This window comes from Zootoca vivipara, chromosome 2, assembly GCF_963506605.1.
Source record: "Zootoca vivipara chromosome 2, rZooViv1.1, whole genome shotgun sequence".
Taxonomy (NCBI): domain Eukaryota; kingdom Metazoa; phylum Chordata; class Lepidosauria; order Squamata; family Lacertidae; genus Zootoca; species Zootoca vivipara.
The window spans coordinates 5,247,745-5,391,923 of record NC_083277.1 but is presented as its reverse complement, the minus strand read 5'-3'; the positions used below and the strand labels follow the sequence as shown (position 1 = coordinate 5,391,923).

At 44.1% G+C, this 144,179-nt stretch overlaps 4 protein-coding genes across 5 annotated transcripts; all 4 read left to right on the top strand.

Annotated features, from left to right (window-relative positions):
• The first annotated feature begins 1,705 nt into the window (after nt 1-1,705).
• Nucleotides 1,706-38,179, top strand: LOC132591604 (vomeronasal type-2 receptor 26-like). The gene is made up of 7 exons (XM_060270879.1): nt 1,706-1,802; nt 14,860-15,077; nt 17,365-17,592; nt 19,736-19,862; nt 22,373-23,266; nt 34,998-35,215; nt 38,030-38,179. Exons 1-7 carry the CDS (start codon nt 1,706-1,708, stop codon nt 38,177-38,179), a joined length of 1,932 nt encoding a protein of 643 aa, XP_060126862.1.
• A 3,204-nt stretch (nt 38,180-41,383) lies between these two features.
• On the top strand, nt 41,384-71,013 carry LOC118080221 (vomeronasal type-2 receptor 26-like). Its single transcript, XM_060270877.1, has 8 exons — nt 41,384-41,560; nt 42,176-42,302; nt 51,887-52,780; nt 54,216-54,455; nt 59,323-59,540; nt 66,906-67,133; nt 68,953-69,079; nt 70,847-71,013. Exons 1-8 carry the CDS (start codon nt 41,384-41,386, stop codon nt 71,011-71,013), a joined length of 2,178 nt encoding a protein of 725 aa, XP_060126860.1.
• A 1,928-nt stretch (nt 71,014-72,941) lies between these two features.
• LOC132591603 (vomeronasal type-2 receptor 26-like) lies at nt 72,942-74,252 on the top strand (the record flags this gene model as incomplete). Its single annotated transcript, XM_060270876.1, has 1 exon — nt 72,942-74,252. A coding segment is annotated over one exon (972 nt), but the record flags the coding sequence as incomplete, so codon positions are not given.
• A 1,471-nt stretch (nt 74,253-75,723) lies between these two features.
• Nucleotides 75,724-122,416, top strand: LOC118081353 (vomeronasal type-2 receptor 26-like). 2 transcript variants are annotated; one of them, XR_009556935.1, is made up of 4 exons: nt 75,724-75,886; nt 103,118-103,244; nt 115,157-115,417; nt 121,024-122,416. XR_009556935.1 is itself a non-coding variant. In XM_060269800.1 (2 exons), exon 2 carries the CDS (start codon nt 77,644-77,646, stop codon nt 78,646-78,648), a length of 1,005 nt encoding a protein of 334 aa, XP_060125783.1. In that variant the 5' UTR covers nt 75,734-75,886; nt 76,813-77,643; the 3' UTR covers nt 78,649-78,950. The 2 variants fall into 2 exon arrangements, 1 of the variants encoding a protein (XP_060125783.1); XM_060269800.1 differs by lacking the exons at nt 103,118-103,244; nt 115,157-115,417; nt 121,024-122,416 and adding an exon at nt 76,813-78,950 and having other exon boundaries at nt 75,734-75,886.
• The last annotated feature ends 21,763 nt before the right edge of the window (nt 122,417-144,179 follow it).

Genomic DNA, 144,179 nt, shown 5'->3' with positions numbered 1-144,179 from the left:
TTGGCCTCTTATTCCCCATTAAATGAAAACAACTTGCAACACTCCTTGCTCTACAAGAACGTCAGAAGAGCCTGCTGGTTTTATATCTAATGGGCCAAACTCTGCAGCTAGGAAGGAGCAGAATCTTGTCCAGATACTGCAAGAAGGAAAATAGTAGCATTTAGGAGAGCTTGAGCTAGGGCGAATTAGATTGAAATGATCACTTAGAGTTTCTTAAGTTCAGAAACTTGGCAGGAACTATTTACAGGATGAGAAGATAGGAAAGAGAGAAATGTCCTCTCTTGGGCTACCCACCTTAACTTCTGAGGCTGGTGGAACTACCTAGCAAGATTCCTATACTGATTTGAATGTTCCAGATAGTTTGAAGGGAAGGAGGTGGCCTCCTCACATTCTGATTGTTACACTTTCTTTGATCCCCAAATGCAAGATTGCACAGTGGATTTAATACTTACTTAAAATACGATGTAATCCAAATACACCTAACACTACCCGGGACATTTAATTTAGACAGTTCTGTTTGGAATACAGGAATAGGGGAAGCTGTCAAAGGCATTTTATACTTGACTAGGAAGAAACACCCTTTTTTGCATAAAAATACAAAATGAGACATGAGATGACCGACAGAGCTTTAGCTGCTGCCTTTGTATTAATGAAACTGAATTACAAAATAGTGAAACGGTTCAGAATTAACCTCTCTGTTAGCAGGATACCAAGGGGTCACTAGGTACTTGGTTGCTGACTCTCAATCCCCAAATCTTCTTCCAAAAGCAAGAGAGGGGCAATGGAGAGAGAAGGCTTTTATCAGAGATGGCCAGATATTAAATGATGTCTCTGGCAAACAGCCATAAATGTGAACGAAGGCTGGGGAACATAAAGTCACTTACGGAGGGACTTCCGGTCTGCCGCGCTGACTGAGAGGCACAGAAACCTTGAGCTCCGAGGTTTCTGGCTTGCGGAGGGGGGGGGGAATTCCGCGGGGGCGATGCGGACCCCCGTAGAACCCCGGGTAGAGCGTCCCGGGGGAAAAATGCTCGGCGGAGCTCCAGGAGCGACTCCTCCGCTGCCTGGTAAGCTCGGAAGAGCCCCGAGAGCCAGCGGAGTCGCAGTCGCGGGAGCCATTTTGAGCACCAACGTTACCTCCAAGAAGCAATGCTCCAAGCCTACAGCCTGCAAGCGTTGGATTCTTCCTTTAAAAAGAAGAGATTTGGACCAAGTAAGTTAAAAACATTTGAATTGGACTGGATATTTGGCGCTGGGAGGAGGCGTAAAAAGAAAGTCAGTTGAGTAATGGACGATGCACTTGAGTAATGGACGATGCAGTAAAGCTGGGGAAAGCCCAGAAATCTTTCTTTTAAGAACTTTTTCCTGATGCAGAGTAAGGGAAAAAGATAAAATGTGTATAAATCTCTGCAAAAGACTGTGATTTGACAAGGGGAACCCCCCCCCCCGGTGAACCTAGAGTCGGGTCAAAGGAAGGATCGGCTAGCCGTCTTTGTGACGTCATAATGGAAAAGAATGTGATTGTTTATACAAGTCTGAGACTGAGAGCTGCAGATAAGTAAAAGAGGAGGCTTTAAAAAAATAGACTTTGAGGCTACTCAGTGTTGAATCCGAGACTGAATAATAAGAGAGAAAGTTAAAAATTAGAGGTTGGATCCAGTTCAGACGGGACTTTATTTGTTTTCATACTTGGAAAATATGAAACATGGACAACAATAACACCACTTCCTGCTCTGCCACAATTATGGAGGTGGAGAGCACCAATAGGAAGGAAGAGAAGGTTCTGGACTGTGAGAAGAATGGTACACCTTAGGACTTGATTTTGACAACAATTTTGGAAATGACAGAGGAGATTCGTAATCCTAAAGGTGTCCCAACAAGCATGGATGAGAGGACTGATGAATTAATAGAACTGAACTTTGAAACAGACGATCCACATGAATCTAGAGAGGAAGAAAAGGGAGAAGAGGAAGGACTAGAAGAAGATGCATGCTGTGATATGACTTTAGGGAAAATTCTGGAAATGGTAGAGGAGAACTGTAACCCCGAAGAAAACGCAACAATCATGGGAGAGCAGACTGCTGAACCAACAGAACTGATTTTTGAGACAGAAGAGGATGGAGAAGAAATCACTGTTCCACCGGTGGGAGAGGTGGAACAGGGAAGGGATGAAGAAGAAATCACTGTTTCACCGGTGGGAGGGGTGGAACAGGGAAGGGTCTTGATTCGAAAGCCCCTCAAAAAGGGGAAAAACAAAAAGGTGGTTACCCCAGCGAGAGAGGGGGAGAAGGAAGCAGGAGGGGGGGCAGAAAGAGAATGAGTTTGAAAATAAAGTGCTGGGAATACAGCGGGGGGGGGGGAAGGGTTGAGCAGAATTTAGATTGGGACAGAGCAGGAGTGGGGTGAGGGGGAATTGAGGTAATTTTTACAGGTCGATAAAACATGGTTTGAACTCGGAAAGCATCAAGGAGCTGGCTGAAATCTCTGGAGACACCGATTCCAGAAATCTCTGGAGACACCGATTCCAGGGGTAGATTTAGTTTTGAGGGTGGGAAGAAAAAGGGGGAAAAAGATTTTGAAAATTAATTTTGAATATTTTTGGGTAAAAGGGTAGAGAATATTGGTTAATAAAGGTAAAGAGAAGTATGAAGGGTAAATAGTTAAAAAGAAGTTACAAATTGGGAGAAATAATGTAATTTTAGATTTGGATACTGCAGCAATTAGTGAACAATAAGGAACTCAAGAAGGGGGAGTGAGGAAGTCCGAAATGCTTAGATTAGAAATTGAAAAAATATGATTATGTCTTTTTATTATTTTTGTGGGTTTTTTCTTTCTATTTTTTCTTCACTCTTCTATATAAAATGAATAAGAACTATTTATAAATAAGATATGAAAAGGGAGTTAAGATGTAATTTTATGATGTTTAGCTAAGATTTGGAAATGTTATGAGTTAACTATAATAGGATGGCAAGAAGGGGAAGTGAAGAACTTTGAAGAAATAAGATGTGATGATATTGTTCTGCATTTTTGTACCTTTTTTTGCTTAAATTTTTCGTTTTTCTTTTTTTCTTTATGTATAACTCAATAAAATGATTTTTGTTTAAAAAAAACATAAAGTCACTTACGTCTTAAAAGTATTTTTGGGAGGGATGGAGAACTTGAATGGGTAAGTTCTAGAAGCTCTTGGAAATATGACCCCACTCATGAGGTGGTCTCCTGGCCTGAAATAATTCAGCGGATCACTTTCCTCGTTCAGATTCAGGGGGCATTTTGCTTTCAGCATCCCACTGGCTCCATGGGGCATAAGCAGCACAAATAGCCACTTGCATTTTCTCCAAACCAAACCGCTAACATTCAGGGGGAGGCTTGCCGAATCATAAAACAGCAAACATATATAGAAAAGGTAAAAGGCTCCCCTTCCCCAACATATCACTCACAGTTTGAAGTGAAAATCTTCTCTCCAAATCGAAACCTGGGCACTCAGTGGCTGATTCATCTAGCAGGTTATCTTGTCCCATCAGTTCAGTACACGCCTGTTAAAGGTAAAGGTAAAGGACCCCTGACAGTTAAGTCCAGTAGCGAACGACTCTGGGGTTGCAGCGCTCATCTTGCTTTACTGGCCAAGGGAGCTGTTTGTCCGCAGACAGTTTTTCTGGGTCATGTGGCCAGCATGACTAAGCCACTTCTGGTGAAGCCAGAGCAGCGCACGGAAACGCCGTTTACCTTTCTGTCGGAGCGGTACCTATTAATCTACTTGCACTTTGACGTGCTTTCGAACGGCTAGGTTGGCAGGAGCAGGGACCGAGCAATGGGAGCTCACCCCATCGCGGGGATTCGAACCGCCGACCTTTCGATCGGGCAGCCCAAGAGGCTCAGTGGTTTAGACCACAGCGCCACCAGGTCCAAATTCAAATCCATCCTAAGAAACAGAAGAACTTCTGTGCACAGTGACTGCATCGGAGAGTTGCTGATACGTGCAGTGCTTTGCACACAGCGCCTCCTGCCTCTCCCATTTCATTCGGAGTGTGAGGTTGGCATCAGGCGATCTGCAAGTGATGCTCACTGCGGGTGAAGCAGGGAGACCTTGCAAGAACGATTACTCTCAAATCATTCTTATTTATGCTGTGCGACTGGACTCCGCTAACGTGGAGGTTGCTTTCGGCATGGCGGAAAGAACCGGATGTCCAAGGCATAGCTAATCCTTCTTCTTCTCCTTTGGTGATCCCTTATAGATGAGTAAGATAGTCTTCCATAAACACAGTCTTAACAAGGAGCCCATAAGTGACTGTGGAGGTCAATTCTGGATCTACATGTCCTTCCACAGTGGGGACATTGGTTCACTAAATATTTCAATGCAAAGCATGCTATAAAACAAAATAATACAAAGCGAAGGAATATAAGCACAGTCTAAAACCTGAATATAAGCTGCACCCCCCCCCCCAATTCCAACCATGCGGTGCTTTTAGATGGAGAATGAACGATGCTTTAATGAGAAATGAAAAATTAATAAAGGAGGCCCAAAAAACCCTGAAAGACTATTTCAAGATAAATCTGAGAACAGAAACGGATAAAAGGGTGATCTGGGACGCAAGCAAAGCTGTCATGCGAGGATTCCTGATACAACAAAATGCAATAAGGAAAAAACAACAGAATGAGAAAAAAGAAAAAATCTTGGAACAATTAAAAGAAAAGAAAAAGATAAGAAATTAAGAACAGACCCAAAGAATCAACAATATCAGAAAAGTATAAAGTTATTACAAGTTCAATATTCACAGCTATTAAACCAGGAAATTGAAAGGAAGATTAAAATGATGAATCAAAAAACTTTTGAATTAGCTAATAAATGTGGGAAATTGCTTGCTTGGCAGCTGAAGAGACGACAGAAGATGAACACGATTATAAGTCTAATGAAGGATGAGGAAATAGTACAGAACCCTGCTGAAATAAGGCGTTGTTTCCGGAATTATTACAAACAATTATATAAGAAAGAAAAAGACCAGATGGCAAGGATCAAACAATTTCTGGGGAAGAATGGATTGCAAAAGATCCCATTAGAAAAGAAAAATTTACTCAACTATAAAATAACAACCCAGGAGATAGAATATGCAATAGGACAAATGAAGATAGGGAAAGCACCAGGACCAGATGGACTTTCAGCAAAATACTACAAAGTATTAAAGTATTAAAGGACTGGTTAGTAGAACCGCTGAAGGACGTGTGTAATAATATTTTAAGAGGGGACAAAGCACCTGACACCTGGAAATATGCCTATATAACTCTGATACTAAAACCAGATACGGACAGAATGCAAATGAAGAACTACCGCCCCATCTCCTTGTTAATTGTGGATTACAAAATTTTTGCAAATATTTTGGCTGCAAGATTTAAGAAAGTATTGAAAGATCAGATTCATCAAGATCAAGCAGGCTTTCTGCCTGCAAGACATATGAAAGATAATATCAGAAACATCATTGATATTTTAGAGCGATTGGAAGTAAAGATCAATACTAAAGCTGTGTTAATGTTCATAGATGCAGAAAAAGCCTTTGATAATATTTCATGGAGTTTTATGACACAGAATTTGGAAAATATGGAGGTAGGGCAAGGATTTATCAATGGTATGAAAGCAATTTATTCTGACCAGAAAGCAAAGATCATAATTAATAATATAGTCTCAGAGGAAATTAGAATTGAAAAGGGCACCAGGCAAGGGTGCCCACTTTCCCCTCTTCTTTTCATTTCAGTCCTGGACGTTTTATTGAATATAATTAGGAAAAATGAGGTGAAAGGAATTGTAGTAGGCACAAAGCAATATAAATTAAAGGCCTTTGCTGATGACCTAGTATTGACATTGCAGGATCTAGAGTTAAGTATAGTGAAAGTGATGGAATTGATCCAGGAGTTCGGACAGTTGGCAGGATTTAAATTAAATAAAATAAAAACTAAAGTTTTAGGCAAAAATTTATCAACAGATGAAATTAATAAACTGCAAAACATTACAGGGCTGACTTTTCTGAAGAAGGTGAAATACCTAGGGGTGAATATGACTGCGAAGAATATTAACTTGTTTAAAAATAATTATGAAAAAGTATGGAAAGAGATAAAGCATGATTTAGAAGGATGGTCAAATTTGAAATTATCCATGATGGGTTGTATTTCTGTCATAAAAATGAATGTATTGCCAAAAATGTTATTCTTATTTCAAGCATTACCTATTGTTGATAATGTTGCATGTTTCAAAGAATGGCAAAAGGTATTATCAAAATTTATCTGGCAAGGGAAAAAACCAAGAATTAAATATAAACTCTTAATGTTAAGGAAAGAGGAGGTTTTTCCCTACCAGATTTGAAGTTATATTTTGAAGCAGCAGCCTTTTGCTGGCTAAGAGAATGGTTTGTTTTAGAAAATGATGATATACTCGACTTGGAAGGTCATGACAATGCGTTTGGTTGGCATGCATACCTTTGGTATGATAAGGTTAAGGTCCATAGAGGTTTTAAAAGTCATATTATTAGAAAAACTTTGTACAATGTATGGAACAGGTATAAAGATTTGCTAGAACCAAAAACACCCAGATGGATTTCACCGGCAGAAGCTAAAACTAAAAAAAGATTGAATATGTCAACAAAATGGTTGAGATATAGGGATATCTTATTAGAAGACGGTGACCAGATAAAGCTAAAACCATATGAGGTGTTGAAGAGTAAAGTAAATGATTGGTTTCAATATTATCAAATTAGGGACTTCCGGTTGGTCGTGATGCCATGGCGGTCGGAGGTCCGTTCAGCTGAGTGGACCTTGGCACTTTGGAGCAAGGGAAAACCGCTACAGCGAAAGCGGATTCCCTTAAAATCCTCAAGTCGAGTGTCTTGGGGCCAGATTTGTCTGGCGGTGCGTCCATAACGGCTCTCCCCCCCCGGAAAGGCTCGGTTTCTGAGCCCCCGAGAGCGGTGGGATTGGAGCTGCGACGCGGCAGACATTAGACCGCTAACTCCAGGGTGCGACGCTGCAGGACTGCATGGCTACAGCGGCCAATTCTCCCAAAGATTCGGACAAAATGTGAGTCGGTCTTATCAAATCTTAATTTGGATGCGAATTTGGACAATTGAGACAGGGAAGAGATTTAAAAATGGGAGTCGGTCTCTACCCATTGAAGAATCGGGAGGCGGTGTGTGAACCCGAAGCCAGGGAGGAAAAGTTATAGAACATTAATAACCACCAAGGAAAGACTAGAACTTCCCCACCGGAGGCAGGGCGAAGGGGGAAAAGATTTTAATAAAAAAGACCCTGCAAAAGCAAGAGGTTACGTGGGGGAAATTCCTCTGCAACCCGGGACTCAGCACCCCAGGAGAGCCGGTGAGGTACTGAAGTTTGACAGCTGTCAAAAATAAAGTTTAAAGGATTAGGTTGCTAAGAGAAGAGATCGCATTATCAGAACTTTGGGATTTGCTTTTTGGCCATGTTGGATTCTTTTTCTACCGGAAGCCTGAGACTCCATTGCTCTTTGTTCTCTTATCTCTGCCTCTGACAGAGAAGAAATGTCAACATCCGGAGCAGCTGTTTTCCAGACAAGAGTGTTAAACCTGTTAAAACTGGTGGAGGGCTTAGCAATTGGGCAACAACAGTTCAGCGTACAGTTAAGAGACTATAGACAGCAGTGCCAGGAATCGAACAAAGTTCTGCAAAAAGACTCAGATAATGGGAAACTAATTCCTGAGGACAAACAAGATGGGGAAGAGGAGGAAGAAGAGGATGCCCAACAAGAAGAAATGGAAGATCAGGACTGCTACAACAGTCCTGAATCTGCCTAAATGGAGGAACAAGAACTGAAATTGACGTCATGGGAAACATGGGAAATTGTGAATAGGCAAGGGAGGGAGTCCGGGGAGAGGAAGGGGCAGAAGGAGGAGAAGATAAATTTTGGGGTGGTAAAATGGGACAGAATGGGAGTGGGATGAAGATTGTTTGAAGCACAAGCAAGGTAGAAAAAATGGAAATGGAATATGGATTGTTTTACGGATTTGCTGTATCAAATGGGGGGGAAAGTCTCAGGGGAGGAGGAATTAGAGATTAATCAAGGATAGAAATTAATACAAAGGAAATAGTCAAGGGATTAATTCTATGAAAATTTTCTTGGGAGGAAGATTAGGCAAGGGTAGAAAAATAAGATATTTGGTACACAAAAAATATTTTAGGAGGGGGAAAATAGTGGTTTTTTAGCTATTAGGAAATGATAATTTGTTTAGATAGTTTGGTGGCCCACAGTCTCTTTCCTCTCTCAGCTCTGGGGCTTCTTGGTGGCAGGGAGGAGTCTTGGAGGGGAGGGGGGAGGTTGTGAAAAACCAAGCTATAAAATGGAGCATCTTCAAATGCCCGCCACCCATGGGGCCCTTTGTGGCAGAGGGGGCTCTGTGGGATAGGGGGGAGGGAGAAGATGTATATAATGTGAGTTAAAATAAGAGTTAAAGTACAAAGATAATGATCAGCTGTTGGAATTGAGGTCTAAAAAGTTTGACTTGAAACTTTAATAATGAAACCGCTATTAATAGTAATGAAAAATTATGAAAATCAAGAGGGAAAGATTGGGGGAAGTCACCAAAACAATGTTAAGTAATTAAGGATTGAATTTATGATATTTTTATTTTATTTTTTTTCCTTTCTTTCTTTTTCTTTCTTTCTTTTTTTCTGTTCTTTTTAATCTTTTTTTTTTTTGTAAGAAGTGTATGGAAGTCAGCTCGGCGGATACCCAGCCCTATCTTCCCCTGTGACTCGGTCCCACTGGTGGCAGAAGTGGGATCGAGGGGGGAAGGGGGGAGGGGAGAAACCCAGGTACAAAATGGTCCGCCTTTGGCTATCCGCCCCGCATGGAGTTCTCTTGTGGCAGGGGGGAGCTTGTGGGGGACGGTGGATGAGGGTGGTTGAATATGATTATGTATCTTCTGTGTTTACTTTGCAAAATTAATAAAAATTTATTATAAAAAATATTATCAAATTAATGAATTGTTCAAAATGGATAAAAATGTTGGTTTTCAAATGCAAAAGTCGAAATTGGAAACAGAATTGTTAGATTCAAAAAGTAAAAATTTATCAAAAATGTATAATGTATTGTTGGAATGGCATACAAAAGACGAGCAAACAAAATGTGTGATGATAAAATAGGCAAATGATGTAGGGCACAACATCATGGTGGAGGATTGGGAAAGGTTATGGAAGCAAAACATGAAATTTACCGCGTGTACAGTTTTAAAAGAAAATTTAATGAAAATTATGTATAGATGGTATCTGACTCCGGTAAAGTTAGCTAAGATTTATCATAAACAAGATAATAAATGCTGGAAATGTAAAAAACAAGAAGATACCTTCTTCCACATGTGGTGGACGTGCCCCCAAGTGAGAGACTTCTGGGGAAAGATTTATAATGAATTGAAAAAAAAATAATAATAATAATAATAATAATAATTTATTATTTATACCCCGCCCATCTGGCCGGGTTCCCCCAGCCACTCTGGGCGGCTTCCAACAAAACAGAAATTCTAAAATACAGAAATCCATCAAACATTAAAATACAGAAATCCATTAAACATTAAAAGCTTCCCTAAACAGGGCTGCCTTGAGATGCCTTCTAAAGGTCTGGTAATTGTTGTTCTCTTTGACCTCTAGTGGGAGGGCATTCCACAGGGTGGGTGCCACTACCGAGAAGGCCCTCTGCCTGGTTCCCTGTAACTTGGCTTCTCGTAGTGAGGGAACCGCCAGAAGGCCCTCGGAGCTGGACCTCAGTGTCCGGGCAGAACGATGGAGGTGGAGACGCTCCTTCAGGTATACCGGACCGAGGCCGTTTAGGGCTTTAAAGGTCAACACCAACACTTTGAATTGTGCTCGGAAACGTACTGGGAGCCAATGTAGGTCTTTCAGGACCGGTGTTATGTGGTCTCGGCGGCCGCTCCCAGTCACCAGTCTAGCTGCCGCATTCTGGATTAGTTGTAGTTTCCGGGTCACCTTCAAAGGTAGCCCCACGTAGAGCGCATTGCAGTAGTCCAAGCGAGAGATAACTAGAGCATGCACCACTCTGGAGAGACAGTCAGTGGGCAGGTAGGGACTCAGCCTGCGTACCAGATGGAGCTGATAAACAGCTGCCCTGGACACGGAGTTGACCTGTGCCTCCATGGACAGCTGTGAGTCTAAGATGAAAAACACTTTCGTTAAGAAACCAGAGGCCTTCTTACTTGGGATAACGGGGGATGATATCCCTAAGAAAGATGTTGTTGTTTTTCTGTATGCCACAACAGCAGCAATAATATTATTGGCAAAGAATTGGAAGAATGAAGAATTACCAACTGTGGATGAATGGCAGAAGAAGTTGATAGAATATATGGAACTGTCTGAGTTGACGGGGAGACTTCAGGATCGGAGTGAAGAAGCAGCGGAAGAAGATTGGAAGAAATTTAAAATTTATTTGAAAAATAAGCGTATAATAGACTGAGTTAATGGAAGTGAGGGAGACACAAGGAGGTTGTAGATAATACAAGGGTAGTGATAGAAGATAAGGGTAAATTAATTAAGAAGTAAGATATAGATTGAGTTTACAAGGATAAGACATAAAAGATAGAGTAATAAGGTAATATTGAAGTAATAATTCGAGTTTATATAAGATTTAGAACTTACTAAGTATGAAATACAAAGAACCGCAGCAGGAGGTGGAAAGAGGAAGTCAATTAGATTAGAAATAAGGGTTATAAGTAAGAAATTTTGTTTTTGTATTTTTGTATTTTGTATTTTTTGTGTTTTGTGTTTTTTTGTTTTTTATGTTTTTGTTGTTTGAAAAAATCTTTACTAAATACATTTATAAAAGAAAAAGAAAAAGAAGCCACTGCTGCTGTCGAGGAGAAAGAAGTAGGAGGAGGGTACTGGGAGGGCCAGGGAGTCTGCGAAGGACCGAGCAGCCTAGCCTAGGCCCGATCCGATCCTCCCTCCCCAGTGGCCTAGTGCAATAGGGGCAGGCCATGGCCTAGGGGGAAACCGTGTGCCTGTGGACAGGGCCTGCTCTAGATACAGTCCCGGTGGTGCGGGGCGCCGGGCCAGCAGGTGGGGCGCTGCTCGGCGAAGCCGCGCGGAAGCCATGCTGCGCGCTGCGAGGGCGGGGGCGCCGGAGCGATCCCTGTGCCTCAGTGCCAGGGCGCCCGACCTGCTTGAGACTGCCCTGCCTGTGGACACTCTGGGAAAAGTGGGTGCAGCGCAGGCCTTCCCGGCTGAAAATAATTTTCTCTCTATTCTTATTCTTATTCTTATTAAAGGGGATTATTATTGGGGTGAAGGAAAACTTGTTGCTATCCATATAATCCACATCATTGTTATAAGAATTCTAAGGTCTCAAATATAAAATAAATGTTCATAAATATACAGTGGTGCCTCGCTTAACGAATGCCCTGCTTAACGAAATTTCCGCTTAACGAAAGGATTTTTCGAGGGGAGGTTGCCTCGCTAGACGAATTCATTTTATGAAAAATTCGTCTAGCGAATCGCGGTTTCCCACAGAAATGCATTGAAATTCAATTAATGCGTTCCTATGGGCAAAAAAAAATTCTAAAATGCATTCAATGCATTCCTATGGGATCCGCTAGACAAATTTTTTGTTATAAGAAAAGACCCGTGGAACGAATTAAATTCGTCTAGCGAGGCACCACTGTACAAACACATAGGCAAACACATAGATAAGTATATAAGCCATGTGTTTGAAATACATAGATAAGTATATAAGCCACGTGTTTGAAATAGTAAAGGAGAACAACCAGGGGCATTGCTAGCCAGGGGCATTGCTAGCCGCCCCATTACCCAGGACGGCAAACGCGGAGGAACCCCCGGGGGCAGGGCGCCCCTCCGCAGTGTCACGACGTCACGACGCATTTGTCGTGATTTCATGACGCTCTCCCTGGGTGGAGTTGAGGGGCGGGCCAGCGAGGGCGTCCCAAGAAGCGCCGCCTCACTGGCCCATCCCTCAACTTCACCCAGGGAGAGTGGGCACAGTCAGTCCGATCGGGTGCCGCTGGTGTGCGGCGGATCCACGGAGCACCTCTTACACTCAGCGGCCTGTTAAGGGGTGCCGCGGGAGAGCAGCACCCCGTAAGGGATGCCGAGCGCGAGCGGAACACCGTGGAGCTGCCGCACGCCAGCGGCACCCCATTGGACTGCACAAGGCTGTCGCCATGACACCCATCAGGCTGTCATCCGGGGCTTAACGCCCTCCGTGCCCCCCGCTTGCTCCGCCCCTGAGAACAACCCTGAAGCCATAATTGACCTCAAATATTTCTCTGTAGGGAGGAAGGAAATGGGAGAAGTAGGGGCTTATACCTCCCCTTTCAAATACAGTCTGGCAAGTATCTGTGAAGTTGAGCACACTATCAATATGCATAAGAGATTCAGGAACTAAGTATTTGCCATCTCAAAGGAATGGCAAGGCTACCCAGAAAATGCAATCGAGAAAGGCAATAACAGATATCTTGGCAGACAGGAGAGAAGCAACATTCTCAAATTTCTGCCTCCTTCAGTGATGTATGTATGGTGTTTGGAGGGTGGTCTTGGGCTTAAGGGTGGGCAATTTCAAAAATCTATATAGCGGTTTGTGCACCATTGTTCAGGGTTCTTCCTCCCTCTTGCGTGTGGTGAGTGGGGACCCTGTTGCAACAGTTTATTTCCTTTAATAAAGATCAGGCTTACTAGCTGCCTTGCTTTCAATATACTCTGGTTGGCCTCTGGACTCTATAGAGGTTCTGGCATATCCCATAAGGGAAAGAGACCAGTTTTTCTTACAGGAGTTTATAAACTTGGATCATGTCCTGCCTTACAAGTCTTGGTCCATCATAACTGTTCTGTAGTTTCCGGGATATTACTGAAGTTGAAGTTTCCTCAAGTTTAGCAGGCCCCAAATTGGCAGCCCCATCTGTGAGTTCTCACAAACATGCTTTGCTCTCACTCTGCCCCTGCCCATTGAGTCACACACTGATGCCAGGGAGGTGGACATTCTGAACATTATAATTATCAAAATCATGGTGATTTATTTATCTAGTCCAGGGATTTCACCATTGATGGACTATGAGTCCAAAAATAATACAACTATCATAATCACAGGCAGGGTGATTATTGTCACAAGCCTGAAAAAAGAACCAGGATATAACTATCTGAAGCCTGGCCTGAGAGATTTGGGGTAGGTAGAGCTGCTTTCTGTGGGAGATTTCCTTTGTCTACCTTTGCTTGAAGCTATTTTAGGAGACCAGGTGTGCTACTAATGTCCTTGCTGTCACAAGAGTGTATGACTCTTGCAGGCATAGCCAGAATGATATTACTTCTGCTGTTATTTCTGCTGCTAATGCCCCATAGGGTCAGTGGGATGCTGAAAGCAAAATGTCCATTAAATCGGAAAAAGAATCACGACCCGTTGAATTATTACAAGCCAGGAGACCACCTCATTAGTGGGGTCATAGTACAAGGTGCTGTTGTGATGAACAAACCTGACTTTTTCCAGCACCCCAGAAACCCTGTTATGTTGTAAGTGACTGTATCTTACCCACCCTGCATTCACAATCACTGCTGTGTGCAAGAGATAGCACCTGTTTTCTGGCCATCCCTGATAAACCCTTCTCCCTCCTTTGCCCATCTATTGAGTTTGAAAGAAGGTTTGGTTATTGAGAGGCAGCATCTAAGTGCCTCTTGGCCTCTTGGTATCCTGCAAACTGGGAGGCTGATTCTAAACACTTTATTTTTGGCTGCTTCAGTTTAATTAATACAAAGGCAGCATCTAGGGAACAGCTGATCATCTCTTCTCCTGCTTCTTGGGTGTGTTGTCAAACTTCTGCAACTTGTTCAGGTCCTGTTGAATCGAATTGTTGGCCCAGGCTGGGAATAAATTGGACAAGATTTTGACTGTCAATTGCTCCATTTGTGGGGTGCTGCTAAATGCAGGCTTTTCTCTACAAAACATTTACCAAACTATAGTGCTGGTTGGAGTGAATCAGACTACAGTACATTTGGTTTTGGGGTGTAAACTAGAAACCCCGGTTTGATGTATGAATTACTTGGTTTGTGGGGAGAAGAAGTGGCTTCAAGAAAGGCTAGCTAAGTGGGCTGGGGAAATTGTTGGAACAACTTCACAAGTCCCGTTGAGTTTGGGAACAGGTGCTACTCATTATGAATTCCTTAATCTTGACCTTCTTCTCAGCCATGATTTAATGTTGCTACGGAAGGTAAATGGCGTTTCCGTGTGCTGCTCTGGTTTCGCCAGAAGTGGCTTAGTCATGGTGGCCACATAACCTGTAAAAACTGTCTGCGGACAAACTTCGGCTCCCTTGAACAGTAAAGTGAGATGAGCGCCGCAACCCCAGAGTCGTTCGCGACTGAACTTAACTGTCAGGGGTCCTTTACCTTTACTGTTGGAAAACAGAAAAAGCATTTCCTTCTTCTGTGCATGGGATACGTAAAACCACATTAGGCCACTCCTTGTCTCGCAACCTAGCCAGCAGTTGTTTGAAGCCACTATGTCTATGACAACTCTGCCTATGAAACCTGAGAGATTCTGTTTCTTGTCCTCTCCGGACAAAATGTCTGCTATTTCTCTCTCTCTCCCCCCCCCCATCTTGTCAATAGTTCCTGTGAAGTCTCTGAGCTCCAGAAACTGTAAGTTATCATTCAAATCAAATTCACACAAGCTGCAAGTTCTCCTAAAAACTATTTATTTCCTTGTTGGAGCACCTGGACAAGTTTGTACTCCTTCAAGTGGACGGTTGAAACAATGGTTTGTTTATTCATTTATTTGCAGTTCAACATTAGACAACCCTTCTTTCTTCCTGTCCCCGTTATTTGCCATTCAAGAGATCAACCAGAATCCTCAGCTTTTACCCAATGTCACCCTGGGCTACAACATCTATGAGGCTGCTTTTGATGTCAGAACAACAGCTGATGCCATGCTAGACAGCATTCCAAGCTACAGCTGTGGAAGACAGAGTAATGTTATAGCTGTTTTTGAAGCAACTACTTATGAAATTGCCAGCCAGATTTCAAGCATGTTGGGCATCTACAAAATGCCCCAGGTAGGTCTTTGGAGGGGATTGGAGACCGGCTATGTTTCCTTCCTCTTTTCTATATCTCTGCCAATGTTGAGAAACCCCTTCACCCCTCCAGAGGTTTCTGAACTGCCAAGCCATCCATTCCTGGCCATTCACCATCCTTGTGGGGATTGATGGGACTTGTAGTTCAGCAACATCCTGAGGGCCAAATTTTCCCAATCCCTGCTCTCCATGGAACACAAATAACAAGCACCCAACAAGGGAGATCATAGAAAGAATTTAACATTTTAAAAAAGTGGGAACTGATTTGGAAAGCCCTCAGTCTCTTTCTCTCACCCTCACCTGACTGATATAGGAAGTAGTAGTTTCATCATAGTTCAATATAGTTTCTTGCTCCCCAAGAGTTCTTCTTTCTTAAGAAGACCAATGGTTGTCTAGAAGCTAATTGAGCATAGAGATAAAGCTTCATGCACTCCTGCAGACCATGTCCCTGCTTAGCTTCTGTCTCTGCCTCTCCTTCTGTGAAGTTGCCCATTGTGATTCTAGGAAGAGGTTGGAATGCTTCCCAGAAGCAACTGGTTAGCCACTGTGAGAACAGGATGCTGGATTGGATGTCACATTATCATTGGCCTAATCATGTGACAGGGCCTTTCTTTTGTATTCCTGAAAACAAGACACCAATCCTTTTCTTACTAGATCACTTTGGGCTCTACTGCATATGATCTCAAGGAAAAAAAACAGTTTCCTTTTATCTACTGGATGGTCCCAAAAGAAAAAGCCCAGTACAGGGGGATTGTCAAGTTGCTGCTGCAATTTGGATGGACTTGGGTTGGTCTCTTTGTTCCAGACGATGACAATGGAGAAAGGTTCCTGAGTGCCATCAAACCTCTGCTGCTCCACAGTGAGATTTGTGTTGCTTTCTTGGAAATAATTCCTTTTTCCATCCAGTTGATGCCATCCTTACGTTGTAAACCATCTCTCTTGAGACAAGTCAAGGTTTTTATTTACTATGGAGACTCTGAACATTCAAGTTATATAATCACATACTTACAAAGCTTAAAGGAAGTGAGGAGATCTCAGGGGATAGTCTGGATCACAATGGATGTTCAGGACATTGACGAGATTTTGTTTTGTGGTTTTCCTTACAACACGCCTGGCCAAGGTTCTTTGTCCTTTGTAAGGAATACACCAAGACAGACAGAATGTAGCTACTATACTCAACTTTCATACAAATCTGAACCGTTTTGTCAGAGAGCATTCTCTTGTTCGTGTTCAAACAATGTGGTGTCTATGGAGGGTTGGACAAGATGCACAGAACAACCGGGAACTTTGTCCCAGGAGAAGATTGAGGCAATCTGGTCTCAAGATCGCTACAGCACTTACTACGGGATCCAACTTGTTGCTCAGGCTTTAAATGCTGCATATTCATCCAGATCAAAATCGAGGTTAATGGTGGGTAGAGGAGACAGATTGGAACGTCAAAGGTTGCAGCCATGGCAGGTCTGTCCTCTCCCCTTTTTTGCAAATAACTTGTCCATCTCCGGAATCTTAATTGGAGTTTATATTTTTGTAGTTTATCTCATTGCGATTATCTTTAGTTGGACGTCTTGAGAATTTTTTGTTATTTTTCATCTATCTTTATAGCTGTACTATACTTTGAAACTAATTAATAAAGAAAAGTATGGGGAAATATTGCTTCACAAAATAGGATTTTATAAATACTTAAGGAGCATTCACTCACATTAATATATATTTTCATAAAATGTATATATCGCTTGACTGATGAAAAAACAGTTTACAAAACTGTTACAATAATAAAATTAGTAGAAAGACATTTAAAACACTAATTTGAACCCTATATTTGAAACCTATAGAAGGTTGAAATCATAGTAGGATAGATTAAAGCAAATTAAAACACATGCAAGCTTTCTAGAGTTTCAAATCACTTTCTTGGCCGTGTCCTCAATATATATTTATTTGGGTCTTATCCCCAAGAGGATTAAAAATCTGATAAAGGACCTGTTATACTGACCCCAAAGTCATCAAATATAGCTGACACAAATTCCCTTCAAATTAGTAAGAGGTCTGGAACCTTCCTCAATTGTCAAAGGAAAACAAGACTACATCCCACAAAATATTCAAGCTCATGAACAGATTTGATATATCAGATGCCCAGGAAACATCCTTCAATTGTTTTGCAATTATATAGTTTACTATCATCTGCAATGGAGTTTGCATATAAGCCTGCAGTTCTCACATGCAACCCTGATACCATGTTTTCTAAATGCTGGTGTTTTCTCTGCCATTCTAGCTTCACAGTTTCTTAAAAGAAATCCAGTTTTCAAATTTATCCATAGGAGGGATGTATTTTGATAAGAGTGGGGAGCTGACTGCCAACTTTGATATCTGGAACTGGGTCTTGTTTCCCAATAAATCTCACAGCAGAATGAAGGTTGGGAAAATCGAGGAACAGGCATCCTCCGACATAAAATTCACCATTAATCCGGAAGCCATTGTGTGGCCTGGGAACTTCAGCAAGGTGATTTAATTTATTTATTTCTTGCATTTATACCCTGTCCGGATTCATGCCCTGAAAGACTCCGGGGGAATGCCTGTGCAGTTGTTAGTAGAGTAGCATCTCCAAGAAGGGACATGATTCCAGGGAGGACTCAGGATGCAGCAGATCAATTTGTAAAAGTTGACTGAGCCAATAATAAGCTTGACAGTTCAATAGCAGACCCCTGGAAGGGCAATCTCTTAATAATTCAGTGGCAGTAAAATATAACAGTAAAAAACTTAAAATGTACAATATACTTTAAGTCAATCAATTCGGATTGAGAGAGTGAAGGAACATCAGAGAGAGAGAGTGGAATTAAGAATAACATGTGACCATGTTGGACTGCATTTATAGGCAGTTCAGGGGCAGTTTGACCTGGAAACACAGAGCTCATTCCAGATGCATGTCTGTCTCCATGAAAACCTCGGAAACCTTCCAAACACACTAGAAGGTTCCAGAACACTTCTGTTAGCTTCACCACATGATAGCCAGTGTGGTGTAGTGGTTAAGAGCGGTGGACTCGTAATCTATTGGGGGAGGAAGGGAAAGGTGAATGTTAGCCGCTTTGAGACTCCGCGTAGCGATATAGCGGGATATCAAATCCCCACAACAACCCTGTGAAGCAGGACATATTCCGAGGAAGTGAACGGCCCAAGGTCACCCAGGCAGCTTCATGGCTGAGTGGCAATTTGAACCTTGGTCTCCCAGGTTCTTGTCCAACTCTCTAACCCCTACACCACACAGGCTAAATTTGCTAAATTTGGATAATTTCTCAATACGGGCCTGTTTTATATTACCCCTAAGCTGGCCATTCCCAGGAAGACTGCCACTTCCCAGGGTACATTTCTGCTGTTTTCCTTGCTTTCTCTGTTTTGCATAGCAATTCAGTTGGAGAGGAACAAAGAGTGGAAAGGCTGTCCTTACACTTTCCCTTTTTCATCAACTCAGAGGGAGAGATGACAATTGTAACGGATTGACACAGTTTTGGAATATTTATTCCTACCTGGGTGGAAAAGAGTTAATCCACTTCCAGCCTGACTGACATAACATTCTGATGGGGGCGGGACTGTTCCCAGTTTAAAAGGAGGGAGGAGCAGTTTGGTCAGTTAGGGAGAGGGGGAGGGAGTGCTGAGATGTGAAGAAAGTTGAGAGGCCAGGAGAGTGGGAATTTAGATGTGGTTTAGGAAAGCTTGATGTTAAATGTTTGACAGAGTTATTGTACAACTGAAACAAAGTGGATAAACACATGAAACGGTAAAGAAACACCTATGTTTTTAAGATAATAAAATTCATCTCTTTTGTGTCAAGAAGAATCATCATTATTGTTCCAGCGGGGTATCAGAACTCACAGAAGTGGTGGCTCAATAGAGGACAAAACTTACCTCAGGATTAGAGGCGACAGTTTGTGTCTTACAGTTACACTGAGGAGGCTTAGGAGGATAACCGGGGGTGCCACGAAGTTGCCAGAGTGGAAAGGGCAAACTTTTACAGAGGGGAATCAAACTGAGTGAGACCCTTTACAAGAGGTTATTCCGTGAAACAGCCTAGAGTTTCTCAAGATACCAGGCCACGTAAGCTGGACGACACTCTTTACTAAGAAACCCAAAAGTAAAAAGGGGTTCATTTTAAGGCGACAGGAGAAGACGGTGGGTGGTTTCACCTCTGGATTCCTGTGTCGCGTTGTAGTAATAGAGAGGGAGGACATTTCGTCACAACAATGCATCAATGGGCCCAAAGTTGACAGAGGAGCCATAGCTGCCATGTGGACTTTAACAGCTGCCCAATAATGCCGACTGCTTATAAAAACACAAAAACACATATCACAGGAGCAAACAGGAGCAATAAATCCCACACACAGTTTAAAAGGCAATAGAGAGTTTCATTAGTTGACCTTTTCTAAATCCCTTTATCCTTTTTAAAGATGAAACTTTATGGCAGAAACAAGATGACCTCTGCACAGTCCTACAAAATTTGGAAGGGTCTCATTCCCATTTTTAAGCTTTCTAATCTGGCATCAATATTCTAAAAATGATTTTTATTTGAGCACTTTCTTCAGTCAGGGCCTTCAGATGATGTCTGCTATTTCTGTTTATCTCCTTTGATCCCCCTTCTCCTTATTTTGTAGGTCGTGCCTCGTTCAAGGTGCACCGAAAGCTGTCGCCCTGGATATGCCAGGGTGACTAAAGAAGGAGAGCCCGTTTGCTGCTATGATTGTGTTCCTTGTGCGGAAGGGACCATCTCCGTTCAGGAAGGTGGGTGAGGGAGAAGACATCTAGTCCATAGCCCTGTTCTCACAGTGTTGAACCAGGTCTTAGAGTATGGTCCTTTCAAGAGGGTCTTGTTCCCCATAGCAGTGCAGCACTCAAGTGCAAGGCCTCTCTCCCTGCCAGCCTTCAGCCAGCCCGTCCAAGATGGGGCTCTCCTTCTTCATTGCCTTCTTCTTCCCAGCACACCTTGCTAAGGACTGTCTTTTCCTGACACTTCAAATGCATACCCCATCACCATGGCAACGTCTTTTCTGCCCAGGCAAAATAATTTCTCTCAGATGGGCCATTAACAGCTTTTGTCACGTGAGGCCGCAACTTGGATGGAAGATTAGTCTGTATTTTTCCAGTAGCTTTCAATCTTCCGTTCAATACTCTGAATAATAATAATAAAACTACCATTTATTAATTTCTACGATTTGTTAATTTCCATGTCCAACATTCCCCCGCCCCCAAAGAAAAATTCCAGGGAGTTAGACTAGATGACGTTTGGTTCCCTTCCAACTCTAAGAATCTATGATTCTAAGATTCTGTTACACCACATTCATAAGTCAGGGCTTTCTTCCAGATACCCACACTATCTGAAATTAGAGGAGTATGGACAGAAATGAATTCATTTGGCTGTGGCACCCTGCTCACAGAATGCCCCTCCCCAGGGACAGTCACCTACAGCCAGCAGTGAGGTCATTCCAGCACCTTGTGATTTGTGGATTTCATTTTGATTGTGGGTTTACATGTTCTCTCTAATGAGGATGCTGTGGTTCAGTATTTTCTTTTCATTGCGGTTTTGAGATTGAAATTGTATTACAATCATGCCATGGATCTCAAATGCCTTGGCTGCTGAACAAATCGGAACTCAAAAGATCGACACCCAGATGTGAATGTTCTGCTTTATGAACGGTTTTGGGAGTCGAATGGACTCCCGGAACACATTCTGTTCGAGATCAAGGTACAACTGTGTTCCAGTTTGTACATTGATTTGCTATCTTTAATACACTCACTGGTGAGTAAATAAACCATTCATTCAGATACTTTAACGGCATTTCTCAACTTTCGAGGCTTCTGTAATTTCAGTCTCCTCCCATAAAAAAGAAGCCTAGAGTGAAAAACTACAGTGAGATCAGTAGTTTGTCGGAACCTTCCTCTTTGTCAGATTTTTGTCGGAGAGCTGTAATTTTGTTTGTGATCTTGGTGAGAGCATGGAGTCTGTGAGGTGAAGCATTTCAGAAGGACAAGGAGTGATATTCGTTTCTACATATATTAGTAATCTTTTTATACATAACTGATTATTGATTAAGTTGGCCGCTGTTGTTTTGGTTTCTGTGCATACCTTAGAGATACTTTTCATGTTAAGTAGGATAGAAATGGAACGGAGAAAAGATCAATGAATGAAATATAAACAGGAAATGTGTAAACTTTCCTTATTGGAGGAGAACACTCTGTAATCTATTCTCATACTCTGACATTTAGGAGTTCCTTGGAAGTAAATAGTAGGATACCTACATCAGAGTAAAATGCTCCAGAATGGCTTAAGCATGCCATTTTTAGTCTGTGTAGGATTTCTATTGTCCCATTGTATTGGAACACACACAGTTACAGATGTAAGAGTTTTAGTTACAGGTAGGTGATACTGAAGACCTTCTTTTCTTTTTTGCAATAATTTTTATTAAATTTTCCATTTCTGTGTTCATTGTAATTTCCATTTTTATATTCATTCCTTTAACATTTGTCATGGCTTTACATATACTTCCAACTGTATAAAAAAGGAAAAAGGAAAAAAGGGGGGAAAGAAATAAAAGAGAGAAAAAAGCAAGAAAAAGAAAAAATAGACACAAAAGTAAAAATACTATTAAGTCCACTTTCTATTCAACTTTATATATTGGACTTCCATTCTTCTTTCTTCTGTCTTTTTTTCTGTCATCTTTCCCTTTTTCGCAGGTGTTGTTTTCACAGTTCGTTTTAGTTTACTTCTCTCTTTCCCCAATTATAAACATAACATCATATATTTACTGTACCAAATTCATAAACTTCCCCCATAACCTATGCTATGTTTTAAAGTTCATATCCTGTTATCTTGTTCCAATAAAGTGTTTTCTATAATCTAGTTATGAGATTTAATTCATTTTGCTGATATTCATACATTCAACACTTCTTACTAATATATTTTACATATTTGTTTTCAGATTGTTTCTTCACCCTACTATCGGATTTTTACTATTTTTAAACTGTTTCCTTATATCCAAATTTTTCCTGTCACCCTTCATCCACTAATGGAGTTTGCTACAGTTTCCAAACCTGAAAAATCTATCCATTTCAATAGATGGAACCTCTTTAGAGTCTTCCATCACTGGAGCTTATTATCTATATAGTCTATCAAAATTTCTTCTAATTTTTGCCAAGTTTCTACATTCCTCTTATATTGTCCCACTGTGTTGGAATACACACAGTTACAGATGTAAGAGTTTTGTTAGTGATACTGAATACCTTCTTTTCTTCAGATGCAAAGCATTGCACGAAATGCCCAGAAGATCAGCATGCAAATCAAGCGCGAGACAAATGTATCCCCAAGACGATAACATTTCTGACTTATGAAGAACCCTTGGGGATTGTCCTGGTTTCCTTTGCCCTCTTCTTGTCCTTGACCACTGGCATTGTGCTAGGAATATTCATTAAATACAAGGAAACACCCATAGTCAAAGCTAACAATCGAGATTTATCCTATATCCTCCTCATCTCCCTCCTGCTTTCCTTTTTGTCCGCCTTCCTGTTCATCGGCCGGCCAAGCAAAGTGACCTGCCTAATCCGACAAACAGCCTTCAGCATCATATTTTCATTCGCTGTCTCTTCTGTGTTGGCAAAAACCATTACTGTGGTGCTGGCCTTCTTGGCCACAAAGCCAGGGAACAAGGCAAGGAGATGGCTGGGGAAGAGTCTGTCCAACTCCATTGTCCTTTCCTGTTCTAGTATGCAAATTGTCATCTGCACCATCTGGCTGGGAATCTCGCCACCCTTCCCTTCCTCCGACATGCAATCCCAGGCTGGAACAATCATCCTTCTATGCAATGAAGGATCGGTTGCCATGTTTTACACAGTCCTTGGCTACATGGGCTTCCTGGCGGCCATCTGCTTCACGGTGGCTTTCCTAGCTAGAAAGCTTCCAGGGTCCTTCAATGAAGCCAAGCTGATCACCTTCAGCATGCTGGTCTTCTGCAGTGTGTGGGTGTCCTTTGTGCCCACCTACCTGAGCACCAAGGGGAAGTACATGGTAGCTGTGCAGGTCTTCTCTATGTTGGCCTCCAGTGCTGGGCTTCTAGGCTGCATCTTCATTCCCAAGTGCTACATTATCATACTCAGGCCAGATCTGAACACAAAAGCACATCTAACTACAAAAAGTGAAGGAAGTTTCTGATTCTCAGCTTCTTTGATGTTGTTAAGGTTTACCCTACCCTGGTTTGTGTCAGGACAACTGGAAACACTATTAAAGTGACCTTTAAAGCCCTAAACGGCCTTGGTCCAGTATACCTGAAGGAGCGTCTCCACCTCCATCGCTCTGCCTGAACACTGAGGTACAGTGCCGAGGGCCTTCTGGCGGTTCCCTCACTGTGAGAAGCCAAGTTACAGGGAACCAGGCAGAGGGCCTTCTAGGTAGTGGCACCCGCCCTGTGGAACGCCCTCCCACCAGATGTCAAAAAGAAAACCAACTACCAGACTTTTAGAGGACATCTGAAGGCAGCCCTGTTTAGGGAAGCTTTAAATCTTAAAGAAATTAGTGTATTTTAATATTTCTGTTGGAAGCCGCCCAGAGTGGCTGGGGAAACCCAGCCAGATGGGTGGGGTATAAATAATAAATTATTATTATTATTATTATTATTATTATTATTATTATTAAGTGATAGAACCACAGATGACGTAAGTGTGTGTGCAATTGTCTTGCCACAAACCTCTCCACCCTTGAAAATGACTCTATGGAACAATCTTAAATTTTCAGAGGAAAATACATGTAATCTAATAAAGTGATAATATGAATGGACTCTCCTAGATGCCTATTCTATGGCAAAAAGACTGATGTTGATCAAATGGGGGGGGGGGAATGCAGCTCCCTTTAATGATTGGATCGAAGATATGTACAAACTTGCTACACATGATATGGAATTCATTTTTTAAAATACCATATCAGATTTAGGTCTGCTGAACTGCAACAAGAAGTTTCTCCCCTTTTTTTCTAATGTAGAAATTCGGCTACAAGTGATCCCCAAAGAAGAAGACAGTTTGTATCAGATCTATGGCTCCTCTCCTGCAGCTACCTGCTCTCACAGAAGATGCGCCAATGGGAAGCCATGAGCAGGGTTTTGCTGCGATGAGTATTCAGAGGCACCCTGCCTGTGACATTGGAGGTTAGCACAAAGCTAACAAGCTACAAGCCATTAATAAGCTAGTCCTCCATGAATTTGGCCAGTCCTCTTTTAAAGCCATTCTAGATCATGGACATCACGGAATCCTGTGGAAATTAATTCCACAAGTTAACTGTGTGGAAATGTACTTCCTGTTCTCTGTCCTGACTCTTCTAACAATCAGCTTCATTGGATGTCCATGAATTGTATAGTTAATAGGATTGAGGCCTAGGAGACCAAGGTTATAGTTCCACTTGGGTCCAAACTTCTAGCTTGGAGAGAGAAAAACCTTTTCCCATCTATGTTCATCACACTATGCATGAGTTTATAAACCTCAATCATGTCCTGCCTTATGAGACTTGATCCATCATAGCTTTTTTATATGTTTCTGAACTTTTCTGAAGTTGATGTCTCCTCAAATTAGCAGGGCCTAGCTGCACTACTCATGTTACTGCTGTCATAAGAGTGTATGACTCTTGCAGGCATAGTGAAAATGCTATTACTGGTCCTTCTATTTCTTCTGCTAATGCCCCATGGAGCCAGTGGGATGCTGAAAGCAAAATGCACCCTGAATCTAAATTAGGAAAGTGATCCGTTGATTTTTTATAGGTCGGGAGATTACCTGATTTGAATAAAGTTTATTGTGAGGCCCAAGCCTTTACACACACGTATATACAATAATATTAAAATTATATTACATATAATATAAAAAGGTTATGAAAGTGAAGAAGGGACCTTATCCCGAAAGCCGCCCAGAGTGGCTGGGGGAACCCGGCCAGATGGGCGGGGTATAAATAATAAATTATTATTATTATTATTGTGAGGGACAGAAGCGAGTGGGAGTGGGGAGGGGGATGTTTCGAGTGGGGAATCAGGAAGCAGAAGCCAGGGCTCAGGCAGGATAGCTGAGCCACGGCGCCGCTTGGGAAAGGAAGGGGGAAGCAGGGAAACCACGGGACGAAGACCGACCCCGGCGACCCCGGAATTGCGTAAAAAGCGCCGGGGGCGGAGATTTAGTATCCCCAGGCTACTTTGCTGGAGAAAGACGCGGGAATCTCCATTCGGAGGTTCTGCGCCGGACTGACAACATGTACTGACAACATGTATATAGCACTGCTTAAACACTGTAAATAGACTGCACTAATAAAAGGATAAAATGCAGAGCTGTGAGGAGTCATTACTCTAGAGTAGCCACCACCACCACTGTGACAATTATTATTATTATTATTATTATTATTATTATTATTATTATTATTATTATCCTTGTCGACCAAAAATCTTTCCCTGGTTTTCATGGCCTTCATCACAAAAATCGCTACCATATGAGAAATCTGAGGGTTGGCATCAGCTAGTAGAAATTTTACACGGTCCTCTGGGTTAATTATCAAGTTGCGTATAGTTTGCAGAATACTGCAAGCTCTAAAGCTCAAATACTGCCTCTAAAGCTCCAAGATGGAGGAGAAAATAATAGAGAACCCTGTGGAAATAAGGAAAAACTTTCAAAATTATTATAAACAATTGTATAAGAAAGATAAAGAACAGATGGAAAAGATCAAGCAGTTTTTGGAAAAAAATGGATTGCAAAAGATTCCAATGGAAAAGAAAAACCTACTTAATTATAGAATAACAACGCAAGAGATAGAGTACGCCACAGGTCAAATGAAGATAGGTAAAGCACCAGGACCAGATGGATTGACAGCAAAATATTATAAAACATTGAAAGACTGGCTAATAGAGCCATTGGAAGATGTGTGTAACAACATTTTAGGAGGGGACAAAGCACCCTATACCTGGAAGGATGCTTTTGTAACTTTGATACCGAAACCAGATATGGACACAAGGCAAATGAAGAATTACCGCCCCATCTCCCTGTTAAATGTGGATTACAAAAATTTTGCAAGTATTTTGGCCGCAAGATTGAAGAAGGTATTGAAAGATCAGATTCATCAAGATCAAGCAGGCTTTTTGCCTGCAAGACATATGAAAGATAGTATTAGAAACATCATTGATATTTTAGAGCGATTGGAAATAAAGATCAATACTAAAGCTGTGTTAATGTTCATCGATGCGGAAAAGGCCTTTGATAATGTTTCTTGGAGTTTTATGATACAAAATTAGGAAAATATGGAGGATCGGCAGGGCTTTATCAATGGTTTAAAAGCAATTTATTCTGACCAGAAGGCAAAGATTATTGTAAATAATGTGTCTCAGAGGAAATTAGAATTGAAAAGGGTACCAGGCAAGGGTGCCCACTTTCCCCTCTGCTTTTTATAACAGTCCTGGAAGTTTTACTTAGTATGATTAGAAAAAATGAGGAAGTGAAAGGTATTGTAGTAGGTTCTAAACAATAGTTAAACAATAAGTTAAAAGCCTTTGCTGATGACTTAGTATTGACTTTGCAAGATCCAGAGACAAGTGCAATCAGAGCACTGGAAGTGATTCAAGAGTTCAGACAGCTGGCAGGATTTAAATTAAATAAAATAAAGACCAAAGTATTAGGTAAAAATTCATCACCAGAGGAAATTAATAGAATACAGGATATCACTGGGTTGACATTTGTGAAAAAGGTGAAATACTTGGGGGTGAATATGACTGCATAAAATATTAATTTGTTTAAGAATAATTATGAGAAATTGTGGAAAGAGATCAAGTATGATTTAGAAGGTTGGTCAAATTTGAAGTTGTCCATTATGGGCCGCATTTCTGTTATAAAAATGAATGTATTGCCAAAGATGTCATTTCCATTTCAAGCATTACATATTGTTGACAATGTTGGTTGTTTTAAAGAATGGCAAAAGGTATTATCAAAATTTATCTGGCAAGGGAAAAAACCAAGAATCAAGTATAAACTTTTCACGGATGTTAAAGAAAGAGGAGGTTTTTCCCTGCCAGATTTGAAGTTATACTTTGAAGCAGCAGCCTTCTGTTGGTTAAGAGAATGGTTTCTGTTAGACAATGATGACATACTTGATTTGGAAGGACATGACAATGCGTTTGGATGGCATGCATATCTATGGTATGACAAAGTTAAGGTCCATAAAGGTTTTAAAAGTCATATTATTAGAAAATCATTGTATAATGTATGGAAGAGGTATACAGATTTGTTAGAACCAAAAACACCCAGGTGGATTTCACCAGCAGAAGCTAAGGCGCAAAAAAGATTGAATATGTCAACAAAGTGGCTAAAATATAATGACATTCTGGTAGAGGAAGGTGAACAGGTGAGGTTAAAATCATATGAGGTGTTGAAGAGTAAGGTTAATGATTGGTTACAATATCAGCAAATTAATGAAATGTACAAAATGGATAAAAAAGTTGGTTTTCAAATGAAAAAGTCTAAACTGGAAATGGAATTGTTAGAATCGAAAAGTAAGAATTTGTCAAAAATGTATAATTTATTGTTGGAATGGCATACGAAAGATGAGCAAACAAAATGTGTAATGATTAAATGGGCAAATGATGTAGGACATAATATCATGGTGGAAGACTGGGAAAGGTTGTGGAAGTATAATATGAAACTTACCGCGTGTACAGTGTTAAAAGAAAATTTGATGAAAATGATGTATAGATGATGACTTCCGGGTTGCTCGCTGCTGTGGCTGCGTCGGAATTGCTGAGAGGAGCCTCGAGGCGATTCATTACAGGAGGAGAAAAGCGGGTTTCTGAAGGCAGCGGAACCCCAAAACCCACGAAGGAAAAGTTCGGGGTCCCTGGGCAAAAGTGGTGCCGAAAAAAGGGCGGGAAAGGGGGTTTTAAGCCTGAAAAAAGCACAGAGCCCTGGCGCTTGGAACGGCCCGCTCCCCTGTGAGCTGCCTCAGGGCGGAGCCCAGCTTTGCGAAAATACTTCATCATAAAGAATAAGACTAAAGAGCGGAGCTAAGGACATTTTAGTACGCTAGAAACGTTCAGCTATCGGGGGCTCTGCTATGCTTAGCAATTTAAGTGACTGAAGATAACTATAAGAAACGACAACGGAACTTATCTTTAGTCCCGGTGGACTTGCTAGTAGAAATTTTACACAGTCCTCTGGGTTAATTATCGAGTTGGGTATAGTTTGCAGAATACTGCCTCTAAAGCTCAAATACTGCCTCTAAAGCTCAAATACTGCCTCTAAAGCTCCAAGATGGAGGAGAAAATAATACAGAACCCTATAAGGAAAAACTTTCAAATTTATTATAAACAATTGTATAAGAAAGTTAAAGAACAGATGGAAAAGATCAAGCAGTTTTTTTTTGAAAAAAATGGATTGCAAAAGATTCCAATGGAAAAGAAAAACCTACTTAATTATAGAATAACAACGCAAGAGATAGAGTACGCCATAGGTCAAATGAAGATAGGTAAAGCACCAGGACCAGATGGATTGACAGCAAAATATTATAAAACATTGAAAGACTGGCTAATAGAGCCATTGGAAGATGTGTGTAACAACATTTTAGGAGGGGACAAAGCACCCTATACCTGGAAGGATGCTTTTGTAACTTTGATACCGAAACCAGATATGGACACAAGGCAAATGAAGAATTACCGCCCCATCTCCCTGTTAAATGTGGATTACAAAAATTTTGCAAGTATTTTGGCCGCAAGATTGAAGAAGGTATTGAAAGATCAGATTCATCAAGATCAAGCAGGCTTTTTGCCTGCAAGACATATGAAAGATAGTATTAGAAACATCATTGATATTTTAGAGCGATTGGAAATAAAGATCAATACTAAAGCTGTGTTAATGTTCATCGATGCGGAAAAGGCCTTTGATAATGTTTCTTGGAGTTTTATGATACAAAATTAGGAAAATATGGAGGATCGGCAGGGCTTTATCAATGGTTTAAAAGCAATTTATTCTGACCAGAAGGCAAAGATTATTGTAAATAATGTGTCTCAGAGGAAATTAGAATTGAAAAGGGTACCAGGCAAGGGTGCCCACTTTCCCCTCTGCTTTTTATAACAGTCCTGGAAGTTTTACTTAGTATGATTAGAAAAAATGAGGAAGTGAAAGGTATTGTAGTAGGTTCTAAACAATAGTTAAACAATAAGTTAAAAGCCTTTGCTGATGACTTAGTATTGACTTTGCAAGATCCAGAGACAAGTGCAATCAGAGCACTGGAAGTGATTCAAGAGTTCAGACAGCTGGCAGGATTTAAATTAAATAAAATAAAGACCAAAGTATTAGGTAAAAATTCATCACCAGAGGAAATTAATAGAATACAGGATATCACTGGGTTGACATTTGTGAAAAAGGTGAAATACTTGGGGGTGAATATGACTGCATAAAATATTAATTTGTTTAAGAATAATTATGAGAAATTGTGGAAAGAGATCAAGTATGATTTAGAAGGTTGGTCAAATTTGAAGTTGTCCATTATGGGCCGCATTTCTGTTATAAAAATGAATGTATTGCCAAAGATGTCATTTCCATTTCAAGCATTACATATTGTTGACAATGTTGGTTGTTTTAAAGAATGGCAAAAGGTATTATCAAAATTTATCTGGCAAGGGAAAAAACCAAGAATCAAGTATAAACTTTTCACGGATGTTAAAGAAAGAGGAGGTTTTTCCCTGCCAGATTTGAAGTTATACTTTGAAGCAGCAGCCTTCTGTTGGTTAAGAGAATGGTTTCTGTTAGACAATGATGACATACTTGATTTGGAAGGACATGACAATGCGTTTGGATGGCATGCATATCTATGGTATGACAAAGTTAAGGTCCATAAAGGTTTTAAAAGTCATATTATTAGAAAATCATTGTATAATGTATGGAAGAGGTATACAGATTTGTTAGAACCAAAAACACCCAGGTGGATTTCACCAGCAGAAGCTAAGGCGCAAAAAAGATTGAATATGTCAACAAAGTGGCTAAAATATAATGACATTCTGGTAGAGGAAGGTGAACAGGTGAGGTTAAAATCATATGAGGTGTTGAAGAGTAAGGTTAATGATTGGTTACAATATCAGCAAATTAATGAAATGTACAAAATGGATAAAAAAGTTGGTTTTCAAATGAAAAAGTCTAAACTGGAAATGGAATTGTTAGAATCGAAAAGTAAGAATTTGTCAAAAATGTATAATTTATTGTTGGAATGGCATACGAAAGATGAGCAAACAAAATGTGTAATGATTAAATGGGCAAATGATGTAGGACATAATATCATGGTGGAAGACTGGGAAAGGTTGTGGAAGTATAATATGAAACTTACCGCGTGTACAGTGTTAAAAGAAAATTTGATGAAAATGATGTATAGATGATGACTTCCGGGTTGCTCGCTGCTGTGGCTGCGTCGGAATTGCTGAGAGGAGCCTCGAGGCGATTCATTACAGGAGGAGAAAAGCGGGTTTCTGAAGGCAGCGGAACCCCAAAACCCACGAAGGAAAAGTTCGGGGTCCCTGGGCAAAAGTGGTGCCGAAAAAAGGGCGGGAAAGGGGGTTTTAAGCCTGAAAAAAGCACAGAGCCCTGGCGCTTGGAACGGCCCGCTCCCCTGTGAGCTGCCTCAGGGCGGAGCCCAGCTTTGCGAAAATACTTCATCATAAAGAATAAGACTAAAGAGCGGAGCTAAGGACATTTTAGTACGCTAGAAACGTTCAGCTATCGGGGGCTCTGCTATGCTTAGCAATTTAAGTGACTGAAGATAACTATAAGAAACGACAACGGAACTTATCTTTAGTCCCGGTGGACTTGCTAGTAGAAATTTTACACAGTCCTCTGGGTTAATTATCGAGTTGGGTATAGTTTGCAGAATACTGCCTCTAAAGCTCAAATACTGCCTCTAAAGCTCAAATACTGCCTCTAAAGCTCCAAGATGGAGGAGAAAATAATACAGAACCCTATAAGGAAAAACTTTCAAATTTATTATAAACAATTGTATAAGAAAGTTAAAGAACAGATGGAAAAGATCAAGCAGTTTTTTTTTTTGAAAAAAATGGATTGCAAAAGATTCCAATGGAAAAGAAAAACCTACTTAATTATAGAATAACAACGCAAGAGATAGAGTACGCCATAGGTCAAATGAAGATAGGTAAAGCACCAGGACCAGATGGATTGACAGCAAAATATTATAAAACATTGAAAGACTGGCTAATAGAGCCATTGGAAGATGTGTGTAACAACATTTTAGGAGGGGACAAAGCACCCTATACCTGGAAGGATGCTTTTGTAACTTTGATACCGAAACCAGAGACAAGTGCAATCAGAGCACTGGAAGTGATTCAAGAGTTCAGACAGCTGGCAGGATTTAAATTAAATTAAAAAAGATCAAAGTATTAGGAAAAAGTTTATCACCAGAGGAAATTCATAGAATACAGGATATCACTGGGTTGACATTTGTGGAAAAGGTGAATACTTGGGGGTGAATATGACTGCAAAAAATATTAATTTGTTTAAGAATAATTATGAGAAATTGTGGAAAGACAGCAGCCTTTTGTTGGTTAAGAGAATGGTTTCTGTTAGACAATGATGACATACTTGATTTGGAAGGACATGACAATGCGTTTGGATGGCATGCATATCTATGGTATGACAAAGTTAAGGTCCATAAAGGTTTTAAAAGTCATATTATTAGAAAATCCTTGTATAATGTATGGGATAGGTATACAGATTTGTTAGAACCAAAAACACCCAGGTGGATTTTACCAGCAGAAGCTAAGGCGCAAAAAAGATTGAATATGTCAACAAAGTGGCTAAAATATAATGACATTCTGGTGGAGGAAGGTGAACAGGTGAAGTTAAAATCATATGCGGTGTTGAAGAGTAAGGTTAATGATTGGTTACAATATCAGCAAATTAATGAAATGTACAAAATGGATACAAAAGTTGGTTTTCAAATGAAAAAGTCTAAACTGGAAATGGAATTGTTAGAATCGAAAAGTAAGAATTTGTCAAAAATGTATAATTTATTGTTGGAATGGCATACGAAAGATGAGCAAACAAAATGTGTAATGATTAAATGGGCAAATGATGTAGGACATAATATCATGGTGGAAGACTGGGAAAGGTTGTGGAAGTATAATATGAAATTTACCGCGTGTACAGTGTTAAAATAAAATTTGATGGAAATGATGTATAGATGATATCTGACTCCGGTAAAGTTAGCTAAGATTTATCACAAACAAGATTATAAATCTTGGAAATGTAAAAATCAAGAAGGAACTTTCTTCCACATGTGGTGGACGTGCCCCCAAGTGAGAGACTTCTGGGAAAAGATTTATAATGAATTGAAAAAAGTGTTGAAAAACACCTTTGTTAAGAAACCAGAAGCCTTCTTACTTGGGATAACGGGAGATGAAATACCTAGGAAGGATGTTACTTTTTTTTAGTATGCCACAACAGCTGCAAGAATTCTACTTGCAAAGAATTGGAAGAATGAAGAATTACCAACAGTGGATGAATGGCAGAAGAAGGTGATAGAATTTATGGAACTGCCTGAGTTGACCAGGAGACTCCGGGATCGGAGTGAAGTAGCAGTGGAAGAAGATTGGAAGAAATTCAAAATTTATTTAAAGAATGAGCGTATAATAGATTAGAATCAGTGGAAGTGAGAGAGATATAAAGAGATTGTAGATAATACAATGGTGTGAAATAAGTATTGTTAGAAGATAGTTATAATTGAATTAAAAGGAAATATATAGATAGAGTGTAAAATGGTAAGATATAAAGATAAATAAGGTAATATTAAGTAAAATTTAGAGTTTATATAAGAATTAGAGATTACTAAGGATGATCTGTAAAGGAACGCAGAAGGAGGTGTAATGAGGAAGTCATTAGATTAGAACTAAGGGTTAGAATTTTTGTTTTTGTTTTTTTGTATTTTTTGTATTTTGTATTTTTTGTGTTTTGTATTTTTGTATGTTTTTGTTGTTTGTTTAAATAAATCTTAATAAATACATTAAAAAAACTAAAGCTCAAATACAGAGGACAATGAAATTTTTTTTTTATAAAGTCTCTGAAGTGTGGGATCAACGATATCCGACACGTAGTTGGCACAGACTTTAACTGCTTTTAAGCTGGGGAACCAATAAGAGAACCCAGAATTTTTTATCTTAAAGATATCTAAAGAGGCATCCCTGTCAAAAATCCGTTCTTGAATTTTATCAGGGCTCCAAGATTTAAGAGCATTAAACTCGGGAAGGGTATATCTGGCCAATATATCTGAAAGGTTTTGACGCCAAATGGAATTTTGTTGGAAGAAAGCATAAGCTTGTTTAGCCAATAAAGTATCCGGGGCATTTGCAAGATTGATAAATGAACGCAAAAATCTTAAATGGGCCCTAGCAGACACTTCCACTCTTAAGAAAGCTGCTGGGGTTCCTTGAGGTAGGCCTAATTTTTTTTTTTTTAGCAAAGAGTTTTGTAGAGTTTTGAGCTGATCTAGCAGCTTCTGGTTCCACCCCCAGAGTTCTACCCCTTTATCCTTTATTCACTTTATCCTTTATTCACTTTATTCTTTCCGTAGACTCTGCCCTCTTCTCCTACAGGTCTTTTTAAAGACAGCTCTGCTCCAACCCCATGTGAAGCAGAGCGTGGAGAGCAGGATTTAACCCAGAAAAGCGGTGCAGAGCATTGCGTGAACATGTAGAGTCCCCCCCCCCAACCCCAGGCGACCCCTGTGCGGAATAATAACACTAAGTGCCTCTTGGTCTCTTTGATATCCTGCAAACTGGGAGGTTGATTCTGAACACTTTATTTTTTGGGGGTGGTTCAGTTTAATTAATACAAAGGCAGCATCTAGGGAACAGGTGATCATCTCTTTTCCTGCTTCTTGGGTGTGTTGTCAAACTTCTGCAACTTGCTCAGGTCCTGTTGAATCGAATTGTTGGCCCGGGTTGGGAAGGAATTGGACAATATTTTGACTGTCAATTGCTCCATTTGTGGGGTGCTGTTAAATGCAGGGTTTTCTCTGCAAAACATTTGCCAAACTTTAGTGCTGGTTGGAGTGAATCAGACTACAGTACATTTAGTTTTTGGGTGTAAACTAGAAACCCTGGTTTGATGTATGAATTACTTGGTTTGTGGGGAGAAGAAGTGGCTTCAAGAAAGGCTAACTAAGTGGGCTGGGGAAATTGTTGGAACAACTTCACAAGTCCCGTTGAGTTTGGGAACAGGTGCTACTCATCATGAACTCCTTAATCTAGACCTTCTTCTCAGCCATGATTTAATGTTGCTACGGAAGGTAAATGGCATTTCCGTGCGCTGCTCTGGTTTTGCCAGAAGCGGCTTAGTCATGCCAGTAAAGTGAGATGAGCGCCGCAACCCCAGAGTCGTTCGCGACTGGACTTAACTGTCAGGGGTCCTTTACCTTTACTGTTGGAAAACAGCAAAGGCATTTCCTTCTTCTGTGCATGTAATACGTAAAACCACACAAGGCACTGCTTGTCTCACAACCTAGCCAGCAGTTGTTTGAAGCCACTATGTCTATGATACCATAACTCTGCCTATGAAACCTGAGAGATTTTGTTTCCTGTCCTCTCCGGACAAAATGTCTGCTATTTCTCTCTTTCCTCCCTTCTCATCTTGTCAATAGTTCCTGTCAAGACTCTGAGCTCCAGAAACTGTAAGTTATCTTTCAAATCAAATTCACCCAAGCAGCAAGTTCTCCTAAAACCATTTATTTTCTTGTTGGAGCACCTGGACAAGTTCATACTCCTTCAAGAGGACGGTTGAAACAATGGTTTGTTTATTCATTTATTTGCAGTCCAACATTAGAGAACCCTTCTCCATACCTGTCCCCCTTATTTGCCATTCAAGAGATCAACCAGAATCCTCAGCTTTTACCCAATGTCACCCTGGGCTACAACATCTATGAGGCTGCTTTTGATGTCAGAACAGCGGCTGATGCCATGCTAGACAGCATTCCAAGCTACAGCTGTGGAAGACAGAGTAATATTATAGCTGTTTTTGAAGCAACTACTTCTGAAATTGGCAGCCAGATTTCAAGCATGTTGGGCATCTACAAAATGCCCCAGGTAGGTCTTTGGAGGGGATTGGAGACCAGCTATGTTTCCTTCCTCTTTTCTATATCTCCACCAGTGTTGAGAAACGCGTTCACCCCGCCAGAGGTTTCTGAACTACCAAGCCATCCATTCCTGGCCATTTACCATCCTTGTGGGGACTGATGGGACTTGTAGTTCAGCAACATCCTGCGGGCCAAATTTTCCCAATCCCTGCTCTCCAGGGAACACAAATCACACGCACCCAAAAAGGGAGACCATAGAAAGAATCTCACATTTTAAGAAAGTGGGAACTGATTTGGAAAGCCCTCGGTCTCTTTCTCTCACCCACACCTGACTGGCATAGAAAGTAGTAGTATCATCATAGTTCAATATAGTTCCTTACTCCCCAAGAGTTCTTGTTTCTTAAGAAGACCAGTGGTTGTCTCTAGAAGCTAATTAAGCATGGCGATTAAGCTTCCTGCACTCCTGCAGACCATGTCACTGCTTAGCTTCTGCCTCTGGCTCTCCTTCTGTGAAGTTGCCCACTGTGATTATAGGAAGAGGTTGGAATGCCATGTCCCCTGAAAGCCCCAGATGCCCTATTCTGCCTCAATATTCATTGGGGCCACTTCCTCATCAGAGGCATGAAATGCTTCCCAGAAGCAACTGGTTAGCCACTGTGAGAACAGGATGCTGGATTAGATGTCACATGATCATTGGCCTTGTCATGTGACAGGGCCTTTCTTTTGTATTCCTGAAAACAAGACACCAATCCTTTTCTTACCAGATCAGTTTGGGCTCTACTGCATATGATCTTAAAGGAAAAAAACAGTTTCCTTTTATCTACTGGATGGTCCCAAAAGAAAAAACCCAGTACAGGGGGATTGTCAAGTTGCTGCTGCATTTTGGATGGACTTGGGTTGGTCTCTTTGTTCCAGACAATGGCAATGGAGAAAGGTTCCTGAGTGCCATCAAACCTCTGCTGCTCCACAGTGAGATTTGTGTTGCTTTCTTGGAAATAATTCCTTTTTCCGTCCAGATGATGTCATCCTTACGTTGTAAACCATCTCTCCTGAGACAAGTCAAGGTGTTCATTTACTATGGAGACTCACATGGAAGTTATATAATCACATACTTACAACGCTTTCAGGAAGTGAAGAGATCTCAGGGGATAGTCTGGATCACAACGGATGTTCTGGACATTGACGAGATTTTGTTTTGTGGTTTTCCTTACAACACGCCTGGCCAAGGTTCTTTGTCCTTTGTAAGGAATACACCAAGACAGACAGAATGTAGATACTATAATCGACTTTCATACACATCTGAACCGTTTTGTCGGAGAGCATTCTCTTGTTCATGTTCGAACAATGTGGTGTCTATTGAGGGTTGGACAAGATGCACAGAACAATGGGGAACTTTGTCCCAGGAGCAGATTGAGGCAATCTGGTCTCAAGATCGCTACAGCACTTACTACGGGATCCAACTTGTTGCTCAGGCTTTAAATACTGCATATTCATCCAGATCAAAATGGAGGTTAATGGCAGGTAGAGGAGAGAGATTGGAACGTCAAAGGTTGCAGCCATGGCAGGTCTGTCCTCTCCCCTTTTTTGCAAATACCTCGTCCATCTCTGGAATCTTAATTGGAGTTTATATTTTTGTAGTTGATCTCATTGCGATTATCTTTAGTTGGGCGTCTTGAGAATTTTTTGTTATTTTTCATCCATCTTTGTAGCTGTACTATCCTTTGAAACTAATTAATAAAGAAAAGTATGGGGAAATATTGCTTCACAACATAGGATTTTTAAATACTTAAGGAGCATTCACTCACATTAATATATATTTTCATAAAATGTATATATCGCTTGACTGATGAAAAAACAGTTTACAAAACTGTTACAATAATAAAATTAGTAGAAAGACATTTAAAACACTAATTTGAACCCTATATTTGAAACCTATAGAAAGTTGAAATCATAGTAGGATAGATTAAAGCAAATTAAAACACATGCAAGCTTTCTAGAGTTTCAAATCACTTTCTTGGCCATGTCCTCAATATATGTTTATTTGGGTCTTATCCCCAAGAGGATTAAAAATCTGATAAAGGACCGGTTATACTGACCCCAAAGTCATCAAATATAGCTGACACAAGTTCGCTACAAATTAGTAAGAGGTCTGGAACCTTCCTCAATTGTCAAAGGAAAACAAGATTGTGTGGCAATGTCCCTCCCTCCCCGGAAATAATGCACACGACACAAAGAAGTAAGTTTAAGTGGGTGAAAAGGCCACAACTTTATTGGTTAAGGATGTGGAGCGGTATTGGCTTAGGCATTGGACCCTAACCGACTATATCCGACTGCAACCCGTGTGTTACAGTCTGGGAGAAATTAACCACCAGAAAGGAGCCCAGTGATATGTATCTACTGAGACACCTCCTGTGGCCACCGTTGGGGGGTGCTCTAAGGCCCTGACCTCCGTAGGCCCAGGACAAAGCTACCGCCCCCGGAACCCCTTTAACGGGATTAAATCTCCAAATTTGGGCAGAGGATGACGCAATCTGCCCCCCCATTCTTTATCTATGCAGCTTTCCAATGCCTAACCGCCAATCGAGCCCCAAAGGCTCGCCGCCAATACCCTCACACCCGCAACCAATGCTCTAGCCCCCTAATTATGTCAGTTAACCAAATGTCGTTCCCCCGGGGTGAAAGGTGTACTCCGTCGTTACGATAGAGGGCTGCTTCAGTGCGTACTAGTTCTGGGTGGGAAATTATCTGCCCATTCAAACCTAGAACCCTGCGCAATACAAATGAATTCAATAGCCTTCTGGTTCTGTTCAATGCCTTCGGGCAGAGTCCCTCGCGCCAAACGCGCCTCTGCAACAAGGCGGACCACATCAGCGTCATCCCCGGGAAAGAAGCCCGTAGCTTGTCAAAGTCCTCAAAGATGTTCCATTTCAATTCCACTGCATTTCGATATGCCAAATCATTCTCCCCCAGCTGAATGACCAGCGCATGAGGGGGCCCAACTGAAGCAGCCCTTTCCAAGACAGCAGGGAGGAGTTCTTTCCAGCGCATACCGCGCCTGGCAATCCACGATATTTTAACGTTTTTTGGGAGGCCGAGATCACTCCCAAGACCGGTTTCCATGGCCCTTTGTTTGGCCCAGTGCACAATGCTGTGACCCGCAATCCACACATTGATGCGGCGCCCACCTGCAAGGAAACAGTGACAAACAGGGGATCAGTTGATGGCAGACTGAGGAACGTTAATGGTTTGCGGCTAGGAGGTAGGGCGCAGGTAACTTCTATAAGCATTCGACTTCCACCTTCCTATTTCTTGAATCCTTTCTGCTGAAAGGCCCAAGTGCATCGCGGAGGTTGCTGCCCCAATACGAAAGGAGTGGGCGGAAAACTGGCTCGGGTCAACGCCGCACAGCGCGAGGGCCTTGCGTAAAACCCGTGTGAACTGGGAGCGCGTGAGCTTAGAGCTGTCCTGGTGGACCAAGAGAGGATCTGTGCCAGCCGGTCTCTGGTATAGGAAGTGCCTGAGGTCCCTTACTGGACAAGGGCCTTGGCCACCTGTTGCAGGGAGGCGAATGGTCGCCCCCAATCCCGCTGATCAGTTTTAGATCGGCGGATGTGCACAACTGCCACCGAGCTAGATAACGCTACGTCCTGCATTCTGATCCCACGGGAGGACCCGTCTGGATGGTCCTCTCATACTACCTCTCCAACTCTGAGTGCCCCGAAGTATGCTAGCGAGAAGGCCGCAGAGAACAAGCTCGCCTCGTAAGGGGACCAGCAAAGAGACGTCAATTGAGTGTGGATCTTGCACAGAAGGTCAAATGTAATGGGCCTCCTGGGGTCGCCTGCTGGTGGCTGTAGCCTCCGCCAACCTTCCATGGCCCTTCGCAAGTGGAAGTTATCGCAAGGGTCCATGGAGTACAGGGATTTGCAGAAAAAGGAGATCGCTGCTGTATGTATGTTAAGAGTCTTGGTCGCACGGCCCAATTCCCCAAGGTGAACCACATATCGCATAACCTCCCTCTCTGAGGGGGGGCCCGAAGGCGAAGGGGAGGGACCCTTATTCCTGAATTTGGAAAATTCTGCCCAAACGCGTTTGTACGAGCTCAGAGTCGAGGGGGCAACCGACGCGAATACTCCCTTCAAGATTTCTCGCTCCCAAGGTTCCATAGAGATTCCGGGAACGGCTCTGGATACTGCTGCGCCTCCGGTGCCAGCAAGCGGAAGCGGTCCATCTGGAAACGAGACAACGCATCGGCGATATCATTATTAACCCCCGGAACGAATTTGGCAGTGAAATGCAAGTTCAGTTCAAGACTGCGCAGCACGAAGGCCCGCAGCAGGGCAGAGACTCTTGTGGAGCGGGATGATTGTCTGGACATCACGCTGACCACCGCTTGATTATCAGTCCGGAAGCAGACCCTGCAATTTCTGAATTCTGTGGCCCACAAGTGCACCGCTACCACAATTGGGAAAAACTCCAAGAAGGTTAAATCCCGTGTGACCTCCGAGGCATGCCAGCTGGCGGGCCAAGGCTGAGCACACCACCTGCCCCTGAAGTAGACTCCGAAACCCAGGGACCCGGCAGCGTCTGATTGTACCTGGAAATCTGAACGTAAGCTCAGATTGTCTTGCCAAAGTGACACTCCGTTGAAGTGATCCAAAAAGGTTAGCCAATTCTCGAGGTCGGCTTTCACTCCCTTGGGTAATCGGACCCTATGGTATGGGCGCTTCAGACCAACGGTAAGTCTAGCCAAGCGACGGCAGAAGGGGCGACCTGGCGAAACTACCCTGCACGCGAAATTGAGATGCCCGAGCAAAGATTGAATCTGTTTAAGCGTTACTTTTTAAAGCGGAATCAGTTGTAAGATTAATTCCTTCAGAGCGGTCAGTTTATCCAAAGGTAAGCGTGATGCTTGGGCCACAGTGTCCAATTCTATACCCAGGTAAGTTAAGCAAACTACTGGCCCTTCAGTTTTTTCAGCTGCGAGTGGCACCCCGAGCTCTCGCGTAAGGGAAGTAAAGTCTTTCATAAGCCTCGCACACTCCCCATTATTGGCCCCTCCCACGAAAAGGAAATCATCGAGGTAACGCGTAACACCTGCTAAGCCTGTTTTAAAGCGAAGGGCCCAGTCCAAGAATGTGCTGAAGGCCTCGAAAGCTGAACATGCGACAGAGCAACCCATCGGCATGGCTTTGTCAATGAAAAACGCACCCTCGAACTTGAAACCTAACCACTTGAAGTCGTGAGGGTGAACCGGGAGGAGCCGGAATGCAAATATCCACACCCAAGATGGCCACTAGGGCTGTCGCACGTGGGTGGGGGGCGAGGAAAGGAATCACGGAGCGGCACTACAGGGCCCAAAACAAAAACCAAACACGTACACACACCAAAGGACAGGGGTTAGATATTGCAAAGGGGCACTAATCTCAGGTGGATGAGGGGCTTGTTAGGAAAGAGAGACACTAACCTCGAAGGGAAAGGCCGCGCACACAGGAAGCTCACCCCCTTGTTCGGAATCTCCCCCGATGACCGCTGTGTGGAAGGTCGTGGGGAGGCGGCCGCCTTGACCCAGCGCCGACGATGATAATGGCACGGCCCAAGGCACAAGCACGCAGCGGGGAAGGGGAGCTCCAGCCGCCGGCAAAGGAGGCCCCGACGCCTCCGCTGCCACCGGTTCCACAGGGAATGTGGGCGAATGCTAAGGAGATGCGGGCGACGGAGACACGGCTCCTGCAGGCTGCGCTTGTGCCCTCACGAATGTAGCGATAGGCCAACTAGCTGCACGAATGCGTCCCCCAGGGAAACGGCAGCTGGCCGAAACGCTGAGCGCCGGAACCCCGAGCCGACTTCCTGCTCGCGGCCCTGGCTGCGCACGCGCGCCCAACAGCTGATCGGCGGAGCCCCACAGCTGATCAGCGGAGGCATTCGCCCGCGCGAGACCAGAGCGATGGCGCGGAGTCACGGGGAGCGCGGCGGAGGCACGGGGAACGCGGCGAAGAGACCGACGATATAACCTGCAAAAGAAAAGGAGACAAAGGGGACGGATCGTGGAAGCAAAAGGCAAGGATTCGGGAGCTAACGAAGCTAATGATCCGAACGCTTGCGGTGCTGGGGCAAAGAGAGGCAAAGAGAGGCAGAGTTCCCGCCTCCATCCAGATTTAAACGTCGGGAAGGCGGGATGTATTTTGATAAGAGTGGGGAGCTGACTGCCAACTTTGATATCTGGAACTGGGTCTTGTTTCCCAATAAATCTCACAGCAGAATGAAGGTTGGGAAAATCGAGGAACAGGCATCCTCCGACATAAAATTCACCATTAATCCGGAAGCCATTGTGTGGCCTGGGAACTTCAGCAAGGTGATTGCATTTCTTTCTTTCTTGCATTTATACCCTGTCCGGATTCATGCCCCAAAAGACTCCGGGGGAATGCCTGTGCAGTTGTTAGTAGAGTAGCATCTCCAAGAAGGGACATGATTCCAGGGAGGACTCAGGATGCAGCAGATCAATTTGTAAAAGTTTTCTGAGCCAATAATAAGCTTGACAGTTCAATAGCAGACCCCTGGAAGGGCAATCTCTTAATAATTCAGTGGCAGTAAAATATAACCGTAAAATTTTTAAAATGTACAATATACTTTAAGTCAATCAATTCAGATTGAGAGATTGAAGAAACATCAGAGAGAGAGAGTAAAAGTAAGAATAACATGTGACCATGTTGGACTGCATTTATAGGCAGTTCAGGGGCAGTTTGACCTGGAAACACAGAGCTCTTTCCAGATGCATGTCTGTCTCCATAAAAACCTTGAAACCTTGGAAACCTTCCAAACACACTAGAAGGTTCCAGAACACTTCTGTTAGCTTCGCCACACGAGAGCCAGAGTGGTGTAGTAATTAAGAGCGGTAGACTCGAAATCTGGTGATGATGTCTGTTATTTCTGTTGATCTCCTTTGATCCCCCTTCTCCTTATTTTGTAGGTCGTGCCTTGTTCAAGGTGCACCCACAGCTGTCGCCCTGGATATGCCAGAGTGACTAAAGAAGGAGAGCCCATTTGCTGCTATGATTGTGCTCCTTGTGCGGAAGGGACCATCTCCATTCAGGAAGGTGGGTGACTCCAGAGGACATCTAGTCCATAGCCCTGTTCTCACAGTGTTGAACCAGATCTTAGAGTATGGTCCTTTCAAGAGGGTCTTGTTCCCCATAGCAGTGCAGCACTCAACTGCAAGGCCTCTCTCCCTGCCAGCCTTCAGCCAGCCCGTCCACTCCTTCTTCACTGCCTTCTTCTTCCCAGCACACCTTGCTAAGGACTGTCTTTTCCTGACACTTCAAATGCACTCTCCATCACCATGGCAACCTTTTTTCTGCCCAGGCAAAAGAATTTCTCTCAGATGGGCCATTAACAGCTTTTGTCACGTGAGGCCCCAACATGGATGTCCAACATTCCATGTCCGACATTCCCCCCCCCCCCAAAAAAAAAATTTCGTGGAGTTGGACCACATTACACTTGTTTCCCTTCCAACTCTAAGATTCTAACATTCTGTTACAGCACATTCATAAGTGAGGGCTTTCTTCCAGATCCCCACACTATCTGAAATTAGAGGAGTACGGACGGAAATGAATTCATTTGGCTGTGGCACCCTGCTCACAGAATGCCCCTCCCCAGGGACAGTCACCTAAAGCCAGCAGTGAGGTCATTCCATCACCATGTGATTTGTGGATTTCATTTTGATTGTGGGTTTACATGTTCTCTCGAATGAGGATGCTGTGGTTCAGTATTTTCCTTTCATTGAGGTTCTGCGATTGAAATTCTATTACAGTGGTACCTCTACTTATGAATACCGTGTTTCCCCTTTTTTAAGACACCGTCTTATAACTTTTTTCCTTAAAAAAACACAGGGTGGCTTATTTTCGGTGGGATGTCTTATTTTTATTGCGTCAGTATGGTACGGTACAGCAATTTGCACGCTGAACAGGCGGTGGAGAAGTCAGCTGAGAGGCGCGTTTTTCCCCTGCGTCTGTTTTTTTTAAAATAATAATTTTTATTAAATTTTATAAAAACATTTAAAAGAAAAACATAACACATTAACAAAATAACACTACAGAACATAAAAATACAAAACGACTAAAACAATCAACAATAAACACATCTTATATCATCTTTAAAATCATTGTATCTTTTGCTTCCCCAAGTCCCTTCTATCTGATTTTCATTTTAAAATCATCTGTAACAGTTTCTAGCTCATTACTTTTTAAATTCATCATCATAAATTTTTTCCCCTTAATTCATCTTAATCACAGTCTTATATTTATAACTCAATTTCCAGTTTTATAATCTTTTCCTTATGTCCCTAATGCCTTAACTTCGATCTTTCCCTAGGTGATCCATCTTTTATTGTTCAGAAATAATTCCCTAAATACACTTTAATTTTTTTCCAATCTTCCTCCACTCTCTCATCCGCCTGGTCTCGAAGTCTTCCTGTCAATTCTGCTAGTTCCATATAGTCCAACATTTTCATTTGCCATTCTTGTAAAGAGGGTAATTCTTCCTTCTTCCAATATTTCGCAAGCAAAATCCTCGCTGCTGTGGTGGCATACATAAACAAGTTAACATCCTTTTTTGGGATTTCCTCCCCAATTATTCCAAGCAAAAAGGCCTCTGGTTTTTTCAAAAATGTATTTTTATATATAAATCATTTCCCAGAAGCCTTTTATCTTGGGGCAAGTCCACCACATATGATAGAATGAGCCTACTTTCTCCTTACATTTCCAGCACTTGTTATCACCATTATGATACATTTTCACTAATTTAACCGGTGTCAAATACCATCTATACATCATTTTCATTAGATTCTCCTTCAAAGCAGTGCATGCCGTAAATTTCAATCCCTTCTTCCACAACTTTTCCCAATCAGTCATCATAACATTATGGCCCAAATCTTTGGCCCATTCTATCATTACCGTTTTTGTTTGCTCGTCCTTCAAGTGCCACTCTAACAATAGATTGTACATTCTAGACAAATTTTTACTGTTTGCCTCTATTAATTCTGTTTCCAATTTTGATTTCTCTGTTTGGAAACCAACTTTTTTATCTATCTTAAATGCTTCATTTATCTGTACATACTGAAACCAGTCACTTATCTTTTCCTTCAATTGTTCATACGGCTTTACCTTAAATTGATTTCCCACCTCAATCAAAATGTCTTTGTATTTCAGCCTGTTCTCATCCATATTTGTCCTTTTAGGTTTCATCGCCTCAAGGGGTGAGATCTAACCGGGAGTTCTCCTCTCTAGCAAATCTTTATATCTTATCCATACATTGAACAATGATTTTCTAATTATATGACTTTTGAATCCTCTGTGGGCCTTAACTTTATCATACCATAAATATGCATGCCAACCAAATGCATTATCATAGCCTTCCAGATCTAACACATCAGCATTGTCTAGTAGAAACCATTCCTTCAGCCAACAAAATGCTGCTGCTTCAAAATATATCTTTAAGTCTGGCAGTGAGAATCCTCCCCTTTCTTTTACATCTGTTAGAAGTTTATACTTAATTCTGGGTTTCTTCCCCTGCCAGACAAATTTAGACAATGCCCTTTGCCAATCCTGAAAACATTTCAGTTTGTCTACAATCGGTAGTGCTTGAAATAGAAATAACATTCTTGGCAGCACGTTCATTTTAACAGTAGCTATTCGGCCCATTAAGGACAATTCCAACCTCGACCATATCTCTAAGTCTCTTTTTATTTCATTCCATAACTTCTCATAATTTCTTTATACAGATTTAGATTTTTTGCTGTCATATTCACTCCCAGGTATTTCACCTTCTTCACACATTTCAGTCCTGTACAGTCCTCTATCCTTTGTTTTTCCTGTATCGTCAGATTTTCCCCCCAAAACCTTAGTTTTTCCTTTATTTAGCTTAAAACCTGCAACCTGTCCGAACTCTTGAATTATCTTTTTTTTAAAATTAATGTATTTATTAAGGTTTTTTTTAAAAAAGAAAAATATAAAAAGAAGAAACAAAAATGACATACAGCAAAAAGAAAAAAGAATACAAAAACACACAGAAAGAAAAAAAATTTACAAAACAAAAATTCATATTTGATATCCTTATTACTAATCTAATCAGTTGACTTCCTCTCCCTCCTCCCGCTACGCTTCTTTACATATCTAGCTTAGTAAATTCTTAATCTTACATACTTCTAAATTTGCTTAAATATTATCATAATACCATAGCTAGTGATTCTAAACAATTAACCTCTTAATCTATTACTTTCGTCTTTATATTGATATCTCTATCTTCTAAGATTGGTTATTCTAAAACCCTTTTGTAATCTGCAACCTCCTTGTATCGAACTCTTGAATTATCTGTAGTGCTCTTACAGCACTTTGTTCAGCGTCTTGAATGGTTAACACCAAGTCATCTGCAAAGGCTTTTAACTTATATTGTCTAGTCCCTACTGTAATGCCTTTAATTCCATCATCTCTCCTAATCATATTCAACAAGACCTCTAGGACTGAAATAAATAGTAGGGGGGAGAGTGGGCACCCTTGCCTTGTTCCTTTTTCAATTCTTATCTCTTCTGAGACCACGTTATTTACAATTATCTTTGCTTTTTGCTCAGAATAAATGCCATTAATACCATTAACAAAGTTCTGACCAACCTCCATTTTACTCAAATTTTGTTTCATAAAGTTCCAAGATATATTGTCAAAAGCTTTTTCAGCATCCACAAAGATTAACATTGCTTTAGTATTTATTTTCACTTCCAACCTCTCCAAAATATCGATAATATTTCTTATATTGTCTTTTTTTAATTTTTAAAATAAACTTTATTCATTCAATTAAAAAACAACATATGATAATAACAAGCATTTATACAATCATGGGACCCAGGTGGCGCTGTGGTTAAACCACTGAGCCTAGGGCTTGCTGGTCAGAAGGTCGGCAGTTCGAATCCCTGTGACGGGGTGAGCTCCCGTTGCTTGGTCCCAGCTCCTGCCAACCTAGCAGTTCGAAAGTACATCAAAATGCAAGTAGATAAATAGGAACCGCTACAGCGGGAAGGTAAACGGCGTTTCCATGTGCTGCTCAGGTTTGCCAGAAGCGGCTTTGTCATGCTGGCCACATGACCTGGAAGCTATACGCCGGCTCCCTCGGCCAATAATGCGAGATGAGCGCGCAACCCCAGAGTCGGTCACGACTGGACCTAATGGTCAGGGGTCCCGGCTTCCGGGTTCAGCGCCAGCGCCGATCGGCGGGGTTTCCTCTCGTCTCCGAGACGGCCCGTCCCTGCTAGGAGTGGGGAGGGCAGCGAGAGCGACGCTGCGCCCCTTAGAACCTCGGGAAGGGCGTCCCGGGGGCAAATTTGCTCGGCACAGCCCCAATCCGGACTCCCCAACTCTTCGGCTAGCTCTAATAAGAGCTCCGGAGCGAGGAGGGTAGAAGTCGCGGGGGCCATTTTGAGCGGCAACGTTATTCTAGCAGGGAGAAGCTTCAAGCCGAAGGCGGAGAGCGCTGGATTCTTCCGAAAATAAAACAATTGGAAAAGACTGTAAGTAACCTCACGATTTGGATTATAAAACAATTTGGATCTGGGAGAGAGGGGAGAAAAGAGGAAGCCACCCCCCCCACGGCAATAAAAGAGACAGTAAATAGAAACCCGAAGCCGTAAACAGAAGATTTGCAATTCAAAAGGATCCCTCAAAGGCATCAAAGAGAATCTCCCCCTTGATGCAGGGTGAAAGGGGAGAGAGACTGTGGTTTATGACTGCCCTGCAGCAAGAGGTAAAGTCTAAGAAAAACCTTTCTTTTCCTCGGGAGCCGGCAGCCCAGACAACCCAGTGAGTTGATCAGGATTTATAAGGCAATTTTTATTTCACTTTGTATTTTTGGACTTTGTGGAATTTCTTTTTTGGTCTAAATGTTTGTGAAATGTGAGTTCGAACTTTATTGTTAATAAGACTTGAAGAATGCAGCCAGCTTGTTAAAATGGAGTCGAGAAAATAAACTGTGATCATATTCCACCCCACGTGACAAGTTTTGACCTTGGCAGGATTGAATTATGTCAACAAAAAAGTGTTCCCCTGAGTTCCAGCGGTCTGTTTTGACCTTAATGTGGGAAACAAGAATAGAGCTATGTCAAGAAGAGACACGACGGCAAGAGTTACAGCAAAAATTTCAGATGGTGATGGCAGAATATGATTTTTTAGAAGATGAAGCTTTTGACACTGAAAAAGATGAATGTGAGAATGACAATGATGGTGACTGTGATTTGGAAGGAAAAGATGAAGATGAGGACTGTGATGATTCAACACAAAATGAAGCACACCACGAAAAAAATGATGACTTTACTCTACAAAAAGTTGGATGGAGTGCCCTGCCTTTGAGGGGGGCACGATTGGTATTATTGGAACTCCAGAACGTCCACAGGGAAGAAGGAAAAAATATGCAGAGAAGAGAAGAAATTCAGGGGTCCTGTATGGTGGCCTGGATGGCAAAAGACTGTAAACAGGGGGTGGGGTGAAGGGAAAGTGATGTTGTGATTATAAGGATGGATTAACAGGTTTATAACTGGTCTGCTGATTATGGAATTTGCTGGATTGGGGGGGTGGAGCCGGTAATCGGGGATGTAAGGTTAAATTGAGAATAGTTATAGTTTTAAAAGTGAATGGATTTTGGAAAAATGTGAAAATATGGAGGCTTATAGAGGGAGAAAAAATTAGGCACGGGAAGATAAAATGGGAGTTTGATTTTTCAGTGATTTGAATATTAGATGAAAATGTTAACAATTGATTTATAAGTTGTATAAGATACAAAGGTGTATTTTTATAAAGTAAGAAACTGTTGCAGATGATAAAAAAGGGATGAAAACCGGGGAAGGGGGGGGAGGGGAAGCCCACAAAATATGGTTTTACAATTATGAATGTAAGAAATTTTTTTCTGTTTTGTATTGTTTTTTCTCTCTTTTTTGCCCTTTTTTTCCTTCTCTTTTTTCCTATTTCTATTTTTCTCTTTTTTTGGTATGACAATAGATGGTTGGATGGATGGCCTCCTGCGTACTGCCCTGGATTGCTGGAGCTCCCTGGTGGCAGGGGGGGGGCTTTGGGGTCAGGGGAGGGGGAGGAGGACAGAAATCCAAGCATAAAATGGACCATCTCTGACTGTTCACATACATGGGATACTTCTGTGGCATGGGAGGACCCATGTGGGTGGGTAGGAAGGAGGTGGAAAAGGTGTTTATGTATGTACCGTTTTTTTTGTTTTTTTGTATTTTGTAAAATTAATAAAAAGTATGTTTAAAAAAAAAATGGTCAGGGGTCCCTTTACCTTTATATTGTCTTTCATGTGTCTCCCTGGCAGAAATCCTGCCTGGTCCTTATGTATCAAGTCTTTCAATACCCTTTTCAGTCTTGCTGCCAAAATACTGGCATAAATTTTATAATCCACATTCAATAACGAGATTGGTCTGTAGTTCTTTACCTGAGTCCTGTCCGTATCTGGTTTGGGAATCAGCGAGATAAATGCATCTTTCCGTGTCTCTGGTGCCCTGCCCCCCCCTAGTATCTCGTTTGCAACCTCCATTAATGGTTGTATCAACCAGTCTTTTAATGACTTGTAATATTTGGAGGTCAACCCATCTGGTCCTGGGGCCTTATCATTTTTCAACTCTTGGATTGCTGCTTCCACCTCCTGTCTAGAAATCAGTTCATTCAGCAGGTTCTTTTTTTGTTCGGGAATCTTCTGTAATCCATTTTTGTTTATAAATTTCTCTATTCCATCTCTGTCTTCTTTATCTTTCTTATAGAGCTCTTTATAATACTTAATGAAGCACTTCCTTATCTCTGCAGGGTTCTCTATATTTCTTCCTTCATCTATAATCTTTATAATTGTGCTCTCTTTCTGTCTCTTCTTCAATTGCCAGGCCAGTAATTTTCCACATTTATTTGCTGATTCAAATGATCTTTGTTTCATCCTCTTAATTTTCCATTCAATTTCTGCATTTATCAATTGTGAGTATTGCACTTGCAATCCTGCTCCTGTAAAGAGATCCAAGTCCAGTGCTCCTGGTCCGGCTCCCGCTCCTAAACTCGAGCCTCCTCCTAAAGGTGTCTTAAAATCTTCCGCGTACCTTTCTAGAAATCTTCTTTTGTCCTCCACCGATCTTATCTTATGTTCTTTTTGTTTGTACTTAAATGCCAGACCCTCTGGGAATTTCCACTTAAAAGAAATATTATTCCTTGTCAAAATCGTTGTCAGATTCGTATATTTATTTCTCTTGGCCAAAAAGAATTTTGGCGTCTCTTTAAAAAGGATTATTGAGTGTTGAAAAACTTCAAAGTTTTTCTTATAATGTTGTCCCAATATCTTATCTCTTTGTTCCTTTGTCTGGAAAACCACGATACAATCATTCAGAAATTTTGGGTCTTTTCTGCGTCTGTTGCCGGTTTGCTGGCTCCCTGAGCACGCAGGAGGGGCTGAGGAGGTGACAGGAACAGGGCCGTCTTAAGTCTACCCAGCACTGTGGGAGGAAACTGAGCAGGAGAGAGGGTGGTGCTGCAAGAAGGACTCAAGAACGTGGCCTCATACCAGATAATAACTCTGATCCATCTTGCTGAGGATTGACTGCACTTGGTGATGGAGGCTCACTAGAGTTTCATGCAGGACCTTCGCAGAGCTACCTGAAGATGTGGGATCCTTCTGCATGTAGGACAGATGTTCTGCCAGTGAGCCACCACCCTTCACCAAAGGGACTTCTGATACTTCAAGGAGATGGTTGTGTGTTGCGCTCTGGATGACAGATGCATAGATCTGGAATTGGGCTGAGGTTGACTCACTGGAGCTGCTCTCCTGGTTCCAGGGTTTAAGGGCCAGAAGTATAAAGCAGCATCCTATGTTTCTGAGGAGAGAGGGAGGGAGGGAAGGAAGGAAGGAAAGAGGGAGTGGGAGGGAGAGAGGAAGGGAAGAGGGGAGAGAAAGAAGAGTAGGAAAGAAGGAAGGGAATAAAGAAGGAAAGAAAAAGAAAGAGGGAGAGAAGACAGAAAGGGAGAAAGAAGGAAGGAAGGAAGGAAAGAAAGAATAAGAACGAGGGAGAGGAAGAAAGATGGGAAGGAAGGAAGGAAGGAAGGAAGGAAGGAAGGAAGGAAGGAAAGGAAGGATGTGGAAAAGAGAGGAGAGGAAAATAGAATTTGGTAGGCGGGGAAAGTGGGGAACAAACTAACGAAGGCTGAAAAAGATGTGTCTGAAGGGGAAAGGGGGATGAGGAAAACAAGTGAACCGTAAAGAGGAGGAGAGGCAAAGAGGGGAAAGTGAAAAGGAATAAAAGGAGAAATCTGGAGAGTTGGGCAGGAGGGCAGGGGAGAGGTGGGCAGGGTCCTGCCTGCTCCCACGCAGGGCTTCCACGCCTCGTCAGTGCACGAGGCTTGAGACAAATTACAAAGGCAAACAGGGGCTTTCGGGGACGGTGGCAGCGGAGCCGGCAGCTTTCGCACACTCGAGGCGAGCCGCGCTGACGGGAGAAAGGTGTCTCTCTTCCCCCACCTCCGGCACAGTGGCAAAGTTTGCTTTGTCTCCCTACTTCACGCCCTGAGGCGCCGACTTCCCCAGGAGCAGACACCCGCCCCAGGATCGGTGCCTGGAGGATCGCTGCCTCTGCAGGACTCTCGCGTGGAGGTTTCCTTCCGCAAGCTCCAGGCACCGATCCGCTAACGGCGCCTGCAAAAGGGGCCTGCCCCCATCAGGACGGAAGAAAGGGAAAGGCATCCCAGAAAGAGAAAGCCACGCCATGTCCCTTTCGACCGGTTAACGTCCCTCTCTCCCTTCGTGGAGGCTGTCAGAGTAAGCGCGGCTTCTCTCTCCCCGCCTGGGCTGCGTCTCATTCGCAACAGTGTGCAGAGAGAAAGGCACCTCTCTGCTCTGTCCCATTGTGAACTCAGCGGGCAGCGGCACGATCCCGGCTACATCCCCACGGCGGTCCTCCCTGCCTTCAAGACTGCTTTGCCAGAGGCATGGCGATCTGCACCCCAGGAGAGCATGGCATCGGACACGTCGGCGGCTCAGTGTGCATGCCTCCTCGATGCGCCCCTGCTGGACGGGCGCCGGGCTGCACCGTGCCATTCAGCCCAATGGGAAGGATGCCCCTGGGCAGGAGCAATGGCGGCTTACTTTCGGGGTACATCTTACTTCTATTACTTATAGGAAAACCCTGCCATGGCTTACTTTTTGACTACGAATTTAAAAAGGGGAAACACGGTAACTCTATTAACGAATGTTTCTACTTATGAATGGAGCTCCGTCCGCCATCTTGGATGTGGTTTAGAAACCTGGATGTGAATGCTCTGGTTTTTGAACGGTTTTGGGAGTCAAATGGACTCCCAGAACACATTCTGTTTGAGATCAAGGTACAACTGTATTCTCATACTCTGACATTTAGGGGTTCCTAAGAAGTAAATTTGATGATGCCTACATCAGAGTAAAATACTCAAAAGTGGCTTCAGCATGCCAATTTTAGTCTGTGTTGGATTTAGGGCTCTTCAAGCAAATCCTGTCCTAAGCCATGAAAATGTCCCTCTCTGATTTCCTGACCTCTTCCACTTCGTTATATTGTCCCACTGTATTGGAATACACACAGTTACAGATGTAAGAGTTTTGTTAGTGATACTGAAGTCCTTCTTTTCTTCAGATGCAAAGCATTGCACTAAATGCTCAGAAGATCAGCATGCAAATAAAGCGCGAGACAAATGTATACCCAAAACGATAACATTTCTGACTTATGAAGAAACCTTGGGGATTGTCCTGGTTTCCTTTGCCCTCTTCCTGTCCTTGACCACTGGTGTTGTCCTAGGAATCTTCATTAAATACAAGGAAACTCCCATAGTCAAAGCTAACAATCGAGATTTATCCTATATCCTCCTCAGCTCCCTCCTGCTTTCCTTTTTGTCCTCCTTCCTGTTCATCGGCCGGCCAAGGAAAGTGACCTGCCTTCTCCGACAAACAGCCTTCAGCATCATATTTTCATTCGCTGTCTCTTCTGTGTTGGCAAAAACCATCACTGTGGTTCTGGCCTTCTTGGCCACAAAGCCAGGGAATAAGGCGAGGAGATGGCTGGGGAAGAGTCTGGCCAACTCCATTGTCCTTTCATGTTCCGGTATGCAAATTGTCATCTGCACCATCTGGCTGGGAATCTCTCCACCCTTCCCAGACTCCGACATGCACTCCCAGGCTGGAACAATCATCCTTCTATGCAATGAAGGATCTGTTGCCATGTTTTACACTGTCCTCAGCTACATGGGCTTCCTGGCTGCCATCTGCTTCATGGTGGCTTTCCTAGCTAGAAAGCTTCCAGGGTCCTTCAATGAAGCCAAGCTGATCACCTTCAGCATGCTGGTCTTCTGCAGTGTGTGGGTGTCCTTTGTGCCCACTTACCTGAGCACAAAAGGGAAGTACATGGTAGCTGTGCAGGTCTTCTCTATGTTGGCCTCCAGTGCTGGGCTTCTGGGCTGCATCTTCATTCCCAAATGCTACATTATCATATTCCAGCCAGATCTGAATACAAAAGCACATCTAACTACAAAAAGTGAAGGAAGTTTCTGATTCTTAGCTTCTTTGAAGATTCTGAGCTTCACATTTACCCTACCCTGGTTTGTGTCAGGACAACTGGAAACATTATTAAGTCATAGAACCACAGATGACATAAGTGTGTGTGTGTGCAATTGTCTTGCCACAAACCTCTCCACCCTTGAAAATGACTCTATGGAACAGTCTTAAATTTGCAGAGGAAAACGTGTAATCTAACAAAGTGATAATATGAATAGACTCTCTTTTTTTTTGAATTGTAAGTTTTATTGTATTAATCCTAGTACATTCTTATATACATAATATACATTTTTGTATACGCATACAATATTCCATTTCAAATGTTAAGAAATAAAGATTATTACAACATTTAAAAAGTCTTCTTGTTATTTTTTTTCCTTTCACAGGTTGGCAACGAAAACACCCTCCCAGTCCAGATAAAAGGAAGCCGATCACCATTGAAACTCTCAGATTGATTTGGGATGTGCTCCCTCGCATATGTTGGTCTCGATACGAGGTCAGCCTCTTCAGGGACCCAGGTGGCGCTGTGGTTAAACCACTGAGCCTAGGGCTTGCTGACCACAGGGTCGGCGGTTCGAATCCCTGTGACGGGGTGAGCTCCCGTTGTTTGGTCCCAGCTCCTGCCAACCTAGCAGTTCGAAAGCATGTCAAAATGCAAGTAGATAAATAGGAACTGCTACAGCGGGAAGGTAAACTGCGTTTCCATGTGCAGCTCTGGTTTGCCAGAAGCGGCTTTGTCATGCTGGCCACATGACCTGGAAGCTGTACACCGGCTCCCTCGGCCAATAATGCGAGATGAGCGCGCAACCCCAGAGTCGGTCACGACTGGACCTAATGGTCAGGGGTCCCCTTTTACCCTTGCATATGTTGTTCTCGATACGAGGTCAGCCTCTTCAGGGCTGCCTTCTTGCTGTCGTTCTTTGTGCCCTCCAGATTGGAGAGTGAGTTAGCGACTCAAAATCAACCCGCCAAGGGGGACTGACAGTCAACGATGTCAGTCTGGACAACCAGAAGGTGCACATCAAAATCCGGGCCTCAAAAACTGACCAGCTAGGCAAGGGCACCACCCTTACATTGGCACGCTCCTCACGAACTGGTCCCTGCCCAGTCTCCGACGTACCTAAATTCATGAAAGTGCGCCCCCACGGGTTGGACCCCCTCTTGATCCATGCCACGGGCTGCCCTCTGACCCATAGTCAATTCACTGCGGTGCTACGGATGGCGATTCAGGCCTGCGGTGGCAACCCAGCTCAATTCTCTGGCCATTCTTTTCACATTGTGGCAGCAACCACAGCGGCAGTGAGTGGGCTCCTGGCAGATAACATAAATGCAATGGTGGCGCTCATTTGCCTTCAAGGGCTATATTAGGCAAAATCAACAGGCGTTGACAGATTCCGTGTAATGCTTTCTTTCAGGTGTACGCCCCAAACATGTCTGGATCTTCGGCCACAGCATAGTACATTTGGCGGCGGTCCATGCCACCACGGGTTTAGCTGATGAACATCTGGGCCTTCAGCTGAAGATCAACATCTCTTGGTTCGGGCATCGCGGAATGTGCTGGGATGCCCTCATGCCCTGGTTGCGTCACGAGCTTGCGTTCCGTCCCCCGCCAGATGCAGTTGTCTTCCACCTTGGCGAGAACGACCTCGTAGGGCGTAAGAGCATTGTGCTGATAAAGACAGCGATCATGGACTTGGAGAGTTTGCATACATACACTGTACCCCACCATCACCATATTCTGGTCAGAACTTCTTCCACGCCTGCAATGGCGCGGCAACTCCACACCTATAAGGCTTAATTACACCATTGAAAAAATAAACAGGGCATTGCATGCAGCAATCACGTGCATTGGGGGTCACGTTGTGAAGCATCCCGGCATCAAAATATACAGGAAGGAGCTGTTCCGGCCCGATGGCGTACACCTCACAGCCGCTGGTAACAATTATTGGCTGAGCGACATTAGGCATGGCCTATTGGAATGGTTGGCGGTTTGCGAAGCGTCTTTTCAGGTGCAGGTAGTCTCGGCGGCGAAACCTCGATTGGCGGTCTCGGGTGGTGGTTGCAGGTCTTGGGCGGAATCCTTTAGACATTTACCAAAATGGGGGGGGGCGTGGGGGAGGTGACCCCCCACCCCCATTGCGGCGGTGATACCGGGATTCCCGTTAAAGGGGTCTAGGCGGGAGGCATTGACCATTCGCCGAGGAGCCGTCATTGCCCTCCCCCTCCAGCGACGGCGAAAAGGGGGACGGGCTATATGCTTGAACATATGTTCTCCAGAGCTAGCCCAACCCCCATATATGCTGGATAACCTGGAAATTACCCAGGCGCTGGGAGGATAAACGCCCAGTGCCTGTGCCAAGGTCTCCCTACATCTGAATCTTAATAAAGTTGGGGCCAATTTTAATTCCATAGAACGTTGTCTGGTGTCATTATTCCGCTCGGGGCCTGACTGGGGTTTTGGGGGTCTCTGCCTGACCGCGCAATAAGGATGGAAAGGTCCTACAGTCCTGTTTCTCTTACAATCAGATGGACTTGTTACTGAAGAGGTCCATTTCATTGACATGCACTGATGTAAATCAATATAGTGTTTCAGAGCAATACAAACCATTTTCAATAATCTGCCCCAAACTCCACTAACGCCTGCAGTGGAAGACACGGTTTTTGAATGTATAATGGATTGTTACATGCTGGACCCTATAGATAACATTTATATTAATAGCCTTCCTCAGCCCAACTATGTATGATTGAAATTCTTCCAAGGAAGGAGCAATTTTCTGGTTATCACCGCACCATGAATGTAAAGCTCATGTATACCACTTTAACATTCATGACTTCCTACAAAAAAATCCTGGGAGGTGTAGATAGTTAAAGGTGCTTAGTTAGGAGCCCCCTATGTTCAAGGTCTCTAACACAGAGATAAGGAATGAGCTAACAAAAGTTCAGGTTAAAGATACAACCCAACCAGCTCACTTATGCATCTGCCTTATACAGTAGCAATAATACCTGGACTTTGCTTAGCTTTCTCCGGCTAACAAAGGAAGTGATGGGTGCCTAAAGCCCCACAGCCTCCCCACCCCTACTCAGTCGAGGAGCATCCCCAGCAGAAGAAGGAAGGTGTGCCGGTGGCCATATTGCGCTGGTCATGCAGTGACTGAATCACATGCCTATGTAAGATTATGTTCTATGTGCTATGAATTCAGGTGTGAGAAAGAGGCACAATCACTTCATGTCTTTGCAAGGGAACAGGAGTATCTCTAGTTACCTAAAACAGAGGGCCTTCTCGGTAGTGGCACCCACCCTGTGGAATCCCCTCCCACCAGAGGTCAAAGAGAACACCAATTACCAGACCTCCAGACGGCGTCTCAAGGCAGCCCTGTTTAGGGAAGCTTTTAATGTTTGATGGATTTCTGTATTTTAATATTTTGTTGGAAGCCGCCCAGAGTGGCTGGGGGAAACCCAGCCAGATGGGCGGGGTATATATATATATATATATATATATATATATATATATATATATATATAATCCATCCTCTTTTTGCCTCTGATCTTTGGTCAAGAAATATTCCCAAAGATTCAAGGAGTGACACAGTCCTGTCCCTCCTTGGAAAGCAGGCATTTTGCTTTCCTTGGTCAAATCTCACCCCCCCCCCCGGCTGTATGTACTCATGTGGTGGGAATGTGCTCTTATTTCTGTTGAAAACTGATGAAAGAACCTAGATAAGCAATTTCAATAGGCTTCCCCCCCAAAGGCTTGCATAAAGACATACATTGGGCTCCAAATGATCAGATCAAAGACTCCAGTCTGCTTAAGCAACCTGCTCTCACAGCAGCCGACAGGGAGAGCACATTTCTCTCTCTATTCTCTAAAATCTGCAGGTTTTTACAATAATCCTGCCAGTGTCTTGATCTGTTTACAGTTTGTTTCAGATCTATGGCTCCTCTCCTGCAGCTACCTGCTCTAACAGAAATCAATAAGATGCCCCAATGGGGAGCCACAAGCAGGGTTTTGCTGCAATGAATATTCAGAGGCATCCTGCCTGTGACATTGGAGGTTAGCACAAAGCTATCAAGATATAAGCCATTGAGAAGCTTGTCCTTCATGAATTTGGCCAGTCCTCTTTTAAAGCCATCCTAGATCACGGTCATCACGGAATCCTGTGGCAATTAATTCCACAAGTTAACTGTGTGGAAATGTGCTTCCTGTTCTCTGTCCTGACTCTTCTAACAATCAGCTTCATTGGATGTCCATGAATTGTATAAACAAAATTAAAATATTCCTTCCAGTAGCACCTTAGAGACCAATTAAGTTTGTCATTGGTTTGATCTTTCGTGTGCATGCACACTTCTTCAGAATTGTATAGTTTATTAGGATTGGGGCCTAGGAGAACAAGGTTTTAGTTCCACTTGAGTCCAAATTTCTAGTTTGGAGAGAGAAAAACCTTTCCCCATCTATGTTAATCACACTATGCATGAGTTTATAAACCTCAGTCATGTCCTGTCTTATGAGACTTGATCCATCGTAACTTTTCTATAATTTTCTGAACTTTCCTGAAGTTGATGTTCCTCAGATTTAGCAGGGCCCAGATTGACAGCCCCATCTGTGAGTTCTCACAAACATGCTTTGCTCTCACTCTGCCCCTGCCCATTGAGTCACACACATTGAGCCAGGGAGGTGGACCTTCTAAACATGATAATTATAAAAATCATGGTGTTTTATTTATCTAGTCCAGGGATTTCGCCAGTGATGGCCTTTGAGTCCAAAAATAAAATAAATATCATAATCACAGGCAGGGTGAGGTAACTTATTGTCACAAGCCTGCAAAAAGAACTGGGATATAACTATCTGAAGCCTGGCCTGAGAGATTTGGGGTAGGTAGAGCTCCTTTCTGTGGGAGTTTGTGTACCTTTGCTTGAAGATATTTTAGGAGACCAGGTGTGCTACTAATGTCCCTGCAGCCACAAGAGTGTATGACTCTTGCAGGCATAGCCAGAATGATATTACTTCTGCTGCTATTTCTGCTGCTAATGCCGCATGGAGTCAGTGGGATGCTGAAAGCAAAATGTCCATTAAATCGGAAAAAGAATCATGATCCGTTGAATTATTACAGGCCAGGAGACCACCTCATTAGTGGGGTCATATATCAAGGTGGTATTGTAATGAACAAACCTGACTTTTTCCAGCACCCCAGAAACCCTGTTATGTTGTAAGTGACTGTATGTTACCCACCCTGCATTCACAATCACTGCTGTGTGCAAGAGATAGCACCTGTTTTCTGGCCATCCCTGGTAAAACCTTCTCCCTCCTTTGCCCATCTATTGACTTTGAAGAAGGTTTGGTTATTGAGAGGCGGCATCAAAGTGCCTCTTGGCCTCTTTGGTATCCTGCAAACTGGGAGGTTGATTCTAAACACTTTATTTTTGGGGGCTTCAGTTTAATTAATACAAAGGCAGCATCTAGGGAACAGGTGATCATCTCTTCTCCTGCTTCTTGGGTGTGTTGTCAAACTTCTGCAACTTGCTCAGGTCACTGTTGAATCGAATTGTTGGCCCAGGCTGGGAATGAATTGGACAATATTTTGACTGTCAATTGCTCCATTTGTGGGGGCTGCTAAATGCAGGGTTGTCTCTGCAAAACATTTGCCAAACTTTAGTGCTGGTTGGAGTGAATCAGACTACAGTACATTTGGTTTTTGGGTGTTAACTAGAAACCCCGGTGTATGAATTGCTTGCTTTGTGGGCAGAAGAAGTGGCTTCAAGAAAGGCTAGCTAAGTGGGCTAGGGAAATTGTTGGAACAGCTTCACAAGTCCCAATGAGTTTTGGAACAGGTGCTACTCAGTATGAACTCCTTAATCTTGACCTTCTTCTCATCCATGATTTAATGTTGCTACGGAAGGTAAACGGCGTTTCCGTGTGCTGCTCTGGTTTTGCCAGAATCGGCTTAGTCATGCTGGCCACATGTCCCGGAAAAACTTTCTGTGGATAAACGTCGGCTCCCTTGGCCAGTAAAGCGAAATGAGCGGCGCAACGCCAGCGTCGTTCGCGACTGGACTTAACTGTCAGGGGTCCTTTACCTTTACTGTTGGAAAACAGCAAAAGCATTTCCTTCTTCTGTGCATGGGATACGTAAAACCACACAAGGCACTGCTTGTCTCATAACCTAACCAGCAGTTGTTTGAAGCCACTATGTCTATGATACCATAACTCTGCCTATGAAACCTGAGAGATTTTGTTTCCTGTCCTCTCCGGACAAAATGTCTGCTATTTCTCTCTTTCCTCCCTTCTCATCTTGTCAATAGTTCCTGTCAAGTCTCTGAGTTCCAGAAACTGTAAGTTATCATTCAGATCAAATTCACCCAAGCTGCAAGTTCTCCTAAAAACTATTTATTTCCTTGTTGGAGCACCTGGACAAGTTTCTACTCCTTCAAGTGGACAGTTGAAACAATTGTTTGTTTATTCATTTATTTGCAGTTCAACATTAGAGTACCCTTCTCCATACCTGTCTCCCTTATTTGCCATTCAAGAGATCAACCAGAATCCTCAGCTTTTACCCAATGTCACCCTGGGCTACAACATCTATGAGGCTGCTTTTGATGTCAGAACAGCGGCTGATGCCATGCTAGACAGCATTCCAAGCTACAGCTGTGGAAGACAGAGTAATGTTATAGCTGTTTTTGAAGCAACTACTTCTGAAATTGGCAGCCAGATTTCAAGCATGTTGGGCATCTACAAAATGCCCCAGGTAGGTCTTTGGAGGGGATTGGAGACCAGCTATGTTTCCTTCCACTTTTCTACATCTCCACCAGTGTTGAGAAACCCATTCACTCCTCCAGAGGTTTCTGAACTACAAAGCCATGCATTCCTGGTCATTCACCATCCTTGTGGGGATTGATGGGAGTTGTAGTTCAGCAACATCCCGAGGGCCAAATTTTCCCAATCTCTGGTCTCCAGGGAACATAAATCACAAGCACCCAAAAAGGGAGATATTAGAAAGAATCTCCCACAAAGTGGGAACTGATTTGGAAAGCCCTCGGTCTATTTCTCTCACCCACACCTGACTGGCATAGGAAGTAGTAGTATCATCATAGTTCAATATAGTTCCTTGCTCCCCAAGAGTTCTTGTTTCTTAAGAAGACCAGTGGTTGTCTCTAGAAGCTAATTGAGCATGGAGATTAAGCTTCCTGCACTCCTGCAGACCATGTCACTGCTTAGCTTCTGCCTCTGCCTCTCCTTCTGTGAAGTTGCCTGTTATGTACTGAGCTGAATCCTAGAACAATAGAGCTGAATCCTAGAACAATAGGATTCAGAATCAGCAGGAGCTACCCAATCCAACTCCAGGTGGAAGTGAATCCGCAACCTGATTGGCCTGCTGGAGCAGCCAATCAGGCGGCTGGCAGAAGTGAATCTGCTACCTGATTGGCCTGTAGGAGCAGCCAATCAGGCTGCAGGCAGAAGTCAATCCACAATATAATTGGCCCACAGGTGTAGCCCTGAAGTAGCCAATCACGCAAGGCCCATTGTGTAAATAATGTATATAAGCAGATGGTTTTGGGAAAAGAGCCATTCGTCTTCTCTTCTTCTCCTTGATGAATATGAGCTGAATAAAGAGCATGAAATTCACTCTCGACTCCGAGTATATTTCACTGGCGACGAAGGTGGGATCCTGCTGAGCTGACCGCCACCACGCACTGCACCGCAGCACCGCCACCTGCTGCATCGCTGCATCGCACCGTGCATCCAGGCTTCAGCTCCAGGACCCAAGGAACCCAGAATGGCAACCGACAGCAGCTTCTTGCCATTCAAACCAGCATCAGGAGACTGGGAAGGGTACGCCGCCCGTTTCAACTTCCTCCTGCAAGCGAAAGAAGTCACCAACGATGCCATGAAGAGGGCGACATTCTTCAGCGTCTGTGGAGAGGAGACGTTTGAAATCGCCCGGGCTCTCCTTGCACCTAGTGATGTCGCTACCGTCTCTTACAAAACAATAATGGAACGGCTGAAGGAGCACTTTTCACCACAGCCCTCGGTGGTAGCTTGCCGAAATGCCTTCTACGCAAAGCGGCAAGCCCCGGGGGAAACCATAACTGGGTTTGTGACCTCCCTCCGCCAAGCCGCCCGGTTATGCAACTTCTCAGAGTTGGAGAACATGCTTCGTGACCGCCTCGTCGGTGGCCTGAGGGACGAGGTGTTGCAACGACGCCTCTACGCCAAAAAAGACCTCACGTTCCAGAGTGCTCTGGAGGAAGCCCTGGCAACCGAAGCCGCCGAGAGGTCAACGCAAGAGGCACGACCGGCCCCGCCATCCCAACCGAGGGTCTACCACGAAGACCTCACTGACGAATCCGAATCTGACAGGGAGGAAGTACACCGAGTACAGCGGCGCACTCAAGCAGCACACACACCACAGCAGCCTCGACGAGAAGGAGGGAACTGTGCAAGCTGCGGGGAGAACCACGAGAGGAGGACCTGTCGTTTCCGCAACGCAGAGTGCAGGCAGTGCAGAAAATTGGGACACATCGCCCGGGTGTGTCGGGCTCGACTCACCCGTCGACAAGCATCAGATGACCGACCCAGGAGCCCCAGGTCACACGGCACCATGCACCAAGGCAACTCGACGGAGATCACGGACTACCAGGTATTCCAGTTGCCCCATCCCAGCACAGAGAAAATTTATATAGAGGTACAGATAGAGGGAGCCCCATGCCGCATGGAGCTGGACACGGGTTCAACTCTATCCATAATCTCGGCCCGAACATTAAGGGAACTGTGCCCTAATGGGGGTCCCAAACTAAGGCCGGCCCCATTCACCCTCCGGGACTTCCAGAAACGTAAGGTCCCTACAATGGGGGTGGGGACCTTCAGGGTGCAATATCGAGGGCGAAAGCAACAATTGGACTTGCTGGTAGTTAAGGGCCCCTACGTTAGCTTACTGGGACTGGCATGGTTTGGACCTCTGGGGCTAGCCGTTACCGGGGTGAACCGCACTAGCTTACAAGTGGACGTGGACGCCATATGCAAAGAGTTTCCAGGGGTTTTCGATGGGGCATTGGGACGATATACAGGACCCCCCATTGCCCTACAGCTAGACCCCGCTGTACGACCCATCAGGCACAAGGCTCGCCGGGTCCCGTTCGCCCTGAAACCCCGCATAGACGAGGAATTGGACCGGCTCGTGGAGCAAGGAGTGCTGGAGCCGGTGCCCAACGCCCCCTGGGAAACTCCAATTGTCACACCCGTCAAGCCTAACGGTTCGGTCCGCATCTGTGCAGACTACAAATGCACCATAAACAAGGCTCTCACGGCCCATGCATACCCAGTGCCAGTGGTCAGCCATGTCCTCGCCACCCTGGCTGGGTCAAAAATCTTTGGCAAACTGGACTTGGCCCAAGCGTATCAACAGTTGCCTGTGGACGAAGCCACAGCAGAGGCTCAGACGATTGTGACGCACAGAGGGGCATTCAGAGTAAAGCGGCTGCAATTTGGCGTTAGCGTGGCACCAGGCATATTCCAGAATCTAATGGACTCCCTCCTTAAAGGGATTCCTGGCGTCACCCCCTTCTTCGATGATGTACTGATCGCCGGGCCCACACCAGAGGAATTTGAGGACCGCCTCCGCTCCGTCCTGCACCGTTTCCAGACGGCGGGCCTCAAGGTGAAGCGGGAAAAGTGTTTACTGGGAGTGCCGCAGGTGGACTTTCTGGGATTTAAGGTGGACGCAGAAGGGGTCCATCCAACCGGTGACAAGGTACGGGCCATTTGTGAGGCCCCAGCGCCCAAGAGCAAGCCCGAACTTCAGTCATTCTTGGGACTATTGAACTTTTACCATGCCTTCCTTCCCCATAAGGCAGCGGTAGCGGAGCCCCTACACAGACTCCTAGATAAAAGGGCCCCTTGGGTGTGGGGCCAGCGACAAAGGGCCGCATTCCAGGCAGTCAAGGACTTGCTCGTCTCGAACTCGGTCTTGGCACACTTCGACGAGAGGCTGCCAGTGGTGCTGGCATGCGACGCCTCTCCCTATGGCATCGGCGCTGTCCTGGGACACCAACTCCCGGATGGAAGAGAGGTGCCGGTGGCATACTTCTCCCAGACGCTTGCTGCAGCCGAACGAAACTACTCACAGATTGACAAGGAGGGTCTGGCAATCGTGAAGGGCGTAAAAAAATTCCATGATTTCTTGTACGGGCGGCCCTTTACCATAGTGACTGACCACAAGCCGTTGCTTGGCCTGTTTGCCCCCGAGAAGCAGACCCCCCAAGTGTTGTCTCCACGTGTCCTCAGGTGGTCAATTTTCCTTGCCGGCTACCAGTATGCACTAATCCACCGCCCTGGGAAGGCGATGGGCCACGCAGACGCACTCAGCAGGCTACCACTACCAGAAACAGGCCCCGACCCAGCGCCTGCGCAAGAGGTTATGACCCTGGAGCTGCTTCCCGACCGACCCATTCAGGCACAAGAAGTTGCGCACCATTCCACAAAAGATAGGGTCATCTCCCGGGTCCTGGACTGGGTGTGGCGAGGATGGCCCAGCAGCAGCCCCGGGCCAGAATTCGCTGGCTACACAAACCGCAAACATGAACTGTCGGCCCACAAGGGGTGCCTGTTATGGGGAAGCAGGGTTGTTGTTCCCCAGCCCCTCCGCAAAAGGGTCCTCACAGCCCTACACGAGACACACCCAGGGGTAGTGAGGATGAAGGTCCTTGCCAGGAGTTATGTGTGGTGGCCGGGGATTGACAGAGAGATAGAGGCCTGGGTCCAACACTGCCAGACCTGCCAAGAATCCCGCCCGGATCCCCCAAGGGCCCCAGTCCAGCCCTGGGAGTCCGCCCGACATCCATGGTCACGCTTACACGTGGACTTCGCTGGCCCCTTCCAGGGAAAAACATTCTTCATAGTGGTGGATTCCTACACCAAATGGCTGGAGGTCGCACTGGTACCGTCCACGTCTACGGCGGCAGCCATCCGGGTACTACGTAAGCTGTTTGCAACCCACGGGCTCCCTGACACCCTCGTCTCGGACAATGGAACCGCATTCACGTCAGAGGAGTTCCAGACCTTCACAGCGCAGAACGCCATCCGCCACATCCGTTCAGCACCATTCCACCCTGCCACCAATGGCCAAGCGGAGCGCATGGTGCGGACCACCAAGGACAGCCTCCGCCGCATAACACAAGGGGACTGGGAATACCGCCTTGCCGCATTTCTTCTAGCACAGCACAGCACCCCAAGCACAACGACGGGCCGGAGCCCAGCTGAACTACTCATGGGCCGGCGCCTTGCAACTAGACTGGACCGACTTCACCCCGACAGAGCTCAGGATGAGGTAGTGGTGGGGAAAGGCAGGAACCCCCGGACATTTGTGGCCCAGGACCCAGTGTATGCAAAGAATTTTGGGGCAGGCCCAGCATGGGTACCCGCCACAGTCACCAAGGTGACCGGTCCCGTGTCGTACGAGGTACTAACGGAAGGGGGGCAATGTTGGCGCCGCCACTGCGACCAGCTACGGCGACGATTCCCAGGAGGAACCCGGGAGGAGAGCGGGACAGAGGGGTCCCAAGGGGACAGCAGGGCAGTGAGGCCTGTAGAGCGAGAGGGGTGGGCAGGGGAAGCAGAAGCAGTAGGCACAGAGGGGCGCCCCGAGGCTGGAAGGACACCGGAACCAGAGTCACAACCTAGTGGTTCAGTGGCGCCAGACCAGACAGCCCCGGCACAGCCAGCAGCCTCGGAACACGAGCCAGAACCAGAACCCCTGACCAAGGAACACCCCAGGCCACAACGCACACGGAGGCGGCCAGCAGACCTTGGGGACTACGAATGCAACTTCCTGGGCAGGACTGGAACTTAGAGGGGAGGGGTGTTATGTACTGAGCTGAATCCTAGAACAATAGGATTCAGAATCAGCAGGAGCTACCCAATCCAACTCCAGGTGGAAGTGAATCCGCAACCTGATTGGCCTGCTGGAGCAGCCAATCAGGCGGCTGGCAGAAGTGAATCTGCTACCTGATTGGCCTGTAGGAGCAGCCAATCAGGCTGCAGGCAGAAGTCAATCCACAATATAATTGGCCCACAGGTGTAGCCCTGAAGTAGCCAATCACGCAAGGCCCATTGTGTAAATAATGTATATAAGCAGATGGTTTTGGGAAAAGAGCCATTCGTCTTCTCTTCTTCTCCTTGATGAATATGAGCTGAATAAAGAGCATGAAATTCACTCTCGACTCCGAGTATATTTCATTGCCCATTGTGATTCTAGGAAGGGTTTGGAATGCCATGACCCCTGAAAGCCCCAGATGCCCTATTCTGCCTCAATATTCATTGGAGCCACTTCCTTCTCTGTGAGCTCTAGATTCTCCATCGGAGGCATGAAATGCTTCCCAGAAGCAACTGGTTAGCCACTGTGAGAACAGGATACTGGATTAGATGTCACATGATCATTGGCCTGATCATGTGACAGGGCCTTTCTTTTGTATTCCTGAAAACAAGACACCAATCCTTTTCTTACTAGATCAGTTTGGGCTCTACTGCATATGATCTCAAGGCAAAAAAACAGTTTCCTTTTATCTACTGGATGGTCCCAAAAGAAAAAGCCCAGTACAGGGGGATTGTCAAGTTGCTGCTGCATTTTGGATGGACTTGGGTTGGTCTCTTTGTTCCAGACAATGGCAATGGAGAAAGGTTCCTGAGTGCCATCAAACCTCTGCTGCTCCACAGTGAGATTTGTGTTGCTTTCTTGGAAATAATTCCTTTTTCCATCCAGATGATGTCATCCCTACGTTGTAAACCATCTCTCCTGAGACAAGTCAAGGTGTTCATTTACTATGGAGACTCTGAACATGGAAGTTTTGTAATCACATACTTACAACGCTTTCAGGAAGTGAAGAGATCTCAGGGAATAGTCTGGATCACAACGGATGTTCTGAACATTGACGAGATTTTGTTTTGTGGTTTTCCTTACAACACGCCTGGCCAAGGTTCTTTGTCCTTAGTAAGGAATACACCAAGACAGACAGAATGTAGCTACTATACTCGACGTTCATACACATCTGAACCGTTTTGCCAGAGAGCATTCTCTTGTTCGTGTTCAAACAATGTGGTGTCTATGGAGGGTTGGACAAGATGCACAGAACAACCGGGAACTTTGTCCCAGGAGAAGATAGAGGCAATCTGGTCTCAAGATCGCTACAGCACTTACTACGGGATCCAACTTGTTGCTCAGGCTTTAAATGCTGCATATTCATCCAGATCAAAATGGAGGTTAATGACGGGTAGAGGAGAAAGATTGGAACATCAAAGGTTGCAGCCATGGCAGGTCTGTCCTCTCCCCTCTTTGCAAATACCTTGTCCATCTCTGGAATATTAATTGGAATTTATATTTTTGTAGTTTATCTCATTGCGATTTTCTTTAGTTGGACGTCTTGAGAATTTTTTGTTATTTTTCATCTATCTTTGTAGCTGTACTATACTTTGAAACTAATTAATAAAGAAAAGTATGGGGAAATATTGCTTCACAACATAGGATTTTTAAATACTTAAGGAGCATTCACTCACATTAATATATATTTTCATAAAATGTATATATCGCTTGACTGATGAAAAAACAGTTTACAAAACAGTTACAATAATAAAATTAATAGAAAGAAATTTAAAACACTAATTTGAACCCTATATTTGAAACCTATAAAAAGTTGAAATCACAATAGGATAGATTAAAGCAAATTAAAACACATGCAAGCTTTCTAGAGTTTCAAAGCGCTTTCCTGGCCGTGTCCTCAATATATATGTTTATTTGGGTCTTATCCCCAAGAGGATTAAAAATGTGATAAAGGACCTGGACCAAAAGTCATCAAATATAGCTGACACAAATTCGCTTCAAAGTAGTAAGAGGTTGGGAACCTTCCTTGATTATCAAAGGAAGACAAGACTACATCCCACAAAATATTCAAGCTGATGAACATATTTGATATATCAGATGTCCAGGAAACATCCTTCAATTGTTTTGCAATCATATAGTTTCCTATCATCTGCAATGGAGTTTGCATATAAGCCTGCAGTTCTCACATGCAACCCTGATACCATGTTTTCTAAATGCTGGTGTTCTCTCCTGCCATTCTAGCTTCACAGTTTCTTAAAAGAAATCCAGTTTTCTAATTCATCCATAGGAGGGATGTATTTTGATAAGAATGGGGAGCTGACTGCCAACTTTGATATCTGGAACTGGGTTGTGTTTCCCAATAAATCTCACAGCAGAATTAAGGTTGGGACAATCGAGGAACAGGCATCCTCCGACATAAAATTCACCATTAATCCGGAAGCCATTGTGTGGCCTGGGAACTTCAGCAAGGTGATTGCATTTATTTATTTCTTGCATTTATACCCTGTCCGGATTCATGCCCCGAAAAACTCCGGGGGAATGCCTGTGCAGTTGTTAGTAGTGTAGCATCTTCAAGAAGGGACATGATTCCAGGGAGGACTCAGGATGCAGCAGATCAATTTGTAAAAGTTGACTGAGCCAATAATAAGCTTGACAGTTCAAAAGCAGACCCCTGGAAGGGCAATCTCTTAATAATTCAGTGGCAGTAAAATATAAGAGTAAAAAATTTAAAATGTACAATATACTTTAAGTAAATCAATTCGAATTGAGAGAGTGAAGGAACATCAGAGAGAGAGTAAAAGTAAGAATGACATGTGACCATGTTTGACTGCATTTATAGGCAGTTCAGGGGCAGTTTGACCTGGAAACACGGAGCTCTTTCCAGATGCATGTCTGTCTCCATGAAAACCTTGGAAACCTTCCAAACACACTAGAAGGTTCCAGAACACTTCCATTACCTTCTGTTAGCTTCGCCACACGAGAGCCAGTGTGGTGCAGTGGTTAAGAGAGGTACACTCGAAATCTGGTGAACCTGGTTCGCGTCTCCGCTCCTCCACATGCAGCTGCTGGGTGACCTGGGGCTAGTCATACTTATCTGAAGTCTCTCAGCCCCACCTACCTCACAGAGTGTTTGTTTGGGGGGAGGAAGGGAAAGGAGAATGTTAGCCGCTTTGAGACTCCTTCGAGTAGTGATATAGCGGGATATCAAATCCAAACTCCTCCTCCTCCTCCTCCTCCCCCGCCTTCTTCCTCCTCCTCCTCCTCCTCCTCCTCCTCCTCCTCCTCCTCCTCCTCCTCCTCTTCTTCTTCTTCTTCTTCTTCTTCTTCTTCTTCTTCTTCTTCTTCTTCTTCTTCTTCTTCTTCTTCTTCTTCTTCTTCTGTAAGGTTCAGTGGTTTCTTTCAGCTTCTATAGCTTTCATACTTCAGAAATGCCTTTATACCTGATATATCCCACCTTTTCTCTATAGAGTTCAAAATGCTATATATGGTTTGTTGCCTCTTTGTTTTATTCCCACCACAACCCTGTGAAGTAGGACATATTCAGAGGAAGTGAACAGCCCAAGGTCACCCAGGCAGCTTCATGGCTGAGTGGCAATTGGAAGCTTGGTCTCCCGGGGTCTTGTCCAACCCTCTAACCCCTACACCACACAGGCTCCAGTTCCCTTGCTAAATTTGGATAATTTCCCAATAGGGGCCCATTTTATATTATCCCTAAGCTGGCCACTCCCGGGAAGACTGCCACTTCCCAGATGTGTACATCTCTGCTCTTTTCCTTGCTTTCTCTGTTTTGCATAGGAATTCAGTTGGAGAGGAGCAAAGAGTGGAGAGGCTGTCCTTACACTTTCCATTTTTCATCCACTCAGAGGGAGAGATGACAATGCATCAATGGGCCCAAAGTTGACAGAGGAGCCATAGCTGCCATGTGGGCTTCAACAGCTGCCCAATACTGTAATGCCGACTGCTTATAAAAACACAAAAAGACATATCATAGCAGCAAACAGGAACAATAAATCCCACACAGTTTTAAAGGCAATAGAGAGTTTCATTAGTTGACCTTTTCTAAATCCCTTTATCCTTTTTAAAGATGAAACTTTATGGCAGAAACAAGATGACCTCTGCACAGTCCTACAAAATTTGGAAGGGTCTCATTCCCATTTTTAAGCTTTCTAACCTGGCATCAGTATTCTAAAAATGATTTTTATTTGAGCACTTTCTCCAGTCAGGGCCTTCAGATGATGTCTGTTATTTCTGTTGATCTCCTTTGATCCCCCTTCTCCTTATTTTGTAGGTCCTGCCTTGTTCAAGGTGCACCGAAAGCTGTCGCCCTGGATATGCCCGAGTGACTAAAGAAGGAGAGCCTGTTTGCTGCTATGATTGTGCTCCTTGTGCAGAAGGGACCATCTCCATTCAGGAAGGTGGGTGACTCCAGAGGAAAGGGAGAGGACATGTAGTCCATAGCCCTGTTCTCACAGTGTTGAACCAGATCTTAGAGTATGGTCCTTTCAAGAGGGTCTTGTTCCCCATAGCAGTGCAGCACTCAAGTGCAAGGCCTCTCTCCCTTCCAGCCTTCAGCCAGCCCGTCCAAGATGGGGCTCTCCTTCTTCACTGCCTTCTTCTTCCCAGCACACCTTGCTAAGGACTGTCTTTTCCTGACACTTCAAATGCACACCCCATCACCATGGCAACCTTTTTTCCTGCCCAGGCAAAACAATTTCTCTCAGATGGGCCATTAACAGCTTTTGTCACGTGAGGCCACAACTTGGATGGAAGATTAGTCTGTATTTTTCCAGTAGCTTTCAATCTTCAATACTCCAAATAATAAAGAACTACCATTTATTAATCTATAGGATTTATATAGATTATCTATAGGGACCCAGGTGGCACTGTGGTTAAACCACTGAGCCTAGGGCTTGCTGATCAGAAGGTCGGCGGTTCGAATCCCTGTGACGGGGTGAGCTCCCGTTGCTTGGTCCCAGCTCCTGCCAACCTAGCAGTTCGAAAGCACGTCAAAATGCAAGTAGATAAATAGGTACCGCTACAGCGGGAAGGTAAACGGCGTTTCCATGTGCTGCTCTGGTTTGCCAGAAGCGGCTTTGTCATGCTGGCCACATGACCTGGAAGCTATACGCCGGCTCCCTCGGCCAATAATGCGAGATGAGTGCGCAGCCCCAGAGTCGGTCACGACTGGACCTAATGGTCAGGGGTCCCTTTACCTTTACCTAGGATTTATTAATTTCCATGTCCAACATACCCACCCCGAAATTCTGTGGAGTTTCCCTTCCAACTCTATGATTCTAAGATTCTGTTACACCACATTCATAAGTCAGGGCTTTCTCCAGATACCCACACTATTTGAAATTAGAGGTGTATGGACGGAAATGAATTCATTTTGCTGTGGCACCCTGCTCACAGAATGCCCCTCCCCAGGGACAGTCACCTACAGCCAGCAGTGAGGTCATTCCAGCACCTTGTGATTTGTGGATTTCATTTTGATTGTGGGTTTACATGTTCTCTCGAATGTGGATATTGTGGTTCAGTACAGTGGAACCTCGACTTACGAATAACCCTACTTACGAAAAATTCTACTTACGAAGGATACAAATTGGGGCCCGTTTACGAATTTTTTCGACATCTGAAGGCCGGATCGGGCCCCCGCTGCCGCCACTAGCGGCCTCCTGCCGCCTCGGGCGCTCCGCCCATGGCTGGATTGGGCCCCGTCACCCCCGCTAGCGGCCTTCCGCCACCTCGGGCGCTCCGCCCACGGCTGAATCGGCCCCTTTGCCTCCGCTAGCGTCCTCCTGCCACCTTGTTTGCTCGACCCAAGGCCGGATCAGACCCCATCGCCGCCGCTAGCGGTCTCCCGCCGCTTCGGCCGCTCCGCCCACGGCTGAATCGGGCCCCGCCGCCTCCGCTAGCGGCCTCCTGCTGCCTTGTTTGCTCGACCCAAGGCCGGATCGGGCCCCGTCGCCGCCGCTAGCGGCCTCCCGCCACCTCGGGCGCTCCGCCCACGGCTGGATCGGGCCCCGTCGCCTCCGCTAGTGGCCTCCTGCTGCCTTGTTTGCTCGGCCCAAGGCCGGATCGGGCCCCATCGCCGCCACTAGCGGCCTCCCACCGCCTTGGGAGCTCTGCCCAAGGCCGGATCGGGCCCCATGGCCCCCGCTAGTGGCCTCCCGCCGCCTCAGGCGCTTCGCCCACGGCTGGATCGGGCCCCATTGTCGCCACTAGCGGCCTCCCGCCACCTCGGGCACTTCGCCCACGGCTGGATCGGACCTTGTCACCTCCGCTAGCGGCCTCCTGTCGCCTCGGGCACTCGACCCATGGCCGGATCGGGCACCGCGTCCGCTGCTAGCAGCCTCCCGCCGCCTTGGGCGCTCGGCCCATGGCTGGATCGGGCCCCGCCGCCTCGGGCGCTCGGCCTACGGCCAGATCGGTCCCCGCCGCCACCACTAGCTGGCCTCCCACCAGATAGCCGCCTTCCCCACTTGGCCTATGGCCGGATCAGGCCCCCGCCGCCACCACTAACCTGCCGCCTCGCCGCCACCCGCCCGCGCTCCCTGCGCTGAAAGGTAATAAGATATATAAGATATCTTTATTGTCATTGTCCCCTTGCGGGAACAACGAAATTACTCGGTTGTTACATCCACTCCGATAAAGCATTCCGCATAATCCAAAATTATAAAAACCTAATTAAAGAGTTAGGGAGCAACCAGCCGCTGCGTCTCCACGCGCTGCCATTTTAGCCATTTAATGTTGCTGTGCATGCCTTTAAAGTCTCTTTTAAAGGGTCTTTTTCCTAGGCTCCGGAACGAATTAATCCATTCCCAATGCATTCCTATGGGAAACATCGTTTTGACTTACGAATGTTTCTACTTACGAATGTGCATTCGGAACGGATTAAATTCGTAAGTAGAGGTTCCACTGTATTTTCCTTTCATAGAGGTCCTGAGATTGAAATTCTATTACAGTGGTACCTCTACTTACGAATAACTCTACTTATGAATGTTTCTACTTACGCATGGAGCTCCGTCCGCCATCTTGGATGCTGTTTAGAGAGGATTTTTTCCTACTTACAAATTTTTTGATAGGGTTGCTTCGACTTACGGATTTTTTCTCCCAATGCATTCCTATGGGATTCGACTTACATTTTTTTTCGACTTATGAATGTGCGTTCGGAATGCATTAAATTCATAAGTAGAGGTACCACTGTACAGTCATACCATGGATCTCAAATGCCTTGGCTGCTGAACAAATTGGATCCCGAACGATTGAAACCTGTATGTGAATGCTCTGGTTTTTGAACGGTTTCGGGAGTCAAATGGACTCCCGCAACACATTCTGGTTGAGATCAAGGTACAATTGTACAGTATTCCCGTTTGTACATTGATTTGATATCTTTAATACATTCACTGATGAGTAAATAAACCATTCATCCAGATATTTCGGTGAAGATGTTAACGGCATTTCTCAACTTTCAAGGCTTCTGTAATTTCAGTCTCCACCGTTAACACAACACAGTTCAAAGCAATTACTTTGGGAAACCTTCTCTTTATCACTGCGGAGGGAAAGGGGGAGATCAGCAGGCAGACCACACCAGGCTCTGCATCCCTTTTTGGGTTAAATCCTGCTCTCCAAACTCTGCTTCACACCGGGTTGGAGCAGAGCTGTCTTTAAAAGGACCTGGAGGAGAAGAGGGCAGAGGTTACAGAAAGACCTGTGAGATCACCAGTTTCTCGGAATGTTCCTCTTCCTCAGATTTTTGTGGGAGAGCTGTGACTTTGTTTGTGATCTTGGTGAGAGCACGGAGTCTGTGAGGTGAAGTGCATCAGAAGGACAAGGAGTGATATTCGTTTCTACATATATTGTAATCTTGTATTATTGTAACATTTTTATACATAACTAATTATTGCTTAAGTTGCCTGCTGTTGCTTTAGTTTTCTGTGCACACCTTAGAAATACTTTCCATGCTAAGTATACGGTAATAGAATTGGAACAAAAATAATAATCAATGAATGAAATAAAACAGAACATGTGTAAACTTTCCTTATAGAAGGAGAACACTCTGTAATCTGTTCTCATACTCTGACATTTAGGGGTTCCTAAGAAGTAAATTTGATGATGCCTACGTCAGAGTAAAATGCTCAAAAATGGCTTCAGCATGCCATTTTTAGTCTGCGTAGGATTTAGGGCTCTTCAAGCAAATCCTGCCCTAAGCCAGGAAAATGTCCCTCTCTGATTTCCTGACCTCTTCCACTTCGTTATATTGTCCCACTGTATTGGAATAACACAGTTACAGATGTAAGAGTTTTGTTAGTGATACTGAAGTCCTTCTTTTCTTTAGATGCAAAGCTTTGCACTAAATGCCCAGAAGATCAGCATGCAAATCAAGTGCGAGACAAATGTATCCCCAAAACGATAACATTTCTGACTTATGAAGAAACCTTGGGGATTGTCCTGGTTTCCTTTGCCCTCTTCTTGTCCTTGACCACTGGCATTGTGCTAGGAATCTTCATTAAATACAAGGAAACTCCCATAGTCAAAGCTAACAATCGAGACTTATCCTATATCCTCCTCATCTCCCTCCTGCTTTCCTTTTTGTCCGCCTTCCTGTTCATTGGCCGGCCAAGCAAAGTGACCTGCCTTCTCCGACAAACAGCCTTCAGCATCATATTTTCATTCGCTGTCTCTTCTGTGTTGGCAAAAACCATCACTGTGGTGCTGGCCTTCTTGGCCACAAAGCCAGGGAACAAGGCGAGGAGATGGCTGGGGAAGAGTCTGTCCAACTCCATTGTCCTTTCCTGTTCTAGTATGCAAATTGTCATCTGCACCATCTGGCTGGGAATTTCCCCACCCTTCCCAGACTCCGACATGCACTCACAAGTTGGAGAGATAATTCTTCTATGCAATGAAGGATCTGTTGCCATGTTTTACACTGTCCTTGGCTACATGGGCTTCCTGGCAGCCATCTGCTTCACGGTGGCTTTCTTAGCCAGGAAGCTTCCAGGGTCTTTCAATGAAGCCAAGCTGATCACCTTCAGCATGCTGGTCTTCTGCAGTGTGTGGGTGTCCTTTGTGCCCACTTACCTGAGCACCAAGGGGAAGTACATGGTAGCTGTGCAGGTCTTCTCTATGTTGGCCTCCAGTACTGGGCTTCTGGGCTGCATCTTCATTCCCAAGTGCTACATTATCATATTCCAGCCAGATCTGAACACAAAAGCACATCTAACTACAAAAAGTGAAGGAAGTTTCTGATTCTTAGCTTCACATAAAATATGATGTTGTTAACGTTTACCCTACCCTGGTTTGTGTCAGGGAAACTGGAAACATTATTAAGTCATAGAACCACAAATGATATAAGTGTGTGTGCAATTGTCTTGCCACAAACCTCTTCACCCTTGAAAATGACTCTATGGAACAGTCTTAAATTTGCAGAGGAAAACGTGTAATCTAACAAAGTGATAATATGAATGGACCCTCCTTTTTTTTGAATTGTAAGTTTTATTGTATTAATCCTAGTACATTCTTATATACATTATATACATTTTTGTATACGTATACAATATTCCATTTCAAATGTTAAGAAATAAAGATTATTACAAACTTTAAAAAGTCTTCTTGTTATTTTTTTCCCTTTCCAAATTATTTGCTGTACTGTAATTCAATAAGAATACGAAGACAAAACCTAAGAAAAAGAAAAAAGAAAAAAAGAAGGAAAAACTACAAAAAAGAGAAAAAAGAAAAAATATATATAAAAGAAAAAATATATAAAAATAAAAATTGGACTTCCTGTCACCTCCTGAAGTGCATCACATTAGTATTATTGATGTACCTGCTTTTCTCACCATCGTCTTGCTTTCATTTTTTTGTACATCCATATCAGGTCTACCTGCATTTTCCTATTGATTTTATGCTACATTATACATGAGTCATTCATTATACAGTGGAACCTCGGTTTATGAACACCTCGGTTTATGAATTTTCGGTTTATGAACGCCGCGGACCCATCTGGAACGGATTAATTCATTTTCCATTACTTTCAATGGGAAAGTTCGCTTCAGTTTATGAACGCTTACTCCGCGGACCGTCTGGAACGGATTAATTCACTTTCCACGGCTGAATCGGGCCCCGCCACCTCCGCTAGCGGCCTCCTGCTGCCTTGTTTGCTCGACCCAAGGCCGGATCGGGCCCCGTCGCCGCCGCTAGCGGCCTCCCGCCACCTCGGGCGCTCCGCCCACGGCTGGATCGGGCCCCGTCGCCTCCGCTAGCGGCCTCCTGCTGCCTTGTTTGCTCTGCCCAAGGCCGGATCGGGCCCCATGGCCGCCGCTAGTGGCCTCCCGCCGCCTCAGGCGCTTCGCCCACGGCTGGATCGGGCCCCATTGTCGCCACTAGCGGCCTTCCGCCACCTCGGGCGCTCCGCCCACGGCTGAATCGGCCCCTTTGCCTCCGCTAGCGTCCTCCTGCCACCTTGTTTGCTCGACCCAAGGCCGGATCAGACCCCATCGCCGCCGCTAGCGGTCTCCCGCCGCTTCGGCCGCTCCGCCCACGGCTGAATCGGGCCCCGCCGCCTCCGCTAGCGGCCTCCTGCTGCCTTGTTTGCTCGACCCAAGGCCGGATCGGGCCCCGTCGCCGCCGCTAGCGGCCTCCCGCCACCTCGGGCGCTCCGCCCACGGCTGGATCGGGCCCCGTCGCCTCCGCTAGCGGCCTCCTGCTGCCTTGTTTGCTCTGCCCAAGGCCGGATCGGGCCCCATCGCCGCCACTAGCGGCCTCCCACCGCCTTGGGAGCTCTGCCCAAGGCCGGATCGGGCCCCATGGCCGCCGCTAGTGGCCTCCTGCCGCCTCAGGCGCTTCGCCCACGGCTGGATCGGGCCCCATTGTCGCCACTAGCAGCCTCCAGCCACCTCGGGCACTTCACCCACGGCTGGATCAGACCTCGTCACCTCCGCTAGCGGCCTCCTGTCGCTTCGTGCACTCGACCCATGGCCGGATCGGGCCCCGCGTCCGCTGCTAGCAGCCTCCCGCCGCCTTGGGCGCTCGGCCCATGGCTGGATCGGGCCCCGCCGCCTCGGGGGCTCGGCCTACGGCCAGATCGGTCCCCGCCGCCACCACTAGCTGGCCTCCCACCAGATAGCCGCCTTCCCCACTTGGCCTACGGCCGGATCAGGCCCCCGCCGCCACCACTAACCTGCCGCCTCGCCGCCACCCACCCGCGCTCCCTGCGCTGAAAGGTAATAAGATATATAAGATATCTTTATTGTCATTGTCCCCTTGCGGGAACAATGAAATTACTCGGTTGCTACATCCACTCCGATAAAGCATTCCGCATAATCCAAAATTATAAAAACCTAATTAAAGAGTTAGGGAGCAACCAGCCGCTGCGTCTCCACGCGCTGCCATTTTAGCCATTTAATGTTGCTGTGCATGCCTTTAAAGTCTCTTTTAAAGGGTCTTTTTCCTAGGCTCCGGAACGAATTAATCCATTCCCAATGCATTCCTATGGGAAACATCGTTTTGACTTACGAATGTTTCTACTTACGAATGTGCATTCGGAACGGATTAAATTCGTAAGCAGAGGTTCCACTGTATTTTCCTTTCATAGAGGTCCTGAGATTGAAATTCTATTACAGTGGTACCTCTACTTACGAATAACTCTACTTATGAATGTTTCTACTTACGCATGGAGCTCCGTCCGCCATCTTGGATGCTGTTTAGAGAGGATTTTTTCCTACTTACAAATTTTTTGATAGGGTTGCTTCGACTTACGGATTTTTTCTCCCAATGCATTCCTATGGGATTCGACTTACATTTTTTTTCGACTTATGAATGTGCGTTCGGAATGCATTAAATTCATAAGTAGAGGTACCACTGTACAGTCATACCATGGATCTCAAATGCCTTGGCTGCTGAACAAATTGGATCCCGAACGATTGAAACCTGTATGTGAATGCTCTGGTTTTTGAACGGTTTCGGGAGTCAAATGGACTCCCGCAACACATTCTGGTTGAGATCAAGGTACAATTGTACAGTATTCCCGTTTGTACATTGATTTGATATCTTTAATACATTCACTGATGAGTAAATAAACCATTCATCCAGATATTTCGGTGAAGATGTTAACGGCATTTCTCAACTTTCAAGGCTTCTGTAATTTCAGTCTCCACCGTTAACACAACACAGTTCAAAGCAATTACTTTGGGAAACCTTCTCTTTATCACTGCGGAGGGAAAGGGGGAGATCAGCAGGCAGACCACACCAGGCTCTGCATCCCTTTTTGGGTTAAATCCTGCTCTCCAAACTCTGCTTCACACCGGGTTGGAGCAGAGCTGTCTTTAAAAGGACCTGGAGGAGAAGAGGGCAGAGGTTACAGAAAGACCTGTGAGATCACCAGTTTCTCGGAATGTTCCTCTTCCTCAGATTTTTGTGGGAGAGCTGTGACTTTGTTTGTGATCTTGGTGAGAACACGGAGTCTGTGAGGTGAAGTGCATCAGAAGGACAAGGAGTGATATTCGTTTCTACATATATTGTAATCTTGTATTATTGTAACATGTTTATACATAACTGATTATTGCTTAAGTTGCCTGCTGTTGCTTTAGTTTTCTGTGCACACCTTAGAGATACTTTCCATGCTAAGTATACGGTAATAGAATTGGAACAAAAATAATAATCAATGAATGAAATAAAACAGAACATGTGTAAACTTTCCTTATAGAAGGAGAACACTCTGTAATCTGTTCTCATACTCTGACATTTAGGGGTTCCTAAGAAGTAAATTTGATGATGCCTACGTCAGAGTAAAATGCTCAAAAATGGCTTCAGCATGCCTTTTTTAGTCTGCGTAGGATTTAGGGCTCTTCAAGCAAATCCTGCCCTAAGCCAGGAAAATGTCCCTCTCTGATTTCCTGACCTCTTCCACTTCGTTATATTGTCCCACTGTATTGGAATAACAATACAGTCCATGGGGTCACGAAGAGTCGGACACGACTAAATGACTAAACAACAACAACAACATTGGAATAACACAGTTACAGATGTAAGAGTTTTGTTAGTGATACTGAAGTCCTTCTTTTCTTTAGATGCAAAGCTTTGCACTAAATGCCCAGAAGATCAGCATGCAAATCAAGTGCGAGACAAATGTATCCCCAAAACGATAACATTTCTGACTTATGAAGAAACCTTGGGGATTGTCCTGGTTTCCTTTGCCCTCTTCTTGTCCTTGACCACTGGCATTGTGCTAGGAATCTTCATTAAATACAAGGAAACTCCCATAGTCAAAGCTAACAATCGAGACTTATCCTATATCCTCCTCATCTCCCTCCTGCTTTCCTTTTTGTCCGCCTTCCTGTTCATTGGCCGGCCAAGCAAAGTGACCTGCCTTCTCCGACAAACAGCCTTCAGCATCATATTTTCATTCGCTGTCTCTTCTGTGTTGGCAAAAACCATCACTGTGGTGCTGGCCTTCTTGGCCACAAAGCCAGGGAACAAGGCGAGGAGATGGCTGGGGAAGAGTCTGTCCAACTCCATTGTCCTTTCCTGTTCTAGTATGCAAATTGTCATCTGCACCATCTGGCTGGGAATTTCCCCACCCTTCCCAGACTCCGACATGCACTCTCAAGTTGGAGAGATAATTCTTCTATGCAATGAAGGATCTGTTGCCATGTTTTACACTGTCCTTGGCTACATGGGCTTCCTGGCGGCCATCTGCTTCACGGTGGCTTTCTTAGCCAGGAAGCTTCCAGGGTCTTTCAATGAAGCCAAGCTGATCACCTTCAGCATGCTGGTCTTCTGCAGTGTGTGGGTGTCCTTTGTGCCCACTTACCTGAGCACCAAGGGGAAGTACATGGTAGCTGTGCAGGTCTTCTCTATGTTGGCCTCCAGTACTGGGCTTCTGGGCTGCATCTTCATTCCCAAGTGCTACATTATCATATTCCAGCCAGATCTGAACATAAAAGCACATCTAACTACAAAAAGTGAAGGAATTTCTGATTGTTAGCTTCACATAAAATATGATGTTGTTAACGTTTACCCTACCCTGGTTTGTGTCAGGGAAACTGGAAACATTATTAAGTCATAGAACCACAAATGATATAAGTGTGTGTGCAATTGTCTTGCCACAAACCTCTTCACCCTTGAAAATAACTCTATGGAACAGTCTTAAATTTGCAGAGGAAAACGTGTAATCTAACAAAGTGATAATATGAATGGACCCTCCTTTTTTTGAATTGTAAGTTTTATTATATTAATCCTAGTACATTCTTATATACATTATATACATTTTTGTATACGTATACAATATTCCATTTCAAATGTTAAGAAATAAAGATTATTACAAACTTTAAAAAGTCTTCTTGTTATTTTTTTTCCCTTTCCAAATTATTTGCTGTACTGTAATTCAATAAGAATACGAAGACAAAACCTAAGAAAAAGAAAAAAGAAAAAAAGAAGGAAAAACTACAAAAAAGAGAAAAAAGAAAAAATATATATAAAAGAAAAAATATATAAAAATAAAAATTGGACTTCCTGTCACCTCCTGAAGTGCATCACATTAGTATTATTGATGTACCTGCTTTTCTCACCATCGTCTTGCTTTCATTTTTTTGTACATCCATATCAGGTCTACCTGCATTTTCCTATGGATTTTATGTTACATTATACATGAGTCATTCATTATACAGTGGAACCTCGGTTTATGAACACCTCGGTTTATGAATTTTCGGTTTATGAACGCCGCGGACCCATCTGGAATGGATTAATCCACTTTCCATTACTTTCAATGGGAAAGTTCGCTTCAGTTTATGAACGCTTACTCCGCGGACCGTCTGGAATGGATTAATTCACTTTCCATTACTTTCAATGGGAAAGTTTGCTTCAGTTTATGAACGTTTCAGTTTATGAACAGACTTCCGGAACCAATTGTGTTCATAAACCGAGGTACCACTGTACATTATACATGAGTAATAATATGAATGGACTCTCCTAGATGCCTATTCTATGACAAAAATGGAAAAATAAAAATGCAGCTCCCTTTAATGATTGAAGATATGTAGAAAGTCGCTACACATGAATAAGTTGTGTACAAGTGTAGATTTGCCATGGACAAATGTAACAATATATGGAATTCATTTTTCTAAATACCATATTAGATTTAGGTCTGGTGAACTGCAACAAGAATTTTCTCCCCTTTTTTATAATGTACACAGTATATTTTTTTATTGTTTTTCCTCTACTGTTTTTTCTACATGGTTACTATTTCTTGTTTCTTCCTCTTCTTTGTCTCTTATTTTACTCTGTGCACTTGCAATTTTGTACTTAAAAAATAATAAAATAAAATAGTAAACCTTTCCAGCATCTACATATCACAAATAACCAGTACTACAACTGGGTTGTAGTAGCAGTTATAAACCAAAAGGCTCAAGTTGGAGGCTGCCAGAAATCCCCCCTTTAATAATTCAAAACAGACACAGTATTTTAGGTTTGGGTTTTGGGCATTAATTTGGCCACAACTTTATTTAAATACATTTTAATTTGAGTGTTGGCTTAGGCTTTTGGTTAATCATTCATCCTTCTCTAAGAAGGACCATCTTCATCTGTCCATTTAGGACAGGACTCAATTCATCTGTCCACGTGGGACAGGACTCACATCATCTGCCCACTTGGGACAGGACTCACAATCTGTCCACTTGGGACAATACCAGCTCTGACTTCCCCAAGGGTATAGAGAAGTCAAGTAAACACCCCTGGGAGAGGAGGTAGCCGTGCCCAGACATTCTCCCCTCTCGACCAAGAATGTTCCCCAAGGCTCGTACTCTATAATGGCCCCCCAGCCCCGCCTGTGGCGGGGATGTAAGGACGAGAGCGTAAGCCCCAGGATTCCTTTAACGGAATACTTCTATGTGGAGCAACATAAAGGAGTGGGGGGTAGGCATGTGGATGCCACACCCCTCTTCCAACCAGATTCGATAACCAAAAGACTAACCGCCAACCTAACAAGTTGTGACGATTTGCTAAGCAGTAGGCAAAAACCAAGTGGCAAAGCCAATCAGCCAAATGGCAAAATTCCTACTGGACCCTTGCAAAGCAAGCGGCCCCCATGACGGCGATGGTGGGCTTGGAGAGTTTGCATACATACACTGTACCCCACCATCACCATATTCTGGTCAGAACTTCTTCCACGCCTGCAATGGCGCAGCAACTCCACACCTATAAGGCTTAATGACACCATTGAAAAAATAAACAGGGCATTGCATGCAGCAATCACGTGCATTGGGGGGTCACGTTGTGAAGCATCCCGGCATCAAAATATACAGGAAGGAGCTGTTCCGGCCTGATGGTGTACACCTCACAGCCGCTGGTAACAATTATTGGCTGAGCGACATTAGGCATGGCCTATTGGAATGGTTGGTGGTTTGTGAAGCGTCTTTTCAGGTGCAGGTAGTCTCGGCGGCGAGACCTCGATTGGCGGTCTCGGGTGGCGGTTGCAGGTCTTGAGCAGAATCCTTTAGACATTTACCAAAATGGGGGGGCGTGGGGGAGGTGACCCCCGCCCCCATTGCGGCGGTGATACCGGGATTCCTGTTAAAGGGGTCTAGGCGGGAGGCATTGACCATTCGCCGAGGAGCCGTCATTGCCCTCCCCCTCCAGCGACGGCGAAAAGGGGGACGGGCTATATGCTTGAACATATGTTCTCCAGAGCTAGCCCAACCCCCATATATGCTGGATAACCTGGAAATTACCCAGGCGCTGGGAAGATAAACGCCCAGTGCCTGTGCCAAGGTCTCCCTACATCTGAATCTTAATAAAGTTGGGGCCAATTTTAATCCCATAGAACATTGTCTGGTGTCATTATTCTGCTCGGGGGCTGACTGGGGTTTTGGGGGTCTCCGCCTGACTGAGCAATAAGGATGGAAAGGCCCTACAATCCTATATCTCTTACAATCAGATGGACTTGTTACTGAAGAGGTCCATTTCATTGACATGTACTGATGTAAATCAATATAGTGTTTCAGAGCAATACAACACATTTTCAATAATCTGCCCCAAACTCCACTAACACCTGCAGTGGAAGACACTGTTTTTGAATGTATAATGGATTGTTACCTGCTGGACACTATAGATAACATTTATATTAATAGCCTTCCTCTGCCCAACTATGTATGAATGAAATTCTTCCAAGGAAGGAGCAATCTTCTGGGGTCATCACCGCACCATGAATGTAAAGCACATGTATACCACTTTAACATTCATGACTTCCTACAAAGAATCCTGGGAGGTGTAGATAGTTAAAGGTGCTTAGTTAGGAGCCCCCTCTGTTCAAGGTCTCTAATAAAGAGATAAGCAATGAGCTAACAAAGGCACTAGGATAAGGGGACGACAGAGGACAAGATGGTTGGACAGTGTTTTCGAAGCTACGAACTTAAGTTTGACCAAACTGTGGGAGGCAGTGGAAGACAGGAGTGCCTGGCGTGCTATGGTCCATGGGGTCACAAAGAGTCGGACACGACTAAACGACTAAACAGCAACAGCAACAACAACAACAAAGGTTCAGGTTAAAGATACAACCCAACCAGCTCACTTATGCATCTGCCTTATACAGTGGCAACAATACCTGGACTTTGCTTAGCTTTCTCCCGCTAACAAAGGAAGTGATGGGTGTCTAAAGCCCCACAGCCTCCCCACCCCAACTCAGTCGAGGAGCATCCCCAGCAGAAGAAGGAAGGTGTGCCGGTGGCCACATTGCGCTGGTCATGCAGTGACTGAATCACATGCCTTCTCGGTAGTGGCACCCACCCTGTGGAATGCCCTCCCACCAGAGGTCAAAGAGAACACCAATTACCAGACCTCCAGACGGCATCTCAAGGCAGCCCTGTTTAGGGAAGCTTTTAATGTTTGATGGATTTCTGTATTTTATTATTTTATTGGAAGCCGCCCAGATTGGCTGGGGGAACCCAACCAGATGGGGTGGTATATATAAATAATAATAATAATAATAATAATAATAATAATAATAATAATAATAATCACCCATCCTCTTTTTGCCTCTGATCTTTGGTCAAGAAATATTCCAAAGATTCAAAGAGTGACACAGCCCTGTCCCTCCTTGGAAAGCAGGCATCTTGCTTTCCTTGGTCAAATCTCACCCCCCCCCCCTGTATGTACTCATGTGGTGAAGCCAAATGTTCAAGGCAAATTAGGTGGGAATGTGCTCTTATTTCTGTTGAAAACTGATGAAAGAACCTGGATAAGCAATTTCAATAGGCTTTCCCCCCCAACAAAGGCTTGCATAAAGACATACAAGGGGCTCCAAATGATCAGATCAAAGACTCCAGTCTACTTAAGCTACCTGCTCTCACAGCAGCCGACAGGGAAAGCATATCTCTCTCTCCTCTCTTGCAGCTACCTGCTCTCACAGAAGCCAATAAGATGCTCCAATGGGAAGCCACAAGCAGGGTTTTGCTGCAATGAGTATTCAGAGGCATCCTGCCTGTGACATTGGAGGTTAGCACAAAGCTATCAAGCTATAAGCCACTGAGAAGCTTGTCCTACATGAATTTGGCCAGTCCTCTTTTAAAGCCATCCTAGATCATGGTCATCACGGAATCCTGTGGCAATTAATTCCACAAGTTAACTGTGTGGAAATGTGCTTCCTGTTCTCTGTCCTGACTCTTCTAACAATCAGCTTCATTGGATGTCCATGAATTGTATAAACAAAATAAAAAAATTCCTTCCAGTAGCACCTTAGATACCAACTAAGTTTGTCATTGGTATCCGCTTTCGTGTGCATGCACACTTCTTCAGAATTGTATAGTTTATTAGGATTGGAGCCTAGGAGACCAAGGTTTTAGTTCCACTTGAGTCCAAAATTCTAGTTTGGAGAGAGAAAACCCTTTCCCCATCTATGTTAATCACACTATGCATGAGTTTATAAACCTCAGTCATGTCCTGCCTTATGAGACTTGATCCATCGTAACTTTTCTATAATTTTCTGAACTTTCCTGAAGTTGATGTTCCTCAAATTTAGCAGGGCCCAGATTGACAGCCCCATCTGTGAGTTCTCACAAACATGCTTTGCTCTCACTCTGCCCCTGCCCATTGAGTCACAGACAGATGCCAGGGAGGTGGACCTTCTGAACATTATAATTATCAAAATCATGGTGATTTATTTATCTAGTCCAGGGATTTCGCCAGGGATGACCTTTGAGTCCTAAAATAAAATAAATATCATAATCACAGGCAGGGTGAGGTAACTTATTGTCACAAGCCTGAAAAAAGACTTGGGTTATAAATATCCGAAGGCTTCCCTGAGAGATTTGGGGCAGGCAGGGCTCCGTTCTGTGGGAGGTTTCCTTTGTCTACCTTTGCTTGAAGATATTGTAGGAGGCCAGGTGTGCTACTAATTTCCTTGCTGCCACAAGAGTGTATGACTCTTGCAGGCATAGCCAGAATGATATTACTTCTGCTGCTATTTATGCTGCTAATGCCCCATGGAGTCAGTGGGATGCTGAAAGCAAAATGTCCATTAAATCGGGAAGAGCGTCATGATCCGTTGAATTATTACAGGCCAGGAGACCACCTCATTAGTGGGGTCATAGTACAAGGTGGTGTTGTAATGAACAAACCTGACTTTTTCCAGCACCCCAGAAACCCTGTTATGTTGTAAGTGACTGTATCTTACCCACCCTGCATTCACAATCACTGCTATGTGCCAGTGATAGCAGCTGATTTCTGACCATCCCTTACAAACCCTTTCCCCTCCTTTGCCCATCTATTGACTTTGAAAGAAGGTTTGGTTATTGAGAGGCAGCATCTAAGTGGCTCTTGGTATCCTGCAAACTGGAAGGTTGATTCTAAACACTTTATTTGTGGCGGCTTCAGTTTAGTTAATACAAATGCAGCATCTAGGGAACAGGTGATCATCTCTTTTCCTGCTTCTTGGGTGTGTTGTCAAACTTCTGCAACGTGTTCAGGTCCTGTTGAATCGAATAGTTGGCCCGGGTTGGGAATAAATTGGACAATATTTTGACTGTCAATTGCTCCATTTGTGGGGTGCTGCTAAATGCAGGGTTTTCTCTGCGAAACATTTGCCAAACTTTAGTGCTGGTTGGAGTGAATCAGACTACAGTACATTTGGTTTTTGGGTGTTAACTAGAAACCCCGGTTTGATGTATGAATTACTTGGTTTGTGGGGAGAAGAAGTTGCTTCAAGAAAGGCTAGTTAAGTGGGCTGGGGAAATTGTTGGAACAACTTCACAAGTCCCGTTGAGTTTGGGAACAGGTGCTACTCATTATGAACTCCTTAATCTTGACCTTCTTCTCAGCCATGATTTAATGTTGCTACGGAAGGTAAACTGCGTTTCCGTGTGCTGCCTTGGTTTTGCCAGAATCGGCATAGTCATGCTGGCCACATGACTTGTAAAAACTGTCTGCGGACAAATGTCGGCCCCCGTGGCCAGTAAAGTGAGATGAGCGCCGTAACCCCAGAGTCGTTCACGACTGGACTTAACTGTCAGGGGTCCTTTACCTTTACTGTTGGAAAACAGCAAAAGCATTTCCTTCTTCTGTGCATGGGATACGTAAAACCACATAAGGCCAGTGCTTGTCTCGCAACCTAGCCAGCAGTTGTTTGAAGCCACTATGTCTATGATACCATAACTCTGCCTATGAAACCTGAGATTTTCTTTCCTGTCCTCTGCGGACAAAATGTCTGCTATTTCTCTCTTTCCTCCCTTCTCATCTTGTCAATAGTTCCTGTCAAGTCTCTGAGTTCCAGAAACTGTAAGTTATCATTCAGATCAAATTCACCCAAGCTGCAAGTTCTCCTAAAAACTATTCATTTTCTTGTTGGAGCACCTGGACAAGTTTCTACTCCTTCAAGTGGACAGTCGAAACAATGGTTTGTTCATTCATTTATTTGCAGTCCAACATTAGAGGACCCTTCTCCCTTCCTGTCTCCCTTATTTGCCATTCAAGAGAGCAACCAGAATCCTCAGCTTTTACCCAATGTCACCCTGGGCTACAACATTTATGAGGCTGCTTTTGATGCCAGAACAGCGGCTGATGCCATGCTAGACAGCATTCCAAGCTACAGCTGTGGAAGACAGAGTAATGTTATAGCTGTTTTTGAAGCAACTACTTCTGAAATTGGCAGCCAGATTTCAAGCATGTTGGGCATCTACAAAATGCCCCAGGTAGGTCTTTGGAGGGGATTGGAGACCAGCTATGTTTCCTTCCTCTTTTCTATATCTCCACCAGTGTTGAGAAACCCATTCACCCCTCCAGAGGTTTCTGAACTGCCAAGCCATCTATTCCTGGCCATTCGCCATCCTTGTGGGGATTGATGGGAGTTCAGCAACATCCCGAGGGCCAAATTTTCCCAATCCCTGCTCTCCAGGGAACACAAATCACAAGCACCCAAAAAGGGAGATCATAGAAAGAATCTCACATTTTAAGAAAGTGGGAACTGATTTGGAAAGCCCTCAGTCTCTTTCTCTCACCCTCACCTGACTGGTATAGGAAGTAGTAGTATCATCATTGTTCAATATAGTTCCTTGCTCCCCAAGATTTCTTCTTTCTTAAGAAGACCAGTGGTTGTCTCTAGAAGCTAAATGAGCATGGAGATTAAGTTTCATGCACTCCTGCAGACCATGTCACTGCTTAGCTTCTGCCTCTGCCTCTCCTTCTGTGAAGTTGCCCATTGTGATTCTAGGAAGAGGTTGGAATGCCATGACCCCTGAAAGCCCCAGATGCCCTATTCTGCCTCAATATTCATTGGAGCCACTTCCATCTATGTGAGCTCTAGATTCTCCATCGGAGGCATGAAATGCTTCCCAGAAGCAACTGGTTAGCCCCTGTGAGAACAGAATGCTGGATTAGATGTCACATGATTATTGGCCTGATCATGTGACAGGGCCTTTCTTTTGTATTCCTGAAAACAAGACACCAATCCTTTTCTTCCTAGATCAGTTTGGGCTCTACTGCATATGATCTTAAAGGAAAAAAACAGTTTCCTTTTATCTACTGGATGGTCCCAAAAGAAAAAACCCAGTACATGGGGATTGTCAAGCTGCTGCTGCATTTTGGATGGACTTGGGTTGGTCTATTTGTTCCAGACAATGGCAATGGAGAAAGGTTCCTGAGTGCCATCAAACCTCTGCTGCTCCACAGTGAGATTTGTGTTGCTTTCTTGGAAATAATTCCTTTTTCCGTCCAGATGATGTCATCCTTACGTTGTAAACCATCTCTCCTGAGACAAGTCAAGGTGTTCATTTACTATGGAGACTCTGAACATGGAAGTTATATAATCACATACTTACAACGCTTTCAGGAAGTGAAGAGATCTGAGGGGATAGTCTGGATCACAACGGATGTTCAGGACATTGACGAGATTTTGTTTTGTGGTTCTCCTTACAACACGCCTGGCCAAGGTTCTTTGTCCTTTGTAAGGAATACACCAAGACAGACAGAATGTAGCTACTATACTCGGCTTTCATACACATCTGAACCGTTCTGTCAGAGAGCATTCTCTTGTTCGTGTTCAAACAATGTGGTATCTATGGAGGGTTGGACAAGATGCACAGAACAACGGGGAACTTTGTCCCAGGAGAAGATTGAGGCAATCTGGTCTCACGATCGCTACAGCACTTACTACGGGATCCAACTTGTTGCTCAGGCTTTAAATGCTGCATATTCATCCAGATCAAAATGGAGGTTAATGGCGGGTAGAGGAGAGAGATTGGACCGTCAAAGGTTGCAGCCATGGCAGGTCTGTCCTCTCCCCTTTTTTGCAAATACTTTGTCCATCTCTGGAATCTTAATTGAATTTTTCATCTATCTTTGTAGCTGTACTATCCTTTGAAGCTAATTAATAAAGAAAAGTATGGGGAAATATTGCTTCACAACATAGGATTTTTAAATAGTTAAGGAGCATTCACTCACATTAATATATATTTTCATAAAATGTATATATCGCTTGACTGATGAAAAAACAGTTTACAAAAGAGTTAAAAGAATAAAATTAGTACAAAGAAATTTAAAACACTAATTTGAACCCTATATTTGAAACCTATAGAAAGTTGAAATCACAATATGATAGATTAACGCAAATTAAAACACATGCAAGCTTTCTAGAGTTTCAAATCGCTTTCTTGGCCATGTCCTCAATATATGTTTATTTGGGTCTTATCCCGAAGAGGATTAAAAATCTGATAAAGGACCAGTTATACTGGCCCAAAAATCATCAAATATAGCTGACACAAGTTCGCTACAAATTAGTAAGAGGTCTGGAACCTTCCTCAATTGTCACAGGAAAACAAGACTACATCCCACAAAATATTCAAGCTCATGAACAGATTTGATATATCAGATGCCCAGGAAACATCCTTCAATTGTTTTGCAATTATATAGTTTACTATCATCTGCAATGGGGTTTGCATATAAGCCTGCAGTTCTCACATGCAACCCTGATACCATGTTTTCTAAATGCTGGTGTTTTCTCCTGCCATTCTAGCTTCAAAGTTTCTTAAAAGAAATCCAGTTTTCTAATTCATCCATAGGAGAGATGTATTTTGATAAGAATGGGGAGCTGACTGCCAACTTTGATATCTGGAACTGGGTCGTGTTTCCCAATAAATCTCACAGCAGAATTAAGGTTGGGACAATCGAGGAACAGGCATCCTCCGACATAAAATTCACCATTAATCCGGAAGCCATTGTGTGGCCTGGGAACTTCAGCAAGGTGATTGCATTTATTTATTTCTTGCATTTATACCCTGTCTAAATTCATGCCCCGAAAGACTCCGGGGGGATGCCTGTGCAGTTGTTAGTAGAGTTGCATCTCCAAGAAGGGACATGATTCCAGGGAGGACTCAGGATGCAGCAGATCAAATTGTAAAAGTTGACTGAACCCATAATAAGCTTGACAGTTCAATAGCAGACCCCTGGAAGGGCAATCTCTTAATAATTCAGTGGCAGAAAAATATAACAGTAAAAAACTTAAAATGTACAATATACTTTAAGTAAATCAATTCGGATTGAGAGAGTGAAGGAACATCAGAGAGAGAGAGAGTAAAAGTAAGAATAACATGTGACCATGTTGGACTGCATTTATAGGCAGTTCAGGGGCAGTTTGACCTGAAAACACAGAGCTCTTTCCAGATGCATGTCTGCTTCCGTGAAAACCTTGGAACCTTGGAAACCTTCCAAACACACTAAAAGGTTCCGGAACACTTCCGTTAGCTTCTGTTTGCTTCCCCACACGAGAGCCAGTGTGGTGTAGTGGTTAAGAGCGGTAGACTCGAAATCTGGTGAACCTGGTTCGCGTCTCCGCTCCTCCACATGCATCTGCCTTGCGCTAGTCACACTTCTCTGAAGTCTCACGGCCCCATGCACCTCACAGAGTGTTTGTTGTGGGGGAAGAAGGGAAAGGAGAAATGTTAGCCGCTTTGAGACTCCTTCGGGTAGTGATAAAGCGGGATATCAAATCCAAACTACTACTACTCTTCTTCTTCTTCTTCTTCTTCTTCTTCTTCTTCTTCTTCTTCTTCTTCTTCTTCTTCTTCTTCTTCTTCTTCTTCTTCTTCTTCTTCTTCTTCTTCTAGCTTCAGTGCCTTCTTTCAGCTTCTATAGCTTTCGTACTTCTGAAATGCCTTTATACCTGATATATCCCTCCTTTTCTCTATGGAGTTCAAAATGCTATACGTGGTTTGTTTTATCGCCACAACAACCCTGTGAAGTAGGACATATTCAGAGCAAGTGAATGGCCCAAGGTCACCCAGGAAGCAATTTGAACCTTGGTCTCTCGGGGTCTTGTCCAACCCTCTAACCGCTACACCACACAGGCTAAATTTGCTAAATTTGGATATTTTCCCAATATGGGCCCGTTTTATATTATCCCTAAGGTGGCCATTTCCAGGAAGACTGCCACTTCCTAGATGTGTACATCTCTGCCGTTTTCCTTGCTTTCTCTGTTTTGCATAGGAATTCAGTTGGAGAGGAGGAAAGAGTGGAGAGGCTGTCCTTACACTTTCCCTTTTTCATCCACTCAGAGGGAGAGATGACAATGCATCAATGGGCCCAAAGTTGACAGAGGAGCCGTAGCTGCCATGTGGGCTTTAACCAGAGCAAAAACAAAAACAAAACTATGCCGTGGTAAATCCCTGAAACGAGTTTGGTGAAGTGAATAATACTGTTGTTGTTTAGTCGTTTAGTCGTGTCCGACTCTTCGTGGCCCCATGGACCATAGCTGTCTTGCACTCCTGTCTTGCACTGCCTCCCGCAATTTGGTCAAACTCATGTTCGTAGCTTCGAGAACACTGTCCAACCATCTTGTCCTCTGTCGTCCCCTTCTCCTAGTGCCCTCAATCTTTCCCAACATCAGGGTCTTTTCCAAGGATTCTTCTCTTCTCATGAGGTGGCCAAAGTATTGGAGCCTCAGCTTCATGATCTGTCCTTCCAGTGAGCACTCAGGGCTGATTTCCTTAAGAATGGATAGGTTTGATCTTCTTGCAGTCCATGCGACTCTCAAGACTCTCCTCCAGCACCATCATTCAAAAGCATCAATTCTTCACCAATCAGCCTTCTTTATGGTCCAGCTCTCACTTCCATACATCACTACTGGGAAAACCATAGCTGTAACTATACGGACCTTTGTCGGCAAGGTGATGTCTCTGCTTTTTAAGATGCTGTCTAGGTTTGTCATTGCTTTTCTCCCAAGAAGCAGGCGTCTTTTAATTTTGTGACAGCTGTCACCATCTGCAATGATCAAGGAGCCCAAGAAAGTAAAATCTCTCACTGCCTCCGTTTCTTCCCCTTCTATTTGCCAGGAGGTGATGGGACCAGGGGCCATGATCTTGGTTTTTTTGATGTTGAGCTTCAGACCATATTTTGCGCTCTCCTCTTTCACCCTCGTTAAAAGGTTCTTTAATTCATCCTCACTTTCTGCCATCAAGGTTGTGTCATCTGCATATCTGAGGTTGTTGGTATTTCTTCCGGCAATCTTAATTCCGGCTTGGGATTCATCTAGTCCAGCCTTTTGCATGATGAATTCTGCATATAAGTTAAATAAGCAGGGAGACAATATACAACCTTGTCGTACTCCTTTCCCAATTTTGCACCAATCAGTTGTTCCATATCCAGTTCTAACTGTAGCTTCTTGTCCCACATAGAGATTTCTCAAGAGACAGATGAGGTGATCAGGCACTCCCATTTCTTTAAGAACTTGCCATAGTTTGCTGCGGTCGACACAGTCAAAGGCTTTTGCATAGTCAATGAAGCAGAAGTAGACGTTTTTCTGGAACTCTCTAGCTTTCTCCATAATCCAGTGCATGTTTGCTATTTGGTCTCTGGTTCCTCTGCCCCTTCGAAATCCAGCTTACACTTCTGGGAGTTCTCGGTCCACATACTGCCTGAGCCTGCCTTGTAGAATTTTAAGCATAACCTTGCTAGCGTGTGAAATGAGCGCAATTGTGCAGTAGTTGGAGCATTCTTTGGCACTGCCCTTCTTTGGGATTGGGATGTAGACTGATCTTCTCCAATCCTCTGGCCATTGCTGAGTTTTCCAAACTTGCTGGCATATTGGGTGTAGCACCTTAACAGCATCATCTTTTAAAATTTTAAATAGTTCAGCTGGAATATCATCACTTCCACTGGCCTTGTTATTTGCAGTGCTTTCTAAGGCCCATTTGACTTCACTCTCCAAGATGTCTGGCTCAAGGTCAGCAACCACACTACCTGGGGTGTACGAGACCTCCATATCTTTCTGGTATAATTCCTCTGTGTATTCTTGCCACCTCTTCTTGATGTCTTCTGCTTCTGTTAGGTCCTTACCACTTTTGTCCTTTATTATGGTAATCTTTGTATGAAATGTTCCTTTCATATCTCCAATTTTCTTGAACAGATCTCTGGTTTTCCCCATTCTATTGTTTTCCTCTATTTCTTTGCATTGCTTGCTTAAGAAGACCCTCTTGTCTCTCCTTGCTATTTTTTGGAAATCTGCATTCAGTTTCCTGTATATTTCCCTATCTCCCTTGCATTTTGCATGCCTCCTTTCCTCCACTATTTGTAAGGCCTCGTTGGACAGCCATTTTGTTTTCTTGCATTTCCTTTTCCTTGGGATGGTTTTCGTTGCTGCCTCCTGTATAAAGTTACGAGCCTCCATCCATAGTTCTTCAGGCACTCTGTCCACCAAATCTAAATCCTTAAACCTGTTCTTCACTTCCACTGTGTATTCATAAGGGATTTGATTTAGATTGTATCTTACTGGCCCAGTGGTTTTTCCTACTTTCTTCAGTTTAAGCTGGAATTTTGCTATAAGAAGCTGATGATCTGAGTTACAGTCGGCTCCGGGTCTTTTTTTTTTAAAGATTTTAAAAAATAGACTTTATTAGAGAATTTTTTTAAAAAATACACACACTAGAAAATATACACACACTAGAAAATTTGAAATAACTTAATAACGTAGGATAGCTTAACAACTTAAATAGCATCGCATAACAAAAATGATATAAGTAACGTAACTGCATATTTAAGCCACCCAACATAAACCAATCAACATAAATAAACAAATCAAAATTAATCTAAACAGATTAACTCAATCAAACTACAAATAATAAACAAAATCAACTTAGATAAACATAACATAACGTAACATAACTTAACATAACATAACAACATAACATAACATAACGTAATATAACATAACAAAAGAATATATATACACACACACACACACACACACACATATATATATATATATATATACAATCCCCAAGTCAGATCTTAACACATGGGCCTATCTCCATAAAATCCATTCATTTTAGTTTAAAATTGGCTTCCAATCGCCAATATATCGCTTCCCTTACTATTATTTCCTCTTTAATTTGCTTTCCCTCTTATTAAATCCAATTGAATTGTTCCTGCATGTTTTCTCTATTCCAGACAAATCACTAGCTCTGTTTTGATGTTTTCTTTTTTAAAATACTCTTCCACGTATCTCCATTCTGATTTTATTCTCTGTTTTGATATGTTCCTAATTACCGCCGTCATTCTTGCTAGGTTCATGAACTTTACTACTTTAATTTGCCACTCTTGGATTGTTGGTATTTCAGTTCCTTTCCATTTCTGGGCTAATACTAATCTCGCCGCGGCGCACGCATATAAGAAAATTTCTTATAAAAATAAGAAATTTTCTGGGATTAGGCTTAATAAAAAATATTCAGGTTTCTTTTCAAACGTAATTTTTATCATTTTCTTCATTTTTTCATATATATCATTCCAAAAATTATATATTTTTTTACATTCCCACCAACAGTGAAAATACGTACCAGTTTTTTCCTGGCACTTCCAACATTTTTTTGTTTCTGTTTTGTAGATTTTAGCTAATTTTTCTGGCGTCAGGTGCCATCTATATACAAGCTTCATCATGTTCTCTTTGATTCCTGAACACGCTGTAAACCTCATTGTCGATCTCCACAATTTATCCCACTGTGCTTTATATATTGGTCTTCCTATATCCTGAGCCCATTTTGTCATCACAGATTTTATCTCCTCATCTTTCAATTCCCACTCCAACAAAAATTTATACATCTTGGACAATGATTTAGTCGTATTATCAATCAAAATTTCTTGTAATTTAGATTTCCCCTCATTAAATCCTAATTCTTTATGTTTTTTAAATAAACTTTGTATTTGTAGGTAATGTAGCCAGCTAGCACAGTGGTGTTTAATCTCTTCGAATGGCTTCAGTATAAATTGATCCCCTTCTTTCACTGTTAGTTCTTGATAAGTTGGCCATTTTCCATCTTTACCTCGGCCACTCATTGTTGTCATTTCTAATGGTGACGCCCACCAGGGCGTCTTTGTTTCTAATAAATTTATATATTCCTCCCAAATTTTAAATACCGATTTTTTAATTATATGATCCGTAAAGCTTTTATCCTTTCCTCTGCTTTCCTGTAATAGGTACGCGTGCCATCCTTTATTATTCCTAAACCCTTCTAATTCCAAGAGTTCACTATTTTCTAATACTATCCATTCCCTCATCCAGCAAAAACATGCGGAGGCATAATATAATTTAAGATCAGGGACCCCCCAGCCACCTCTCTCCTTGCTGTCCGTCAATAGTTTATATTGAATTCTTGCTTTTTTCCCTAGCCATATGAATTTGCTTAGATCTTTTCTCCATGAATCAAAAATTTCTTTCTTTCCTATGATAGGTAACATTTGAAATAAAAACAGGATCTTCGGTAACACTGACATTTTAATCACTGCTATCCTTCCTGATAGAGACAAATTTAACTCTTTCCAGCGGTCCAAATCTTTTTTAATCTCCTTCCATACTCTGAGATAATTGTTCTCATACAGGTTTATATTATTGGGGGTAACAACAATTCCTAAATATCTGATTTTATTAACTATTTCCCAATTTGCAATCTTCTCCAAATCTATTGCTTCTTTCTTCCCTATATTTTTGACTATCATTTTGGTCTTATTCATATTAACTCTAAAGCCTGACACTTCCCCATATTTTTGCAATTTCTCCTTTAAATTAATTATCAAATCTAATGGTTCTTCCAACATTAAGATCACATCATCGGCAAAGGCTTTGGTTTTATAGATGTTCTTCCCCAGTGTTATCCCCTTAATGCTTTTATCTCTTTGGATGTCTTTTAACAGAAATTCAATCGACAAAATGAATAATAAAGGAGATAAGGGGCATCCCTGACGGGTACCCTTTTGGATTTCAAATTCCTCCATTATTTCTCCATTTAATATCAATCTTGCCTTCTGTTCTTTATAGATTGCATTTATCCCCTCTAAGAATTTACCCCCTATTCCAATTTCCCTCAACAATTTTTTCATAAATTCCCATGTCAAATTATCGAAGGCTTTTTCGGCATCCAAAAAGATAAAAGCTACTTTTTTGCTTGGCATCCAATCTAGGTACTTGACTAAATCTAAGAAAATTCTCATATTATTTGACATTTTTCTCCCTGGTAAGAAGCCTTGTTGGTCATGTCCAATGATCCCGTTTAATATCTTTTTTAGTCTTCCGGTTAGTATATCACTAAAATTTTTATAGTCGACATTAAGTAGAGAGATCGGCCTGAAGGATCCCACCTGATCGTTCTCTCCCTCTTTCTTTGGTATTAATGTTATAAATGTTTCTCACCATGTTTTTGGGAACACTCCTTTTTCTAAGATTTCATTTGTTAACAATTGGTACACACCACCTATCTCCTCCCAAAACAGTTTATAATGCCGACTTGATAGGCCATCTGTTCCAGGTGACTTACCCAATTTCAATCTAGTAATAGCCTCATATACTTCTTGCTTTGATATCGGTTTGTTAAGTAACTCTTTTTCTTCTTCATTAATTTGGTTTATATCGCATTTGGTAAAATAATTTCCCAATTTTTCTCCATCAATATTCTCTCTTTTATACAAATTTTTATAGAATTTGACAAAACATTTCTGTATATCCTCTCTATTATTCAACCTTTTCCCTTTATCTACTATGCTTGTAATCATTCTTTCACTCTGTTTCTTGCGTATCTGCCAGGCTAAAAGCCTTCCTGCTTTCCCCCCATGTTCGAATGTCTTTTGTTTCATCCATTTTATTTTATTCTCAATTTCATGGCACGCCAATGTAGATAATTTATTTTGTAGAAGCTTAATCTGTGTTACCAAATTTCTATTGTCTGGTTTTTTGGCTAACTCCTTCTCCTTCTCCTCCATTTCTCTCCTAATTTCCTCCATATTTCTTTCTCTCTCTCTTTTAACCCTATTCTTTTGTTGAAGGTATATGCCTCGGATAAAGGCTTTGCTTGCATCCCATGTTGTCGTCAAATCTACTTCTTTCGAGATATTGTTTTTAAAAAATTCTTTCAACAAACCTTTAACTTTTTCAACAAATACTTCATCATTTAGAATTCTCTCATCCAATCGCCATCTTCTAATCTGTCTGTTATATTCTCTTATTTTCACCATAACTGGGTTGTGGTCCGATATGGATTTTGCTAGGATTTCACATTTTTCTACCCTAGACATTAATTTAGATGACACCCAGATCATGTCAATCCTTGACGCCGACTTCTGAGCCCCAGAATAATATGTAAATTTCTTTTCTTCGGGATTTTTCACTATCCACCCATCCTTTAATTCATAATTACTTATTATATTGAAAAAGGCTTCCGGTAATTTACCTCTATTTTTTTTCCTCCCTTTTGTTCTATCCAATTGTGGTACTATAACCCCATTAAAATCCCCGAGTATGATTACCTCTTCTTCATCTATATATTCTTCCATCTTCTTCCCCAATTTCTTAAAAAAATCCAGTTTACATCCATTTGGAACATAAATATTGATTATTGTCACATTCCCTGTTGGTAAAGTCAAGCGCACTCCCAACATCCTTCCCTCCTTATCCTGGAATATCTTTTCGGCCTTTATACTAGATTTCACATACGTAACCACCCCCCTATTCTTCTTCACATCAGATGATATAAATTCTGTACCCAACCTCTTATTAATTAATACCCTTTCGGTTCCGGTTTCCGCCTGCAGGAATGGCGGACCTGTTTTCCATCTCTCTGACCTTCGTAAGGAATTTGGCGGTTGCTAGGGGAGTAAATGGCAACCCCCTACCCTCTCCGGGGGTTACGGAGAGGGGCCGCTGGCCCGCGATGCCCCCAGACCCACTCCGACTGTTTTTGGAGTGGGGGGAGCTTGGGCTGAGCACTTACGACGGCCAGGACCCCCGGACGCTAATCTGCATGGCGGGGATTTCCATGGTTAAAGAAGATAATTAGGCTTAAATCTATGGACATACTTCAGAAGGAGGGGAAGAAGCGCTGTTTACTGCTGAGAATTTTATGCTGCTGAGTGAGAGGAGTCAAAGAATGTACGGCATCTGGAAGAAGGATTGATGGGGACGGAGCGATAAGGGAAGCGAGTTTTTATTTTTTATTTTTTCTTCATATATGTTGCCTCGTACCTTCCCGGACGCGATGTCCTGGTTTGTTTGGAGTGAAAGAGAAGCAAAAGACTGTGTGAGTTGAACTTTATAGCTGTTGTTACTGAGCATATTTCTTAAAGATGTGGAGTTGCCGATGAGAAAAGCCCCCCCCTAGTCAGACGGAAGGAGTTCTGGACGCGTTCGGAGGATTTATGAGCTGTGACGCACTTTAAATTGGAGCAGCGACCTGAAGCTAAGTTCAGCTATAGGGCAAGGAGATCCATTAATTTACCAAGAGTTCATGGTTGGATGTTTGGGTCTCCTGCCTGAAAAAGCTGTAAATTCCATAAAGATAAATAAATCGTAAATCTTCATGGCTATGAGAGAAAATGAAAGTGATTTGAGCCTTTTAAGATGGCGCTGCTACTTCGACGCAACAGGGAGCTCCATTAAGAAGATTTATGGGGAGGCTGGACTGATTAACTCACACAGGAGAAAGAACATCTGTGAAACTTTGTTTGATATTTATCTCAGCAGCTGGAACAATCGGATGAAAGTGGAAAACATCTATGTGACTGTAAGGGGAAGATTTGGAATATTATGAGCTTGGAGGACGATTTGAACTTTAGAAATAAGACGGCAGTGGACAGTTGCGAGGAATTCCCAATTTCTTGAAGCATGGGAACCAAAAAATAAATTCTTTAGATGATTTGGCATAACATTCGGTTTGATTGATATATATATGTGTATAATTTGAAATATTGAATGTGATATAATTGGTTTTAATTGGAAAATTAATAAAAATATTTTAAAAAAAATATTAATTAATACCCTTTCATGATCTTTAGATACATGCGTTTCCTGGAGGCATATAATGTCCCAGGAATCTTTTTTCAATATATGCTCCGTCTTATTTCTTTTAATTTTATCATTTAATCCATTAATATTCCATGAAATAATTTTTAGATTCATAACTTTATTATATCACTTCAACTGTAGGCTATCAATGTCGGCTTTGATTTTAAAAATTCTTGAAAATAGGAAAGGAAAAAAGGAGGGGAGGGAAAGGGGAGGAAAGGAGGGGAGCAGCCAATGAGGGGGGGAGGAAAGGGGAGAATAGAGAGGGAAAAAAGGAAAGAAAAGAAAAAAAGGGGGGGGAAGGGGGAGGGAAGGGAACAAGGGGAAAGGAAAAAGGAGGGAAGGGAGGGACTAAAGAATAAAAAAGGAAAGGGGAAAAATTATGTATGAGGAGGAGACAATAAGGGTGAGCAACTATTGTTTACAATTCCATCATGAACACGAGAAACAAATCGAAAGTAGGTAACTAAATTATCCGCCTTTATATGTTAGAGTCACTTCGTCTTAGTTCTCTTCTTCTTCCCCAAACTGTTCTTTCTTTTGTCTATTATAAAATCTTTCCGCTTCTTCCGCCGATCTGATCGTTTTCCTTTTACCTTTGAATGTAAACGTGAGTCCTTCTGGGAACTCCCAAGCATACCACATATTTTGCTTCGATAGAGCATCCGTCAGTACTTTATAGTTCTGTCTTTTCTGCCGAATCCTTTTGGGAATTTCTTTAAATATGGAGATGATTTTCCCGTCTATCGTCAGACTTTCTTGTTTTTTCTTTTGCAGTATTTTGTCTCTGAGTAGCATTGAGTTGAAAAAAACCATACAATCCCCGGGGCCTTTGATGTTATTTGACCGGTCTATTCTGATTCGATAGATCTTATCCACATCCATCAATAACTCTTCCTCATTAACGTTCAACCATTTTGACAATTCCTTGGCTATTTTTTCTTCTATTTGCTCATTTGCTGACTCAGGAATGCCTCTCATCCGTAAAATCGTGGACTTCTGTTTCATCTCAAGCAGTGAAAGTTGATCTGCCAGATCTTCTTGTGCTTTCTTTATTTTTTTATTTTCCTCCTATTCCTTCTCCTTTATCCTCTTTAATTCTCTATTTTCCACTGTCATTTTCTTAATTACTTCCTCTTGCTTATTTACTTTAGCATTTAGGTCTTTAACTGATTTCTCAAGTTCTTTATTTTTGCAGTGTAGATCTTTTATTTGTCCTGTCAGATCAGCAATCATTTTAGAATTTCCTTCAATCTTTGAGTCCAATCTTTCAATTTTTGAGTCCACTGCGTCCAATTTCTCATTTAATGCTTTATTCATTTCAGTTATCAACTCTTTTAAGTCAGCCAGTGCGTCATTGTCATTGTTCATTGATTGTCTTCTTGGTTGATTACTTGCTGCCACTGCTGAATTTGTTGCGTTTGTTTGATGTTGTCGTCTGCCTGCCATTCTCACTTTATATATTCACTTTATGTTTAGATTCTCTTTAATTCCCTTTAATTTCTTCAATTCGGATCCTTTGTTTCCCCTTTTAATTGGGAGTTCCCTTGAGCTCCTTCTTAGCTGAATCTCATCTCTCTCTCTCTCTCTTTGAAAAGATAGATAAATTTAAGTGGGGGTTTGTCTTATAGCTGTCTCAAACACAGCTTGCCAAATGTCTTTAAATGAGAGCAGCAAAGAAGAAAAGGAAAAAAAAAGGCTCAGTTACCACCTCAGTCCACTGGATGTCGCTGTGTATCTTACAGAGTTTTAACTCCGTTAGTCTCTTCTCTCACTACTTCTATTGCTGCTGTTCTTTTATCTTCACTTCCGCAATGACGCCGGAAAGGAACACCCCAGCGTGAGTCAGCTACTGGTATGTCTCCATCTTTGATAATAGTTCTTATCTATCCTTACAGCGTCTATTTTGCTTTCCTCTCATTAGTTCTCCACAGCGCTGTCTTGGTGATTTGCCTCCCTTCTCAGAATTCTCCCCACACGCAGGGCTTTCAAAGCAAGTCTGTTAGCAATATATTAAGCGCTCCTTCGACTTCACCGCCCGCCCGGAGTCCGTTTTAAAAGTCCAATAAAACAATCTTAACACTCACGGGTCGGTAGCTTTTGTTTAGTCTCCAAGCCGAAGAGCTCTGGTGCTCGCCAGGCAGGGTCTAGGGCGCCGCTACAGCGTTGTCTGGTCTTTATTTTGCGCTGGCTCCTCTCCGCAGCTCCACCATTCAAAAAGGGTGCCGCTACGCAGTTCCGCCGTTTCACGCCGCTTTTTCAATAGTATAGCGAGAGACCCGTACTCCCGCTTTTTTGGGGGGTGTTTTGGCGCCACTCCCCCCCCTCAAAGACAAACGCTGTTGAATTTAATGCTCCAAGTTGAGCAGAGCGTCTCAAACGCAGCCTGCTTCTTGGCGCACCATCACCGGAAGTTCAGTCGGCTCCGGGTCTTGTTTTTGCTGACTGTATAGAGCTTCTCCATCTTTGGCTGCAGAAAATATAATCAAACTGATTTTGATGCTGCCCATTTGGTGATATCCATGTGAATAATACTAAAACTAAACTCATGATTACTCAAAGAAACATAATAGGTTTAAACTTCCCAAAATAAACTTGGTATAGAAAAGACATGAATTTCCCAAAGTAACCTCTAAATAAAGTAAACCTTGACGAGGTGCCGGCTAAGTGACTCGTTTCACTGGAAAATTTCTATCTGTTTCCTCAGAAGGAAAATGTTTAGGGGCTGAGGTTTCCTTATAATAAAAAACAGAGCTGTAAACTCTGAAAAGAATTGAAAATTACATAGCAGTCAGACGAAGTGTGCATGCATGTTGAATTTCCAAGCAAAGGGTCTGCTGGTTTCTCTTTAAGGTTTCCAGACTCAGAAGAGAGCAGGGCAATTAAAGGCACAGAAGTCCTGTCCTCTATTGAGTCTGGCAACCCTAGTCAGGGATAAACTTCCCCAAGATAAGACTATAGTTGTTTAAACTAAAGGTTTCCTAACCTATGGAACAATTCAAATAATGAATATCATTGCTCTTAGGAAAAGATCAAGTAAAGGGCTGTAAAAGCTCTCCTAGTTGTGATGTTGTGACACCATTGTTCAGACTGCTGGAGGGTGTTTCTGATTCTTGGCTTATATACTGAGTGGAGCTCCATTTCTTAAAGGGCTAGGAACAATTAATTGTCTTAGGGCGTGTCAAAGTACACTTACAATAGTAAAATGCAACAAACTTACATAATGCTGGTTCTAAAATGCTCTTAACATAGAGAGACTTATAGAGGAATATTAGTATAGTGGTGCCTCGCAAGACAAATTTAATTCGTTCCACGAGTCAATTCGTTTTGTGAAAAATTCATCTTGCGAATTGCGGTTTCCCATAGGAATGCACTGGAATTTCTTTTTTTGCCCATAGGAACGCATTAATAAAATTCCAATGCATTCCCATGGGAAACCGCGATTCGCAAGACGAATTTTTCACAAAACGAATTCATCTTGCGAGTCACCATCACATCACCATCAGATCGCAAAATGCATCCGTCTTGCGAAAAATTTGTCTTGCAGGGCATTCGTCTTGCGAGGTACCACTGTAAAGTGAAAAGGAACTATCCTTGTTTATAATCACAGAAAACCACTGTAAGCGCTCTTGATCTGAAAAATAAACACAAGCAAACTTCTTAAAGAAACTGATGTTTGTGGCCTTATATTTGAATGTTCTTGGAATTAATGAAAAAAGGTATTTACAAGAAAGGACTAAAATCCATATTGGTGTTGAGGCTTAGGGAGCTGGATATGTTTAGCCTGGAGAAGAGAAGGTTAAGGTGATATGATAGCCATGCATAGCTGCCAAGTTCTCCCTTTTTTAAAGGGAAATTCCCTAATGCTGAATAGGCTTCCTCGCGAGAAAAGGGAAAACTTGGCAGCTATGTAGCCATGTTCAAATATATAAAAGGATGTCATATAGAGGAGGGAGAAAGGTTGTTTTCTGCTGCTCCAGAGAAGCAGACACGGAGCAATGGATTCAAGCTACAAGAAAGAAGATTCCACCTAAACATTAGGAAAAATTCCTGACAGTAAGAGCTGTTTGGCAGTGGAATTTGCTACTAAGGAGTGTGGTGGAGTCTCCTTCTTTTGAGGTCTTTAAGCAGAGGCTTGACAGGCATACCGCTTTGTCAAGAATGCTTTGATGGTGTTTCCTGCTTGGCAGGGGGTTGGACTGGATGGCCCTTGTGGTCTCTTCCAATTCTACGATTCTATGAGGCCTGTGGGTGTCAGGGATGCAAACCTGTGTATCCAATATGTTTCTTTTTGTAATCATTTCTTTTGCAAAATGTCCAAATTTGGTTCCTTGCTAGTATGTTTGTAGATAACAAACCATCTGAAGTCCGTGGATCTATGGTTCACTCTTATAAAATGTGATGTGAGCGGTGCCTCAATGATTTGGTTTGCAATGCGGTTGCATTCGCATTGGATGGCATATACCACGCCCCGAGAATTACAGTTTGTAAATGTATCTTGTTGAATCACTTTATTGGTGTTGGGGATGGTGAACTCTATTTGTTCGACGGTTAGGCTACATATGGCACAATGACCGCATTTAAAATGACCTTTGATCTGACTTGGCTGAGGTTGGCTCTCACTGGTCATATCCGCATGTACTAATGTCTTTCAGGTTCTTGGTTCTGCGGAAACCAATGTGTGGAGGCGTACTTCTTGTAGAATGTGCCAGTGTTTTCTAATAATTCTGGCTATTGAGTTGGATAATGGGGTAAAATCTAAGGACCAGGTTAGAAGATGTTCTTTAGGTTTAGAACGTTCTACAAAGAGGGTGTGTCTGGGCCTCATGTGTGCCCTTGCCTGTGCTGTTCTTTGGGAAATTCATGTCCTTTCTATACCAAGTTATTTTGGGAAGTTTAAACCTATTATGTTTCTCTGAGTAATCATTAGTTGTTTTAGTATTATTCACTTCATCAATCTCGTTTCAGGGATTTATCACGGCATAGTTTTGTTTTTGTTTTTGCTCTGATTATACATTCCCGTGATTGCCTTTTTCTTGGCCAATGTGGGCTTTAACAGCTGCCCAATAATGCCGACTGCTTATAAAAACACAAAAACATATACAGTGGTACCTCTACTTACGAATAACTCTACTTACAAATGTTTCTACTTACGAACGGAGCTCCGTCCGCCATCTTGGATGCGGTTTAGATAGGATTTTTTCTACTTACGAATTTTTAGATACGGTTGCTTCGACTTACGAATTTATTCTCCCAATGCATTCCTATGGGATTCGACTTACAAATTTATTCGACTTACGAATGTGCGTTCGGAACGCATTAAATTTGTAAGTAGAGGTACCACTGTATCATTGTAGCAAACAGGAACAATAAATCCCCCCCCCCACAGTTTTAAAGGCAATAGAGAGTTTAATTAGTTGACCTTTTCTAAATCCCTTTATCCTTTTTAAAGATGAAACTTTATGTCAGAAACAAGATGACCTCTGCACAGTCCTACAAAATTTGGAAGGGTCTCGTTCCCATTTTTAAGCTTTCTAACTTGGCATTGGTATTCTAAAAATGATTTTTATTTGAGCACTTTCTCCAGTCAGGGCCTTCAGATGATGTCTGTTATTTCTGTTGGTCTCCTTTGATCCCCCTTCTCCTTCTTTTGTAGGTCCTGCCTCGTTCAAGGTGCACCGAAAGCTGTCGCCCTGGATATGCCAGAGTGACTAAAGAAGGAGAGCCCGTTTGCTGCTACGATTGTGCTCCTTGTGCGGAAGGGACCATCTCCGTTCAGGAAGGTGGGTGACTCCAGAGGAAAGGGAAAGGACATCTAGTCCATAGCCCTGTTCTCACAGCGTTGAACTAGGTCTTAACATATGGTCCTTTCAAGAGGGTCATGTTCCTCATAGCAGTGCAGCACTCAATGCAAGGCCTCTCTCCCTGCCAGCCTTCAGCCAGCCAGCCCAAGATGGGCCTCTCCTTCTTCACTGCCTTCTTCTTCCCAGCACACCTTGATAAGGACTGTCTTTTCCTGACAGGCCAGCCTCCAGAAGGTGCGCACAGCAGCAGCGGCCGCTGTCTCCGTGCCGCTGCCAGCGCCGCTTCCTTCCTACTCACGGCCGCTTCTGGCTGCTTCCTCCCGCTCGACCCAGAGGCGCCTGCAGCTTCTGATTGAAGCGGGAGGAAGCGACCGAGAGCCGGAAAGAAGCGGCGCCGGCAGCGGCACGGAGACAGCGGCCGCTGCTGCTGTGCGCACCTTCTGGAGGCTGGCCTGGGCGGCGGACGCTGTCTCCGTGCCGCTGCCGGAGCCGCTTCCTTTCTGCTCTCGGCTGCTTCCTGCTCGGCCCAGAGGTGCTCCTGCAGACAATCAGAAGCTGTGGGCGCCTCTGGGCCGAGTGGGAGGAAGTGGCCGGAAGCAGCCGAGAGCAGGAAAGATGCGGTGCCGGCAGCGGCACGGAGACAGCATCCGCCGCCCAGGCCAGCCTCCAGAAGGCGCTCACAGCGACGGCGGCCTCAGAGGAGGATTGCCACCCGCGTCCGCCTCCCCACAGTGCCCCTGTTCGCCAGGTGCCCTGGCGCCCCCAGCCCGAGCCTAGGGACGGCCCTCTAGGCAGTGGCGGGCAGCGGCGGGTGGGCTGGCCAGCGCAGCGCCCCTCAATTTCTTTTTTTGCCAAATCATTTTTATTTTTTAAAACACATATAAGCACCAAAAACATAAACATAACATACATTCAATACACTACTAAACTACTACGTTAAACATTAAAATAACAGTACTATCTTATTCTCCATATCTTTTTTTCTTCTACGGCTTTTTCAAGCCTTGACTTCCTTCAACCCCATTTTTGTAATTTTCCATATTAGCATCAAAATACTATAATTCTATATGCTAACATTGTCCATATTCTTATATATCCTTTCTATATCTTTTATCCTCCCGCAATGTCTTTATCTACTTATATCTACAAAGATTCTTTTAATCCTACTAATACTTTCATTTCTATACCACTGTCTTTCAAATAATCTGTAAATTTTGTCCAGTCTCTGATTAATTGTTTTCTTGCCAAAGGATGTGGGTAGCTACATGTGCAACAATTGCAAGTTGGTTGCCCTACTAGAAAACAAGGTTGCCCTTCTGGAAGAGAAGGTGCAGCAGCTTCAGGGGCGTGTATCTACGCTCCAGAGAATTAAAGAGCTGGAGCTTTTCTTGGATGCAGCAGAGCACACTGTCTGCACCAAGGAGGAGACAGGGGATCTCCCTGAGGAGGAGGTCAGTTCCCCAACACAGCAGCCAGATGTATGGAGGAACGTGACTCATAGAAGTAGAAGGCCCAGGGATCGCTCTGAGTGCTTAGAATTACACAACCGTTTTGAAGTGCTCATGGAAGACGAGGAACAGACTCCACCTGAGGATCTCTCCCTCATCACAGTTGATGAGGAATATGAAGACGAGCAGCAAAGTCAGTCCTCCAGGAATATGCAGGTAACCTTGGAAGGGACAGCACATGGAAGAATCCCAACCAAGCCTATGAAGAGGCGTGTAGTGGTGATAGGGGATTCCCTACTGAGGGGTACAGAAGCAGTGATATGTGGGCCTGACAAGATGTCTCGAGAGGTGTGCTGTCTACCTGGGGCCAAGATCAAAGATGTAACAGAACGGCTGCAAGGAATCATAAAACCCACCGACAAATACCCCTTCCTTTTGGTGCATGTGGGAACCAATGACACTGCAAGCCATAGCTTACAGAAGATCAAAAATGATTATGAGGCTCTGGGCAGGAAGTTGAAGCAATTAGATGCACAAATTGTCATCTCTTCTGTCCTCCCAGTTGAACGACATGGCCCAGGGAGAGAGGGAAAAATAGGGGAAGTGAACAACTGGCTTCGCAAATGGTGCAAACAGGAACGGTTTGGATTCCTAGATCACGGTCTGCAGTTTCTTGAAGATGGACTTCTGGCAAGTGATGGACTGCACCTCACAAAAGTTGGGAGGAATGTTTTTGCCACAAAACTCAAAAACCTCATCAGGAGGGCTTTAAACTGACTTATGTGGGGGAGGGAGACAGTGGTCCTGAAGGTAGGAGTCTATCAAATGCTGAAGATGATCATCCAAATGTCAAGGACCAAATGGAGCAAGCAGCATGCAGACCTAGTGGTGGGACGAAAATATCCTTAAATAAGAGACATGGGGGAATGATCAACGGTCTTCAATGTCTGTATACTAATGCACAGAGCATGGGAAATAAACAAGATGAACTTGAGCTCTTGGTACAGCAAACTAAATATGACATAATAGGCATCACTGAAACCTGGTGGGATGAGTCTCATGACTGGAATGTAGTAATAGAGGGATACAATCTATTTAAGAGAAATAGACCAAACAGGAAAGGAGGAGGAGTAGCTTTATATGTTAGGGATATGTATACCTGTGAAGAGATCCAGGATTTAAAACTTCAAAGCCAAATTGAGAGTATCTGGGTCAAAATTAAGGGAGAGAAAAACAACAGTGATCTCATTGTGGGAGTTTACTATAGATCCCCAAGCCAAACTGAGGACACAGATGATGCCTTCCTGGAACAGATGGCCAAGCATTCCAAAGGAAGTGAGATAGTAGTAATGGGGGATTTCAACTATCCTGATATTTGTTGGATGTCAAACTCAGCCAAGAGCATAAGGTCGAACAGATTCCTCACTGGCCTTGCAGACAACTTCATTGTCCAGAAAGTGGGAGAAGCAACAAGAGGATCAGCCATTTTAGATCTGGTCCTAACCAATAGTGATGACTTGGTTAGTGGGGTAGAAGTGGCAGGATCATTAGGTGGGAGTGACCATGCTCTTCTGGAGTTTATTATCCAGCGGAAAGGAGCAACCAAGCATACTAAGGTCCAAATTCTAGACTTTAAGAAAGCCAACTTCAGAAAACTTAGGGAAACGCTGGGTGAAATCCCATGGACAGTAATACTAAAAGGGAAGGGAGTTCATGATGGTTGGGAGTTTGTTAAAAGGGAGATATTAAAAGCACAACTTCAGGCAATACCAATGAGACGGAAACATGGAAGGTGCCTAAAGAAGCCAGGCTGGCTATCTAAAGAACTTTTGACTGAGTTAAGATTTAAAAGAGATATGTACAAAAAATGGAAAAGGGGGGAAATCTCCAGAGAGGAATTCAAACATATAGCCAGCACGTGTAGAGACAAAGTCAGAAAAGCTAAAGCACAGAATGAACTCAGGCTCGCTAGAGAGGTTAAAAGCAACAAAAAGGGCTTTTATGGGTATGTCCGTAGCAAAAGGAAAAACAAGGAAACAGTGGGGTCACTCAGAGGAGAAGATGGTGAAATGCAAACAGGGGACAGAGAAAGGGCAGAACTCCTCAATGCCTTCTTTGCCTCAGTCTTCTCCAAGAAAGAAAACAACGCCCGACCTGAAGAATATGGAGCAGATGATTCAGCAGGGGAAACACAGCCCAGAATAAGTAAGGAGGTAGTACAAGAATACTTGGCTAGTTTAGATGTATTCAAGTCTCCAGGGCCAGATGAACTACATCCAAGAGTATTAAAAGAACTGGCAGAGGTGATTTCAGAACCACTGGCAATAATCTTTGAAAATTCCTGGAGAACAGGCGAAGTTCCAGCAGACTGGAGGAGGGCAAATGTTGTCCCTATTTTCAAAAAGGGGAAAAGAGAGGACCCAAACAATTACCGCCCAGTCAGCCTGACATCAATACCAGGAAAGATTCTAGAGCAGATCATTAAGCAAACAGTCTGTGAGCACCTAGAAAGAAACTGTGTGATCACTAAAAGTCAGCATGGGTTCCTGAAAAATAAGTCATGTCAGATTAATCTGATCTCATTTTTTGACAGGATTACAAGCCTGGTAGATGAAGGGAACGCTGTGGATGTAGCCTATCTTGATTTCAGCAAGGCCTTTGACAAGGTGCCCCATGATATTCTTGTAAAGAAGCTGGTAAAACGTGGGCTAGACAATGCTACTATTCAGTGGATTTGTAACTGGCTTACTGACCGAACCCAAAGGGTGCTCATCAATGGCTCCTCCTCATCCTGGAGAGTAGTGACTAGTGGTGTGCCACAGGGTTCTGTCTTGGGCCCAGTCTTGTTCAACATCTTTATCAATGACTTGGATGATGGGCTTGAGGGCATCCTGAGCAAGTTTGCAGATGACACCAAATTGGGAGGGGTGGCTAACACCCCAGAGGACAGGATCACACTTCAGAATGACCTTAACAGATTAGACAACTGGGCCAAAGCAAACAAGATGAATTTTAACAAGGAGAAATGTAAAGTACTACACTTGGGCAAAAAAAATGAAAGGCACAAATACAGGATGGGAGACACCTGGCTTGAGAGCAGTACATGTGAAAAGGATCTAGGAGTCTTGGTAGACCACAAACTTGACATGAGTCAGCAGTGTGATGCAGCAGCTAAAAAAGCCAATGCAATTCTGGGCTGCATCAATAGGAGTATAGCATCTAGATCAAGGGAAGTAATAGTACCACTGTATTCTGCTCTGGTCAGACCTCACCTGGAGTACTGTGTCCAGTTCTGGGCACCACAGTTCAAGAAGGATACTGATAAGCTGGAACGTGTCCAGAAGAGGGCAACCAAAATGGTCAAAGGCCTGGAAACGATGCCTTATGAGGAACGGCTTAGGGAGCTGGGTATGTTTAGCCTGGAGAAGAGAAGGTTAAGGGGTGATATGATAACCATGTTCAAATATATAAAAGGATGTCATATAGAGGAGGGAGAAAGGTTGTTTTCTGCTGCTCCAGAGAAGCGGACAAGGAGCAACGGATTCAAACTACAAGAAAGAAAATTCCACCTAAACATTAGGAAGAACTTCCTGACAGTAAGAGCTGTTCGGCAGTGGAATTTGCTGCCAAGGAGTGTGGTGGAGTCTCCTTCTTTGGAGGTCTTTAAGCAGAGGCTTGACAGCCATCTGTCAGGAATGCTTTGATGGTGTTTCCTGCTTGGCAGGGGGTTGGACTGGATGGCCCTTGTGGTCTCTTCCAACTCTATGATTCTATGAATTTCTGGTCCCGCTGTTCGCGGATCCTTCCAGTCATTTTGTCCATTTCTGCGAACTCCAACATTTTATTAATCCATTCTTCTTTCGTCGGTAATTCTTCTTGTTTCCATTTTTGTGCTATTAACATTCTAGCTGCAGTCACAGCATACTGGAAAAGCTTTACATCTGAATTCTTAATCTCTCTTCCTACCATTCCTAACAAAAATGCACCTGGTTTTTTAATAAACGTATATTTCAAAAATTTTATAAGTTCATTATATACCAACACCCAGAAGCTTTTCACTTTTTTTACATTCCCACCACATATGATAAAAAGTTCCCTCTTTTTCTTTGCATTTCCAACACTTATTATCCACCTTATACATTTTAGCCAATTTCACTGGTGTAATGTACCATCTATACATCATTTTATACATATTCTCTCTTAATGCATTACAAACTGTAAATTTCATACCCTCTTCCCAAAGCTTCTCCCAGTCTGCTGCCAATATGTTGTGTCCAATATCTTGTGCCCATTTTATCATTACCGACTTTGTCACTTCATCCTTCAGCTGCCACTCCAGCAATATTTGATACATTTTTGACGGCAATTTAGAATTACTATCTAAAATTTCTATTTCAAATTGTGATCTTGCTTCACCAAATCCCATTTTCTTATAATCCTGTTTAAACATCTCATTTATCTGATAATAATGCAACCAGTCATTTACATACAGTGGAACCCCTACTTATGAATGACTCTACTTACAAAAAAATCGACTTACGAATGAAAAAAATTGGGGCACGCTTACGAATTTCTTCGACATCTGAATGGCCTCAGTGCCCCGCGCTCGCCGCCGTATTGGGCCCTAACTGGCCTCATTGCCCCACGCTCGCCGCCGTATTGGGCCCTCACCGGCCTCATTACCCCGCGCTCGCCCCCTACCGCCGGATCGGGCCCTTGCCAGCCTCATTGCCCCGCACTTGCCGGCGCCGCTAGATCGTACCCTCATGGCTGTTGTTGCCGCCGCTGCCGCCAGGCCGGTCTTCTACAGCGAGCGGGGCCGTGGAGGAGCGAAAGGCAGAGGCCTCGGCCACCCGCCCGCCTGCCTCCCTGCCTGCCGATGGCTTCTCTTTCTCCTTCGCTTGCTCCGAGCGTTCGCGGAGCTCAGAGCAAGCAAAGGAGAAAGAAAAGCCATCGGCAGGCAGGCAGGCGAGCGAGCGAGCGCTACGGGTAGGGGGCGGCCGGCCGGCCGAGGCCTCTGCCTTTCGCTCCTCCTTTCGCTCCTCGCTCGCTCGCTCGCTCGCCTGCCTGCCTGCCGATGGCTTTTCTTTCTCCTCTACTTGCACTGGCGTCCGTTTGAACTGCTAAGTTGGCAGGAGCTGGGACAGAGCAACGGGAGCTCACTCCGTCGCCAGGATTCGAACTGCCAACCTTCTGATCGGCAGACCCTTCCCAATTTTGTTGGGATGTGGAGAAATCATCTTGTTTCTATCCTAAAGTTTCGTTTTTAAGTGCCACTTTAGCCCTTGTCTGCCAACTTGAAATGCAAAATGGATGTGACCTTGGAGTGTGTCCCTGCCATGGACTAGTCTCCGTCACCACTTCTATGACACAAGGGGCTTCGTCTTCTTTGGCAATCACTCGTAGCCGAGTAAGATTGTCTTCCATAAACACGATTTTAACAATGGGTCTGAAAGTGACTGTGGAGGCCAATTCTGGATCCACATGTCCTTCTACAGTGGGGACATTGGTTTCCAGGCGGGATTTGATCACGGTGTGGCTTTTACGACCACTAGGTGGTGACCCCACTTGGCGCGGTAATCCAGTCAGGGGAAAAGGGAGGCAGACTATGTCTAGGGCACCTTTTCTAGCCCCTCCCCCTTCTCGGGGTGAGCAGAGCGGATCCTAAAAAGGGCTGCTCAGTCATGGATACAGCTGCTGAGCTGCTCAACTGCCTCGTTCCTTGAGTTAGAACGACTGAATCTGTATCCACCGCCCATGTGCCGGTTCATGACTAGGGGCTTCCAGATTTCACGATCCTGCCCCCGTTACCATTTGCCAATCACCATGGGACTTTGGGGGTTTGGGATGGGTTTTTGGAAGAAAGAGAGAGAGGGGAAGAGAAAGGGAAGGAGGGAGGGAGGGAGGGGGTGAGATAGAATCAATTTTGCAAGAATACTTGGATTTCTTCCAAAATGGTGCTATTCAGGAAATACAGCTGCAGAGGAACTGGCCAGTTATTGACTATCAACCTCCTTTGGTTCCACGTTTAGTTGGGAGGTGCTACTGAAGAAGGAGCTTGTTTCTTTTCTATAAATAATCCTAGGAAAACCCCAGTTTTACTTTCTTGTAATGATGACTTTAGGTACTACATGCATGCAGATTTCCTACTTCATAAATCATATTAATTCCAAACAATGTGGGCCAGATTCAGCTGACTAGTCCTGCCAGCAGAAGCCCTCGGAAGGAGCTGAAGCTGGGGCAATAGAGAAAGAAAGAGAGGGAGGGAGAGAAGAGAGAGAAGGAAGGAAAGAAGGATGGGTGGGTGGAAGGGTTAAGAGAGAGTGAAAGAAAGAGGGGGAAGTACCGTAAGTAAGTAAGTAAGTGTGTGTGTGTGTGTGTGTGTGTGTGAGAGAGAGAGAGAGAGAGAGAGAGCATAGCTGCCAAGTTATCCCTTTTTTAAAGGGATTTTCCCTTATGCTGAATAGGCTTCCTCGCGAGAAAAGGGAAAACTTGGCAGCTATGGAGAGAGAGAGTTGTTGTCGGGGGCATGGCAAATGATCCTGCCTCCCCCTCCCCCCAGGCGGCGATGGCCCGCGCGCAGCTGCTGGAGCAGAGTGAGGTGGCGCCAGGATCAGCCCAAAATTGGGCTGTTCCGATCCCCTCCTCCCCCTATGCGATCGCCGGGGCGGGTGGAGGGAAAGCCAGCCAAACGCTTTCCCTCCACCCGCCTCACAGCCAGCCGGCTAGAAGGAACGTCTCCCTTCTCCCCAGCTGACTGTGGGGCGCATAAAAGAAAAGGAGCGGCACCGGGCGGCGGCGGGGGGCAGGCTGGCCAGCACCCCCTCCATATTGGCGCTTTAGGCAGCTGCCTAGTTTGCCTCAATGCTTGCTTCGGCCCTGCCTGTAACCTCACTTCTCGTAGCGAGGGAACCGCCAGAAGGCCCTCGGAGCTGGATCTCAGTGTCCGGGTTGAATGATGGGGGTGGCGGCGCTCCTTCAGATATACAGGACCGAGGCCGTTTAGGGCTTTAAAGGTCAACACCAACACTTTGAATTGTGCTCGGAAACGTACTGGGAGCCAGTGTAGGTCTTTCAGGACCGGTGTTATGTGGTCTCGGCGGCCACTCCCAGTCACCAGTCTAGCTGCCGCATTCTGGATTAATTGCAGTTTCCGGGTCACCTTCAAAGGTAGCCCCACGTAGAGCGCATTGCAGTAGTCCAAGCGGGAGATAACCAGAGCATGCACCACTCTGGCGAGACAGTCCGTGGGCAGGTAGGGTCTCAGCCTGCGTACCTGATAGACAGCCGCCCTGGACACAGAATTAACCTGCACCTCCATGGACAACTGTGAGTCCAAAATGACTCCCAGGCTGCACACCTGGTCCTTCAGGGGCACAGTTACCCCATTCAGAACCAGGGAGTCCTCCACACCCGCCCGCCCCCTGTCCCCCCAAAACAGTACTTCTGTCTTGTCAGGATTCAACCTCTTGTTAGGATTCAACCTTGCAAGGGAACAGGAGTATCTCTAGCTAAGATTCAAGGAGCGACACAGCGCTGTCACTCCTTGGAGAGCAGGCATCTTGCTTTCCTTGGTCAAATCTCACCTCCCACCCATGGCTGTATGTACTGATGTAGTGAAGCCAAATTTTCAAGACAAATTTGGTGGGAATGTCCCCTTATGTCTGTTGAAAACTGATGAAAGAACCTAGATAAGCAATTTCAATAGGCTTTTTTTTCAAAGGCTTGCATAAAGACATACAAGGGGCCCCAATGCATCATATCAAAGACTCCTTTGCTCAGAGGCGTCTTGCCCATAGGGCCAGTGGCGCGGGGCACCACGGCGCCAAGTTCTGGAGGGCGCCAAGGAAGAGGCGAGGCTGGACGTGGTGCCTCCTGGCAACAGCTTGCTGCCCTCGCTGCCCTCTGCCATGCTGTGTCGTGTCAGAGGAGCCCCCTCCAGCCTGCCCGCCAGGAGGGAAACGTGGGAGGGGGGCGCAGGAGGGATTTTTGCACCATGGCGCTGGATACCCTTAAGACGGCCCTGCCTCTGCTTAAGCTACCTGCTCTCACAGCAGCAGACAGTGAGAGCACATATATATCAAGGGAAGTAATAGTACCACTGTATTCTGCTCTGGTCAGACCTCACCTGGAATACTGTGTCCAGTTCTGGGCACCACAGTTCAAGAAGGATACTGACGAGCTGGAACGTGTCCAGAAGAGGGCAACCAAAATGGTCAAAGGCCTGGAAATGATGCCATATGAGGAACGGCTTAGGGAGCTGGGTATGTTTAGCCTGGAGAAGAGAAGATTAAGGGGTGATATGATAGCCATGTTCAAATATATGAAAGGAAGTCATATAGAGGAGGGAGAAAGGTGGTTTTCTGCTGCTCCAGAGCAGCGGACACGGAGCAATGGATTCAAGCTACAAGAAAGAAAATTCCACCTAAACATTAGGAAGAACTTCCTGACAGTAAGAGCTGTTTGGCAGTGGAATTTGCTGCCAAGGAGTGTGATGGAGTCTCCTTCTTTGGAGGTCTTTAAGCGGAGGCTTGACAGGCATATGTCAGGAATGCTTTGATGGTGTTTCCTGCTTGGCAGGGGGTTGGACTGGATGGCCCTTGTGGTCTCTTCCAACTATGATTCTGTGATCTCGGTTATGTTTTTTAAAAAACTGCATGTTTTTACAATAATCCTGCCAGTGTCTTGATCTGTTTACAGTTTGAATCAGATCTATGGCTCCTCTACTGCAGCTACCTGCTCTCACAGAAGCTAATAAGATGCCCCAAAGGGAAGCCACAAGCATGATTCAAGAACAACATCAGCAGGCTCTCCAACTTGGTTTTAAATTTAGCAGGGCCCAGATTGACAGCCCCTCCTGTGAGTTCTCACAAACATGCTTTGCTCTCACTCTGCCCCTGCCCATTGAGTCACACACAGGGGCCAGGGAGGTGAACCTTCTTACCCTTATAATTATCAAAATCATGGGGATTTATTTATTTAGTCCAGGGATTTCCCCAACGATGGCTTTTGACTCCAAAAATAACATAAACATCAGAATCACAGGCAGAATGAGATAACTTATTGTCACAAGCCTTCAAGAAGAACTGGGTTATAAATATCGTAAGCCTGGTTTGAGAGATTTGGGGGCAGGCAGGGCTCCTTTCCGTGAGAGGTTTCCTTTTTGTACCTTTGCTTGAAGTTCCTGTAGGAGTCCAGCTGCGCTACTAATGTCCCTGCTGTTACAAGAGGGTATGGCTCTTGCAGGCATAGCCAGGATGATATTAGTGCCGCTGCTATTTGTGCTGCTTATGCCCCATGGAGCCAGAGGGATGCTGAAAGCAAAATGCCCCCTGAATCTGAGTGAGGAAAGTGACCCGCTGAATTATTATAAGTCGGGAGACTACCTGATTAGTGGGATCATATCTGCAGGAGCTGCTAGAACTTACCCGTACAACTTTACCTGTCATCCCATAAACACTGTTATGACGTAAGTGACTTTTATGTTACACAGACTGAATTCACTTTTATGTTACACAGACTGCATTCCCAATCATTGCTGTTTGCCCGAGACAGCAGCTAATTTCTCGCCATCCCTGATAAGAACTTCTCCCTCATTTGCCCTTCTATTGACTTCAGAATTGAGATTCAACATATAAATTCACACTGGTCCCTTGTTGTTGTTGTTGTTTAGTCGTGTCCGACTCTTTGTGACCCCATGGACCAGAGCACGCCAGGCACTCCTGTCTTGCACTGCCTCCCGCAGTTTGGTCCCTTAGTATTCTGCAAACAGGGATTTTAATTCTGAACACTTTTTATTTTTTGTGTTCAGTTTAACTAATACAAATGTAGCATCTAGAGGACAGCTGAACATCTCATGTCCTGCTTCCTGGTTCATTCTGAATAGCTCCATTATAAAACATTATAAGACACTTTGCTTTTTAAATTGAGTTCCGCAACTTGGATTTCATTTTTAAAAAATCATAAAATTTGACTGCCCCCCCCAAATCCTGGCTACAACTATGAAATCCAGTGTGCAATTTAAAGTTTGGAGATTGAAGGGAGTGGAAAAATCCGGATGTGAGGAGACAACCTCCTTCTCTGCAAACTCTCTTGAATATTAAAATAAATATAGGGGCTTTAACAGGTATTTCCACCACCCTCAGAAGTTAAGGGGGGGTGGCCCAAGAGAGGGCATTTCTCTTTTTCATTTTTTTAATCCTGTAAATAGTTCCTGCCAGATCTCTGAAGTGTAAGCCATCGTTTCAACCTAATTCACCAAAGCTCAAGCTCTCCTAAAAGCTACTCATTGCCTTGTGGGAGCATCTGGTCAAAATTCTGCTCCTTCCCAGCTGCAGAGTTTGGATCCTCTTATGTTCTTCTAAAACAAGTAGTATGGCATGTTTTCATTTAATGGAGAATGGGAGACTGAAACGATTGTTTGCTTGATTCATTTATTTGCAGTTCTTCAGCACTGGACACCTGTCCATGTTGTTTGCCGTCCAGGAGGTCAACCAGAATCCTAAGCTTTTACCCAATGTCACCCTGGGCTACAGCATCTATGAGGCCGCTTTTGATGCCAAAACAACAGTCGATGCCCTCCTAGACAGTATTCCAAGCTACAGTTGTGGAAGACAGAAGGACGTGTTGGTTGTTTTTGAAGCAACTACTTCTGAAATCCTGAGCCAGATCTCAAACATGTTGGGCATCTACAAAATGCCCCAGGTAAGACGTTGGAGGGGAGGGTTGTCACTCAAAAAGAGAGACCATAGAGTGAATTTTAAGAAAGTGGGGACTGACATGGAAAGCCCTCTGTCTCTTCCCCTCTCCCTCTCCGTACTGGCGATAGTAATTCATAGAATCATAGAGTTGGAAGAGACCACAAGGGTCATCCAGTCCAACCCCCTGCCAAGCAGGAAACACCACCAAAGCATTCTTGACATATGCCTGTCAAGCCTCTGCTTAAAGACCTCCAAAGGAGGAGACTCCACCACACTCCTTGGCAGCAAATTCCACTGTCGAACAGCTCTTACTGTCTTACTGTCTTGACTGTGTGGCTGCTTAGCCTCTGCCTCTCATTCTGTGCCGTGGCCCATTGTGATTCTAGAAAGAAGGTGGAATGCCATGACCCCTGAAAGCCCCAGATGTCCTATTCTGCATCAGTGCCCATTGAAGACACTGCCTTCTCTGGTCCTCCACTGCAGGGTGCCAGACTGGATGAGTCACTGTCCTGATCATGTGACCTGACCCTTCTTTTTTTTTTAAAAAAAAAAATATTTTTTAAATTCATAATTTTTATTGGTTTTCACATTGTCTATTACATATATTACATTTTACAATTTATCTTTTACATTCACCCACAGCTAAATTTCCATAATCATAAAACTAAAAATTACAAATTCGACTTCCACACTACTTTCTGCTGCTTTTCCTAAGGTCATGAGTTGGTTGTGCAGTATGACATTCCTTATGTTTTAAATCCAACTTCCAACTATTATTCATATAGTTATCAAACATTTGTATCTCTGTTTACAGACTTATGTCCTCATTTCCTGACTACAATATAACATGTACTCATTTTCTACTTATCTTTATCACTTACACACTGTATTTATAATTTCCATCTGTATATCCAATAAAGGATTTTAAATTATTGTTATGAGGTCATTTCAATCTGCTGGTATTTAAAGATATTATCCTGATTCCACTATTTTGTCTATGTATGTCATGAATTTCCCCCATTCTTTCACATACGCCTCGCTACCTTGCTGTCTTATTATCAATGTTAATTTTGCAATCTCCATAGATTCTACCATTTTCTTACGCCAGTCTTCCACCGATGGAACTTGTTCTTGTTTCCAAACCTGGGCTAAGTTTGTGCCCTGACCCTTCTTGTGTTTTCCGGAAAACATGACACCAATCCTTTTCTTACTAGATCAGTTATGGTTCATCTGCTCATGACAAAACCCACTTCCCTTTTATCCACCGGATGGTCCCAAAGGAAGAAACCCAGTATTTGGGGATTGTCAAGTTGTTGCTGCATTTCGGGTGGACGTGGATCGGTCTCTTTGTTCCAGACAATGACAATGGAGAAAGATTCCTGAGTGCCTTCACACCTCTGATCATCCGCAGTGAAATTTGTGTTGCTTTCTTGGAAAAAATTCTAATTTTGACCCTGCACCAAATGTCATCCTTACATTGTAAACCATCTGTCCTGAGACAAGTCAAGGTGTTCATTTACTATGGAGATTCTCTACATGGAGCTCTTGCGATCGTACTCTTACTACGCACTCATGAAGTGAGGGAATCCCGGGGGATAGTCTGGATCACAACAGATCTTCTGGATGTTGATTGGATGTTGTTTGGTGGCGCAGATTACTTCCAGCCTGCCCAAGGTTCTTTGTCTTTGGTAATGAATACTCAAAAGAGGACAGAACGTGGCTACTATACTCGACTTTCATATGCAACTGCATCTGCATTTTCACAGTTTTGGCAGAAAGCATTCAATTGTTCATGTTCAAACAAAGTGCTGTCCGTGGAGGGTTGGACAAGATGCACAGAAAAGGAACAACGGGAAACTTTGACCCAGGAGGAGATGGAGGCAGTCTGGTCTCAAGATCGTTACACCGTTTACTACGGTTTTCAACTTGTGGCTCAGGCTTTAAATGCTGCATATTCATCCAGATCAAAATGGAGGTTAATGGCGGGTGAAGGAGACAGTTTCGAACTTCAAAGGCTGCAGCCATGGCAGGTCTGTCCCCTCCCCTTTTTGCAAATACGTTGTTCATCGCCGGAATTATTTAATATGTTTAGGTTTCCCCTGTCTGCCCTTTCTTTAATTGGACATATTCAGATTTTTTTTGTTATTTTTGTGGTTCTACAATACTTCGAAAACTAAGTCCGCTCACCCTCCCTGGTGCAGCAACATTGCAGGCCAAGAGTGGCTTCCCACGGGCCCAATGAGAGGGGCTCAGGTTGCTGGATACTTCCTGAACAGGTGAGGAGGGCAGGAAGCCTCCTGCTCCCACCAGGAACTGGATCCAAGCCTGCTTTCACATTTGGCCAATGGCAGGCAGGCCTGGACTCAGGGCTGGTGGATCTGATGGAGCAATGGTTAAGGAACATTCTCTCACATGCAGCTTTTATCTAATTAATTTATATATTCATTTCTTTCATAAAATCTATATCTTGCTTGATTGCTGGAAAATCCTCAAAGCAGTTTACAAAGGAGTTTAAACGATAAAATTATCATTAAAAATCTGCAACCCTAATTTGAAACATACAGAAAGTTGAAATCACAATAGGATACATTTAAGCAAATTAAAACTCATGCAGTTTCTAGAGTTCCAAAGTGCTTTCCATGCATGTCCTCTATATATGCTTATTTGAGTCTGAAAATAGCTCCGTTGGTAGAGCATGAGACGCTTCATCCCAGGGTCATGGGTTCAAGCCCCACATTGGGTGAAAGGTTCCTGCGTTCCAGTTGGACTGGGTGGCCCTTGTGGTCCCTTCCAAATTTGCAGTTCTACGATTCTCTGATCCCCAAGAGGATTAAAAACCTGATAAAGGAACTGTTGTAATGACCAAAAAGTCATCATTTATAGCCAATGCAAGGCCTCTACCTCTATATCAGGCATCCCCAAACTGCGGCCCTCCAGATGTTTTGGCCTACAACTCCCATGATCCCTAGCTAACAGGACCAGTGATCAGGGTTGATGGGAATTGTAGTCCAAAACATCTGGAGGGCCGAAGTTTGGGGATGCCTGCTCTATATCCTTGATTTAGAACTGTTGGGATTCTGGAAAGTATAGAGTTAACACTCCAGGAGGCGTTCTGATTCACTGGGTGCCTCCCCATATTATCCAGGCAATTTTTTCCGTTGTTCTGTGAGAGTTGGTTTCGATTTTGGAGAGAGAGCAGAGAGCGCTGAAGCCATGCAGCTTGCGTCTGCTGGTATTTTCTGTTCGTTTGTGCTACCGAAAAAAGACTTCTGTTAGATTAGAAGCACTGGTGTCGAGCTGTTTTATTTGAGACACCACTCAGACACAGACAGCTGCCATCCTTTGCTGCATTTGAATTCTGCAACGTCCGACAACAGCAAAGCAGGCTGAGCGCTGGGGAAGCGTGCGGGTGGCCATAAACGTCGGACCAGATCATAAATCAGGCTAATTGCAGTGCCGGCCAGCAGACTTCGTAGGTCAAAGGATTTATGACCGACAAACTTCAAACTTTAACAAGAACAGTTCACTCAAAATTGGTAAGAGGTCAGAGGTCTGGTACCTTTCTCATTTATCATATAAAAACAAGATTCATCCAACAAAATATCCAACTCCAAGAAAGGATTTGATCAATCATATGCTCCTGGAAAGATCCTGTGATTATTTTGTCTCTTATCATCTCTTTTGGAGTTTGCACACAAGCCTGCAGTTCTTACATGCAGCCCTGATATCATGTTTTCTAAATGCTGGTGTTTTCTCTGCCATTCTAGCTTCACACTTTCTTAAAAGAAATCCAGCTTTCCAATTCATCCATAGGAGGGCTGTATTCTGATAAGAATGGGGAGCTGACTGCCAACTTTGATATTGTGAACTGGGTTGTATTTCCCAATAAATCTCACAGCAGAATGAAGGTTGGGAGCATCGAGGGACAGGCATCCTCCGACATAAAATTCACCATTAAACCAGAAGCCATTTTGTGGCCAGGGAACTTCTGCAAGATCAATGCATGAATTCGTTTATTTCATGGGCGTAGGCAGGGGGGGCAGGATGGGGCAGTTTCCCCCCCTAAAAGCAGGGCCGGCTGTGGGGCGGGTGGAGGGAAAACCCCAGAGCCGCGCAAAGCGTTCGGCTGGCTTTCACTCCGCCCGCCCCACAGCCAGCAAGGGAGAAGGGAGATGTCCCTTTTAGCCGGCTGGCTGTGGAGCGGGCAGAGGGAAAGCCAGGCAACCGCTTTGCGCGGCTCTGGGGCTTTCCCTCCACCCGCCCCGGCGATCATAGAGGGGGAGGAGGGGATCGGAGCAGCCCGATTTCGGGCTGATCCTGGCGCCCCCTCGCCCCTGCTGTTCGAGGAGGGGGAGGAGGGGGTCGGAGCAGCTCTGTGATCGTCAGGGTGGGTGGAGGGAAAGCCCCAGATCTCTTTCCTTAGCTATGGCTTATTATTCCTATCCTGTTACTCTGGAGTCTTTCAGACAGTCTTCACGTTGGTCCAGCAGCTTCACATTCTCAGCAATCCTACTAACACATGGATCTAGTGATTTCCTGAAACCACAAGCTCTTCCAAAAACCTTCTCAGCTCTGGCCCTTCATTGGTCTATAACTATGATGTAATATGATGGGGCAGAAGCTGGCACCAACTGACCAATTATAATTTTCTAGTTTTTTATTCACTGTGAATAAAAAGACACACCTCTCTTCTGCAACTATGCTTAGCTGTGATACATGATAAATGACAGCTAATCTGTCACTCAGTCCACCTGCTGGCCCTATCCTGATAGGCTGTGTCTCCAGCAGAAAGACACAACATTTTAAAGTCATTGTTGTTATTATTTACTAAATTTCTATACCACGGGGCGGTTTGTTTGTTGGTAACAAACAATAATATAGTTTAAAAGACCATTGTTTAATTAGTTAACCCTTTACCCTCAAACAATGTATAAATTCCATTATGTATTTAAAAAATGAAACCTTATGGCTTTGAGCCACTTTTTTAGTCAAGGCCCTCAGATGATGTCTGTAGTTTACGCTGGTCTCCTTTTGGTGCTCCTTCTCCTTGTTTTTAGCTCGTGCCTCGTTCAAGATGCACTGAAAACTGTCACCCTGGATATGCCAGGGTGGCTAAAGAAGGGGAGCCCATTTGCTGCTACGATTGTGCTCCTTGTGCGGAAGGGACCATCTCCATTCTGGAAGGTGGGTGATACCAGAGGAAAGGGAGTTAGAATCCTACCATTTATTGATTTCAAGGGTTTAGGTGGATCCACGCCAAATCTATTACACTGCATTCATAACTGAAGGGTTTCTTCCAGATTCCCACTCTTCCTGAAATTTGAGGGGTAGTGACCGGACAGTGAATAACTTTAGCTGTGGTATCCTGTAAAGAAAGGTCCCTCCTCAGGGATACTCAGGTACAGCTAGCACTGATGTCTTTCCAGCACCTTGTTATTTGTGGATTTCATTTTGATTATGGGTTTACATGCTCTCCTGAATTTTGATGCTGTGGTTCTTTACTTTCTTTTCCTTGAAGCATTGTTATATTGTCCCACTGTATTGGAACACAGACAATTAAGGATGTGAGAGATTTCTTAGTGATACTAAAGTCCGTCTTTTTCTCTTCAGATGCAAAACATTGCACCAAATGCCGAGAAGATCAGCATGCAAATCAAGCAAGAGATAAATGTGTCCCCAAAACTATAACATTTCTGGCTTATGAAGAACCATTGGGGATTGTCCTGGTTTCCTTTGCCCTCTTTGTGTCCTTAACCGGTGGCATTGTGCTAGGAATCTTCATTAAATACAAGGAAACACCCATAGTCAAAGCCAACAATCGAGATTTATCCTATATCCTCCTCAGCTCCCTCCTGCTTTCCTTTTTGTCCTCCTTCCTGTTCATTGGCCGGCCAAGCAAAGTGACCTGCCTAATCCGACAAACAGCCTTCAGCATCATATTTTCATTCGCTGTCTCTTCTGTGTTGGCAAAAACCATCACCGTGGTGCTGGCCTTCTTGGCCACAAAGCCAGGGAACAAGGCAAGAAGATGGTTGGGGAAACGTCTGGCCAACTCCATTGTCATTTTCTGTTCTGGTGTCCAACTTGTCATCTGCACCATCTGGATGGGAATCTCCGCACCCTTCCCTGACTCCGACATGCACTCCCAAGCTGCAGAGATCATCCTTCTATGCAATGAAGGATCTGTTGCCATGTTTTACACTGTCCTTGGCTACATGGGCTTCCTGGCGGCCATCTGCTTCACGGTGGCTTTCCTAGCCAGGAAGCTACCTGGGTCCTTCAATGAAGCCAAGCGGATCACCTTCAGCATGCTGGTCTTCTGCAGTGTTCGGGTGTCCTTTGTGCCCACCTACTTGAGCACTAAGGGGAAGTACATGGTAGCTGTGCAGGTCTTCTCTATCTTAGCCTCTAGTGCTGGGCTTCTGGGCTGCATCTTCCTACCGAAGTGCTACATTATCATACTCAGACCTGATCTGAACACAAAGGCACATCTAACTACAAAAAGTGAAGGTAGTTTCTGATAGCTTCTTTGAAGATATGCTTCACATAAAATATGCTATTGTTAGGGATGACCACACCTTGGTTTGTGGCAGGACAATTGGAAAAACTATTAAGTCATAGAATCGATGATGATGATGATGATTTATCTATACTCCGTCCATCTGGCTGGGTTTCCCCAGCCACTCGGGGTGGCTCCCAACAAAATATTTAAAACACGATAGATGACCTAGGAATGTTTGGAATTGTCTTGCCACAAACCTCTCCACTTTTGAAAATGACTCTAGAGAACAATCTTACATTTGCAGAGGAAACTATCCTTTTGAATTATATACCCAACACATGTTATCTAATAAGGACAATATGAATGGACTCTCCATGCCTATTCTACAGTAACAAGACTGATAGTGATGAAATAGAAAAATAAAAATGCAGCTTCCTTTAATGATTGTATTGAAGTTATGTACAAACTCGCTACACATGAACAAGTTGGGTACAAACTTTAATTTGCCAGGAACCTATGCAAAAATCCGGTGAACTGCAACAAGTGTTTTCTTCCCTTTTTGCAATGTACACAGTATTATTATTATTATTATTATTATTATTATTATTATTATTATTATCCTGCCCATCTGGATGGATTTCCCCAACCATTCTGGGCTGCTCCCATCAGAATATTAAGAACAGAATAAAACTTCAAACATTAAAAACTTCCCTAAACAGGGCTGCCTTCAGATAGCTGCTTATTTCCTTGACATCTGATGGGTGGGCATTCCACAGGGCGGGCCCCACTACCAAGAAGGCCCTCTGCCTGGTTCCCTGTAACCTCACTTCTTGCAGTGAGGGAACTGCCAGAAGGCCTTTGGCGCTGGACCTCAGTGTCCGGGCTGAGCAATGGGGGTGGAGACGCTCCTTCAGGTATACTGGGCCGAGGCCGTTTAGGCATTAAAGGTCAGCACCCACACTTTGAATTGTGCTCGGAAATGTACTGAGAGCCAATGCAGGACTTTCAGGACCGCTGTAATATGGACTCGGCGACCATTCCCAGTCACCTGTCTAGCTGCTGCATTTTGGATTAGTTGTAGTTTCCAGGTCACCTTCAAAGGCAGCCCCACATAGAGCACATTGCAGTAGTCCACGCGGGAGATAACCAGAGCATGCACCACTCGGGCAATACATAGAATCATAGAGTTGGAAGAGACCACAAGGGCCATCCAGTCCAACCCCATGCCAAGCAGGAAACGCCATCAAAGCATTCTTGACATTCACAGAGGACTTCGACAGTCCACGGGCAGGTAGGGTCTCAGCCTGCTTAACCAGATGGAGCTGGTAGACAGCTGTTCTGGACACAGAATTGACCTGTGCTTCTATGGACAGCTGTGAGTCTAAAATGACTCTCAGGCTGCCAACCTTTTCCTTCAGGGACACAGTTACCCCATTCAGAACCAGGGAGTATTCCACCCCCACCCACCCCCTGTCCCCCAAGGACAGTACAGTGGTATCTCGCAAGATGAATGCCTCGCACAACGAAAAACTCGCAAGACGAAATTATCGCAAGACAAAATTATCGCAAGACGAAATCATCGCAAGACGAAGTGACTCGTAGAACGAATTACTTTCATCTTGTGAGGTACCGCTGTACTTCTGTCTTGTCTGGATTCAACCTCAATCTGTTAGCCGCCATCCATCCTCCAACTGCCTCCAGATATTCACAGAGGACCTTCACTGCCTTCACTGGTATCATCCGCATACTGGTGAACACCCAGTCCAAACTCCCTGATTTTCTCTCCCAGAGGCTTCATATAGATGTTAAAAAGCATAAGGGAGAGGATAACAGGAACGTCCACTTGTAGAAGTCCCGTAAACAGCAACAGCACACATCCGGAAGATGTGATCACGCAATCAGCAGAGTCAGCGAAAGCAAAATTGTTTAGGTAATGTGGCATCAAGCATTTATTTTCAGCAAATAAAACAACTGAAACATGGTGTTCTGTGTGAGTGTCTTCTCACATATTCTCCTTGTCTGGAAGAGAGAACAAAGAGTGGAAGTTGTCAGCCTAATTTCCGCTTATGCACACAGTGATAAGAAATGAAAACATCCGGTCATGTGACCCTCTGCAATAGTAGCAGTGAAATACTGACAGAGGACAGAACCCTGAGGCACCCCACAAGTGAGAGCCCAGGGGTCTGAACAATTCATTCCCGAAGAAGAAGAAGAAGAAGAAGAAGAAGAAGAAGAAGAAGAAGAAGAGGAGGAGGAGGAGGAGGAAGAAGAGGAAGAAGAGTTTGGATTTGATATCCCGCTTTATCACTACCCTAAGGAGTCTCAAAGCGGCTAACATTCTCCTTTCCCTTCCTCCCCCACAACAAACACTCTGTGAGGTGAGTGAGGCTGAGAGACTAGCCCAGCAGCTGCATGTGGAGGAGCGGATTTCCCAGATTACGAGTTCCCCAGATTACGAGTCTACCGCTCTTAACCACTACACCACATTGGCTCCACAACACCACCTTCTGGACACAGCCCAGGAGGAAAGGGTGGAAAGACTGTATAACAGTGACCTAGCTCCCGGCCCCTGCACTAGATAAGTTATCAAAACCATGCTTTTTATAATTATGGTTAAGAAGGTCCCTGGAATTGGTGTGTGACTCAATGGGCAGCTGCAGAGCCAAAGCAAAACATGTTTGTAAGAACTCAAAGATAGGGCTGTCAATCTGGGCCCTCTAAACCTGAGGAAAAATGAACTTCAGTAAAGTCCATAGAATAGCTATGATGGATCAAGACGACCACGGCAAGACATGATAGAGGTTTATAAACTCCCATATGGTGTGGATGCTCACTGGAAGGACGGATCATGAAGCTGAGGCTCCAATACTTTGGCCACCTCATGAGAAGAGAAGACTCCCTGGAAAAGACCCTGATGTTGGGAAAGATTGAGGGCACAAGGAGAAGGGAACGACAGAGGACGAGATGGTTGGACAGTGTTTTTGAAGCTACGAACATGAGTTTGACCAAACTGTGGGAGGCAGTGGAAGACAGGAGTGCCTGGCGTGCTCTGGTCCATGGGGTCACAAAGAGGCGGACGTGACTAAACAACAACAAAAATGGTGTGGATAATATGGATTGGGAAAAGTTTTTCTCCCAATAATATTACTAGAAGTTTTGACTTCAAGGAGGAACCTGAACTCTGGCCTCCTAGGCCCTTGTCCAACACCCTGATCACTACACCACACTGCCTCAGAACTATAGATTCATTGACATGAGCTAATAGAAGTCCCGATTCCAACCAGCTAACAGCTCCATTGGTTTATACAGTAGCAATAATATCTGGCCTTACCTTAGTAATACCGCATGTGTACTGGCAGCCAACTAGAGATTCAATTCTAATTCAATTCAGCTTTCAATGAAACTGAAAGTTGGAAGAGCCAGGTCAGAGAATTCTGTTATAGACCTTGAAGATTGCTCCTTTCCTGGAAGAATTTCAATCATAAGTGGACTGAGGAAGGCCATTAACATAAGTGTTCTCTATATGGTCCAGTATATAACGATCTATTCATCCAAGAACAGTGTGTTTTACTGCAGGTGTTAGTGGACTTGGGGGCACCTTCTGAAGTGACTCTTACTGCTTGCAAATGAGGTTTTCAGCTGTTGAGGTTCTATTGCTCTTTGAAGCACATTCAGCATTTAAAGACAATATATGTTTTCACCAGTGCAGGTCAGTGATGTCATCTGCACCATCTGGCTGGGAATCTCCCCACCATTCCCAGACTCCGACATGCACTCCCAAGTTGGAGAGATCATCCTTCTATGCCAGGGGTCAGCAAACTTTTTCAGAAGGGGGCTGGTCCATTGTTCCTCAGATCTTGTGGGGACCATATTTTGAAAAATATATATGAATGAGCCCTATGCCCCACTAATAACCCAGAGATGCGATTTAAAAAAAGGACTCATTCTACTCATGTAAAAACATGCTGATTCACAGACCGTCTGCAGGCCGGATTTCAAAGGGCGATTGGGCCGCATCCGGGCCCCGGGCCTTAGTTTAGGGACCCTGTTCTATGCAATGCCATGTTTTACAATGTCATTGGCTACATGGGCTTCCTGGCGGCCATCTGCTTCACAGTAGCTTTCCTAGCCAGAAACGTAGCTGCCAAGTCCCCCGTTTTTTGTGGGAAACCCCTGGATTTTAATCCGTTTCCCGCTGTTCTCCCGAATGGAGAAAAATCCCGGAAATCGACCGGATTTCCTACTTGCCAGGGAGCTTCCATTTTGGGTGCTGCTTTGCCCATGTGTGGGCACTGGAAATAGGGCTGAGCGGCACCAGAAGTCGCTTCTACGCGTGCCCGGTGGCCATCTTGGTGGTGGCCGTAGTCGCTTCTACGCAACTTCCGGTGGCGCGCCGCCGCTGATCCCTAGTAGATATGGCCAGAAAGCCAGAAAGCTTCCAGGGTTCTTCAATGAAGCCATGTGGATCACTTTCAGCATGCTGGTCTTCTGCAGTGTTTGAGTGTCCTTTGTGCCCACCTACCTGACCACAAAAGGGAAGTTCATGGTAGCTGTGCAGGTCTTCTCTACATTATCATACTCAGGCCTGATCTGAGCACAAAGCCACATCTAACTACAAAAAGTGAAGGTGCCAGTGTCTGATTCTTAGCTTCTTTGATGATTCTTAGCTTCACATAAAATACGTTGTTAAAGTGGAAACGAGCCTGGTGTCAGAATGCTGTTAGTGGCTTTTGGCTGGTTGCCTAGGAAAGTATAAAGGCAAGGAAAGGTTTCTTACAGTCCTGTTCCTGCCCTAAAGACTTCAGGATGGTTTGCAGATGTCAAGAATTGAACCCAAGACCTTCAGCAGGTATATAGTCCATGTTCTGAATATTATTGTTTCATCCATCTAATTCATTTTTGCTCTCTAGACAACTGCAACCTTTGGTAAAAGATACCATAGCCCCCATGTTTTAACTTTACATCATCTGCCATGAATACCCACAGCATTAAGACTGTTAACTGTCTCTCACTTTGCTGGTGTTTGAAGCTCATTCTGTCTGTGACATCATACACTGATGTCACAATGATACATTTGCATTCATCCATGGTAACATCACTGGCCAATAAACTCCTGCACCTAGATCACCAGCAGCCTGGCTCTCCAGCAAGCTTGATGTTTTAGTTCATAGCCTGCGCATGAAGAAGAATATAGAGATCATCAGGTGGTTTGGGCTGGGTGTTCGTCGGTTTGAGGTTGATACCCAGCTCTACCTCTCTTTAAAATCGGAACCAGTTAAGGCGGTGAATGTCCTGTGTGAATATCTGGAGGTGGCTGGAGGATGGATGGTGGCTAACGGATTGAAGTTGAATCCTGACAAGACAGAAGTATTGTTTTACGGGGGCGGACATGGGCGACCCCCTGGTTTTGAATGGTCTTGAATGGGGCAATTGTGCCCCTGAAGGACCAAGTGCCCTTGAAGGACCAGGTATGCAGGTGAGTCATTTTGGACGCACAGCTGTCCATGAAGGCACAGGTTAACTCTGTCTACCAGCTCCATATGGTATGCCAGCTGAGACACTACTTGCCCATAAGCTGCCTAGCCAGAGTGGAGCATGCTCTGATTATCTCCGCCAGGTCCATATAACAGCGATTCTAAATTAACTTCATTGGCTCACAGTACATTTCTGAGCACAATTCAAAGAGTTGGTGCTGACCTTTAAAGCCCTAAATGACTTTGGCCCAGTATACCTAAAGAAGCATCTTCACCCCCATCATCCAGCCCAGACACTGAGGTCCTCCTACAAGGGTCTTCTGGCAGACCCCTCACTGGGAGAAGTGAAGTTACAGGGAACCAGGCAGAGGGCCTTCTCGGTACTGGCACCCTCCCTGTGGAACGCCCTCGTTTCAGATGTCAAAGAGATAAAGAACTATATAACTTTTAGAAGACATCTGAAGGCAGCCCTGTATCAGGAAGTTTTTTATGTTTGATGTTTTACTATGTTTTTATATATTCTGTAAGCCACCCGGAGTGGCTGGGAAAACCCAGCCAGATGGGCAGGGTTGTAATTATTAAAATGGTTGTATTTATAAAATCTGCTTTTAATAGTTAAAAAATCAAGGAAAACCCAAAGATGCTGTTTCATTTATTTCAGACCTCTCGTGGGTCTATAATCTTGTTTTGTTCTTTGTGTGCTCCTGAAGCAGAAATATCAGTGGGACAGCTTCTCCTAGCATGAAGATACAGTGATGGTGGTAGAATATTTGCTTGCTGCAGCTGGCTCCTTTCAGGAAGCAGAATGTGTGTTTTGGGTGGAGACACTGTTTAAAGATCCAGCAACTCCATTTAAGGCTTGGTTAGGTTTATAAACTCTGTCATGTCCCAAGAAAAAATTCCAAATTCCTTGCTTTCGGACACCTGCCTGGCTAATGTCATGCTTGAATTGGAGTCATGGCCCTGTCTCAGAGCATACAAACAAATAACAAGTAAGTGAACAAGTCCAGAGTGCTCATGGCCTTAAATGAGAACAGCTTGGATCAGCTATGGCAATGAAAATAATGAGTAGAGTTGGGGCAATAACACAACCCTGTTTAACACCTGATCCCACTATGAATGGTTCACTTTGAGAGCCATTGTTATCTGCGATTGCTGCTGCCATATTATCATGGAGGAGCAGGATGACGTTCACAATTTCATCTGGGCAGCCAATTTTCAGAAGGACAGTCCACAGGGCATTACGATTGTTGTTGAAAGCCTTAGTCAGGTCAATAAAAGCAAAGATCACCAGTGTTGAAGCAATTATTCTTCAACATCAACTTCGTTGGACTGGTCATGTTGTGCGGATGCCTGATGGTTGTCTTCCAAAGCAACTACTTTATTCCGAACTTAAAAATGGAAAGCATAATGCTGGTGGTCAACAAAAGAGGTTTAAAGACTGTCTCAAAGCAAATCTAAAAAAAGTAGTATAAACACTGATAACTTGGAAACACTGGCCTGCGAGCACTCCAGTTGGAGAGCAGCCTTTACCAAATGTAAATATTATTGCTACTGTATAAAGCCAATGTTTTGCTTTGGCTCTGCAGCTGCCCATTGAGTCACACACCAATTCCAGGGAGTTGTAGAGCAGGTGGACCTTCTTATCCATAGAATCATCAAGATCATGATAATTGATTTACTCCAGGGATTTCCCCAACGGTGGAAGCCGCCCAGAGTGGATGGGGGAACCCGGCCAGATGGGCGGGGTATAAATAATAAATTATTATTATTATTATGGCCTATGAATCCACAAATAACATAAACATCAGAACCACAGGCAGAATGATATATTATTGTCACAAGCCTGTAAGAAGAACTGGGTCATAAATGTCAGAAGCTTGACCTGAGAGATTTGGGGCTGGCAGGGTTCATTTCTGCAGGCGGTTTCCTTTTTCTACCTTTGCTTCTGAAGCTACTGTAGGAGTCCAGCTGTGCTTCTAATGTCCCTGCTGTCACAAGAGTGTATGACTCTTGCAAGCATAGCCAGGATGATATTAGTGCCGCTGCTATTTGTGCTGCTTATGCCCCATGGAACCAGAGGGATGCTGAAAGCAAAATGCCCTCTGAATCTGAGTGAGGAAAGTGATCCGCTGAATTATTTCAGCCCAGGAGACCACCTCATTAGTGGGGTCATATTTCCAAGTTATAGAACTTACCCATTCAAGTTCTCCATTCCTCCCCAAAACACTGTTAAGACGTAAGTGACTTTATGTTCCCCAGCCTTCGTTCACATTTATGGCTGTTTGCCAGAGACATCATTTAAGATCTGGCCATCCCTGATGAAAGCCTTCTCTCTCCATTGCCCCCCTCTTGCCTCTGGAAGAAGATTTGGGGATTGAGAGTCAGCAACCAAGTACCTAGTGACCCCTTGGTATCCTGCTAACAGAGAGCTTAATTCTGAACCGTTTCAATATTTTGGAATTCAGTTTCATTAATACAAAGGCAGCAGCTAAAGCACTGTCCATCATCTCATGTCTCATTTTGTATTTTTATGCAAAAAGGGTGTTTCTTCCTAGTCAAGTATAAAATGCCTTTGACAGCTTCACCTATTCCTGTATTCCAAAGGTGACCTTTGTGCCCACCTACCTGACCACAAAAGGGAAGTTCATGGTAGCTGTGCAGGTCTTCTCTATGTTGGCCTCTAGTGCTGGGCTTCTAGGCTGCATCTTCATTCCCAAGTGCTACATTATCATCCTCAGGCCTGATCTGAACACAAAAGCACATCTAAATACAAAAAGCAAAGGTGGTAGTATCTGATTTTTAGGTTCTTTGAAGACTTTTAACTGGCTCATTCTGTCTGTGACATCATACACTGATGTCACAATGATACATCTGCATTCATCCATGGTAACGGCACTGGCCAATAAACTCCTGCAACTAGATCACCAGCAGCCTGGTTCTCCAGCAATCTTGATGTTTTAGTTCATAGCCTGAGCATGAAGAAGAATATAGAGATCATCAGGGGGGTTGGGCTTAGTGTTCACCAATGTGCGGATGACACCCAGCTCTACCTCTTTTTAAAATCGGAACCATTGAAGGGGGTGAATGTCCTGTGTGAGTGTCTCGAGGCGGTTGGTGGATGGATGACAGCTAACAGATTGAGGATGAATCCTGACAAGACAGAAGTACTGTTATCGGGAGACAGGAGTGCGGGTGGGGGTGCTGCTGGTCTTGAATGGGGTAACTGTGCCCCTGAAGAACCAGGTGCACAGCTTGGGAGTCATTTTGGACTCACAGCTGTCCAAGGAGGCACTGGTTAATCCTGCCTACCAGCTCCATCTGGTACACAAGCTGAGATCTTACCTGCCCACAATTCAAAGTGTTGGTTTGGACCTTTAAATCCCTAAACGACTTTGGCCCAGTAAATCTGAAGGAGCTCCTCCACTCCCATTCCTCAGCTCCAGCTCTGAGGGCCTTCTGGCAGTTCCCTCACTGCGAGAAGCAAAGTTACATGGAACTAGGCAGAGGGCCTTCTCCGTCGTGGCACCCTCCCTGTGGAACACCCTCCTTTCAGATGTCAAGGAGATAAAGAACTATATAACTTTTAGAAGACATCTGAAGGCAGCCCTGTATTAGGAGGTTTTTAGTATTTGATGTTTTACTATGTTTTTATATATACTGTAAGTCACCCTGAGTTGCTGGGGAAACCCAACCAGATGGGCAGGGTTATAAAAATGTTTATAAAATCTGCTTTTAGTATTTAAGAAAATCAAGGAAAACCCAGGTGCTGTTTCATTTATTTTAGACTTCCAGTGGGTCTATAATCTTGTTTTGTTTTTAATGTGCTCCTGAAGCTTTAGCATGAGAGGCAGAATTACCAGTCAGAAAGCTTCTACCAGCATGCAAATATAGTGATGGTGGTGGAATATTTGCTTGCTGCAACTGTCTCCTTTCATGAAGCAGAATGTGTGTATTGGATGAAGACACTTTTTAACTATCCAGCAACTCCATTTAAGGCTTGGTTAGGTTTATAAACTCTGTAGCATCCCACTAAAACATTCCAAATCACTTGCTTTCAGACTCCTGCCTGGCTGATGGCATGCTTGAATTGGAGTCATGGCTCTGCCCTAGAGCATACAAACAGATTACAAGTATGTAAACATGCGCGGAGTGCTAATAGCCTGAAGTGAGAACAGCTTGGAATAGGTATCACTCCCAGAAGGTACACTTATTCTGCCCCCCTGCAATTTATTCTCCTGCATGTATGGAAAAAGGATCACTGTTTCCTGTCTGCATTAGGAGTGAGAGGGTTTATCTCAGCAGAAATGGGCAATGTAACATAAAAACCATGTTGGACTTAATGTATGTGGGGTTTTTTGTCAGTGCTGTTGGGGTTGGCTTAGGGTATGGTTGTTCATTTATGGTTGGCTGTGGTGGTCTTTGTTTCATGTGTGAGTGGGCAATGACTCAACAAATGAAACTGACTTGTAAAAATGGTATGAGAGACATTGCACATATTTTTGTAAATCAAGAAAATCTTTAATAAAAAAACACATTTTGGTGTCCATTCAAAAGTTTAAAAGAGAGGTTGATATATATGCATGCTTAATCATTACTGGCATATTAATCCTGTTCCACAAGCAGAAATGCCCACCTTTTCTCTACGAAGCTCAAAATGCTATATATGGTTTGCTGCCTCTTTGTTTTATCGCCACAATAACCCTGCGAAGCAGGACATATTCAGAGGAAGTGAACGGCCCAAGGTCACCCAGGAAGCTTCATGGCTGAGTGGCAATTGGAACCTGGGTCTCCCGAGGTCTTTTCCAACCCTCTAACCCCTACACCACACAGGCTAAATTTGCTAAATTTGGATAATTTCCCACTAGGGGCCCATTTTATATTATCCCTAAGGTGGCCATTCCCAGGAAGACTGCCACTTCCCAGATGGGTACATCTCTGCTCTTTTCCTTGCTTTCTCTGTTTTGCATAGGAATTCAGTTGGAGAGGAGCAAAGAGTGGAGAGGCTGCCCTTACACTTTCCCCTTTTCATCCACTCAGAGGGAGAGATGACAATGCATCAATGGGCCCAAAGTTGACAGAGGAGCCATACCTGGCATGTGGACTTTAACAGCTGCCCAATAATGCCAACTGCTTATAAAAACACAAAAAGACATATCATAGCAGCAAACAGGAACAATAAATCCCACACACAGTTAAAAAGGCAATAGAGAGTTTAATTAATTGACCTTTTCTAAATACCTTTATTCTTTTTAAAGATGAAACTTTATGTCAGAAACAAGATGACCTCTGCACAGTCCTACAAAATTTGAAAGGGTCTCATTACCATTTTTAAGTTTTCTAACCTGGCATCAGTATTCTAAAAAAAATTATTTCAGCACTTTCTCCAGTCAGGGCCTTCAGATGATGTCTGTTATTTCTGTTGATCTCCTTTGATCCCCCTTCTCCTTATTTTGTAGGTCATGCCTCATTCAAGATGCACCGGAAGCTGTCGCCCTGGATATGCCAGAGTGACTAAAGAAGGAGAGCCCGTTTGCTGCTATGATTGTGCTCCTTGTGCGGAAGGGACCATCTCCATTCAGGAAGGTGGGTGACTCCAGAGGAAAGGGAGAGGGCATCTAGTTCATAGCCCTGTTCTCACAGTGATGAACCAGGTAAGTGCAGCACTCAAGAGCAAGGCATCTCTCCCTGCCAGCCTTCAGTCAGCCTGTCCAAGAGTCATCTTCTTCCCAGCACACCTTGCTAAAAACCCTCTTTTCCTGACTCCTCAAATCACAGCCCATCACCAAGGCAACCTCTGTCAGCTCATGCAAATAATTTATCTTAGATGGGTCATCAACAGCATTTGTCACGTGAAGCCCTGGCTTGGATGGAAGATTCATGGGTCGGGTGGGGCCAATCACAGGGGTGAGCCACAGCAACGCGTGGCTGGGCCAGCTAGTTCCTTATATTATCTTTCATCTGGCAGCCAGGAAGAAAGCCAGCCTGATCTTGGTGAATTAAATCTTTCAACACACCAATCATACAGTGTGTCAATATATTGGCGAATACATCTGAAGGCAGCCCTGTTTAGGGAGGCTTTTAATGTTTAATAGGTTATTTTATTTCATTTTTCTGTTGGAAGCTGCCCAGAGTGGCTGGGGAAACCCAGCCAGATGGGTGGGGTATAAAGGCCCTGTGGATACAGAGTACACATGTTCCATGGGGCCTCTTTTAAAAGACTCACCCTGTATCTTATATTCATTATTTAATAAAGATATGGGCCTGTAATTTTTAACTGAAAGTAAATCTGTGTCTTGCTTTGAAATTAGCGTGATATATGTCTCCTTCCAAGAATCTGGCAATTTTTCATTCATTCTATCTTGTGCCAGAAAATCTTGTAGTTTCTTTTAATACTTATAATACTTAGCTGATAGTCCATCTGGTCCTGGCAATTTCCCTGTTTTAGTTTCGACTGTTGTACTTCCATCATTGTTATTGGTGCGTTTAAATAATTGATTGTCTCTTTCAGAATTTTAGGTAAGTTATTCTGCTTTAAGTAGTCTTCAATTCTATCTTTGTTCTCCTTACGGACTCGATATTGTTCTGTATAATATCTTACAAATTGTTTTCTTATATCTTAAAGGTAAAGGTAAAGGGACCCCTGACCATTAGGTCCAGTCGTGACCGACTCTGGGGTTGCGCGCTCATCTCGCATTATTGGCCGAGGGAGCCGGTGTATAGCTTCCAGGTCATGTAGCCAGCATGACAAAGCCACTTCTGGCGAACCAGAGCAGCACACGGAAACGCCGTTTACCTTCCCGCTGTAGCGGTTCCTATTTATCTACTTGCATTTTGACGTGCTTTCGAACTGCTAGGTGGGCAGGAGCTGGGACCGAGCAACGGGAGCTCACCCCGTCACAGGGATTCGAACCGCTGACCTTCTGATCAGCAAGCCCTAGGGCTCTGTGGTTTAACCCACAGCGCCACCTTACAGACCAACTATTATTTTGCCCTCTATTTTTAATTTATTTACAAAATTTAATCCTTGTTTCTTCATTAGTTGCCATGCTAGCAGCTTCCCAGGTTTGTTAGGAAATTCAAAAAATAAATAAAATGTCTTAACATTTCTATATTCCATTTGATTTCTTGGTTCACTAACATTGAAAATTGTGGTTGTAATTAGAGGAATACTGAATGGACAGTGAATTCATTTGGCTGAGGCATTCTGCTCACGGAAGTCCCCTCCACAGGGACACTCACCTACAGCCAGCAGGGCATTTGTGGATTTCATCTTGATTGTGGATTTCATCTCCTGAATTTTGATGCTGTGGTTCTTTACTTTTCATAGAAGTATTGTTATAGAGATTTGTATGGGAATGGGAAATAAGAAAATGTAACAATAATGTTATGGTTGTATATTCTTTTATTTAATTGTAATTATTACTTTTTGAAACCAATAAAGTTTATTTTATATATATATATATATATTTAAAAAAGGAAAGGGAGAGGCTTTTTGGATCAGGCCAAAGGCCCAGGTAGTCCAACATACTGTTCTCAAAGTGTTGAACTAGATGTCAATGAAAAGCCCACAAGCAGGGCCTGAGCACAACGGGCGTCAGGGGAAGGGAGCAGAGTTCATAACTGAAGGCTTTCATCCAGCTATCCACACTATCTGAAATTAGAGGGGTAGTGACCAGAGAGTGAATCTCTTTGGCTGTGGCATCCTGCCAATGGAATGCCCCTCCCCATGGTACTCCCCTGCAGCCAGCAGTGAGGTCATTCCAACACCAAATGGACTCTCCTTCTTTAGCCACTCTGGCATATACAGGGCATCTCCCGTAAATCCCCCAGAAAGCAGCTCCTGCCGGCGGCCATGTTTCTGGCGCCGCTCTGCCCATTTCCAAAATGACCACAGTGCCAGAAATCACTTCTATGCATGTCCAGAAGTGTGTAGAAGCAACTTCTGGCGCCGCTCTGCCCATTTCCAAAATGGCCACAGTGCCAGAAGTCGCTTCTACGCATGTCCGGAACTGCGTAGAAGTGACTTCTGGCGCTGCGGACATTTTTGGAGAAGGGCAGAGTGGCGCCGGAAGTTGCTTCTAGCACGCATGTCCGGAAGTTGCGTGGAAGCGACTTCCGGTGCCGCGGCCAGAGCAGAATTTTAATGGCGGAGACTAGACATGTGTTCTGTGAGTTATTTACGGCTGCAGCTCATACACTAGATAAACAGAAGAAGAAATGGAATGGACCTTGTACCATCCAGATAAACACTGCAATGAACTGAACAATGGAGGATAGTAATTAACTCTCCCAGCACACCAGGTCTGGAACAACAATATATATGAAGGACTAGACACGTGAAATGGATTTTATATTCATAATATGTAAAAGAGGTGCTAACTGCCTCCAATTAAATATCGCAGACCCACCTCACATTACACCAGTTATATGAATGCCTACTATATCTCCCAGAAGATTATGTGGTGGAATTGTGTGAACGAAAATTTTGTGATTTCGAGTCTTAGGAAGGAGTTGATCAAATAAAAAAAGTTTTATTTACAGAAAGAAGAAGTTTGTGAAGCAAAGTTGGGTCTGGAGATGCGTTCTTTTAGGTAGAAGTTGACTTATTACTTAAAGCAAATGAAAGGATGTCACAGGCTTAAACACAGTACTATATGCACAGCTTTTCTTGAACTTCAGTTGCTAAAAATCAGTGGTACACTTCAGGTAGATGTTCAGGTTTCTAGAATATGTAGATGGTAAAATGCTTTACTTAGTTTCTGTTACTTCACTCTTGTTCCTTTACTAAGTTATGACAGGTGTTACAGATAAAATACCATTGACATAGCACAGCTTCCTTCACAGCTCAATCCTTGCTTCATTGAGGAGGATAGTTAGTCTTAGTTGCCCTGAAATATGTGATTTGACCACTCCTCAAAATTTCCAACCTGAACTCATAGGTTTTATTATTATTACTACCAGGTTGTTAAAACCGGTTGTTTGGGAAGTATAGATGATGGAGATATTTGTGGCAAGACTCTTAGGTCATCTATGATTCCATAACTTAATGGTGTTTCCAATTATCTTGACAGAAACCAGGCTAGGGTCCACCTTAACATCATATTTTATATGAAGCTAAGAATCTTTTAAAAAGCTAAAAATCAGACACTACCACCTTCAATTTTTGTAGTTAGATGTGCCTTTGTGTTCAGATCTGGCCTGAATATGATAATATAGCACTTGGGAATGAAGATGCAGCCCAGAAGCCCAGCACTGGAGGCCAACATAGAGAAGACCTGCACAGCTACCATATATTTCCCCTTTGTGCTCAAGTAGGTGGGCACAAAGGACACCCAAACACTGCAGAAGACCAGCATGCTGAAGGTGATCAGCTTGGCTTCATTGAAGGACCCTGGAAGCTTCCTGGCCAGGAAAGCCACCGTGAAGCTGATGGCCGCCAGGAAGCCCATGTAGCCAAGGACAGTGTAAAACATGGCAACAGATCCTTCATCGCATAGAAGGATAATCTCTCCAGCTTGGGAGTGCATGTTGGAGTCTGGGAAGGGTGGAGAGATTCCCACCCAGATGGTGCAGATGACAACTTGCATACCAGAACAGGAAAGGACAATGGAGTTGGCCAGACTCTTCCCCAGCCATCTTCTCACCTTGTTCCCTGGCTTTGTGGCCAAGAAGGCCAGTACCACCGTGATGGTTTTTGCCAACACAGAAGAGACGGCAACTGAGAAGATGATGCTGAAAGCTGTTTGTTGGAGAAGGCAGGTCATTTTGCTTGGCCGGCCGATGAACAGGAAGGAGGACAAAAAAGAAAGCAGGAGGGAGATGAGGAGGATATAAGAGAGGTCCCGATTGTTAGCTTTGACTATGGGAGTTTCCATGTATTTAATGATGATTCCTAGGACAATACCAGTGGTCAAGGACAAGAAGAGGGCAAAGGAAACCAGGAGGATCCCCAAGGGTTCTTCATAAGTGAGAAATGTTATAATCTTAGGGACACATTTGTCTCGGGCCTCATTTGCATGCTGATCTTCTGGGCATTTGGTGCAATGTTTTGCATCTGAGGAGAAGGAGAAGGACTTCAGTATCACTAACAAAACTCTCCCATCCATAAAGTACAGAACTAGAGCTTCCACTTTCAGGAGAGCATGTAAACCCGTAATCAAAACTAAATCCACAAACAAAATGATGCTGGAATGACCTCATCGCTGGTCTCAGATAACTGACCCTGGGGAGGGGCATTCCATTGCCTGGATGCCATGGCCAAAGGGAGTCACTCTCTGGACACTACCCCCTTTTACTTTAGATAGTGGGGACATCAAGAAGAAATCTTTCAGTTATGAATGTCGGCTTAAATATTGAAATATCTGCTTTCCCCCTGACAGCTGTTGTGCTCAATTCCTGCTTGTGGGCTTTTCATAAGCATTAGATTCAACACGGTGAGAACAGGGCTTTGGACCACCTGGGCCTTTGGCCTGGTCAAGCAAGCCTCTCCGTTTTCTCTGGAGTCACCCACCTTCCTGAACGGAGATGGTCCCTTCCGCACAAGGAGTACAATCATAGCAGCAAATAGGCTCCCCTTCTTTAGCCACTCTGGCATGTCCAGGGTGACAGCTTTCAGTGCACCTTGAATGAGGCACAACCTAAAATCAAGGAGAAGGGGGATCAAAGGAGGTCAACATAAATTACAGTCATCACCTGAAGGCCCTGACTAAAGGAAATGGCCAAATAAAAATGGCTTAAAAATGGGAATGAGACCCTTCCATATTTTGTTGGACTGTGGATACATCATCTTGTTTCTAATATAAAGTTTCATTTTAAAAACACATAATGGGATTTATACTTTGCTAACTGTAAAGGGTTAACTAGTTAAGCAAAAGAAAAGATGGGAAAGAAAGAAAGAAAGAAAGAAAGAAAGAAAGAAAGAAAGAAAGAAAGAAAGAAAGAAAGAAAGAAAGAAAGAAAGAAATGGAGTGACCTTGCTGGACTTCCCTGGCCACATAATTGCTTCTGGTTTAATGGTGAATTTTATCTCAGAAGATGCCTGTCCCTCGATGCTCCCAACCTTTATTCTGCTCTGAGATTTGTTGGGAAATATGACCCAGTTCCAAATATCAAAGTTGGCAGTCAGCTCCCCATTCTTATCAAAATACAACCCTCCTATCGATGAATTGGAAAGCTGGATTTCTTTCAAGAAAGTGTGGAGCTAGAATGGCAGAAAAACACCAGCATTTAGAAAACATGATATCAGGGTTACTTGTGAGGACTCAAGGTGTGTGTGCAAGCTCCATAACAGATTATAGTAAACTATGTTTAATCAAAATATTTGTGTATTATGGGCATATTGATGATCAAATCCTTTCATGAAGTTGGATATTTTGTGGGATGCCGTCTCGCTTTTCTTTGATAGTTGGAAAAAAAGTACCAAGCTTCTTACCAATTTTGAACAAACTGTCCTAAATTGAGGACCTAGAAGGAGTGGTCTTGTATCAGCTATGTATGACTTTTTCAACATTACAACTGGTCCTTTATCAGATTTTAAATCCTCTTGGAGAAATGAATTGAATATTCATATTGTTTGGAGGTTCTAGCAGGGGAGCACAGCTATCGTATACGCTTGACCGAATAACAGTACACTCCGTCTATCTGGGATGGTCGTCCTCTTCCACCAAGTGCGCAGCTTCAGGAGGGATGCACATGGAGCTGTGAGGGAGGAAGGGGGACACCCGCCTAGCCAACCAGATCAGCCGAATCAACCCTGGCGATCAATGGGGTGACAGATGTCGCAGCCAGATCGCCCTCACATCATACCTGCCAAGTTGCTGTCGGAGAAATAAGGGACCGGGCGGAAGTAGCAGACCGGAAGTCACACTGCAGCCATTTTGGAATTGGGCAGGGCAGCATCAAAAGTCACTTCTGAGCATGCTCCGCCCAGTTCCAAAATGGCCACCGCGCCAGAATAAACCGGGAAAAAACAAAAAAAATCCCTTTTTTCAGCTAGGAACAGCTGGAAAAACGGGGATTTTGTTTAAAATGTTTTGTTGCCCAATTAAGCAATTGGTAAACAACTATGATTGCAGCCGTGTCAGGCAATCTACCTGCCTGCACACAAATCCAGCTGCTTAGCAGAGTGTCCAGCCCGCTTCCTTCTGCGTCCCAAAGTCAAGCCTCATTCCTAAACGTCCAGGAATTTCCCTTCTGAAGTTTAGATAACAGCTTCGTAGCAGTCCATGCTGCGGAAACTTATTCAGCTTTCAGCGCCTGTAAATAAATCACTTTCCACTCCCTTGTTCATTAAAACAGAGAATTTATTGCTTAAAACAACTCCAACCTGGGGAAGACAGACCCATCCCGGCTTGAAGCTTCAACACAACAGACAGAACAGAAACATACGGTGTCATATATTCCAGATACACAACAGCAAACAGGTACTTCCTGTTTCCTGTTTATATGACACGTCACAAGCCCCGTGATCCAGGACGACTGCTGAGCTATTAACCCCTCAGCTCACAGATTTCCCGGGGAATACAGGAGACTTGGCAGCTATGCCTCACATCCTTTTTATAATGAATTTATTGACAAGAAAAAGAATGCATACCATCTGAAAAAATGGTCACGTTTAATTAATGCTATCAATACGAACGACCATAAAACCTTTTGGCAAATAACTTCCGGCCATCTAAGCAATAATTCCCTTTCTATTGCACCTACTATTCCTCCCCAATTCTGGGTTGACTATTACAGTAAAATATTTAACAATTCATCTTGCTCTTCACTTAACGATGATCAGCCAGCCCCCTTAAAGATTCCAAAGTGGACTTCTTTAGGCATTGATGAAATTATGGAACTGATTGAAGAATTAAAATCTGGTAAGGCCCCTGGTCCCAATGGGATCCCCACTGAGATTCTGAAAAAGTATGCTGGTTGGTGGGCTCCACCACTTGCCAATCTTTTTACGCTTATAGATCAAAAGGGAATAATACCGAAATCATGGCTGACTTCTATAATAATTCCAATCTATAAAAAAGGTGATCCAGGGCAACCATGCAACTATCACCCCATTAGTCTTCTTTCTACCATAAGCAAACACTATTCAAAATATCTGGAGCATTATCTATTGGATTGGATCAAAAAGAATAAAAATATTGGTCCTGAACAGATTGGTTTCACAAAACAGAAATCGACTATAGATCATTGCCTATTATTGGCATTTCTAGCAGACAAATATATGAAATCTGACAGTGGAAAGTTATATGTGGCCTTTATTGATTTCAAGTGCGCCTTTGACTCAATTCCCAGAGGGCTGTTATGGGATAAATTGAAAGCTTCTGGGATAGAACCTCATCTACTTTTTCTGAGATGGACAACGTATTTGCAAAAAGGGGAGGGGACAGACGTGCCATGGCTGCAGCCTTTGAATTTCCAATCTGTCTCGTCCAGATTGGAGCCAGCTTTGCGGCTCTGGGCCCCCTCCAATAAACAACACGTGATCCAGTTCCTGCTGAGCGATGACTCTCCTGTACTTGCGTGCCGAGGTTCCAAGACATCCCCCCAATAACTCACACTTTACACAATATTTTAAGTTTAAGGTTTTTGGCATTAATTTTGGCCACAACTTTATTTAAATACAACTGAATGTGAGTGGTTGCTTAGGCATTGGTTCTTGCCATCTGTCCCCGGCCTGGGACAGATCTGACTCCCACTAGCCTAGTAGGGGAGCCAGTAGGTAAGCACCCTCTGGGAGAGATCGGGGCAGGGGGCGACGCCCTTGACCTCATCCCTCAGATGCTCCCCAAGGCTCATGTGTTATATATATGCCAATAAAGGTGTTGAGTTGAGTTGATTCATATTGACAACATGGACCACAAACACTTTGGAAGTCGAAACTGTGAGAGAATGTTCCTTAGCACTTTTTCATACCCAACTTCGTGCTTTGAAGGAAATACTCTTTTCTAACACCTCCTGAAATATACTCGGAGTCGAGAGTGAATTTCATGCTCTTTATTCAGCTCATAGTCATCAAGGAGGAGAAGAGAAGACGAATGCTCTTTTCCCAAAACCATCTGCTTATATACATTATTTACACAATGGGCCTTGCGTGATTGGCTACTTCAGGGCTACACCTGTGGGCCAATTATATTGTGGATTGACTTCTGCCTGCAGCCTGATTGGCTGCTCCTACAGGCCAATCAGGTAGCAGATTCACTTCTGCCAGCCGCCTGATTGGCTGCTCCAGCAGGCCAATCAGGTTGCGGATTCACTTCCACCTGGAGTTGGATTGGGTAGCTCCCGCTGATTCTGAATCCTATTGTTCTAGGATTCAGCTCAGTACATAACACCTCCCATATAATTTTTCTGAAAATATACATTTTAATTAGTTTTCACATTATTATGGAAACAAATGGAGAGACGAACCCTAACAAGAATTTCATAACATATCCAACTAAACATAGGGCACACAAAATCTAAACATCCTATATAATAATGTCCATGTTGTCCCTGCGTCCAGTTGTCCCGTGTGTCCCTGGGGTACTGCGCATGTACCCCAGAGACACGGGGATTGGACGGAGGGACAACGGCCAACCGCCGCTCCGCCAACCGCCGCTCCGAAGCCCAGTCTCATGCTGGAGGTGCGCGGCGAGGCGGCGGGGGAAAGAAGCGCTCCCCCCGGCAGCCTTGCCGCGCACCTCCGGCATGGGACGGCGCTTCCTCGGCCGAAGCGGCAGCAGGCGCCGAGGGAAGCCGGCTTTGGCTTGGCGGCGGCGGGAAGAAGGGGAGGAATTCCTCCCCTTTTTCCCGCCGCCGCCAAGCCAGTCCCCGAGCCGAAGTGCGGCGCGGCGGGGGCTTTTCGCCATTTGCCTTCCCGGAGCGAAGGGGGAGGCAAACAGCGAAAAGCACCCGCCGCGCCGCACTTCGGCTCGGGGACTGGCTTGGCGTGCGCGGCGAGGTGGCGGGGGGGGAGGAGAAGCGCTCCTCCCCCCCCCCGCCGCCTCGGCACGCAGCGCCGACATGGGACGGGGCTTCGGAGACCTTCTCCGAAACCCCGTCTCATGCGGGAGGTGCGCTGTGAGGCGGCGGGGGGGGGAGAAGCGCTCCTCCCCCCCGCCGCCTCACCACGCAGCACCGACATGGGACGGGGCTTCGGAGACCTTCTCCGAAGCCCCGTCTCATGCGGGAGGTGTGCGGCGAGGCGGCGGGGGGAAGAAGCGCTCCTCCCCCCCGCCGCCTCACCACGCAGCGCCGACATGGGACGGGGCTTCGGAGACCTTCTCCGAAGCCCCGTCTCATGCGGGAGGTGCCCGGCGAGGCGGCGGGGGGGGGAGAAAAAGCGCTCCTCCCCCCTGCCGCCTCGGCACGCAGCGCCGGCATGGGACGGAGTTTCGAAGAAGGTCTCTGAAGCCCCGTCTCATGCGGCAGGTGCGCGGCGGGGGGGGGAGTGCTTCTCTCCCCCCCCCCGCCGCCTCGCCGCGCACCTCCCGCATGAGACGGGGCTTCGGAGACCTCCGAAGCTCCGTCCCATGCCGGCGCTGCACGACAGCAGCGTTCTAGCGCCCGTTTTTAAACGGGCTGAATTCTACTAGTATTAAATAATCATAGCTGCCAAGTTATCCCTTTTTTAAAAGGAAAATTCCCTTATGCTGAATAGGCTTCCTCGCGAGAAAAGGGAAAACTTGGCAGCTATGCATATTAAATAATTAGAATGATACGAGCTACAAATGATACAGACTCTAAGAGGGATCCCAGAGATGGAAAACTTATTGCAAAAAGGGGAGCGAACATACTTGCCATGGTTGTAGTCTTTGAATTTCCAATCTGTCTCTTCCACCCACCATTAACATCAATTTGGATCTGGATGAATATGCAGCATTCAAAGCCTGAGCCATAAGTTGGACACTGTAGTAAGTACTGAAGCTGTCTTGGGACCAGATTGCCTCAACCACCTCCTGGGACAAAGTTCCCCATTCTTCCCTTTCTGTGCATCTTGTCCAACCCTCCATGGACAACACATCCTTTGAACATGAACAATGGAATGCTCTTGACCAAAACTGTGCAGCTACAGCTTTATCTTCAGATGAAAGTTGAGTAGAGTAGACATGTTCTGTCCTTTTTTGGGTATTCATTACAAAGGACAAAGAACCTTGGGTAGGGAGGAAGTTATTCATATCGCCAAACAACATCGCATCAATGTCCAGAAGATCTGCCGTGATCCAGACTATCCCCTGAGGTTTTCTCACATCATGAATGTATTGTAACAGTATGATTGGATAAACTCTGTGTTTAGAGTCCCCATGGTAAATATACACATTCACTTGTCTCAGGACAGCTGGTTTACAATGTAATGGTGACCTTTTTCTCAGAGATGAAAGCACAAGTCTTTCCAAGAAAGCCACACAAATCCCACTGCGGATCATCAGAGGTGTGAAAGCACTCAGGAATCTTTCTCCATTGTCGTTGTCTGGAACAAAGAGACCGATCCACATCCATCCAAAATGGAGCAGCAATTTGACAATCCCCATGTACTGAGTTTCTTTCTTTGGGACCATCCGGTAGATGAAAGGGAACTGGGTGTTGTCATTAAGGATTTGCGAATCAATGCCATAACTGACCTAATAAGAAAAGCATCGGTGTCTTGTTTTCAGGAATACTTGAGAAGAGCCTTGTTGCAAGATCATGTTAAAGGTCCATTTAGTCAAACATCCTGTTCTCACAGTAGCCAACCAGATGTCTCTGGGAAGCCTATTATGCCTCTGATGGAGGAACTCTCTTCAGAGGAGGACTGGGAGCTCCCCATG

Coding starts and splice junctions, on each gene's coding strand:
- LOC118081353 (XM_060269800.1), top strand. CDS start 77,644: ATGACTAAACAACAACAACAACATTGGAATAACACAGTTACAGATGTA.
- LOC118080221 (XM_060270877.1), top strand. CDS start 41,384: ATGTATTTTGATAAGAGTGGGGAGCTGACTGCCAACTTTGATATCTGG. Junction 41,561..42,175: donor GGCCTGGGAACTTCAGCAAG/GTGATTGCATTT, acceptor CTTATTTTGTAG/GTCGTGCCTTGTTCAAGGTG. Junction 67,134..68,952: donor GGCCTGGGAACTTCAGCAAG/GTGATTGCATTT, acceptor CTTATTTTGTAG/GTCCTGCCTTGTTCAAGGTG.
- LOC132591604 (XM_060270879.1), top strand. CDS start 1,706: ATGGACAACAATAACACCACTTCCTGCTCTGCCACAATTATGGAGGTG. Junction 15,078..17,364: donor GCATCTACAAAATGCCCCAG/GTAGGTCTTTGG, acceptor CTGCCATTCTAG/CTTCACAGTTTCTTAAAAGA. Junction 19,863..22,372: donor GACCATCTCCGTTCAGGAAG/GTGGGTGAGGGA, acceptor TCTTTTCTTCAG/ATGCAAAGCATTGCACGAAA.